This window comes from Staurois parvus, unplaced genomic scaffold (assembly GCF_062004578.1).
Source record: "Staurois parvus isolate SC_StPar_1 unplaced genomic scaffold, SC_StPar_1.0 ptg000044l, whole genome shotgun sequence".
In the NCBI taxonomy this organism is placed as follows: domain Eukaryota; kingdom Metazoa; phylum Chordata; class Amphibia; order Anura; family Ranidae; genus Staurois; species Staurois parvus.
In genome coordinates this window covers 101,651-245,829 of record NW_028317840.1, presented here as the reverse complement: position 1 = coordinate 245,829, position 144,179 = coordinate 101,651, and the positions used below count along the sequence as shown (strand labels likewise).

Below are 144,179 nucleotides of genomic sequence, written 5' to 3'. Positions count from 1 at the left end.
GAGGAAGAAGAAGAAGAAGAAGAAGTAGGATGAAAATAAGAAGAATTCCAAGCCGGCAAAAAGTGTATCTGCAGAGCTCCTCTATTCTGCAGATACACTTAGCGGAGCTCTGCAGATACACTTTTTGCCGGCTTGGAATTCTTCTTATTTTCATCCTACTTCTTCTTCTTCTTCATCCTCAGAAGAAGAGGATGAGGATGAGGATGAAGAAGAAGAAGTAGGATGAAAATAAGAAGAATTTCAAGCCGGCAAAAAGTGTATCTGCAGAGCTCCGCTAAGTGTATCTGCAGAGCTCCGCTATTTCTGACAGTTCTCTGACATTCACTCCATACAGCGGTTGAAACATTGTATCTATTTGTTTCCATAAATGGAAACAAATAGATACAATGTTTCAACCGCTGTATGGAGTGAATGTCAGAGAACTGTCAGAAATAGGCTATTTCTGACAGTTCTCTGACATTCACTCCTCAACCGCTGTATGGAGTATTGAATGTCAGAGAGCTGTCAGAAATAGCCTATTTCTGACAGTTCTCTGACATTCACTCCATACAGCGGTTGAAACATTGTATCTATTTGTTTCCATAAATGGAAACAAATAGATACAATGTTTCAACCGCTGTATGGAGTGAATGTCAGAGAACTGTCAGAAATAGGCTATTTCTGACAGTTCTCTGACATTCACTCCTCAACCGCTGTATGGAGTGAATGTCAGAGAACTGTCAGAAATAGCCTATTTCTGACAGTTCTGACATTCACTCCATACAGCGGTTGAAACATTGTATCTATTTGTTTCCATAAATGGAAACAAATAGATACAATGTTTCAACCGCTGAGCTCTGCAGATACACTTAGCGGAGCTCTGCAGATACACTTTTTGCCGGCTTGGAATTCTTCTTATTTTCATCCTACTTCTTCTTCTTCTTCATCCTCAGAAGAAGAAGAGGATGAGGATGAGGATGAAGAAGAAGAAGAAGAAGAAGAAGTAGGATGAAAATAAGAAGAATTCCAAGCCGGCAAAAAGTGTATCTGCAGAGCTCCTCTATTCTGCAGATACACTTAGAGGAGCTCTGCAGATACACTTTTTGCTGGCTTGGAATTCTTCTTATTTTCATCCTATTTCTTTTTCTTCTTCTTCTTCATCCTCATCCTCAGAAGAAGAAGAAGAGGATGAGGATGAAGAAGAAGAAGAAGAAGTAGGATGAAAATAAGAAGAATTCCAAACCGGCAAAAAGTGTATCTGCAGAGCTCCTCTAAGTGTATCTGCAGAATAGAGGAGCTTTGCAGATACACTTTTTGCCAGCTTGGAATTCTTCTTATTTTCATCCTACTTCTTCTTCTTCTTCTTCTTCATCCTCATCCTCAGAAGAAGAAGAGGATGAGGATGAAGAAGAAGAAGAAGAAGAAGTAGGATGAAAATAAGAAGAATTCCAAGCCGGCAAAAAGTGTATCTGCAGAGCTCCTCTATTCTGCAGATACACTTAGAGGAGCTCTGCAAATACACTTTTTGCCGGCTTGGAATTCTTCTTATTTTCATCCTACTTCTTCTTCTTCTTCATCCTCATCCTCATCCTCTTCTTCTTCCGAGGATGAGGATGAAGAAGAAGAAGAAGAAGAAGTAGGATGAAAAAAGGAAGAATTCCAAACCGGCAAAAAGTGTATCTGCAGAGCTCCTCTAAGTGTATCTGCAGAATAGAGGAGCTCTGCAGATACACTTTTTGCCGGCTTGGAATTCTTCTTATTTTCATCCTACTTCTTCTTCTTCTTCTTCATCCTCATCCTCAGAAGAAGAAGAGGATGAGGATGAAGAAGAAGAAGAAGAAGTAGGATGAAAAGAAGAATGAAAAGAAGAAGAAGAAGAATGAAAAGAAGAATGAGAAGAATGAAAAGATTCTTCTTCTTTTCATTCTTCTTCTTCTTCTCCTCATTCTTCTCCTCATTCTTCTCCTCATTCTTCTTCTCATTCTTCTTCTCATTCTTCTTTTCATGAAGAAGAAAAGAAGAATGAGAAGAATGAAAAGAAGAATGAAAAGAAGAAGAAGAAGAAGAAGAATGAAAAGAAGAATGAGAAGAAGAATGAAAAGAAGAATGAGAAGAATGAAAAGAAGAATGAGAAGAAGAATGAGAAGAATGAAAAGAAGAAGAAGAAGAATGAAAAGAAGAAGAAGAATGAAAAGAAGAATGAAAAGAAGAAGAAGAAGAAGAAGAATGAAAAGAAGAAGAAGAATAATGAAAAGAAGAATGAAAAGAAGAAGAAGAATGAAAAGAAGAAGAAGAAGAATGAAAAGAAGAATGAAAAGAAGAATGAGAAGAAGAATGAAAAGATTCTTCTTCTTTTCATTCTTCTTTTCATTCTTCTTCTTCTCATTCTTCTTCTCATTCTTCTTCTCATTCTTCTTCTCATTCTTCTTCTCATTCTTCTTCTCATGAAGAAGAAAAGAAGAATGAGAAGAATGAAAAGAAGAATGAAAAGAAGAAGAATGAAAAGAAGAATGAGAAGAAGAATGAAAAGAAGAATGAAAAGAAGAATGAGAAGAAGAATGAGAAGAATGAAAAGAAGAAGAATGAAAAGAAGAATGAAAAGAAGAAGAAGAATGAAAAGAAGAATGAAAAGCAGAAGAAGAATGAAAAGAAGAATGAAAAGCAGAAGAAGAATGAAAAGAAGAAGAATGAAAAGAAGAATGAAAAGAAGACGAAGAATGAAAAGAAGAAGAAGAAGAAGAATGAAAAGAAGAATGAGAAGAATGAAAAGACGAAGAAGAATGAAAAAAAGAATGAAAAGAAGAAGAAGAATGAAAAGAAGAAGAAGAAGGAGAATGAAAAGAAGAATGAAAAGAAGAATGAGAAGAATGAAAAGATTCTTCTTCTTTTCATTCTTCTTCTTCTTTTCATTCTTCTTCTTCTTTTCATTCTTCTTTTCATTCTTTTCATTCTTCTTTTCATTCTTTTCATTCTTTTCATTCTTCTTTTCATTCTTCTTCTCATTCTTCATTCTTCTTTTCATTCTTCTTTTCATTCTTCTTCTCATTCTTCTTTTCATGAAGAAGAAAAGAATGAGAAGAATGAAAAGAAGAATGAAAAGAAGAATGAGAAGAAGAATGAAAAGAAGAATGAAAAGAAGAATGAAAAGAAGAATGAAAAGAAGAATGAAAAGAAGAATGAAAAGAAGAGGTATTCCAGTACAGCAAAAAGTGTATCTGCAGAGAGCTCCGCTATTTCTGACAGTTCTCTGACAGTTCCAGCGGTTGACAGCGGTTGAAACATTGTATCTATTTATTTCCGAATAAAAACATCTGTATCCTAAATGGAAACAAATAGATACAATGTTTCAACCGCTGTTCATGTGAAGGAACTGTCAGAGAACTGTCAGAAATAGCGGAGCTCTCTGCAGGGACACTTTTGCCGGCTGATCGGGAAAAATCCGATTCGCGCACCCGAATTATGCAAATATTCGGATTCGACGCGAATCGAATTTTTCCTGAAATTCGAAACGAATTCCACTTCGCCTGGTTCGATTCGCTCATCTCTAATTACAATACAGTGCTTCAAAAAAAAAAAAACTAACATAATATATATTGTGCAATACTCATTCTTTTAACCAAACATATATCAATAAAGTGCAAGTATATACTGTACAACCTTGAAATATGTGCAATAAACCAATAGTCAAAGGGGTTTTTGTGCCTCTTCTACAAAAAGTGCGTTGTTGTGACAGTCCACAATACTTCATTAAAAAAAACACATGTAGCGAAGTCTCCTCTTCAACCACAAATGTGGATAATCCACCTTCTCCAAAATGCACCACCACAAAACATGTTGCTTTTATATACACTCACTGGCCACTTTATTAAGTACACCTTGCTAGTACCGGGTTGGACCCCCTTTTGTCTTTAGAACTGCCTTCATTCTTCATGGCATAGATTCAAGTGTTGGAAACATTCCTCAGAGATTTTGGTCCATATTGACATGAGTTACTGTTGCCTTTCTATCATATCAAACCAGTCTGCCCATTCTCCTCTGACCTCTGACATTAACAAGATATTTTCCTCCACTCAACTGCCGCTCACTGGATATTTTCTCTTTTTCCGACCATTCTCTGTAAACCCAAGAGGTGGTTGTGAGTGAAAATCCCAGTAGATCAACAATTTTTTAAATACTCAGACCAATCCGTCTAGCTCCAACAACCATGCCATGTTCAAAGTTGCTTAAATCCCCCTTCTTCCATTCTGATGCTCAGTTTGAACTTCATCAAGTCATCTTCATCACATCTAGATGCCTAAATGCATTGAGCTGCTGCCATGTGATTGGCTGATTAGCAATTTGTGTTACTAAGCTATTGAACAGGTGTACCTAATAAAGTGACCGGTGAGTATATGCTCACCTAATCTTGGACCTCCAGATTATATGAGGTCTAAAACCAGTATGATGTAGGATTCACAATGATTGTGTCATACATTTCCAATCTTAATCATCTGGTTGGGATCCAGTCCCTCAAAAATTGCTTAGTTCAGGGGGATCAGTTCTCATTCAATTCACTGTGCCTCCCTTTCATAAATCCCCCCAGTAAAGGAAACCAAAGAAAAAGCTGGTGTTCTCTGTACCAAGATTTCAATGTAAAAAACAGCAAAGATACTCACAGAAGATCAAATTGTCTCCAGAAAATAAATAGCAAATGAGACATGCAGCATGAGAGCAGGCTGTGAAATCATACCACTGTTTAACCAAACTGAAGCTGAACCAACGCAGCATTGATTTTATTTATGTATTCTTGTTTTGGTTGTGGGAACACAATTGTAATGCTAACAGCAGCCCTTTTATAATTTATTTTAATGTTCTACTACATTTAGGTAGCGCAGGATTTTGTTTTTGCTTAACCAAGACTCAGTGGCAAATCCTGAACTGCCCTGAAGCGTGATGACGTCACAAGATGAACACACAACAGAAGCTTAGACCCCCCCACAGTTTTGCAGAGCTCAGGTCTCATTCATAAATCTTGCACTGAACTACCACTGTCATCTACCATACAGTAAGTATAACTTCAGAATCACAGCTTGATCACCCTGTACCCAAAACAGATAAGAGTGCCCATTTATTCTACCAGATGAACTGTAAGTTATACCCTGTTCCCATTACAGATAGGAGTATACCAGCAGGGAATAAACTTCACTCACAACTGTGTACCTGCCTCTAATTAGACTGACTGCATGTGCTTGTGAGTGTGCTCCAATAACATCTAGCATCCATAGGGTTGCCACCTCATACAATTAAACCCGAACACATATTAACTACACAGGTTCTGAGGCTAATTTAATGCAGATAAGGCACTAAGTGAGTTTAATTACCACCTTAATCAGCCACAGGACCTGTGTAAATTATATGTGTTCAGTTTTAAAGGGATGAAGTGGCAGCCCTAAGCATCCAAAGTGTCAAAAGGAAAAAAAGGCACAATAATGTGAATTCCACTCACCATACCATACACAAAACTTTCTTTAGTAAATCTTCAAACCAATTTTTTTTTAAACTCTATTCAGAAACAACACAAATCATAAACAATTGTATGCTGTTGTCCATTTGAACTTTTAAAAACTGCACCAATGTCATACAAAAGAGTTTAAAAACAAAGAAAGCAAATTCAACAGAGGGACATTTGGGAACTATGCCTATGTCAAGTATTCATTATGACTGATAACATGGGAATATATAAATAGTGAATATGTTATGTTATTGGTGATGTTTAGACATTCGGGTGGATGTTGTTTCAATTTATGATTTGCTTTTGTAAAAATAGATACCCACTACACCCAATCAGCATATCAGCTTTTGATCCCCTTTATCTTGCCTCCATATAAATCTAGACCAGGGATCTCCAAACTTTCTAAACAAAGGGCCAGTTTTATTGTTCTTCAGATTTTTGCAGAGCCGGTCTGTGGCCATTGGGAGTTGAAATTGTCCCGGAGTCAATGGAGTTAAAAAAAAAATCTTTGGTATTAGGGGGAGGAATAGTGCCCCATTGCTGGGGTCAGTGGGAGGAATAGTGCCCTATCATTGGTGTCAGTTTGAGTGCTTCATTATTGGTGTCATTTGGAGGAATAGTGCCCTGTTGTTGGTGTAAGTGGCAGAAATAGGACCCTATTGTTGATGTCAATGGGCCCCATTGCTGATGTCAGTAGCAGTAATTATGCCCCATTTTTGGTGTCAGTGGGTAGAATAGTGTCTTGTATCAGTGGGAGGAAAAGTGCCTCAAGAGCAAGCAAAGGGTTGCATCTGGCCCCCCGGGCTGCAGTTTAGGGACCACTGATCTAGACCATCATCACTATGAAAAGTCTTTTCATACCTTGACATTTGCCTGTGCTATATATTCACATTAAATACATTGCATATCAGTGCTTGATATGTGCATTTACCCCTGTGTGTAGCTGAGGGAGGAGGGTGACAACACTGTAATTTTATTTTAATCACATAGGAGGAAATGGGGGGGTTTTTTTTGTTTTTTTTTTGTACTGTGTTTTATATAATAAAGCATCTATTTTTGTACAATGTAATTATCCCTAATACCAGTCTGCTCTCATGTTTTTAGTATATTATATTATATATATGAAAATGACACTTAAATATTTATTAAAGTGATCTCATCACATCGGTATAAGTGCAACTTTTCAAGGCTATATAGGACTCCTTCATTGTCACAGGGGTCCTGCATGGAAGCTTTGCATTTTTACCACCGTGATGTGATCGTTTTAATAAACATTTGGACATTATTTTGAACATCCATGGTGTGCTAGTGATACACTGAAGTCCTGAGATGGGTTGACACTGGTTTCCAGCTGGTAGTTGATACAGCATCCGCTTATTTCAGGCCATTTCAAGGAACGTGTGTGTTGGGAATATTCTACGCAATATATTCCACTTCACACAGTTTGTATAAAACTGAGTGAATGGAACCAATTTAAAGGGCACTGGACTAAACTTTTTCAAAACTGTTGGTGGAGGGATTATAAACCCTAAATTTGCCTACAAACTTTCTTTGCACTAGTGTCCATATTTCTGTATTTGGTGCTATGACAAACCATTGTGATATACTGATCCTGTGTTGAATAAAAGACAATAGAATAATACAGGTTATAATATGTTATCCTAAAGTTTCAAATTATTTTAATATTTGTGTAATGTGTTTATTGTTGGAACCAGCTCCAAAAGGCAGATTTTCAAGGACACGGTAACTTGCTTAAATCTTTTAAAGGGCTTTTCTTTCCCATTTATAGATCATATGTCATAATTCACCACCTGTCCCCTGGATCCTCTCCCCTCACAACTGTTGCAGCCTCCTTCCTGCTCTATCCTAAACTCTCTAACCCACATCTTCAACCTCTCACTCTCCATGGGCACCTTTCCCTCCCCACTCAAACATGCACTGGTTACCCCCATTCTCAAAAAACCCTTGCTGGACCCCACCTGTTTGAACAACTTAAGACCAATCTCCCTGCTCCCGTTTGCCTCCAAGCTTCTTGAGCGCCTTTTCCACAACCGCATGAACTGCTACCTCATGGACAACAACCTTCTTGATCCCCTACAGTCTGGCTTCTGCCGACAACATTCCACAGAAACTTCCCTACTAAAACTCACTAATGACCTACTAACTGCTAAAACCAACGGCCATTACTCCATACCCCTTGACCTTTCTGCTGCCTTTGACACAGATGACCACCCGCTCCTCCTCAGTAAACTTCACTCCATCGGCCTCCGTGACTCTGCTCTCTCCTGGTTCTCCTCTTACCTTTCTCAGCACACTTTCAGTGTCACATACAACTCCTCCTCCTTGGCTCCTCTTCCCCTTTCTGTTGGGGTACCCCAAGGTTCTGTTCTTGGGCGCCTCCTTTTCTCTCTCTATACCTCCTCCCTGGGCCAACTGATAACCTCCCATGGCTTCCAATACCACCCCTATGCTGATGACACGCAGATCTATCTCTCCACTCCCCAGCTCACCCCCTCAATCTCCTCACGTATCACAAATCTACTAAGCGACATATCAGCATGGATGTCACATCACTACCTCAAACTTAATCTTTCAAAAACTGAGCTTGTAATATTTCCTCCTCGATCCCCCACTCATGACTTTACCATTAAGATCAACAGCACAACCATTGATCCTTCCCCTCATGCCAGGGTGCTAGGCGTAATCCTAGACTCTGACCTCTCCTTTGGGCCCCACATCCACTCACTGGCTAAATCCTGTCACCTCAACCTCCGGAACATTTCCAAAATCCGCCCCTTCCTGACCAATGACACCACAAAACAATTTATCCATACCTTGGTTATCGCCTGCCTCGATTACTAACAACTGCCTCCTCACTGGTCTACCGTTACACAAGCTATCCCCCCTTCAGTCTATTATGAATGCTGCTGCTAGACTCATACACCTTACCAACCGATCAGCGACTGCTGCCCCTCTCTGCCAATCCCTTCACTGGCTTCCACTAATCCAACATATAAAATTCAAAATACTAACCACAGCTTACAAAGCCATCCACAACACTGACCCTAGCTATATCACCAACCTCATCCGCAGATATCGCCCAAATCGCCCACTCTGCTCCTCCCATGATATCCTCCTCTCTAGCTCCCTCCTCACCTCCTCCCACGCTCGCCTCCAGGACTTCTCCAGAGCCTCTCCCATCCTCTGGAACTCCCTACCACAGCATATCCGGTCAGCCCCCACCCTGTCTGCCTTTAGGCGATCTTTGAAAACTCACTTCTTCAGGGAAGCCTACCCCACCTCCACCTAAGAACTGTACTTGAATCACCTCCACCAGATCATCCCTCGCAGCTATCACCTTTTGTATCATCTTCCCCTTCCTTTAGGTTGTAAGCTCCACGAGCAGGGCCCTCACATTTCTTCTGTACTGAAAGTATTGTAATTGTACTTTCTCCCTTATATTGTAAAGCGCTGCGCAAACTGTTGGAGCTTTATAAATCCTGTATAATAATAATAATACGTCATCACCTGCCACTTCCTTAGCAATGACTTACAGCAGAAAGCTGTCATATAATATAGAAGCAGTAGAAATATGATTTCTTTATATGATATTCAGCTTGTGCTGAACAGGGGGATAAACAATATATAGACAAAAAGGTGCAGCGCTAATAAAAAAGGTGAAATGTCAGCATACACTCAATTACAAGAGTAGAAAAAATGAGGACATAAGATCATATATTCGTCACAAATACAAATTCAATGTTCAATCTAGTGTCCACAAACATATAAAAGGATGTGATGTGCCAATTCTGCCAGGTCTCCTTTGCAAATCAGGGTGAATGATCCAAAAGTGAGCAGGAAATAAATTAAATGCACACTCACCAGAAGTGCGTTTAAAATACGCATGAGAGAAGTTTCCTCTCTTCAGGTACATCTAGGTTCTCCACACTCAGGTAAAGCTGCGCTCCCTAGTTCTCACTGGTCATCCATCCTGGTCAGGTTCCATGGTACATCAGACACTCATACACCTCTGGAGTCCCTCCTTAAACTTGGTACTGCGAAAGGGTGGCGCTCATAGCGTGATACTGCATAAAGCACTTTATTCCAGAAGTAATGATGTAACATAAAATTAGATACTGACCGCAATCATAGAAGAATATCCACCAGCGGTGGTTAAGATGTCCAGGTGCTGTAGCCCCCACTGACGCGTTTCGTGCTATGCACGTTCTCAAAGGGTGCAGGGCTTACAGCAGGGACATCCTCTCACTGCTATTTATAATTTACAATGGCAATCGCGCTTGATGCGCCCGCCATTTTGCCGGCGACCGGCGCATGCGCAGTACGCCGGCGCCATTTTGCCGTGGATCGCAATTGATAGCAATGTCCCTCTTGTGTCTCAAAGTAGGTGTATAGCACCGCCATTTTGTTGGAGGGGGAAGGGAGCTAGTGCATTGCTCTGTTAAATAAGCAAAGGATCCATTTATGGCAAGAAAATTTTGGTATATGAAGCCACAGGATAATTATCCTCCATAAAACTGGGAGTGATGGGCACTAAGGGGGATAAACAAGCACATGCTCAGGTGTTCCACATGCCCGAGCAGCCAAAGTTCAGTGTGAACCGTTGGCTCTTCCCTGAGCATAATTCTTGTAGTTTAGCAATTTCAGGAGAAATGGTCCAGAAGGAGAGTCAGGATTTGGTTGTCTTGAGGTGACCCATTGAGCCCCTTCAACCGAAAACAGTACCAGACTTCAATTCCATTGGTGATTACCTCTGAGCATGCTCAGTCTGGCCCATGAAGTATGTTATTTCTATGGAGACTACACTGTATATTCTCTAGCCTGTAATCGTTTCTGGGCTAAGATTCTGGCATTCTAAGGTATCCTCCACAGAACTCACTCTACTCTCTACTGCTGTGGTTTGCTCTACTATTTTTTTGTATGTCTTGTCAGAGAAGTAATATGACCTTCCTAATACAATTAAGTCACTGCGTAAGGACAGTCAGAGAGGTGTTGCATGTGTTGACTGCTGTTAACATGTCCATAAGGATGGGTTCCAGGCTATGAGTGGTTTCTAAAGCCATACTAAAGCCAGTCATAGACAGTTCCCTGTTGAACCAGCTGAGATTCGGACCTTGTATGGGTAGGCTGAATGTACTCAAGTTGACTGATCAATCAACTTGAGTGCAACCAATCTGCCAAATTTCTACATGCATTATAGCTGCTAGCAGTAATCACTGTGTTCTCTCGACTCCCCCCGCCAGAAGAACACAATGCTCCAAAGGAGGTCAGTGTTGATTGCAGAGAAGAAAATTGCTCCATCTATGGCTGGCTTTAGAGTTCATTACAGACATAGAACTATCAACAGTACTCATTACACTCCTAAGGGGTTCATGGCCATCTGCTTGTACTTGTATTGCAAGGCTATCAGAGCCCCGCTGTCTGGTCCATCAGTGTAGCTGGAGACATGGTGATGTCTTCAACGGAAGGTCTTTAGCTGATGTTTAGGCAAATTGCTCTAGGTAAGCAGCAATAACTTTGCCTCTGTTTCTGCCACTCTAGGAAGAAGCACTCGAGTGCCAATTTGGGTAGTCAGCCTGCACTATCATGCACTACATGATGACTGGTGCACTGATTTAGGATGAATTAGTCAGGATGGCTTGCAGGAGTGTCTGTATGTGCATCCAATTACATCGTTGTCCAAGTCACACCCCAGGAAAATACCTTTACCTACGATATGTTATTGTTTTGGCACATACCAGTAATGGGATATAGCAATTCCTGGTGAGTGAAAGGTCAGGGAGGTAAATTGCTCAAAACAAAGAGGCTGTATGGAACGACTGCTGTCTGTCATAACAAAACTAGATTGTCGTAAGCAAGACTCATGAAACTCTCATTTGTATTACACTTTCCCATAACTCAGATCTGCATTAGTAAGGATTTTTTGTCAAGTGTTCTACTGACTGAAAATGCTGCTGATTGACAAAGTAGTCACAAATCTGACTATATGAATTGTTGTATTTGGCTGACAGTGGACTAGACAGAGACTGTTCCAGAGTTCCACCCAAACACACACTCTACCTTTCATGGGAAATTCTCCCGTCACACAAATTGTCAGGCATTCCCTGCTGAGTAAGCAGAACACAGGTAGTATTATCACAGAAAATGTTTACGTACTTGGCATGTTTGTGTATTAGGTCTCACTGATATTACTGGATCTTGCACATAATAATGAATTTACATCAACTGGATGAAAATGTTATAGCCATTTTGCAGCACAGAAGTAACTGGTACCAAGCCTGAAGTCATTCGGAAAATTAGCTGTAAGCCTTTTTTCTTCACATTTCTCCTAACCTTCTCACAGTAAACTGTTAAATACACTCTATTGCCAAAAGTATTGTGACACTCCGCCAAATCATTAGATTCAGGTGTTCCAATCACCTCCATGATCACAGGTGTATATAATCAAGCACCTAGGCATGCAGACTGCTTCTACAAACATTTGTGAAAGAATGGGTCGCTCAAAGGAGCTCAGCGAATTCAAGCATGGTACTGTGATAGGTTACCACCTGTGCTATAAGTCCATCCCTGAAATTTTCTTGCTACTAAATATTCCACGGTCAACTGTTAGTGGTATTATAACAAAGTGAAGAAACTGGGAACAAAAGCAACTCAACCATGAAGTGGTAGGCCACGTAAAATGACAGAGAGGGGTCAGCGCATGCTGAAGCACACAGTGTGCAGAAATTGCCAACTGTCTGAAGAGTCAATATCTAAAGACCTCAAAACTTCATGTGGCCTTCAGATTAGCACAACAACAGTGAGTAGACAGCTTCATGGAATGGGTTTCCATGGCTGAGCAGTTATATCCAAGCCTTACATCACCAAGTACAATGCAAACTGGTGCAGTGGTGTAAAGTGCGCCGCCACTGGACTCTAGAGCAGTGGAGACGTGTTTTCTGGAGTGACAAATCACGCTTCTCTGTCTGGCAATCCGATGGATATGTCTGCGTTTGGCAGTTGCCAGGAGAACGGTACTTGCCAAGTGTAAAGTTTTGGTGGAGGGCGGTTTATGGTGTGGGGGTGTTTTTCAGGGGTTGGGCTTGGCCCCTTAGTTCCAGTGAAGGGAACTCTTAAGGCGTCAGCATACCAAGACATTTTGGACAATTTCATGCTCCTAGCTTTGTGGGAACAGTTTGGGGAGGGCCCCTTCCTGTTCCAACATGACACCAGTGTACAAAGCAAGGTCCATAAAGACATGAATGAGTGAGTTTTGGGTGCAGGAACTTGACTGGCCTGCACAAAATCCTGACCTCAACCCGATAGAACACTTTTGGAATGAATTAGAGAGGAGACTGCGAGCCAGGCCTCCTTGTCCAACATCAGTGCCTGACCTCACAAATGCTCTTCTGAAATAATGGTCAAACATTCCCATAGACACACTCCTAAACCTTGTGGACAGCCTTCCCAGAAGAGTTGAAGCGGTTATAGCTGCAAAGGGTGGGCCAACTCAATATTGAACCCTACGGACTCAGACTGGGATTCTATTAGAGTTCATATGCGTGTAAAGGAAGGCATCCCAATACTTTTGGCAATATATTGTATGTTGTTTCGTGGCTCCTCTTATGCTTAAAGTTGCTCATTTCAGCATAGGAGTCGCTCTATCTATTAAACATTATATGTAGCTTTGTGCTACAGATGGCTGACAAATAAAGATGGATCCCACCTACTCACAAGGTCTCAGGGCTAGACATGTGCAGAATGAAAAAAATTGTTCTGTTTTGTTTCAATTCATTATTTAAATAATTTTGTTTAGTTAAATTTGTTTAATACCTTTTCGAAATTGTTTTGTTTTGTTTATTCATTTTCTAATTCGATTTGAATTTGAATTAAATTTGACCGAATTCGGAAAATTAAAATAAGCATTTGACACTGAATGTATTCTATTAGACATTCGAACTGATTTTATTTGGAAGATGGTTATATTCTTTCCATTTTATTGTACTCTATTCTATTGTTTTTCTACTCTATTTTTTTATTTTTTTTATTATGTTCTTTTCTATTCTATTATATTCTGTTCTTTTCTATTCTAGTCTTTTCTTTTCTAATCTATTCTATTCCAATCTGAATTTATTCTATTTGAAATTGAAGTCTCAGAACACAGTTATATTTTTTCTCTTTTATTCAATTTTATTCTATTGTATTTTTTTATTCTATTCTTTTCTATTCCTTTTGTAGCACTATCCCCTTAGGATTCGCTAGAGATTTGGGTTCCCGTATAGTGCTGCACAGCCAGGCAACACACATTTCCTTCCAGACTTGCACTCCAGAGACAGTAAACAGTCCTTGAACTTGTTTTTTTGGATTTTATTAAGGGATGATAACTTGGATGGGGATGAGGGATACATGGGATGCCCAAGGAACTGTAAAACTGAGGAAAATGTCCTGGAACTATGTACAAGTAGTCAAAAAGGGTTTTTTCTTCTCTTCTTGGAGAGCTAGCCAGCTTTTCCTTGTGTACCTCCTCAGACCCTAGATGAAATATCTTCAAACAGCTGGCCAAGAGGTCGCAGAATCTGCCACCTTAAATGAAAGCAGTCTGAGGTGGGAGCTAGTCAGGTTTCCCTCCCAAATGCCCTTTCTCCTTATCCGGCCCAGAGGGTTACTCACTCAGTCTCTCCTGCAAGTGTGTGGGTTGATGGAAGCCTTCAAGCCTTATGTTGGGCTGGCTCCTTCCCTGCTTCTCAGGCTGTACTCTCTCAGGGCATGGCGAGGTTGAGAGATCCTCCCTTCGAGCTCCTTTGCCTGTAGGTAGGCTTCACTCCTGGACCCCATCCCAGGCTCTACACACCATCCTGCTCAGTCCATCTTCCACCTGAGCTCTCATGTTACTGAGCAAACTCAGCCACTCTTAAGGGATGTCCTGACCCCATGCCAAGTCTCCTGCTTGAGGACTGGTCAGAATCCCTTGAGAGTGCAGACCAGCCACTCCTCACCTCCATCCACTAAATTCTAGAGACTTCTCCACGTGTCTAGATCAGGGAGAAGTTCCAGAGAGATGGTCTGTAAAGCCTCTATGCTATGATCAAATTTGACTCCCTCTGACTTTTCTGCCAGGCTGCTGTTCAACCTCTAACTAAAAGTAATCATCTAGCTCCCCCTAGCTACCTAGGATGGTGTTACATTTTTTTAATTCGAATTTTGGAAGACAGTTATATCCTTTCTATTCTTTTCTATTGTTTTTTTTCTATTATTTTCTATTCTTTATTTAATTTTGCCCATCAGTGCCACCTACCAGTGTCTCCTCATCAGTGCCCATCAGTGCCACCTATCAGTGTTCATTAGTGCAGTCTTTCAGTGCCCATCACTGCAGCCTCATTAGAGAACATCAGTGAAGGAGAAAAATCATATATATACAAAAACTTTCAACAAAAACTAAGAAAAAACTTTTTTTTTCAAAATTTTCAGTGGTTGTTGGTTTGTTTAAGAAAAAATAAAAAAAACAGAGGTGATTAAATGCCACCAAAATAAAGCTCTATCTGTCACAAAAAAATTATAAAAATTTCATATGGGTACAGTGTTGCATGACCTCGCAATTGTCATTCAAAGTGCAACAGTGCTGAAAGCTGGAAATTGGCCTGGGTAGGAAGGGGGTATAAGTGCCCTGTAGGCAAGTGATTAAATTCATTATTATTGTAATTTGGGAATTTAGATACATCCCAATCTCTGAATAACGAAAAATGTGTCCAAATTTCAATTTGGAATGAAACCAACCGCACATGTCTACTCATGGTGGCACATGGCATTCTTCACTCTCACTCAACTAAATTCATGTGCACAGATGCAGATCAGAGTCCATTGACACATCCTCCTGGTCCTCACTAAGTCACCCCTTATTGCCCAAAGCATAACTTTACATGGGCCTATATTACCAGGTGGTCCAGGTTAGAGATCAAAGAGTTCCACCGCATACACGGCCCTTGAGACACCAGGAGTGACCTGACACGTGCTTATGAGGTTGTTCGCTTTCTCGACCAGGGGGTGACTCCCTTTCCCCAAACATCACCAATATCAAAGCAATTAATAGTACCTTCACAATACAGTCACTACTTTTCTTACTTAGGTATTGTTTGTGCACTGAATATAATTCTACACATTCTCCCATAGAACATCCCACAGAGACTTCTTGATGCAAAATAACTCTTTTACTGGTCATAATTTTGCAAAACATTCCATTTCAATTGTAGTAAAGGCTGTAAATATCTGCAACTGCAGCCACAGGAGATACCCGCCAACTGCCAAGAGACACAGTGATTGGCTACAGAGGGGCTGGAAAAGCCCTCCCATGGAGTCAGGGGCACAAGGAGGAGCCTGAGGGGACAAATAGGTGATTTAGTCCCCAGGAGCCAACTTCTGAACTGAGAAAGACTTAGTGGGCCTACAAGTCCCAGGACGACTGTGTGCAGAGGAGGAAAAGAAAGGGCAGCCCAGGGTAATATTATTATTATACAGGATTTATATAGCACCAACAGTTTGCTCAACGCTTTACAATATAACGGGAGACAATACAGCAACAATACAGTTCAATACAAGAGGGAAAGGAGAGCCCTGCTCCTTGGAGCTTACAATCTAGGAGTATAGCTGCTGGTGTGCTTCTCAGACTGGTGTGCTTCTGATACTGGTAACGCTACAGAATAACGGCGTTTCCCTGTGTTACTGAAGCTGCATTGTTCTACTGCACCCATCCACGGGCTTCTGTTGACTGAGTGTAAACAGGGGACTGTACTACAGAGTGGAGGGGCCCAGTGTGCTGTGGGAAAAGACATCTGTCCTTGAAGGTCTGTAGCTCTGCCTGGGATTGTTGCTACAGTTACCACAATTATCCTCAGAGACTGCTGGAGACAGCCTCATTATATGACCAGTGTTCTGCCTTCAGCAGGGAAATTAATTTGGTTGTTCTCCCTGCAATATTAAATTTGTCCATTAGATGGAGCTGAAAATAAATTTACTGTTTTACATAAGTCAGAGACAGTTCTATGTTTAAAACTCCCATCATCCCTCATTCTAAGGAAGAGAAACAGGTGAATTCTGGAAGTTCAGACTCAATCTGAGAGAACCAAGGGAGATAAGCCAGCTATCATCACAGTCAGCACATGTTGCGGACTGAACTTCCCCTACAGACAGCATCGCTGGTGAGCATGGACTTATTTCCATCTGCAGCCTAGATATTTCACTGTGCTTTTTTCATACAGTAATCATATGTACTTCATGTTTCATACAGTATGTACTTCTTACCTGTTTTTCCTTTTAGTTTCACCCACCCTGTTTTGTTAATAAAGCATTGAGATTACATTCTGGCTTATTGCCAAATAGGCGGATTTAGCTGCATGCCGAGTTACAAACAGGGAAACGTGTAGTGAGGACAGAACATCCAGTGTTCCACATGCCCATGAGAGGTAGTAGACTCCAGGATGAACGTCAGAATAAGAGGCAGTTGGCCACCATCTTTACTATACTCCTAATTAAAGAGACAGCACCACCCCAATTTGTGGTGCCTGAAATTTGTTTTGAAGTTTACTCCCCTTTCCGTTGAAATTACAAAAACTCTGTTTAGGAGTGCTCCAATGCAGTTTAGGCCAAAGCATTGGCCCCTGAGTGTATATATCCCATATAGAGGACTCCCCCATAAGTGAGGGCCTAGAAGATGGGGACTGTGCCCCATGAGCCAGGTTTAGGGTACCCTGTGTAATAATACCTTGTTAGTAAACAGTTTTAGTGCAAATGATATTTTCTTTTGTTTGCAATTGTATATTATTACTGTTGTTATTATTTGCTCGCTCGGTGTTCTGCCCATGGAAACATCTTTTCTTTCAGCTTTGGTGTGTCAGAGGGTGCTGTATTATTGGAAAGGTTGTTATTGCTAGGAACCAGTGACGACTCCTGGGGGTAAATGCTACAATAATATACAGTATACAATGAATATATTCCATTTGTAGTGAGTATACACCAAAGATATTAATAAACATAAATAATGAAAGCAACCAGTATCTAGATGTGTGCAAACTCCAGAAACTGCAAAGGATAATAATAAAGCTTGTTGTATAGATGCAGTGTGGTGCAAAGGTAGTAAACACACAGAGGCCCAGAATGCAGTAATTATATTGCAGAACTTGTAATGGTAAAACAACCCGACAGGGGAACCCACTTGACTAGGGACTTACAGTAACTGGAGCAGAGAGTCAGTGGTGAGTAAGCCCAACTGAAGACAGCGTCTTTCAAGGAGGGGAGAATGCGGTCTGGCCAGTCCACCCTAAAGGGAAGCTCTCTGAAGAAGCAGACATAGGCCCTGAGCTTTCACTACTCTCCTACTCTACACTACTCTCCTACTGCTATTGCTGTCCCTGCACTAGCCACTATGCAAATGTTCTCCAAAACCTGGGAACAGGGACTTAACCAATTGCCCTCCAAAGGATTTACCGCCCTTCCTGACCAGGCCATTTTTTGCATTACGGTGCTGTGTTACTATAACTGACAATTGAGCAGTCATGCAACGCTGCACTCAAATGAAATTTGCGTCCTTTTTTTTCCCACGAATAGAGCTTTCTTTTGGTGGTATTTGATCGCCTGTGCATTTTTATTTTTTGCGCTATAAAAAAAAAGTCCGGCAATTTTGAGAAAAAAACAATATTTTTGACTTTTTGCTATTAAACGTGTCCAAAAAATTTCAAAATTCAATTGTCAGATTTCAGATTTTGTCATAAATTTAGGCCAAAACGTATTCTGCTATGTCTTTGCTAAAAAATCCCAATAAGTGTAAATTAATTGGTTTATGTGGAAAGTTATAGCGTTTGCAAATGGCGATATATATACTGGGATTTTTTTTTTAACTAGTAATTGCGGCAATCAGCGACTTATAGCGGGACTGCGGCGGATATTCTGACCCTGCGGGGAACTGACTTGGTGTCACTGACATCCCCAGTGACACCAATACAGTCATCAGTGCTAATAAAAAGCACAGACACTGTACTAATGACACTGGGTAGGAAGGGGTTAGCATGAGGGGCGATCAAAGGGTTAACAGTGTGCTGTGTGCTGTTTTACTAGGGTCTGTGTGTGTGCTTCACTGTAAGTGTGCAGGAGCTGACAGGGGAGAGAACTGTTTAGTCTACAAACGTTTCTGCCCCCATCGGGGATGCTTAGCAATTAACGGGCACCGGCGAGGAATCACCGGCTGGGACCCGGTGATTGAAGTCCACGGCCGTGAATGGCAGCTCGGGTAGGGGGCGCACCTCGTGCGCTCCCCTGCCCGGACATGCAAAAATCACGTACAGTCAGGTCCATAAATATTGGGACATCGACACAATTCTAACATTTGTGGCTCTATACACCACCACAATGGATTTGAAATTAAACAAACAAGATGTTCTTTAACTGCAGACTGTCAGCTTTAATTTGAGGGTATTTACATCCAAATCAGGTGAACGGTGTAGGAATTACAACAGTTTGCATATGTGCCTCCCACTTGTTAAGGGACTAAAAGTAATGGGACAGAATAATAATCATAAATCAAACTTTCACTTTTTAATACTTGGTTGCAAATCCTTTGCAGTCATTAAAAGCCTGAAGTCTGGAACGCATAGACATCACCAGACGCTGGGTTTCATCCCTGGTGATGCTCTGCCAGGCCTCTACTACAACTGTCTTCAGTTCCTGCTTGTTCTTGGGGCATTTTCCCTTCAGTTTTGTCTTCAGCAAGTGAAATGCATGCTCAATCGGATTCAGGTCAGGTGATTGACTTGGCCATTGCATAACATTCCACTTCTTTCCCTTAAAAAACTCTTTGGATGCTTTTGCAGTATGCTTTGGGTCATTGTCCATCTGCACTGTGAAGCGGCGTCCAATGAGTTCTGAAGCATTTGGCTGAATATGAGCAGATAATATTGCCCGAAACACTTCAGAATTCATCCTGCTGCTTTTGTCAGCAGTCACATCATCAATAAATACAAGAGAACCAGTTCCATTGGCAGCCATACATGCCCACGCCATGACACTACCACCACCATGCTTCACTGATGAGGTGGTATGCTTAGGATCATGAGCAGTTCCTTTCCTTCTCCATACTCTTCTCTTCCCATCACTCTGGTACAAGTTGATGTTGGTCTCATCTGTCCATAGGATGTTGTTCCAGAACTGTGAAGGCTTTTTTAGATGTTGTTTGGCAAACTCTAATCTGGCCTTCCTGTTTTTGAGGCTCACCAATGGTTTACATCTTGTGGTAAACCCTCTGTATTCACTCTGGTGAAGTCTTCTCTTGATTGTTGACTTTGAAACACATACACCTACCTCCTGGAGAGTGTTCTTGATCTGGCCAACTGTTGTGAAGGGTCAGTGAAAGAATTCTTCGGTCATCCACCACAGTTGTTTTCCATGGTCTTCCGGGTCTTTTGGTGTTGCTGAGCTCACCGGTGCGTTCCTTCTTTTTAAGAATGTTCCAAACAGTTGTTTTGGCCACGCCTAATGTTTTTGCTATCTCTCTGATGGGTTTGTTTTGTTTTTTCAGCATAATGATGGCTTGCTTCACTGATAGTGACAGCTCTTTGGATCTCATCTTGAGAGTTGACAGCAACAGATTCCAAATGCAAATAGCACACTTGAAATGAACTCTGGACCTTTTATCTGCTCATTGTAATTGGGATAATGAGGGAATAACGCACACCTGGCCATGGAACAGCTGAGAAGTCAATTGTCCCATTACTTTTGGTCCATTAACAAGTGGAAGGCACATATGCAAACTGTTGTAATTCCTACATCGTTCACCTGTTAATCAAATTAAAGCTGACAGTCTGCAGTTAAAGCACATCTTGTTCGTTTTATTTCAAATCCATTGTGGTGGTGTATAGAGCCAAAAATGTTAGAATTGTGTAGATGTCCCAATATTTATGGACCTGACTGTATATATATATTTGATTTTGCGCACCCATGCCACCCTGTAGCAGTACTTCTGCTATAGGGTAGACAGGAAGTGGTTAATAAGCCTCTACGTGACCCAAGATGGCTGCCAGGGTCACTTAGATGAAGCGTAGACAACCAAACCGCTGTTCCAGGGAACCAAGGGAATCAGAGAGGAACTCAGTTTCTCTTGACTTCCCCCTTCAGCTGCACTGCTGCTTCAGACAAACACCACCTACAGTGGAGAAACTAGAGTGCATTTGCCTACCACCTAATTATAAACAGATTAAAAGAAAGTGTCCGATGCTTCAGTTGTATAAAGTGCCCAATGTATAAATCAAAGTGCCCTCTGCTTGTGCCACTTAAACATCCACTATTGAACGCTTCAATGATGCACCATAAACTCCAATCAGCGCTTCAATCTGTGCCCATGATGTACCGCCACCATCTTAGAAAAATAACCAGACAGCACTGACCCATTTAATTAAAGAGTGGGTCTACAGGCGCCTTATCCCCCTCCAGGGTATGTCTTCGTTATCTCTATCCAGTATTCCATTTATTGACCTCATAATTCATGGGTGTTACATAGAGGAAAGAAAGGCCTCCGAAGTATAAAAACCTTTTATTTGCTCAATAAAAATGTTTAAAACAAGTACACTGACATATTTATGTGTAAATACCCTACACACAGGAACAACCGCTTAATTCTCTTCGGATCGCCGCCTCCTCTATCCATTCGAGTCCAGCTTTTGTGTGCCCATGTCACTATGAAACTTCTGGTTTCCTCTGCGTGATGTTGTCAGCTCCTGCAACTCCCCCTGAGCAGGCCACCGAAACCTAAATAAAACCACCCACAAACAACAATAGTTCAACTATTGACCTCTGCAAGGTTTTACGCCCTTCATGACAGGACAGTTTTTGCTATTTAGCACTTTACTTCTTTAACTGACAATTTTTTGGTCATGCAACACTGTACCCAAATGAAATTTATACCATTTTTTTCACATAAACAGTGCTTTCCTTTAGTTGTGAGTAATCACCTTGGGGGGTTTTTGCTATATAAATATATAAATATTGAAAATAAACATGTTTTTTAGCTTCTGTTACAAACAAATATTTCTTCATAAATTTAGGCCAAAATGTAGTCTGCTACATTTCTTTGGTTAAATAACCTAAATCAGTGTATATTATTTAGTCTGTGTAAAACTCATAAAGTCTACAAACTATGTTATATATATTTGAAAATGTATCGATACTGATGGCCTATAGCATTTCTTGAGGCCCTAAAATGCCAGGACATTAAATAATTTTTATTCAATTTCTTAAACTTTTTAAAACTTTTTTTTCTTTTTTTGCAGTTTTTTTACATACTGCCATAAGAGCAGTACAGGGTCACCATACTAACACTGCACTATTCGGAGGGGGGCGCGGGTGATCAGAGTTTTTTTTTTTTTGCGTATAACAGTGATGATCGCTTTTGGAAGTAAAAATTTCATAATTGGCTTTCATTCATGACAGCTTGCTAACTATTGTGATGCTGTGATTGGCTACAGCTAAGCACATGGTACAGGGTGCCAGGTACAATGTGATAACTGTGGGCCAATCACACCATCACAATAGTAAGTAGGCTGCCATGAATGGAAGCCATTCATGACAGTTTTGCTTACATGTAATCATGTGATCGCAATGATTCGTCATAGCAATCACATGATACCCCAGCCTCTCACAGCGGCCTGGGCACTGAGCACCATGATCTACTGTGTCCACAGGTTTCGGGCCACTGCAGATCCCAGGGGGCACTCCAGTACACATGTGCTGAGCGATGTATCTGTAAATATACCATAGGCGGGCAGTAAGCGGTTAAAACATTCTGCACCAATAAAAATGAATAATAAAACAATTAAAATCAATGTCAGTGTTTAAATCACAGGGAACCAACATATTTAAGTGTAAAGATTTATTTCATTTAATTTTGTGAAATTTGTGGTCTCATATCTATCCTTCTTCAATGTTTTGTAATTTTATCAATCCCATAGAATGTTACAACCTTGGATCCTTATTAAGAGTTTCCTTAAAGCAGTACTAAACTGCAGGTAAAAATATCCCCTGCAAAGTAATCTCATAATGTGCTAGTATGCAACGTATACTACCACATTATGTAAAACGTACCTCAAAACAAAGCCCTCCAGAGGCCATTACTAGGACAGGTAGAGGACAAGTGGAATGATTTGTTTTCCTCTCCTCCTTCTTGCTTCCCGCCTTCCCCTCCCCTGTTCTTTGTTCCTTTTTTCCTTCTGGATTAATGTGGAAGGCATTTTGTGGTAACAGGAAAAGGAGAGGAGACTAAAAAAATACCTTGGATGCGATATAGTGTGACCTCACAAGAATGTATCATCAGGCTTCTACACATAGAACAGATTTGTGTCTCCTCCTCCCAGGGAGATGATTGGTGTGGATGGTGGTCCTCTAAGCATGTGATTCCAGTCTGGGAGTAACCTTCTATTTTAGCTTAAGAGCCTGAGGAAATGGGGTTGGATACCCACAAAACACATCTTAATTAATGCCTTGTTTCTCCTGAGTGGACCCTACTTTCCATCTGGGAGCCTTACCGTTGAATGAAGAGGAATACATAGCGATTGACTGTGAAACACGTGGAATTAAGGTAATAAGTTTAAATCATACTTTTTTACTGTATAATAATAAAAGTTGAATTTAACAGTAAGGCATATTTTGATACTATTCCTGGCACCTTTAAAGTCCCATAACTAGAAGAAACTTTGATTGTATCAATTGAGCTGTCAATAGATATGTTGGTGTCTATCCACACAATCCTGGCATCAGTTATATATAAAATTTCATCCCTAATGTGTATGATACACTATGCTTAGTATATCTCTTATACTGTTAACATGCTCACTGATTCGTTTGCTTAGCTTCCTAGTGGGTCTACCTACATACTGGAGGCCACTAGGGCACTCCAGCGCATAGGTGACATAGGTGTTATTACACGAGATGAAGGGTTTAATGTCATATACTGTATCTTTTGGATGGGCCAGTGTTTTTTGATAATCTTCTCTACAGCTCTGTAATCTCTGCTATACTCTGTTATAAAAGCATCTTACATATATTTACTATTATTCATTTGTTCCTTATTCAGCAGTATTCCTCTATACATTTTACCTATTTCCTCTTTTATCTTTTCCAATTTGTGTCTTTTACTTCCTTTTTTGGTGAACTGATCAATCAATACATTGCTTATCCACCCATTTTGGGTGGTGAAAGATGTTTGTTGGGAATAAGCTGTTATTATCTGTTATCTTAAATTGTGTCTTTGTATACAGCTTTCTTTCGCACTTTAAGGATGGAGATAAAAACAGCTTCCTCCCAACAAAACATCCCAAAGAGACTTATCATGAGAATGAAATGGAACTGACACTTATAAAGAGATTATGAGGAGCAAATCAATGTCTCTTCTTGGACATATCTCTTTTATTTACTATTTACACTTTTACTGAACACTGGGAGTACATTTATCACAATACTCCCAGAGCTTGGACAGGAGAAATGTGCTCTGCTACAGACCCACCACTCTTGCCAACCCTCCCCTCCACTGTCCATTCACAGAATACTTAGTATAGGTTCATGATTGGGTAAGAGGAAAGGTGGGCAGGCAGAGCTGCTGCAAATTGAATACAGCTGCTGCATTGGAGACCTGAAGGTCCAGCATTGGAAAGCTGTAAGTATAGTGATAGTTATACTCTTGACGTTCAGCAAAAATGTAAATAATACGTAAAAGAGATAAGACCACAAGGTGGCATACACGTTGTTGGACTTTTAAGCCACTAGATTTTTAAAAGTGCTGCTATTCCTGGAGTTTTGTTTTAAATATTTTAATTTGGCTCCAACTGTTAACATTTCCAAGTAGTAACATTCCATTCCTACAGTGAAGGAAATAAGTATTTGATCCCCTGCTGATTTTGAGGAGTAGCTCAAGAAGAACCACATTAAGGTCCTGGAGTGGCCTAGCCAGTCTCCAGACCTTAATCCGACTGAAAATCTGTGGAGGGAGCTGAAAGTTCGAGTTGCCAAACGTCAGCCACCAAACCTTAATGACTTGGAGAGGATCTGCCAAGAAGAGTGGGACAAAATCCCTCCTGAGATGTGTGCAAACCTGGTGGCCAACTACAGGAAATGTCTGACCTCTGTGATTGCCAACAAGGGATTTGCCACCAAGTACTACCGTATTTTTCGCTCCATAAGACGCACTTTTTTCCCCCCAAAAAAGGGGAGAAAATGTCAGTGCGTCTTACGGAGCGAATATAAAGCGGCCGGTCCGGTATTTTTGCGGCCACCATGTCAGAATACTGGGCCGGCCGCTCAGCTGTTGTCTCCTGCAGGGCCTTACCTGTTCCTCGCTCCAGCGCTGCACAGTCTTCCCGCGCTGGCTTCTGTGACAGCCGGGTGCCCACTGCGCATGTGCTGCGCTTTGTGAATGATCCGGTGTCTTCTGGGACACATGAAAGGTCCCAGAAGGCGCCGGGCCATTCACAAAGCGCAGCGCTTCTCGCACATGCGCAGTGGGCACCCGGCTGTCCCAGAAGCCGGCCCGGGAATAAGAGGGAAGGACAACTCCGCGGAAGTGGGAGCGGGTACCTGTCAAATTCAGGTACCCGCTTCCCCTCCCTCCCCAAAGGTCAGCAGTCTCTGGTCATTCCCTTCACTGTCTGCAGTCTCTGGTCATTCCCTGCACTGTCCGCAGTCTCTGGTCATTCCCTGCACTGTCCGCAGTCTCTGGTCATTCCCTGCACTGTCCGCAGTCTCTGGTCATCTCCTGCAATGTGTCCGCAGTCTCTGGTCATCTCCTGTACTGTGTCCGCAGTCTCTGGTCATCTCCTGCACTGTGTCCGCAGTCTCTGGTCATCCCCTGCACTGTGTCCGCAGTCTCTGGTCATCTCCTGCACTGTGTCCGCAGTCTCTGGTCATCTCCTGTACTGTGTCCGCAGTCTCTGGTCATCTCCTGTACTGTGTCCGCAGTCTCTGGTCATCTCCTGCACTGTGTCCGCAGTCTCTGGTCATCCCCTGCACTGTGTCCGCAGTCTCTGGTCATCCCCTGCACTGTGTCCGCAGTCTCTGGTCATCTCCTGCACTGTGTCCGCAGTCTCTGGTCATCTCCTGCACTGTGTCCGCAGTCTCTGGTCATCTCCTGCACTGTGTCCGCAGTCTCTGGTCATCTCCTGTACTGTGTCCGCAGTCTCTGGTCATCTCCTGTACTCTGTCCGCAGTCTCTGGTCATCTCCTGTACTGTGTCTGCAGTCTCTGGTCATCTCCTGTACACTGTCCGCAGTCTCTGGTCATTCCCTGCACTGTCCGCAGTCTCTGGTCATCTCCTGCAATGTGTCCGCAGTCTCTGGTCATCTCCTGTACTGTGTCCGCAGTCTCTGGTCATCTCCTGTACTGTGTCCGCAGTCTCTGGTCATCCCCTGTACTGTGTCTGCAGTCCATTGGTTCAGAATATTTTTTTTTCTTGTTTTTCACCTCTAAAACCTAGGTGCCTCTTATGGTCAGGTGCGTCTTATGGAGTGAAAAATACGGTAAGTCATGTTTTGTGAAGGGGATCAAATACGTATTTGACAAATCTGTCTTTCAGTGTTACAATACACCTATCATTCGATGTTTAGACTGATCATTTCTTTGTGAGTGGGCAAACATTCAAAATCAGCAGGGGATCAAATACTTATTTCCTTCACTGTATGTTATGGAATGTGTGTAAAATGCAATTTATCTATTAGTAATAATAGAAACAAAAATACAATCTCTTGTTTAATCCATATAGTCAGGGCTGTATTTCCCATAAAGGCACTTGTGTGCCAGTATCTAGAGTGCTAAGAACAAAAATTTCAAATAAAAGCATTGTAGACACTGGATATGTTTATGCTGTACACATTTTATCAATTCGTGATCAGAAAGAAAAGGGAGTTTCAGGGAATGTGTTTCTGTGACATTAAACTTCATCTTTAACACATTCTCTGCATTAAGGTAAAAAAGCCCCACTACCTGTCCTACCCCTCAGCATCCCTAAACACTTGTCTAGTTCCATGTCACCTCTCCAGTACTGTCTCAAGCTCCACTCAACTTACTCCCTGGTTTCGCAGGAGAAATTGAAGGCAAGGAGCCATAGGTTCCTGCTGCTGTCAGTCAAACTCCCATGTGGATGGAGAAGGGGTTTGGCTTACCATTACTCTGTGTGCCTATTGATGCACACAGTCCATTACAGAACCTGAAGGGAGAATGCACACGAAGGAGGAGAAGAGCCTTTAGCATTGACGGGGACTGTGAAAATAGAAGAAAATTCATGCTTCTGTGCAATATCATTGCACAGAGCAAGAACATTACCTCTTTTTAATTGTTTTTTAATTTTAATGAATTTGTGAATAAGAAGTCACCATGTAGCCAGTATTTGGATTTTCCCATGCTGGGGGAATACAGTAATGTTGGCCATGCTCTCACTGGCTGTCTCCGAGTGTGCTTCCTCCATGGAAGTGAGCAGGAAGAGTTGTTGCCACCATTTCTGATGACCTAACTGAGAAGATGCGAGTACCTGATGTTGGTTCTGGTGAAGAGAAATATTTTAGTAAACAAAAGGAAAAGCTCATCTTTTTTAAAGAACGAGAGCCGTGTGGAGTTTATTTGCTCTTTGCGTGTTGATAATGCTGAAGAAAAACCTAGAGTGTGAAGTATGAGATGTAGCAGAAAGGTAAAGATAACTTGGAGAAAAAGTCAATCAGATCGATGACCTTGTTGTTGATGGTACTTCTTGGCCCCAACTACTCTGACTGGTTTTGCACAAAGTGCTTACATAGCTTTGAATATGAATAAGCACTTTGTTCCAAACACCTCAGTCTGTATGGCAAGTGGCTTCCCCTTGACTGATGCAAGGTAAATTTGTGTATCAATGTACCTTGAACCAGGCAAAGGTTCAAAAGCTCACAGTGTATGTTGCTAGGTGAGTTGCTAGGTGAGTGCCTCTGCTTAGTGAGCACCTGTCCACAACAGAAGAGGAAGCATCTTGTGAGTGCGCACTGTCTGGCATGAGTACCAACCTGCAGCTGCTATCATGAAATGCTAGTACTAAAAAAACTTGAATTTTGAGAAATCCATTGATTTTTTTTTTCATCAGGGTTAGGATGTGTTCTTAAAGCACAATCATGTAGCTTGCATAGTAACTCCCTTTGCTTTAAATAATTGATATATGTTTCTTCTCAAAAGTAACGTTTGTAACATTTTATATCTGGTATCAAAACACAGAGGCTACAGCAAGTATTTTTGAAAATGCATATCTGAGAAGGAATTGGTTGTTTGTTTCTTATCATGAGTAACTTCCCATCTTCTTGTCTGTGCTGGATCTTTTTTTGTGGCACCCTTTATATAGTTTCTTATATAATGTTCTAATATAAGGACCCTGTTGTCCATAACAGCCAAGTTTATAGCATACTGTAAAAAATCTGGAAAGCAAGCTTGCTATGATCAAAGGACAGGTATTTTTCGATCCCTTTGAATTGTTGTGTATTGGTATGGGTAAAAGAACAATGGGAAGCACAGAGCCCTTTGGCTATATAGCAGGGTAATGACAGGAGCCTAAGGGACAGTGACATCATTACACTGATAACTGCCACCATGATGTTACTCTGACACCTTTCAAAGACTTGCACACAACATGGATATTGTAGAGAGTACCCTGTTGCACATTATTTAAACTGGAGAAGGGGCAGTGATTACAGAACTGCTGATTACAAGAGGGTCAGTTCACTACACCATACCATGTATTATTTGTCATGACTGTTATGTTTCCCACTCATTGTCATTCACTGCTAAAATAACAATTGTTATGGCCAAAAATTATCCTCATAGCTTACAGAATTCAGCACAAGGTAATTTATAGCTGCAGGATGATAAGGAGCTCCCCAGCAGTGTAGTAAGTGCCCAATTTCTTGTGTAGGTCACAGGAGTACACTTCGTTCTGCACCCCTGTGACCCATATTCAGCTGTTAGTGGGCTACAGATGGAGGTCATTCAGCTGGTCAAAATTCTGAAAAGATCCCGACTTTAATGTCAGGATCCACTGAGATGCCTGACTGTCGGCAGCTGGCTCAACTGCTCAGTGCACCACTGAGAGCTTGAGCCAGCCATTCCCTGCCCCTCCACAGCCCAGAGCTCCAGTGAATGAGGGAGTGGCAGAGCAGAGAGCCTATGACTGGCAGTTCACTTAAGACCAAGAACCTAGCAATCAACATTCTTTGATAGTTCAGTTCTCGGTTCAGAGGTGGCTGGAGAAGGGTGCAGCATTGGATCAATTCTGCATCCACCTAGGTGAGTTTTCATGTTTTTTTCAAAATCCGTACTTCTCTTTTAAGCCAGGCAAGATTAAGTTATTACTCCTGTATACTTTTCAGGGTTTGACTTTCACGTTTGTTCAGTTTTCATCTTGTGTTTATTGCTTTATAACATTTTTAGAATAAAAAAGAATTTTACAAATACTGGTTGATAAAAATATAATTGAATACAAAGACATTGTTGAAGTTATAAATTTCTATTTGAATTATACAAAAAAATATCAAGCTTTAATTACATTGTAAATAACATTTTGCTGATAAATATGTTTAGGTATGGAGGACACAAAAATGTAGAAAATAATGAGTTGCAGTACTATGAGGTATTCACATTATTCAATAACTAGTCTAGGTGCTCATTCATGGAATGGAGTAATTATGGGAGTGGGTGCATGTCTCTCTGTAATCTCATTATAAACCTTTTGGGCAGGTACAGATCATGTTCTTCCCGTGAGAGATTTCTATCTTAAAGTGAACTTAAGCTTTGCCCATTCAGGCAATGCAACTTGTTCACCTCAAAGCAAACCCAAAAAGCTACTTATACTTACTTTACCCTCACTCCCCTTCCACACCATTTGCTCACAGAAGTGATGAAAAGAAGTCCCATGTAAGCGCCAAGCCATGGACAGGACTGAGGACTCTCTCCACTGACAGCGTTGGTTCCCTGACTAACAAAATAGCATGCAGAGGTGCTGTTACAATACACAGGAACCACTTGCTCACCTTGGTTTCTTTGGCAAACTGATGAAAGATAAGCATACGAAGCTGCAGAGACCGGTATGCACCAAATACGGCAAAACAATGGGTTAATGTTACGCTTAGAACAAAATGAATTATAGTCTGCATTTCTATTTTAATTTAGATTTTTCTATTATTCAGGAGTATTCCACTTTGTTTACATGTGTATCTGCTAGGATTTTTTTTTATCAAGCTATAAAAGACTGAGGCTGTATTTACACCTTGCATCTTTGATTTTCAGAAGGAGATCAGCAATGCCAGGTCTCATAAATCAGCACAGGTTTCAATATTGTTCTAGCACATCAAATTATGTCAAATGATAAATAAATAATACAGAAAACAATGGGGAACACCTATCCAGCAAATTACCAACACAGTTTAATGCGCATCAGTCTGCCTCTCACTTAGCAAAGTCTCTGCAACAGGTTTACAGTGTTTGTGAGTCTTGCATCTGATATCCCAGGCAGCCAACTACAACAGATTTATCATGGGAGGTGATACAGATTTGCTATTAAACCAAGTCATAATTAAAAAGTGGTCACACAGGATTTATTTGGTGGCAGTGCAACTTTAGAGCAGCTGAGGGAGGAATTCATGACTCAAGCTGTGACCTTGTATTAAATCTGTTGCATTATCTGTCTCCATGTCCCTGTTCAGCATTGCCTTACTGTGCAACAAACATGATAAATGTCTCAGTATAAAGCTGGCCATACACTGTTAGTTTTTTGGGTTTGTTTCGTTCAGCCATGAGGATTCTTCAAGCTATACAAATGAGGTGGATGGAGCAATTCTCTCTGCCATGACATTGTATTCTAACAGCTGCACATGCTAATTGGCTGCAGCTGCTGATCGGTGGAAAATATTTACAACCTTCAACAGAAGACCATTAAACAATCGACTTCTGTCAAGCTGTAGAGCCCACTTGCTGACTGAAATGCATCCAGTTCTTGCTGAACCAGCTCAATATTGATCAGTGCATGGCCAGTTTAAAGTGATTGTAAGGGCTCAAGGCTTTTTACCTTCATGCATTCTATGCATGAAGGTAAAAAATCTTTTGTGTGCAGCAGCCCCTCTTCCCCCCAGGCCCTGCAATACTTACCTGAGCCCCATCTCGATCCAGTGATGTGCACAAGAGTCTCGGCTCTCCTGGATCTGTTTCTCCTCATTGGCTGTGATGTCACCAGTAGCCATTGGCTCCCGCTACTGTCAATCACAGCCAGTGAGCCATTGAGGAGAGAGCAGGGGCAGGACTGAGCCCCGTTCCGTGCGTGAATGGACATGCAGAGCAGCAACTCGGGCATGAACCGACTTAGGTGCCCCCATAGCAAGCTGCTTGCTGTGGGGGTACTCGGCAGAATGGAGGGGCCTGGAGGGGGACCCGGGAAGAGGAGGATCGGGGCTGCTCTGTGCAAAACTATTGCATAGAGCAGGTAAGTATATGTTTGTCATTTTTTTAAAAAACCTATAATATCACTTTAAATCTCTGACTAAATATTTTTTATTCAGTGTACATATGCAAAATAGAGTGGAGTTTAATACTTTTATCATGAATAAAAATAGCATGTATATCTATAATCACAAAAGTAAGATGTTCAACTATGTTTAATAAAATAAATAAAATGTAAAAAAATACAAAACGTTTTCTCCTTGACTCTTTCCACTGACACACCTCATTAAAAAAATGCATAACTAGAAAGAGCAGAATGTAGAAAATAATATAATATGAAGACTAAAAACTTGATTTTAACATGATAATATTCAATTACTTAAATTTTTCCAGATTCTCCTCATATGTCTCCCCATTTGCAAACACATTGCTATGACATTTTTTAAATAAAGTTCAAACTATAATGCAGAAATTTACTGACTTTACAATTTCAACATATCCTGTTTTCTTTTTATTATATCATAACTCCATTCCCTTCAAAGTTTAATAGATTGTCTGTCATGCATTTAGTAAACGTATACATGTGTACTAAATGCCCTCTGAAAAAAGTCAGAACCACCTATGATGCAACAATGATTCAATTTAAAAAACAACATTGAACACATGGATGACCTTACCAGTTCCTTTAAGGGCACTGATGAAAAATTTCATTACACATTCATCCACCATTCTAACCGACCTTACAGTCCTTTCCACCTCATTCTCTTTTTCCCTTTAGAATAATTTACCCATAAAAGCAATGGGAGATGATCTTGTGCCCTGCATTAACACGATTAATGTTCTGAAGGATTACTTTATCCCCACCATTGTTATTTATATATGTTTATATTCGTAATGTTATACAAATTCATATGCCATACATTAAGTTCATTGTAAAATATCATACAGATTATGGTAACTACTGCCTGGTCCATGATCTAATACAATGTTGATAACCTTCCATTTCTTGTATGCATTTAAATGAAAAAAAAAAAACACTAAGTACTTGAAACATATTTATTCCCAGCTCCACACCCTCCATGGCTATTGCAGTAGCAATGGTCAAGGCAGAATGTAGCCACCCGACGAACATGGACAAGAGGAGTGAGTTTGGCCAAAGTGATTCCACCATCTGCAAATGTTTGCCAATGCAGGGACTGTTAATTTTCCCTCTTGAGATTGAGTTTTTTTTTTTTTTTTGGGGGGGGTATTTATTTGAAGCAATTTAAAGCCCTTTTCACTTTAAAAAAAACCCCTTATGTTTTCCTTTCATAATGTCCCCAACACAATAGCTAAAAAGTTGAAAATTCCAGATTTTCACAGAAATTCTGCTCAGATAAATCTCATTCATCCGAAGTGAGGAGTTGTTACCAAGTTTGAACTAAAATTGAACAAGACTGTATTAAGTGTAGAGATGAGACCAGGGGCAGACTGACAACTCATGGGGTCCCCGGGCAAAAGGGGATCATGGGGCCCCTATGTCCTCGCCCACACTCAAAAAAAGCCTATGAAAGGTACTAGGGGCATTTCATGGGGCCCCCTATTGACCCTGGGCCCTCGGGCAGTGCCCGAGTGCTCGAATGGTCAGTCCGCCCCTGGATGAGACCTTGCATGCTTCAAGTAAGTGCATGTTAGTAGTATGTGTGAATTAAAGTGTGACCCTGTATATGTGGCCTTCCTGTTAGTATTCCTGGTGTCTGAACAGGGTCATTGATTAGATAAAGAAATGGAATACTGAAAAATCCCCATGATCCCATGTACCAGATCTGTTTATAACTTGATAAGTGATAGTATGCTTCCTCAAGCACCGTAAGTCATTTAGAATTCTTACTTAAGCAGTTATTAAATCCACAAACAAAAAGCTGTACTCCAGGTAGATAATAGACACAAATTAATCTACTTCTGAAGTAATTACTAAATTATTATATATATTTTTAAATGCAACTAGTATGAGTACTTGAATTTGTCTTGGCATTAGCCTTTTGCAATCCATTGTACAACAATGCTTAGGGTGACTTCACACTGCCCCAGTGTGCTTGTGCTGCATTTTCACATATATGTTTATGATGTCCAACAGTTTTGGTACAGCTTCAGAAAGCGCACCAAAGATGCAGCATGCAGGAGATTTGGTGCGCTTTCTGAAACCGCACCAAAAACGCAGGACCTCACTGAAGTCACGGGCAAATAACCCATACAAAAACTATGGATTAGCTGCACTTTAGCAAAAGCGCAGCAGGGCAGTGTGAAGCCACCCTTAGAGTAGAAGAGGAGAAGGACAGCGAGCCAAACAGGTATGCTGCATGCAAATGTGTTCGTAAAGAAAATGCAGATAGGAGAGCATAAGATAAGCAGAAGAATGATGTTATCAGTCTGCCACTGTTTCCTTATCCAGACAGAAGGATGGAGTTGGAGAGAAGAAATCAGTGTTATCCTGAACTGTAAGTGGTATCAGCCATCTGGCTGTGCTGCCTGACAGGGCTGTGTAAATCCCAGAATTTGGCAGAAGAGACAGTTCGCATATGTGATTTTCAATCTGTATTTAGCTGTTTGCCCAGAGTTCAGCTTTAAGTTAGGGAGTTAGGTTGCTTTACTATGTCAGCAACTTTAATGCTATCTTTAGTAGTGGAACAATCAAGGTAAAGTATAGGGAAAATAATTATACTGCACAGAAAAATGAAAAACAAAGATGGATATGAGCTGAACATTCATGTTTTTGGGGGGATTGGGGTTATTTTAATTGGATGGTACATGAAGTATCAGCTTTGTGGCTGTTTATAGCTATAATAGGAATAAACAGAAATATGTACAGTATAAACCATATCTGAATGTAAAATAATTTAATATTAGCTTACTAAATTACAAAGCACATGCCAAATAACTTAAGATATGTTTCAAATAATGTTAACATACTTTTATTCTACTTTCCAATAATTAAGTGTTCAAAAGATACAAATGTTTACAATTTTTTAAGTGTAAAGGAAACCTATAACAGCAGGGACATGTAAGCTGCCATTACTGATCTCCTTCAAAAATTCTAGTTTTTTAGCTGCAACTGACTTTTATACTTTTGAGTCATTTACTTGGAACAACCAGTAAAGTCAGAACTCCTGATCTGCACTGTTTTAGGTCAGTGACTCTGAGCATAATGAAAATACTGTATCTGCATCTAAGCAACAAGCATTTTCAGAATGAAAGGTCAGCAAAATCAGCCTCTATGATTTTTTTTCCCAGATCAGGTCTCCTTGAAAGGGTAAGGAAACTTCTCTGGAGCTTTCCTTACCATTTTTTGCCAATGCCGCCTTCAAAACTTTCCTAGTTCTGGCACACAGTCCAGCCAGGGTTTGCTGCAATATTTACCTCTGGTCAGCTGGTCCACTGCTACCCTGCTGCCTGCGCATGGGCAGTAGAATCCCATAGAATCTATGGGGCTGGGAGATGAATCAGATCAGCATGGTGACAGTAAAAAATGATAAGGAAACTTTCAGAAACCTTAATTTGAAATACTGGCTGGTTCAATGGCTAGTTCATCCAAAACTGGCATTTCAGCATAGATGTTGGAGAATAAGAGTTCAAATTTTTTTTATTACCAAAAAGTCTCATTCTTCTTATCAGATTTTTAGCTTATTTTACATTGCTAATAAAGGAGCAGGAGGTCTCCATGAGAATAGGGTTGGAGACTGGGAGATCATGCATCTGATGTGTCCATATGCGACACGGCAATAAATGAGTGGATGAGTTAACTTAAAAACAGCTACTATAACTCAGTTATGATATTTTCTAATCATTTCTCCCTATGACAGACTTTGAAAGCTTCTGGTTTATACCAGCTTTAATATATGGTATTGGTATAGCATAGGAGCTTTCATATATTTGACCTCTTCTGTGCCTGAATAGTCAAGAAATGACCTTAATATACTCTATATCTGTATATTTCCTATAAACCTCAGAATAAAAGTCCACTACATCAAATACTAATGTGAAAAGGGAATGCAAAGGATGTAAAGGTTTAAAATATTTTAAATATCATAACTTTTTTAAATTTAGATAAATGTAAATTGGATTCCTGCTAGAAAAAGTTTATGTTGTAATACACAAGATACCCCATCTTCTACCCCCCAGAGCTATTTAATTTTGTATCACTCAACTCCTCCTCCTAGAGTGTAAGCTCTAAGAAGCAGGGCCCTCTGTTTCCTCTTGTACCAAATTGTAACTGTAATGTCTACCTTCATTTTGTAAAGCACTGCGCAAACTGTTGGCGCTATATAATTCCTGTATAATAATAATAATCTTCAAGGGAAAGCAAAAGTTATACCTATATCTAGCCACACACTTACAATCTGAGTGTGTGATCTACTACTTTTGAGATGAATGGGGCAAATATGCAAATATCTTGCAATCAAAATGTAAGTAAAACAGCTTAAAAAAAAGAAATAAAAGAAATTGTAAGTTGTATAACCATCTTTGTAATTAGCCTAGGTTTGGAAAATTGTTTCCACATGTCCACCATTTTGTGCAACTTCATCCAAATATTTTGGAGTACTTTTTTTTAATTCATTGGCTTTGACATGGGTCCACTTACAGTTAGATTTCTGTACAATTTTTTTTTTAAACTGTGTAGATTGTACATTGAGATTGTAATATATGAAGACAGCTTTAGTTTTGTTGCTATTCACTAAGGGTTTGTGTAAACTGGAATTTACAAAGTGCCTACACCCCATCAGGGTCATAATTTGTACAACAGGGCCTGGCACCTGCTTGCTGTTTTTAGGGTTCACTGTACTCCATGAGAAGAGAACCTGGAGTGTACATAAGTGTTTACTTCACATTTCCACTAAAACAACCCATGCATTTAAGTATCCCCATTGAATCAAAATCTACCATTCAGATTGTGCAAAAGAAGTTGTTGTCAATGGCATATCTGTAGTCTAAGCTCAGTCTCTCAAGCCTGTCTCAAAAACTCCTTACCTGATGGCCAATGTTGTGCTGCCTAGGCAAGCCAACCATTAGAAGAATGCCCCCTGCAATGCCACAACAAGCTCTCAACTTCGCTCCTAACCCATGCATGTGCAGTGCACTCTCTCTTGCAGCAGAGGCGAAGCCAAGAGCTCACTCCTGCGGCACAGGGGGAACACTTCCCACATGCACAGGTCATACTCGGTGTACATGTCATATGCAGGTGGAGGAGGAGATGAAAGGGTTAATGTACAGGTCACATACAGTGGGAGGAGAGAGATAAGGGGGTTAATGTGCAGGATAAGGAAAGTGATGGGGTTAATATCATGTCACTGCAGAGACAGGTTAGAATCGAATGAATACCTTAATTATCAGCTGCTGCCTGTGATCTTCTACTAAGAAATGAATAATGAATAATTCACCATTGTAAGAGGAAGGGGAGGGCTCTCCAATATAAAATAGTATTGTGTTTACATCTGTATCTCCTCTCCTATAGAAGTCATTTGGCTGCACTGATCTTGCAAGTATATTATAGATATATATATATATATATATATATATATATATATATAACTACAGACTAGTGAAATCAACCACCCGCTGAAGTCAATGAGCAGCTTAAGGCTAACCAGAAAAACTGATCAGTTTAACAATCTCCACAATTAGTCATATCTGCCAAAATAAATATTGCAAAACACTATTGATTGGGCTCAGTCAGGAAACACAGAACTAACAAGGGGGGTTCTGGCTGCTGGATGCTGATACCTTGTGCTTAGAAAAAAATATTTTCATACTAAATCATCAAAACCTAATCCAGGCCGCAGTCACTGGATATACAGTCTTTCCATTTTACATGCGTAGTCTTCCACATTTATCCAATGGCAGAGCTTATTCTCTTCTGTAACAGCAGCATTAAACCTGCCTGCAGGTCGCTCCATTGTAACCTGTACAAATAAAATCATAAAAGAGATGTTTAATTATAATGGAAGGCAAGTCAAAACCTAACTAATCTTAATTCTACTCCCACCCCCATTCTAAGCCTATTCGATCTACCCTGTAAAAGAAAAGATGTCTATACTTACCTATTCTGAAGTTGCTCTGGCCCAGTCACAGTTCATGTGCTCCAGTGTTGATTGGTCTTCAGCTGTTCCCTGTGTCCTGCATTCATCCTGTTTGCTCCCTTCGTTACTAACCCAGCATCCTCCTGACCTGATCTTGTATTCTGCTCTTGACTTGTCGCTCATTCCTGACCCGGCTTGTTCCTGACTTTGGCTTTGCTCATGATTCTGTACCTCACTGCCCACCTGTTGATGACCCTGGCTAATCCTGTAACCGTGCTTCTGTCTCAAGTTCCTGTCACAAGTCTGCAAGACAAGCCACACATCCTGGGTCTACAGTGTAAGTGGAGTGCCCCTTTAACCTCGGCTGTACTAATGAGCATGACTGCTGTTCCTGACCTGATGATCCACCAGTTTCCTTTGGACCGCATCTCCTGCTGCAGGTTCTCCTATCAACATCTGCTGGAACTCGTTTTCCGCCTGTCCCTCTGTACCCTCTGTTCCACTCTCAAGTGGGGCCTGGGCTAGAGATACAAGAGAGGCAAACCTCATCAATTCAGTCTCCTCTCAGGTACATGACATGTGCACATATCTGTACATTAACTACCAGAGACAGTGCTGTACATGAGTCCTGCCAAATTCAGTCTAGCTTCCTATAGGGAATCTGTGCCTAACGAAATACAGGACTGTCATTGCTCACGCCCTCTAAGAATATTATAAATATTGCCTAGATCATAATTACCATTCTTCTGATTTCCTGAGGACAGTCCCAATTTGGAGGGATCTCTCCCTGGGAAGACAAGACTCCCAGTGCAAGGGCATTGCTAGCACAGAGTCCCTGCATCTCTTGTAGGGTGTAGGGTGCCCAAGTTCTTGAAGCTGTGACCACCTGAGTTTTCTTTTCAAAGTTTTGGCATTGCAGTGCAATGTGCACTGCAGCCACTGGCATGTTCAGACCTCAAACACAGCGGCTATAGAGTTGAGGTTTGCCCTAAACTCCTCCTGGCTCTGATGAGCTGTGGCATGGAGCACAGTTCCCCTCAAGGCGCCCTGCTGCAGTATCTTAGGTCTAATACGTGGACTTGGGGAGGGGAGGGGAGGGGGGAAGAGGTCTGTACTGGGGGATCTGTGATCTTTACTGGGGGGGAGATGTCTGTACTGGAAAGGAAAGGTCTGTTTAGTGGGGAGAGTTCTCTCCTGGAGTGAAAAGTCCTGTACAGGGGGGCACGTTCTGTATTGGGATATTTGGAAAGTTTGATTTGGGGGGCTGACAGCTCTGTACTGGGAGGGAGTTGAGGGAAAGGGATCTGTACTGGGTGGATTTGTATTAGGAGGGGGGAATTTTGGTTCTACTGTGTACACTGATGTGAAAATTATATCTTTCTGACCCGTACATGCAGTGGTATGCACTTCAGACCTCTGAACTCTATGGGTTCATACTCCTGACCACTGCACCCTGTTTATTCCATACTCCTTATGTACTACTGATCCCCATTTTCTAATTATGCACTCTTTACCCTTGTGACCTAGGCACTCCTGACTCTTGTTATATACTCCAGACTCTTGCATTCTCTGTGTTCTGCACTCGTGACCTGCAGCAGAGTGGGTCCTCTTTATTTACCATACCCCTTTAAAAACCTCCCAACTGTTACTCAATTTGGCCACTCCTATAATTGTCACACCACATCATTTCTCTATTTGTAGTGCCCAAGGCATTTCATCTCTATGCCTTCAATGTTTGACTCCTGTTTAAAAAGTCTGTGGCCTACAATTGTGGGTTTGGTTTTATGAGTGCAGGTAAAAGTGGACATCAGTCAAGTGTCCCCAGATTTCAGTTTTAAGCCTAAGTTTATTTATTTATTAATTAGCGCAAGTACTTACGCTCAGTTAGAAGTGTACCTTTTGCTGGTTGCTGCTCTCTTGGTTGAAAATCTTTCATTAGTCCACCACCCATCATAACCCCCCCCCCCCCCCCAGTGGTAATGTATAGCTTCCATCAATGAAAACTATTTTTAACAACTGTCATTTTGTGCTTGGCTGGTTCTTTTTAAGATCTATGTGTTAAATGAGTAAAAAAATAGTAACAAGCCAAACGTATAAAAAAAATTTAAGTATTAATAGTTTTAAGAATAGAAACCAACAAAAAAACATTTGCAGGAAAATAATAATTGAATGGATATGGAGAATAAGGAGTCAATTAGGGCTGTTGAGCGTTAACCAAGGGTTTAAACAGAAACATTTTATTTAAAAAAAAACTTTTTTTACTTGTTAGGTTGCTTTAACTGACATCAAAGTTTATCACTTTGATCTACAGATGACTGAACAGAAAGATAAAAAAGTAACAATAGTTTACATTGTATCTTTCTGTAGAATCTGAGCAAATATTATTTATAAACACTGTCAGACTGATTTTTTTTTTTGTAATTAGAAGTGAATTGTTGTGTGCTGGGAGTGGGCGGCAGGGCAGAAGGACTGGACGTGCTACATATGTCCTTTGCACAATGATTACCTTTATTTGGGCGTGTGTAGCACACCCGAAGTCTGGAACTAGTTAAACTATAACTAAAGGCAAAACTTTATTTAACATTTTTGTAGTTGATGTTCTCTGGGCTTCTCTTCTGTGTAAAACCTAATACCGTTATCTGTCAAAATATAAGATGTATTTGTTTACCTCTAGGCAAAATTAGTTTCTTCTATCTTCACTGTGGAATCATTATTCAGGTTTTCTATTTCCCTTGCTTTCAGTTTTCTTCTATGTGCTTTTCTGCAACGACTGTCAAAGAACAAACACAGTGCATTATAAAACACATCCAATTAATGTACTTTATATGTGTGAACACGAGTCTGAACTTTGAGAAGCCATAATAACCTATAAAGAGCTTCTTTAATCTTTTTCCTTTTACTTCTGGTCTCTGTCATTGCCTTTTTTGTCCTTATTTTCTACAATTTAACCAGCTGCACAGATTTTGGTGTTCATATACATTCTTGAATAATATGTCATTACAGTCTTGAAGTGTATTTAAAGTGATAGTAAAGTCACTTTGTATATTTTTACCTAAGGGAAAGCTTATAAAAAAGCTTACCAGTAGGTAAAATGAATATCTCCTAAACATTCACCATTTGGGAGATATTCTATGGAGCAGCAACCGATGACAATACCTCCTCAGAGCTATGTGCCGTGGCCAAAACTCCAGCACGCATGCATTGTCATTGACGGCTTGGCCATTCAAGCAGCTGCAGCCTGCGAACCCGGAAGGAAGGCCAGATGAAGATGGAAGCCTTCTGCAGTGGTGACAATGCGCTGCTGGAGGGATTTGTTTTAAGGTAAGTCTTTCATAATGTGCTAGTATGAAATGCACACCAGCACATTATGATATTACCTTGCAGCAGGAAACTTTTTTTTTTTTTAATGCGATTACTACCACATTAAAATCAAAACCTTTTTAAGCCTTGGATGGTGTGTGGAAGAGTAAAGATGGCCATACAATGACCAATATATGATCACTCTGTGGGAACCCCTGGAATTCCACGCATGTTGGAAAATTTTTCATTATTGGAAATGTTTCCATTAATCAGTGGCTGCAGCCAAAAAGCTGAACAGGCCTTGAACAGTGTATTTTGACAGCAAAAGAATATCCTGGTGAGGAGTTTCTTCCATTTACTTCCATTACATGAATGGAGGAACGTGTTGCATGTCCATCTTAACAATCCTTGTAATGTTTTCATTTGTCCTAGTGACTACTGCCACCATGGACTGAGAATGAAAGAAGAGTCAAAATTTATAGTTGTGACTACAACATAAGGAGAGTTGAAATCTTCCAATAAGGACATTTGTGTTGGTGACAATCCTTTGAGAGATTACCACTTACTTCATATTGTTTCTATAGAACAGGAAGTAAATGGAAATACAGTATTTTCTGGCGTATAAGACTACTTTTAATACTTAAAAATATACCCCAAAAATTGTGGGTCGTCTTATACGCGGGGTATAAAATGTGAACCTTGAGTTTGTTTGGGTCAAGCTGGCTGGATGTGTGGTAATACTGTATATACAGAATACCATGCTGAGCCAAGCTGGCTCAAAACAAATGTCCCTATGACAGATTAATCTGTCAGCCCGATGGATGTGCGGTATATACAGTATACTGCGCTGAGCCAAGTGGTTTCAAAACGTACCGGTACGTCCCTACTGTAATCAGCCCGCTGGATGCGTGTATGTACGGTAGCTGTGGCTACATACAGTATACATTGGCCAAGCACGGCAAGTGATGTATTCTACTAATGAATACAAAGCCTGCTCGGATTGGCTGAGTCAGGGAGGTGGGCTGATTATGTTACAACCTCAGCCAATCCGAGCAAGCTTTGTATTCATTAGTAGAATACATCGCTCGCCGTGATTGGCTCAGTGTATACTGTATGTAGCCACAGCCACCGTACATACACGCATCCAGTGGGCTGATTACAGTAGGGACGTACCGGTACATTTTGAAACAGCTTGGCTCAGTATACTGTATATACCACCGTGGTATATACTCAGTATACTGTATATACCACACATCCAGTGGGCTGACAGATTAATCTGTCATAGGGACATTTGTTTTGAGCCAGCTTGGCTCAGCGCGGTATACTGTATGTACATTACTGCACATCCAGCGGGCTGTATATATACTGTATACTGTATGTAGCCGAAGCTACCGTATTACCGCACATCCAGCGGTAACCATTTGATTTGGAATTTGATCCATATGATGACTGTCTTACAAAAGTATCACAAGATGTCATTCATGAACTTATGATGTCAGAGGATGAACATGAGGATTTTGAAGGATTTTAAGTACTGGTAAGTCATAACCATTTCAATTAAAAAATCTGATGTTTTTAAATGGTGTTGCCTCAGAAGGGGGGTAGTCTTATATGGCGAGTATAGCCCAAAACCTATATTTTAACTGGAAAATTAGGGGGTCGTCTTATACACCCAGTCGCCTTATATGCCGGAAAATACGGTATATAAACAGACCTATCTGTTGAAGTGTTGTATGGTCTGGCTGAAAGATATTTCAGAAGACAGCAAGGGAATATTTGTTAAAGGAAAATTTCACTTTTTTTTTCTAAATTCCAGCTCCCCTTTGTACCATTATAGCATTAATGTACTTCTTTTGCAGAGATTCAAAAGCTTTCCATTTTTTCTACCCACCTGTCAGTGTCCAGATGGCTGCACAAAAAAGCTTTTCCATTACTTATGCCTTATTTCCTGCAAAGACTTTAGGTCATGACATAGGAAGGAGATGACCAGCTGACCTCATTAGAACACACCCTGTATCATCTACCCTCATACCTTCCCCTCCCACTTCCAGGTGCACAAATATTTAATGAAAAGCAATCAATCAGTGATCACTGTTCTCACTAAATACACAGACATCAATTTTTATTTTTCTACCTTAACTTTCATCTTGCATAGATCATTCATTTGGCATAGTGTGCTTATTGAACAGATAACAGCCTATGTGGATAGAGCTATAGTATTGAAAACAGGAGAATTGTGTTCTGGGTTCTGTAAAGTTCACATACGCAATACAATCTGATTGTACAATCTCCTTTAGATCTACCATCAACCACGTAGTGCAAGGCCCTGCCTGATTGGCTACAGAGTGATTGGGTAGATAGGTGGGTCCTCCTATTCCATAGTTGTGGAAAATCTAATGGAAATTGTATTTTTGACCCCTATTTCATACAAAACAACAATAGCCAGCTCAGACAAAAAATACAGATGAATATTAAATAGACAGCTTACTGTGAACAGATGCATATGGAAATAATGGCAATTATGAGGGTCACCATGGCGATAATCAGACTAATCACAACAACCTGACCTCGATCTTCTTTTAAATAAAATAAATCAAGGTATTCACACCTTTTCCCAGTATATCCTTTTTCGCACCTGTAAGAAAACATTAGAATTAGATAAAGAATTTTATTTGGATGACTTCCATTGCATCTCATAGCTGGATTTGGGGGTTAGAATTAGAAGACCACTTCTACTTAGTGTGCAGATTAAAATTAAAACAAGCTCAGGGCTACTTTTGCATCTGTGTACTTTTATCACATTAATCGCCATTACATATATCAGTGGCCATTCCCTAGAGGGTCCAGCCCTGACATCTGTAATATACCTTTTGTAGTAAGGGTTCATCAAACGCTCCCCCACTCAGAATTAATTTTAAGCCCAGTGACCTGCTGCACTTTGTGTTCAGCCTTGAAGAAGACGACAGCTTTACTCATGCTCTCACACCCCTTGAGGCCCAATTTAAATAAGAACTTTTATTATTATTATTGTTATACAGGATCTATATAGTGCCAACAGTTTGCGCAGCGCTTTACAATATAAAGGGGGACAGTGCAATTACAATACAGTTCAATACAGAATAAATAGGAGGGCCCTGCTCGTGGAGCTTACAACCTAAAGGAAGGGGGAGGTGTTACAAAAGGTGATAGCTGCAGGGGATGATCTGATTGAGATGACTCAAGTACAGTTCTTAGGTGGAGGTGTGGTAGGCTTCCCTGAATTAGTGAGTTTTCAAAGATCGCCTAAAGGCGGACAGGGTGGGGCTGACTGGACATACTGGGGGAGGGAGTTCCTAAGGATGGGAGAGATTCTGGAGAAGTCCTAGAGGTGAGCATGGAAGAAGGTGGCAAGGGAGCTAGAGAGCAAAAACTATAGTCACCTCCACTCCATATATCCAAGAGCTTTCTGCCAGCCACTGACATCTTTGGCCAGTCTTCTTCCAGTTTCCGATCTCTGGCTGTTTTGATTGTCTGGGTAGAGTTCGTTCATCTCAGCAAATACTAAAATTATACACCGAGCTGTGCACTTGATAGGTTACTGCTTTTCTAGAGACTACCAAATCTAACACAACTTCCCTGCTGATTGGCCCATGTTGAAGGGGTGGAGATTGTGAGCAGGGGCAGTGTTTAGGAGTAGGGTCTGTTCCCGAAGAGCTGTCTGAAGCAACATGAAGTAGCTGTTTACTCCAGAGAAGCACATACTTGAACATGTTACCACTTACCTACAAGAGGGTTCCTTCAAAGCTGCAACAAACCGACATTTTCCTTTTACGCAGTAATGTCTGTATGATTTTGGACATCGGGAGAAATAGCCCCTCCATCTTGCTGGCTCTGAAATCTCTGCAAGGAAGATTAGCAGACATTTATATTTTATGATGTAATTTAAATTCAAGTATTTTACTATCAGTTTGTATGGGATGTTAGCTTAAAGTGTATCTATGGTCAAAATTATTAATCATATATTCACATTGTATTTCTGAAAATTGTAAACTTACCTTGTAAAGATCCCCACGCATTTACATTTTGTGACACATATTCTCTATGCCCTGTGAGTAGGCACCGCTGTGTCACACATTTCACAGAGCCTGCCTTCTGAACTACAGAGGTGCTGAGAGGCAGAGTTTCAAGAGGCAGAGTCAGTGCAGGAATCACAGCTTGCAGGCCACAAGGTACCATGGGATATGTAGTCCTTAGAAATTGAATGCAAATAGCAGAAGAGAAGCTGTAAAGCATGCAGGGAATCCAGAAAGTTGGGAAAGCGATGACCAGCAGACAGGCAGAACTCACTACATGAAAGGGGATTTTTAAGTAAGCGTATTTTGGGTTTTCAAAAATAACTATTGTTATAATACTAATGTTATAAAATAAAAGAGGCTGCGTACAACCAGCTATAAATGAATGGCTGTGCCTGACAATACTCATGTAAATACTGATGCTTCCGTAGTTCAATGTTTAACCATGTATGACTTATGTCACATATTCAGAAGTTTTTAATTTGGGAAATACATTGTATGCACATGGATGTGTTACTGCTGATGGAGAAAACCAACAGAGTTTACAAGCGTACAGCAGCATTTACTTGTACATCAGACTGTACACATCACCTTATGAACTTTGAAGTTTATGAACTCTGCTGTTTACTGCATTGAAACACAATGCTACTTAACCATTTTGGGAGGGGACAATGCTTGGCGCATGACGCAGTGAAACACTTTGGACTGCAGTTCCCTCTTTTAACAGATATTTCAGTGACTCCAAACCACAGTCATCCAACAGCACAGATAGGTGGCCAGCAGAATAAATAGGAAGAGAAGACTGGTAGTGGCCAGACCCCAAAGGAAATGAGCTGTTTCTTTACTTTGTAATTCAGCCTCTATTCCCAGGGCCAGACTGAAATGGTCAGCTAAGATGGTGCCTGATCCTTCCTCCCTGGAAACTAATGCCACTGCACATGTGAGCTCTCAGCGATGACCCTCTCTTCTCAGGGCTCAGGCAAACTATCCACAAGATCCAGGAGGCTGTCCAAAACATCCTTCAACTCTTGGGAGGGCTGAGATATGGAGTCTGTTATTCAGCAGACACGATTTTGAATCCTTTGTCAACCATTTAAATAATAAATACAGACAAGAAATAGCAGAAGTGAAAAATAACATGGTAGCTATGATAAGGGGACCTAGAACAGAGGATCTTAAATGAACCTTATTTGAGCGAACAATTTTGATACACCAAGCACTGTACCAGGAAGACTACCTTGAAAACAGGAAGTCTCAATATAATATGAGGCCTCCCAGAGTCTGTGGAAACCAAAGATCCATCTGCTGCTGCCACTGCAATCTTTAACATTTGTTCAAAAACAAAGATTTTCTTGTTGAGATAGACTGAATCTATAGAGCTTTAGGATCTAGAAACCTTGACCTGGCTTTTACCAGGGACACTATTTACAGGATTAATTTTTAAAATATCAAAGAAGAAACTTTTCAAACAGCAAGAACTCAGATACACCATACTATTTAATGGAACTCTGATCCTTCTATTGCCAGATTTATCACTCTAAATTTTGGTGACATTCAGGGCTCTTAAGTCTGAGACAGAAATTCCTTGTGCCAAAAATATAAAATTCTGGGGCTTCCCATTTCAACTTATTGCCCATCACGAAGGAAAGTCAGTTGTCTTCCGCAACTTAGGAGATCTACCTGCATTAACTACTCCATATCACTTTGCTTCTGAAGTCAACAACACCCCGTTTATCAACTAAACTTTGTTAGCAGCAACAATTCAAAAAGAAAAGGGCTGCCCCATGGCTCGTAAAGACCTAAGTGAATGAACACATCATCAGTGCCATCAGAATTCCTACTTTCTTCTTCCATCATATTCATTATCCACAAGAATAACTGTTTGATCCTGTCTTCCACTGTAGACATACATTAATCAGTTACTTAAAACAAAAAACAACTGAGGGTAACCAACTACAAGTAAATGCCTATAACCCAATATATCACATGCAGAATGTGATATTATGTTTTCTTTATCAGTTGCTTAGGTCAAGAGAACACATGAGGGTTGATTTACTAAAGGCAGTTGCTTTAGATCTGAGGAGAACATGCTAGGGAAATTAAAAAAAACAAAAAAAACAGCATTTTTGATTGCTCATGCTTGGATGAAAGAAATGAGCAGAGCTTTGCCTCATTTAAGAGCTTCAACTCAGATATAAAACAACTGCACTTGCAGTGCACAGTATATTTATCTTTAGTAAATCAACCCCTATGATCTCTTCCTTTGTACTGCAAAAGTCTGAACTTGATTAACATCCTTTGAGATTTTTATCTGTTAGTGACTCCAGAACACGGTCATAGCCAGGGAACTTGATACAGACATTTTTCCTTACTTTGATAGAAGTTCACACACTAAATAATATATACTTTATAGTCTCTTGACTATTATACTACAGTTTCCTATCTACACCAGAGACTACACATGTAAAGTTTTGTTATAATCCGAACTCAATATAACTAGCATTTCATTTCTCATTTTAAAACAATTATTTCACCCCCTGTTAATTATTATAGTGTCAAATAACCCAGGGCCAGGAGCTTCCTGGTGTTACTTCCACATTTCCCCTACCTAGGATTTTCAGTGTCTGTCAGTGCACTGGAATTTTGTGTCTAGGTACAACTCTTCTGATTAGGTTAAAAGCTCTTTATTCAGTTTACTATTTAACCACTAGATGGCAACACCTACCTAGCTACCAGCAGTTTGATTGGTTACCTGCTGTTACTTGGTGATATTTCTGTAATTCATCTCTCTCATCTCTTACACTTTTTTTTCTTACTTTTCTCCACCTACTCAAGCCTAAAACCAAAATTCTATGTCTTAAAAAAAAACACAACATTGTGATACCAGTAGTATACCAATTATTAATAACAAGTCTTATAACCCGTGTTTTCATAATACAAACCCAATAGCAAAATCCAAAGGAGTTCCTATTTTTTTCAGGGCAGAGCCGAGGAATGGACAGGCAGGCCTAACAATGTAACGCACTGGCTGACGACAACCACCACCCACAGACCGGAGTCCCTCAGGGCGCGGAGTCTAAGTCCCAGGCTGCCCTTCACCAGGGCCCCTGATGGTGGGGATGGACTTGACGCAGCCAGGAACCAGGTCGCGGCCCCCGAGACACCTCAGCTGCGGTAATGGCCGCCGCCAATGGCGTGTAGCTGGTGGAAGAAACAAAAGAGTAGTCAGACAAGCCGGGGTCAACAACAACAGGACAAAACAGTACAGGACAGCAGATGAGAATCACAGGTCACGAGCCGGGTTCAGCAACAGCGGGTCAGATCAAAGGAGAATACAAAGAATAGTCAAGTCACAAGCCGAATCAGAATACCAGGAGAGTCACGAGAGTCAGAACAGAGTAATAGTAACACCAAGACACAAGACACAAGTGCAAAGAGCATGTGTCGGGCCACAGGCTTATATGTCATCAGCCACGCCCCTCTGGGGGGTGGACCTCAGAGACCTGAAGGCATAAAAAGGACTCCCATCATGCACAGCAGAATCCAAGATGGACGCCAGCACATGGAGTAACATAACCTCAGGGAAAAGGTAGGACCTTGACAGTACCTCCTCCTCAAGGGCCCCTCCCCCTCCGCGGCTCAACAAAAGGTTTCTGAGGAAAGCGCGGAGGAGGGCAGGAGCATGGACATCCACGGAAGGAACCCAGGAACGCTCCTCAGGACCATAACCGCGCCAATGAACCAGGAACTGTAATCGACCGCGCACCAATCGAGAGTCCAGGATCCGGCTCACTTCATACTCCTCATGACCGTCAACCCGGACAGGACGGGGCCGAGGCAGAGAGGTAGTGAAGCGATTGCAGATCAGAGGTTTCAACAGGGAAACATGAAAGATATTGGAGATCCGCATCCCAGACGGAAGGGCAAGGGCATAGGCCACCGGATTCACTTTGCGGAGAATGCGGAAAGGACCGACAAAACGGGGAGCTAGTTTGGGTGTGGGCACCCGAAGATTGAGGTTGCGAGTAGACAACCACACCCGATCGCCGACCTGGTATGAAGGAGCGGGCAACCGTCTGCGATCAGCCTGGAACTTTTGGCGCTGAGCTGAGTCCCTCAAGGCCCTCTGGATCTGCCCCCATGAAGAACGCAGGGCAGCAAGATGCTTCTCCACAGCCGGAATGTCCTGTGGTGAGAACCTCTCAGGTAATACTGCGGGTTGGAACCCATAGTTGGCCATGAAGGGCGACATCCCGGAGGAGGAGTTGACCGCCGAGTTCCTGGCAAACTCTGCCCAAGGCAGGAGATCGGCCCAATCGTCCTGATGGTCTGAAATATAACATCGAAGGAATTGTTCTAAGGCCTGATTGGAACGCTCCGCAGCCCCATTGGACTGCGGGTGGTAGGCTGAGGAAAAGGAGAGACTAATACCCAACTGGGAGCAGAAGGCGTGCCAGAATCTGGACACGAACTGACTCCCGCGGTCCGAGACAATCACCTTAGGCAACCCATGCAGGCGAAAAATCTCCCTGGAAAAGACCGTGGCCAGTTCTTGCGCTGTGGGTAACTTCCTGAGTGGAATGCAATGGCACATCTTGGAAAACCGATCGACGATCATGAGGATGACCGTATGACTCCGAGACACACCGGGAGGTCTACAATAAAGTCCATCCCTAGATGTGACCAAGGACGCTCCCCATTGGGAATGGGTTGCAGAAGACCCAAAGGGAGATGCCGTGGAGACTTATTCTGGGCACAGATCGAACATGCCGCTACATAAGAGGCAATGTCGGCACAGAGGGTTGGCCACCAGAATAAGCGAGAGACGGCCCAACACAGCTGGTTCTTCCCCGGATGCCCGGCAGTTTTGGCGTTATGGTAGGTACGCAGCAGGCGGGTGCGCAATCCCTCGGGTACAAAACATCTACCCTCTGGCCTCCCGGGGGGAGCATCAGATTGGGCCGCCAAAATCTGCTCCCCAAGAGAAGAGGTCAGACTGGTGCGAATGGCAGCCAGGATCTGATCTGGAGGAATAACCGAGATTGGCTCAGAGTCTTCCCTGGACAACTCAGAGTATTGCCGTGATAACGCATCAGCCCTGACATTCTTGGAACCAGGCAAATATGAAACCACATAGTTGAAGCGTGACAAGAACAGAGCCCATCTGGCCTGGCGGGGTGTCAATCTTTTGGCCTCCGAAAGATATGTCAGGTTCTTATGATCGGTAAGAATGAGGACCGGAACCGCGGAGCCCTCGAGCAGGTGCCTCCATTCCTTGAGAGCCAGAATGATTGCCAACAACTCCCGATCTCCAATCTGGTAGTTGCACTCTGCAGAGGAAAGCTTCCTGGAATAGAACCCACAGGGAAGTAGGGGTCCATCGGGCGACCGACGTTGAGACAGGAGAGTGCCTACTCCCGTCTCGGATGCATCAACCTCAAGGACAAAGGGCAATCCAGGATTGGGATGAGACAGTATCGGAGCCGACGCGAAGGCGGATTTCAGAGCCTCGAACGCTACGATGGCCTCGGGTGGCCACTCGTGAGGATTACTGCCCTTCTTGGTTAGGTCTGAGAGAGGCTTTGCCAGCGTGGAGAAGTTCCGGATGAACTTCCGATAGTAGTTGGCAAAACCCAAAAAGCGCTAGATGGGCCGAAGACCATTGGGACGAGGCCACTGCAGAACCGCTGAAACCTTCTGAGGGTCCATGGAGAATCCCTCCGCAGAAATGATGTAGCCTAAAAAGGCAACTTGGGATCGATGGAATTCGCACTTCTCAAGTTTACAAAAAAGTTCGTTCTCACGTAATCGTTGCAGCACCTGCTTGACATCCTGGATATGGGACTCCATGGAGGCAGAGTAAACCAGGATGTCATCCAAGTAAACTACCACGCACTGCTGCAACAAATCACAAAGGACATCATTTATGAATTCCTGAAAAACTGCGGGCGCGTTACACAACCCGAAGGGCATCACCAGGTATTCGTAGTGACCGGTTCTGGTGTTAAACGCGGTCTTCCACTCATCCCCCTGTTTGATCCGTACGAGGTTGTACGCCGCCCTAAGGTCAAGTTTGGTAAAGACTGTTGCCCCCTTAAGGCGGTCGAATAACTCAGTAATCAAGGGAATCGGGTAGGCATTCTTAGTGGTGATTCGATTAAGACCCCTATAATCGATGCAAGGCCTCAATTCAGCACCCTTCTTCTTTACAAAGAAAAAGCCCGCTCCTGCTGGGGAAGTAGACTTACGAATGTGCCCCCGGGAAAGCGCATCCGCAACGTATTCCTCCATGGCCTTATTCTCCGCAACCGAGAGAGGATACACCCTGCCACGCGGAGGAGTGGCACCGGGTTGCAAGGATATGGCGCAGTCGTAAGGACGATGAGCAGGTAAGGCACCAGCGCGTACCTTATCAAACACGTCCTGGTACTCCCCATACTCAGAGGGCAACGCAGAGTCCGAGGAGGCACACAACACCTTAACCGGCCCACGGATGCACCCGGCCCCACACTGTGGAGACCACGAGAGAATCTCGGCTGTTTGCCAATTGAAGGTTGGATTGTGCATCTGGAGCCAGGGATACCCCAAAACCACCGAATAGTGCGGAGAAGAAATTACCTGGAAACAGGCCAACTCCCTGTGAACAGCCCCAATAGCTACTTCCACTGGCACAGTCTCGTGGGTAACCTGCGGTGGTTGCAGGGGCCTGCCATCTATCGCCTCGAGAACCAATGGGGTAACTCGAGCCTGCAGGGGAATGGAGTGCTGGGCAGCAAACGAGCTGTCCATAAACAACCCGCTGGCCCCAGAATCTACCAACGCCTGGGCCGTCACCGAGCCCTCCGCCCAAGAGAGGACAACGGTGATCAGTGGCTTATCTCTGTGGAACGCCGGGGACGAGGAGACTCCACCCAAGATCTGTCCCCGACAGGATCTCAGGTGCGAGCGTTTCCCGGACGGACCGGACAGGACTGCCGAAAGTGCCCACCAAGACCACAGTACAGGCAGCGACCCTCCCGACGCCGAGCGGCCCGCTCCCCCTCGGAAAGGCGAGCAAACCCCAGCTGCATGGGCTCACCACCAGACAATCCATCCCCAGGAGGCGTGGGAGGAGAGGGAGGAACGGGTGGGACAGAAAACGCAGGTGCCAGTCGATTGGAAGGCCTCCGCAGGCGTTCCTTGAGTGAAGGCCTCTCCCTGAGCCTGGTGTCAATCAGGATCAGGAAAGAGATGAGCTCCTCCAACACCACAGGCAGTTCCTTGGCTGCAATCTCGTCCTTCAGTGTGTCAGAAAGACCATGGGAAAACGCAGCCACCAGAGCCTCATTGTTCCAACCGACCTCTGCCGCCAGGGTACGAAACTCTATGGCGTACTCGGCCACGGTCCGTGAACCCTGATGCATGGTCATGAGCAGCTTGGCCGCCGAGGCGGAACGAGCCGGTACGTCGAATACCCTACGGAAGGCATCGACAAAACCGGAAAAACCTTGAATCACCGGGTCGTTCCTCTCCCATAAGGGATTTGCCCAGGCCAAGGCCTTGTCTGAAAGTAGTGAAATTAGGAACCCAACCTTTGACCTCTCAGACGGGAAGGCGTGGGGTATTAATTCAAAATAAATACCCACCTGGTTGAGGAACCCACGACACTGACTCGGCTCACCCCCAAAGCGCTGTGGAAGAGGGGCAGAGCCAGTCATACCTCTGGGTGCCGCTGATGCAGCCACCGAGGTGGTGGACGCAATAGGCGGAGAAGCAGCGGGAGAGACCACCGGAGTGACTACCGACCTAATAGCACCAGGAGCAAGGTGTGCAGTGCGTGCAAGCAGAGTTTGCAACGCCTGAGCGAACTGATCCAACAGGTGATCCTGTTGATCGAGTCTGGCGACTAGCTTTGGGAGCGAAGGCGTGCCTGCACCGTCAGGGTTCATGGCACTTGTGTAATGTCAGGGCAGGAGCCGAGGAACGGACAGGCAGGCCTAACAATGTAACGCACTGGCTGACAACAACCACCACCCACAGACCGGAGTCCCTCAGGGCGCGGAGTCTAAGTCCCAGGCTGCCCTTCACCAGGGCCCCTGATGGTGGGGATGGACTTGACGCAGCCAGGAACCAGGTCGCGGCCCCCGAGACACCTCAGCTGCGGTAATGGCCGCCGCCAATGGCGTGTAGCTGGTGGAAGAAACAAAAGAGTAGTCAGACAAGCCGGGGTCAACAACAACAGGACAAAACAGTACAGGACAGCAGACGAGAATCACAGGTCACGAGCCGGGTTCAGCAACAGAGGGTCAGATCAAAGGAGAATACAAAGAATAGTCAAGTCACAAGCCGAATCAGAATACCAGGAGAGTCACGAGAGTCAGAACAGAGTAATAGTAACACCAAGACACAAGACACAAGTGCAAAGAGCATGTGCGGGCCACAGGCTTATATGTCATCAGCCACGCCCCTCTGGGGGGTGGACCTCAGAGACCTGAAGGCATAAAAAGGACTCCCATCATGCACAGCAGAATCCAAGATGGACGCCAGCACATGGAGTAACATAACCTCAGGGAAAAGGTAGGACCTTGACACTATTGCATTTCATAAGTATTACACTTGTTTGTTGCTATCACTGGCCATTTCATTTTTCTTAAAATTAAAATCTTCAACACTGTGTATACTGTTGTATTTACTGCCCTAACCAGGACCGGATGCACTTCTCTTTCATCATCTCCAGCCTTAAAAAATTCAGATGCCATAATCTGATCCTTGAGAGGACTATAACCTACCTTTGGTTCCGCAAATTGATACTTGGTAATCGATTGTTTCTTTTTTTTCTTTTGTGTAGCATCCTCTTGTGTGCTACTAGTATATAGATAAAATTTATTGTTGTATGACTTTTGTTAACTGTGAGAGTCTGTAATTAGATCAGGTTACTGCAGGTCAAGCTGGGTGGCTCAGCAGGTTGGAACTCTTTCACCTCCACCTGGTTCTGGAGGACCATGGAAGCTTCCAGAAGCCAGTGGGCGAAAGGGGTGGAGATCTAAATCTGCTAAATCTGCTTGTTTATGGAAGTCTAACCAATACTAGGCTTGGAGGTCCTGGTAGTGTGGTGAGGCTAACCCATAAATATGGGAGAGTCAGCCTAGCAAGGGAGTTGGGTGGAAGATGGAGTGCTGAGGAGGCTGTAGGTGACCTGGGAGGGGTCCTCTAGGTCTAGGCTAGGCTCGGGCTGGCTCAGGAAGATCCATTCAGCATCATGGTATGAAAAGGATCAATGGATCAATGCTTGGGAGCAGTGGGAGCAAGGAGGACAGAGTGAGTATATCATCACACCCAGGGATTTACAAGGGGAGAGACTGCCACATGTAGAAAGCTTTCAAAGGACATTGTGGTTCTTAATTCTTTATCCTTGTCCTGGGAGATCTTTAGAGCAGCTAGGAGGGCTGGTATAGTCTGCAGGCTGTGGAGCTGGGAGCAGTTCTAAAGGGGAGAGGAAATACTTCTGTATGTAGTTTGCACCAAACAGTGCTACCTGTCCGAGGGCCTGAGAGTCCCTAGCCTGTAAGGGGCTTTTGCTACTGATCCATAAAGACTGACTACACTCGAGAAGAACAGTCCAGGATCTTTTTCTGTAAATAGGAAGGAATTTGCTCTTGTGCATTGATTCAGTCAAGTTGGGCATCTCACAATCCCTATCACCCCATCCAAGTTATTTCCCCTAATAAAATATTTGGACAGCAGCATTGTCAGTCTGGGGAGAGGGGGGTGTTAGATGTACTAACAGATCTAAATAGAGTAACAAATTGAAGCTAAACTCAGCTACCACTTTACTACATAAATAAATAAAAACTGATTATTTTAAACACCCCTGCCCCTATTAAATGGTCTGTCTTATCCCTCTAACATCAAGAGAGGTTGTTCTGTTGAGAAACAACTGACTTACTGGCAGGATCACGAGATGAAAACAGAAAAAAGAAAGCCTAAAATAATGCAGCCATCACATCTAAAAATTGGTAAATTGCAATATAATAAATGTTTACTTTTGGCATTAGTACTGCTTTAAAAAGCAAAGTCATCTGTTATAATTTGTCTCCTTACTAAAATCACTTTCCTAGAATCCCCACACAAAAAACATCTAAGCCCAAATGAACTGTCAAACGTCAAGAGAGATGTACCTATTTCATTCCCATTCTCTAATACAGATATGATGAAAAAGTACATTATAAATTGGCCAATAAATGCAGAAAACATTTAGTGAACATCCTATAACTCAATCCCCACAACATCCCATAAATTTCATTTCTATAGCTGGCAACATTAAAATCTATAATTATCAAGGGATTTATTCTGAATTTCATAGCTATTATTCAGATCTTTATAATATATTCCCCTCTACTATTCCAATTAGCATCAGAAAATCAGATGAAACATTGCAAGCGTACATTCAAGAGACTGTATTGCTTTCCATTGACCCCCATACCTCATTCACTACAGACTCCCCTTGACAGAATCAGAGTTCCTATTGGTCATTAAGATCCTAAAATCTGAAAAATACCTTGGCCTTGAAGGATTTACTCTTCACTTCTAATAAACCTTTACTCCCTATTAGCTCAAGTGATGTCCCAATCCTGCAGCCCCACTGACCCGACTATCCCCCTTTGGTACATTTACTAGTAGTACACATATCAGCCATCCCTAAACCTGGGAAAGCCCTGTCCTCCTGCAGCAGATATAGACCAATATCCCTATTGAACTGTGATCTTGAAGTCCAAAGCCTTGCAGAACTGAACTCCTCCTCTCCTGCCTAAACCACTACATAGAAAATACATTGGTTTTGTCCAGGCCAAAGACAATACCACAAAACTGCTGCACCTGATCTTTTACATACAGTAGGATAATTTGCAGGCTTACTTTTTATACTTTGACACTGAAAAAGCATTCAGTAGGGTTAACCGAAGATTTTTACATCTCCCTTTAGAATAGATTGAATTAAGTGATAATCTTATTAGCAAAATGATGTCCCTATACTGTTCCCCTACAACTGCAGTTTTAGTCAATGGCTCATTTTCAAAACTCTTTAGCATCTCAAATGGCACAAGACAGGGATATCCTCTATCTCCTCTCCTTTTTGTCCTCAAAATCAAACATTAGCCCAAGCCATTAGACAATCAACTCCACTAAAGGCATTCAAACCCCATTTTTCTTCCATAAACTATCACTTGCTGATGACCTCTACTTGTACATCCAACAATCCCATACTATCCCGTCTTCCTTGCTCTCTGAGTTCTGTGTCTAATTTTAAAGGCCCTAAATATCTCCCTTACACAAAAGTTCATTCTTCAGTCTTCAGAATATTTGCTCTTTCCAATGGAAATCTAAGCTATAATCCTCTACTGGTTGGGATTAGTAAGAATCTTGATTCCCCTGGTTATCCCCTGGTTCGGGAGAATAAATACCCTCAAAATGGATATACTCCCTAAACTCCTATACCTTTTTTTAACTATCCGCATTATTCCCACAAACACTTTCTTTCAAAACTTATGGTCATTGTTGATTAGATTTATTTGACACAGAGGATATCCCAAACTTCACTTTATACACCTGTTAGAAGTTTCAGTTTGCCACTAGATGGCTCTGTTCCCAAGATAGCCTGGTATAGGGAAAGTGGTAATTGGATGTTGGGCCCCTTTTACAGAAAACCTTCCTCTAGAGATGTAATGGGTGGAGTTTGTGCATATAAATGCAAGGATGGGAGGGGCCTAGTGGGTTGGGGTATGGAATCCAAACGCCCCAGAGCTATCCAAATGTAGCCAGCTACTGTCCTAGGGCCCTTAACCCTGGGGGAGGTGGTTTAACATCTAGTAGTATCAACTGTAGTCACCCAGACTTGTTTATAGTTGTTTGAAGGCCGTGAACAGGATGCAAAAGGCCTTTCAGGCCAGGTCTGAATCCTCTAAAGTGAGTACTAGTACACCTGGGAGCAAGTGTGCTATCTTGGACTCTGCCTGGCTGGGCAGAGCTATAGAAAGGACATTGAGAGAGAGTGGTATACTAATGAGAGCACCTTGTTTAGACTTGGCGATGGAAGATGAAGGTTGTAGACATAGTATACAAGGAGGAAGTGGTCCCAACTCTGTGGTGCTCTCTAGGAGAGGAGGTCAAAAGGAAAGGGATGGTTTACAAATTATATTCTGGCATTCTGCTCCTAAATTACAGCTACAGAATGTCTGCTCCTGTGTATGATGTTCCGCACTGAAGAATTCTTTTAGTAGGTCATTGTGATGTTGGATATCATGGCCATTTTTGAGACGTTACAGTAAAATGCAGAAAATATATTTAATGTATGGACATTTCTTTATTCTTGAATATTAAGGCCTACAGCCAGGGATGTTGTTAGCGTGCCTACAGCCAGGAATTTGGTACAATATAGCAAAGAGTTTCATCTGCCAGCAGGTTGGTAGCTGCCCTGTCCAAGAAGAAGTGGGGCAGGGACTTTCAAAGTCGACAACACACAGCCAGTCTTAGTCCCCCTTACACTCCTTTGTAGGTCTAAGCTATCTGGAGGAGCTGGTCTCCCTGGTTTCCCTGGCGTTGAATTATATCATACCTCTGCCTTACTTGCAGGCCTTATTGACTAGTTCCCTTCCCCAACCCTAAAGGTTTTTCAAGGACTTTTCCCTCTCACGATAGTCACACTACGCAAATTCCACCAGCTAACGTTTTCATTGTTGTCTAAACCAAGCCTATTTACACTTGTCTTTGAAAATGTAGCCATGCCCAGTGGACATCGGATGTCCAAACTAAGAGGTTATTCACGTTCCTCATGGCCCCAAGCCATGTGTTTCATGATCTTTTTAATCTCCACCATCCTTATACACCTCCACATTTGGCTGGCTTACAGATTACCAATTGTCTCTCTTTTGCAAGTAACTCCACTCCTCTGCTGGGACACAAAAATCCCTTACTGAGTAGGATGAGCTGTGTACCCTTTTGGAACTGCCACACCATGCCTATCTGTAGAGTTATCCACAAGATACTTCAGACAAATCTGAATGACTCCTTACCTACTTTCACAACTGTGTGAAACCATGACATAGGCCATGGATTGGCAAACAGGCTTTCTATTTACAGACAAATTCTTGATCTCTAATTATGCAGAAGAAAAACAATGATAAAATCCTTACCAGATGTATAAAGATCTTTACATGGTGTATTTCCCTCTGTGTCAGAATTCACAGAATTACTGCACTCCCAGTATAGCTCCCTGAAGGCATACAGTCTTAAACACAAATACCACTCAGTAAAGTCATAGATTCTGACAGACTGCTGGCAACAGGGCTGGGTGCTGCACCTGTGCCTACTGGGCACCCAAAACTGCTGGGTATTGAGGACAAAGCACTAGGATGCCTAAAGCAAGCTGCATTTTCTCATTGACAGACATCGGTTACTCTTGCTTGCTACCTTCTCTTCCTTTTCATCAGTTTGTGCAGGTGCTCCCAATATCCAAATAATAAGAAAATCAATATTTGCATTTACCTGGGTTTATGTAAAAATGGTGTAATTGTACTGTATATAGTCTCACTGACAATTCAGCCTATGTACAAGTACAATTAAAGGCCATACACAGCATGACGACAATCTCAGTTAATATAATGGATGTGTAGCTCTTATAGAATGATCCTATTGTGTTTTTCAGTGTTTATTTTTCCCTCTAGTGAAGCACAATGCAGGTAAGAGGAAATTTAATAACACACTTATTTTGTTCCAAAAAAAAAAAGGTTGCATAAACATAAGCCTTATAACTATCTGGCATCTTTTCCATTTGGACTGGCAGAACATACACTTCTCAAATTAGGTTTTGCATACACTTTCAGAGCCTGATTTACTAAGGCTGAAAGCTTCCATGACAGGTTGTCAATCTTCAAAAATGTAGCAGAAATGACTGATTTATTAAAGGAGAATACCTAAGGCATGCATATGGAATGCACTAATATAAAGGACCAGGCAGGCATGTACAGTATTTACTAAAGACAAATAGGTATTCTTATGATCCTAACATTTTATATACAAATGCAGATAAGTAAGGACTTTATATTTTAACCACTTCCTGTCCGGACACTTTTACCCCCTTCCTGTCCAGGGCAATTTTCAGCTTTCAGCGCTATCACACTTTGAATGACAATTGCGCGGTCATGCAATACTGTACCCATATGAATTTTTTACCATTTTTTTGAGACAGATAAAGCTTTATTTTGGTGGTATTTATTCACCGCTGGGATTTTTATTTTTTTTACAATGTAAATGAAAAAGTCTAAAAATTTTGAAAAAAAGTTTTTTTAATAAAATTTTGCAAATAAATAATATTTCATCATAAATCTTGGCCAAAATGTATTCCGTTATTTTTTTAGTAAAAAAAAAATCCAAATTAGTTTATAACCAAAAAATATAATTTTTAAACATTTTTTTTACATTTTTATTTTATTTTTTTTATATTATTATTTTTTATTTATTTTTTTTTTTACATACTGTCACCCTAGCAGTACAGTGTCACCATGGTGACACTGTACTACTTGTGGGGGGTGATGAAGATTTTTTTTTTTTTTTTACACTGATTGCTTTTACACCCATATAGGATGTAAAAGCAATCATTTCTCTTTCTCTCTGTCTGCATTCTTGCAGTCATTGAGAAATACTGAGTGAGCTGTGATTGGTCACAGCTTGTCACATGGTACAAGGCTGTTGTGAATAGCCTTGTACCATGTGACCTCTGTGATCATTCACAGATTTCACACATAGTAAGCAATGATGTCACAAGTGACATCTTGCTTACTACTTTGCATGTGATCACTGATTCGCCAATCAGTGATCACATGATCGGGACCTCGTACAGAGGTCCCGTCCGACGATCGGTGTTTCACTGTGTCCGGAGGACACAGCGGGCACCGCATCGCGGTGGTGCGCGCTCCGAGGGAGCGCGCACAGCTAGAAAAGGCGGGTGCCGTTTAGGAACGGCAACCCGCCCCTGGACTGCCACCGCCCTGCCGTTTATAAACAGCAGGCGGACGGCAAGAGGTTAATTATAAAACCTTTTCATTGTTATAATGATTCCGAAACAGTAACTGCATTACTACTGCTACAGTAGCACAGGGAGGGCCCTGTGATGATCTGAAAAGGGGTTTATTAAAACAACTGTTTTATTGTGTGACAGTATATGCAACTATGTGGCAAATGAGGTTTATTGTTGATAAATGTAAGAATATGCATGCATCATACATACTAGGGGAGTACAACTGAAGAATCAATGGTGGAGAAGGATCTGGGGGTTCTGATCATAAACCCAATAATGGCATGCAAAGCAAGCAAGTTTCTAAAGCGAGCAAAATCCTTTTTATTAAAGCGGAGCTCCACCCAAAAAGGGAAGTTCCACTGTAATGCATTGTCCCCCGCTCCCCATTAAGGATTGGCATCTGGAGCGGGGGGGGGAGCAGGTACCCGCATGTGACAAGTACCCGCTCCCACTTCCGCTGCGATCACCTAGGCTATCGGAAGCTGAAGTTGCCCTCCCTCCCCGTAGTCTTCTGGGACATGTGATAGGTCCCAGAAGACTACGGGGCCACTCACAAAGCACAGCGCTTCTCGTGCATGTTCAGTGGGCACCCGGCTGTGATGCGGGAGCCAGGGAGAGAAGACGGCCGGTGAAACCAGCAGTGGTGAGGGACAGGTAAGTGTCTGTATTTTAAAAGTTAGCAGCTACAGTTTTTGTAGCTCCTGACGTTTATTTTATTTTGTTTTTAGCTGGAATTCCACTTTAAGAGAGGTATAGACTCCAGAGAGAGAGATATCATTTTACCCCTGTACAAATCAGTAGTAAGAAATATGCAGTTCAGTTTTGGGCACCAATTCACAAAAAGGATATTGGGGAATTGGAGAAAGTACAGAGAATGAAAACCAAACTGATGAGAGGCATGAAGGAGCTCAGCTATGAGGAAAGATTAGCTACACTGAACTTATTCTCTCTTGAGAAGAGGAGATCAAGGGGGATTTGATCAACATGTATAAATACATAAGTGGTCCATATAGTGAACTTGGTTTTGAGGTATTTACTTTAACCACTTGCCTACTGGGCACTTCTACCCTCTTCCTGCCCAGGCCAATTTTCAGCTTTCAGTGCTGTGTGAGATGGGGAAACAGCTCTCATTGTTTGAACACTGTGTGGAAGTAAATGGATGTTTTGACTGACATTCTGCGGTTTAGCCACAAGATGTCACTGTTTTTCTAACACAGGCTCAGACTGCATAGATATTTGTATGAAGAGGTGGGGTTTTCACAGAGAGTTGGAGTTGAGGAAGCAGGAAGAGGAGACAGGAGCCATGTTCTGGAGAATGCTGAAAGAAGGGGCCGAAGCTGATGAGATGGGGGTGAAGCTGATGAGATTGCTGCCAGGAAGCTGATGAGATTTCTGCCAGGAAGCTAATGAGAGCAGAGGAACAATGCAGCATACACTGCAATATCGCAGGCCTGTTGGAGAGACATTTGTTCTGTTCAGAGTCACCAGCGGATGAAAAGCAGACCCGGGCCGGAAAGATCGTGCACGCACTTTATTTCAGTGTTGGCGCCTATAGACTGCGACCAGACCTATAGTTAGTTAGTTAGGGTCTCTGTTTGTGTCAGGCCACAAGTGTTGTTACTGACTATTGGAAGGACTCCACAACTTAAAGTGACATTTCACATTGGAGAGCTGATAAAATCCTACAAACTCAAGCCAGACTGGCATTTTGCTCAGAAGGAATACTCAGGCACGTGCTACAGGACCAGTTATGGGAGAGGGAATACTGTAGATTTGTGTAAGATTGTAAGCTGTTATGCTGCACTGCAGGCTAGCCCATACCATACACCCATACACTGATTCCTGCTCTCTTAGGGTAATAACAGGTAAGGTGTGGCAGCTTATTTGTGCCAACCAGTAGGTAAATTACTTCACTTTTTACCTTCATCCATCAGAAGGCACCGTGCTGTGCAGCACAAGGGTCTCAGCCTTTGGGCTGGGTGTATGTAAATTTATTGTATGCTTCCAGCATATGTGGTTTTGTTTATTTGCCACATCTAAGTAAAATTCTGTTGTGCCAAAAGCTGGTGTTGAAGTTGCTTTCCTCGTTCGTGACTTCACTGTATCCTGGGGAGCCCACCCCGGTACACGGCTTACAGCTGTTGCACATTGAATGTTGATTGCGTGGTCATGCAACAGTGTACCCATATGAAATTTGTATCATTGTTTTCTCACAAATAGAGCTTTCTTTTGGTGGTATTTAATCACCACTGAGTGTTTTATTTTTTGCACTATAAGTGAAAAAAGAGCACAAAATTAGAAAAAAAAAGAGGCTTTCTTTGTTATTATAAAATTTAGCAAACAGGTAATTTGTCTCCTTCACTGATGTACGTTGATGAGGCTGCACTGATGAGGTGGCACTGATAGGTAGCACTGATGAGGCGGTGCTGATGAGACAGCACTGGTGGGCATTGATGAGGAGGCACTGATGATGCACTGATGTACAGCAATGATGGGCACTGATAGGCGGAACTGACTGATAGCACCAACTGGAGGCACTGACAGATGGCACTGACCGGTGGCACTGCTGGGCAGCACGCAGCACTGATGGGAGACACTGCAGGGCACTGACGGGCAGCATTGCTGGGCAGCACTGCTGGGTGACACTGATGGGTAGCACTGATAGGCGACACTGCTGGGCACTAACGGGTGGCACTGCTGGGCAGCACTGACGGGAGACACTGCTGGGCACTGATGGGTGGCATTGCTGAGCACTGCTGGGCGGCACTGATAATCAGTGCCCTGATTATTAGTGCAGATCTCCCCTGTCACATCAGCCGGTTATTGGCAGTACTTTTTTCACGCTGTGACAGCATGAAGAAAGTTCAGCCAATAACCGACAACTGTATTTACATTGTGATCAGCTGTGTCATTGGACACAGCTGATCACATGGTAAAAGGCCGCTTTGATTGGCCTTGTGAAAGCATGAAGAAAGTGCAGCCTATAACCAGCAACTGTATTTAAATTGGGATTGTCATTGGACACAGCAACCAGCTGGAACATTCGCAGGCTGGCTACACAGTCATACGGAGCCGAGATTGGCTTTGATTGACTCTCCATTATTGTAAACCAGAAGCGATGACCTAACATCACTTCCAGTTTACTCAGAAGTAAATGACGCAATTTTTACAAAAATAAAAGCATTCAAAAACACAGATCTTGGTGTTTTGAATGCTTTTAAGTACAGATGAGGGACTCAGGGTCATATAAACCCCAGATCTCTCCTGAAAGAGCATATGTCACATGCCTATTGTTGTCATAAGGGATGTTTACATTCCTTGTGACAGCAATAAAAGTGATTAAAAAAAATTAAAGCAACAGTGTACAAATAAAATAAATTCATAATTTTCAAAAACCCACACATGTGAGGTATCACCGCGAATGACAGATTGTGGACAGTAATTCTAGCACCAGACCTCCTTTGTAAATCTAAAGTGCTAATCTGTAAAGGATTTTAAACCGTTGCCTATGGATAGTAAACTTTATGTTTGTTGCCATAGCACGGGTGTGCACAATTTTAAAGAATGACGTGTTTGGTATCTATTTACTCGGCATAACATCATCTTTTAGATTTTACAAAAAAAAGGGTTATGTATTGTGTTTTTTTTGCATTAAAATTCAAAAGTGTATTTTTTCCCAAAAAAAATGCCTTTGGAAAAGACATAAGAAATTCAAAAACCCACCAATTTATTTTCTAGGGCCTCTGCTTTAAAAAAAATGTACAATGTTTGAGGGCTCTAAGTAATTTTCTAGCAAAAAATACTGATTGTTACATGTGAACAAAAAGTGTCAGAAATGGCCCTGACTGGAGGTGTTTAAGGGGCATAAATTAGGAGTTTAATTTCCTGACAACCTATCATATTTTTGGAGGCCCTGAAGCACCAAGACAGTAGAAACACCCACAAAATGACAATATTTTGGAGAGTAAACACCATAAGGTATTTTATAAGAGGCATTAAAAGTCCTTTAACCTCCTTGGCGGTATTCCCGAGTGTAGCTCGGGGTAACATTTCAGTACCACAAACGGTAACCCTGAGCTACACTCGGGAATACCATGCGGCACTGCTCCGGCATTTGTTCTTCACTTACCTTACGCTGCGCTCCCGCGATGTGTTCCCTGCAGCGTCCCCGGCCATCTCCTCCGGCTGATGCCGGCATCCGGCTTCTGTGTCCTGTCCTTGTGACGTCGGGACGTACGGGTGCCGCTGGCGGCGGGAAATTTAAAAATTTTAAAAAATGTCTTTTTTTTTTTTTACATTTTACATAGTAAAACATTGCTGTCTCAACCAATTTCACATACATCTTGTCCCTAATGCTTTGTCCTGCGCCCTGCCTGCATTTTGTCTGTTCTTTCTGCCTGGAAAATGTCCATGGCATCCAAAACGTGTCCCTTTAGGTCAAAAGCGGTTTAGACCAGCTAGAGAACAGCGATAGTAAGTCAGAACCACTTGCAGAATTGAGTGATAATGATTCGTGGAGAAATTTGTCATCAGACACTGAAAACGATTTTGCGACTTTGCTCAGCAATGTGCTAACTTGGCGCTAAATTTCACATTTCAGTGTTTTTGGTTTGATTATATTATTGAATTAAATGTATTATTATTATATTATTATTTTTTATGATTATTTATTAAATTATAATTTATGATTACGTGTTTCAAATTTTATCCTACCCGGGATGTTTACTAGACTCTTGTTCTGACAGATTTCAGTGAGTTATTCCTAAGAATTACAGCCCTGCAATAAAAAAACTACATATTTCCATTCAAAAAAATGTACTGCTTTCAGCACCAAAAATCGGAAAGAATCACACCGCCAAGGAGGTTAAAGACTTAATTTTTTTCGCCACAAGATTTTAGAAAATGCGTAAAGAACGTTGTCAAATTAAAGTAGTATACCTAAACCCTCACCGTGTAAAACAGCCCATTCAGTTTAAAATTGAAATACAAGGCAAACACATTTGTGTATACTTATAAAAAATTATAAATACTTTTTTTTTCTTTTTTTATATGTGAACACATTGGGGTTGATTTACTAAAGGCAAATAGGCTGTGCACAGCCCCATAGTCTCTGTTTTCAGCTGCATAAAGGGCTTAGAGAAGTGGGGTGGAGACTGCAGGAGGTGTCAGCAGGAGTCATATAAAGAGTAATACACTGAACTTCCCAGTGAAGAGCTGTGCGGGGGGGGGGGGGGGGGGGTCAAGCACAAGTCTAGGTCATTGGAGGACAGGCAAGCTGAAAACTGTCCATGCTGGGAAGTATGTGCTCTAATGCCTAGTATGGTCAGTTTAAAATAGGAAAGCAGAGGGACTGGCAGGATCACCATATATTTCACACAAAGGAAGAAATACAGAGAGAACAGGATCCGTTTTACCACAAGTACGTGGTACAACATACACATATCAGGAGTATGAAATCTTGGGGCAATAGACATTTTAATAACATGTTTCTCACACACAGACATGCTTAAAATTACACCCCAGAACACATTCTGTGACTCCTCCTGTTTGAGACTTTTCAATGTTTGGACTGATTTTGAACCAGACATTGCATCTTTTGTACTACAAAAATCAACCAGCACTCCATTCCTAAGGGCAAAGTAAGCCTATCCTTCTGGTACATGGCTGCCCCTAGGAATGCTATGTTTACTTGACAGAAAGTGCAGGAGGCTGATCAAAGGGTAAACAAAAGAGTTCCTGCGGTTTCAGGAGTGCAGTTTTCTGCATAGGATGGCTGGGGCTGAAGTCTCACAGGGATGTAGTCAGTGATATGTGTAGATGTGTCAGTTCAGATGACAGACGAGGATATGGTCATTCACTCATTAACTCCCTTATCATCTCCCGACTTGACTATTGCAACTCCCTCCTCGCCGGCCTACCCCAACACAGGCTATCCCCGCTTCAGTCTATCCTGAATTCTGCGGCCAGACTCATTCACCTTACCAACCACTCCATATCCACCACCCACCTCTGCCAATCCCTCCACTGGCTTCCGACTGCCCAACGCATAAAATTCAAAATATTAACATTAACGTACAAAGCTGTTCATAACACTGCCCCAAACTACATCACTGACCTGATATCCATCTACCACCCAAAACGCACTCTCCGCTCCTCAAAAGACCTCCTTCTCCCCAGTTCCCTGGTCTCCTCCCATGCCCATCTCCAGGAGTTCTCCAGGGCTTCCCCCATCCTCTGGAACTCCCTACCCCTATCCATCAGACTGTCACCTTCCCTCCTCACCTTCAGGCGCACCCTGAAAACCCATCTCTTCAGAGAAGCCTACCCCGCCCTCGCCTATTTTGCTGATCTCCTCCGCTCTTCCCACCACTCCATCCCCCACAGCTATTTCCTCCTGTACCACTCTCCCCTCCCTCCTAGATTGTAAGCTCCAAGGAGCAGGGCCCTCGAACCCCCCGTGTATTGTATTGTATTGTTACTTTATTACTGTACTGTCTCGTGTACTGTCTCCCATTGTTATGTACAGTGCTGAGCAAACCGTTGGCGCTATATAAATACTGTATAATAATAATAAAAAACAGACCAGGGTCAGTACAGGTCGCAGGAAGGCAGGCTGTTCTGATGTGGTGGCAATCAGGGACACTGTTGCTGGCTGAACTAGCTCTGGTGACACTGGCACTGGTGTGGCAATGCTCATTAACACTGACGTTGGCTGCACTGGTCTGGCAACACTAGCACCGGTGTGGTGGACTTCAGGAACACCGTTGCTGACTTACATTGGTCTGGTGACTGGGACTGGTGTGGCTAGCAATCAGGAACACTGGTGGGCTTACATTGGTCTGGTGATACTGTCCCTGGTGTGCGGTGGTCAGAAACACTGTTGTTATATTACACTAGTCTGAGGACACTAGGACTGGTGGACTGGTGTGGCTAGCAATTAGGAACACTGTTACTGGCTTATACAGGTCTGCTGACATTGGGATTGGTGTGGCAGCAATCAGAAACACTGTTGCTGACTTACACTGGTCTGGTGACACTGGCCCTGGTATGGCAGCAATCAGGAACACTGTTGCTGGCTGAACTGATCTGGCAACACTGGGACTGGTGTTGCAGTGACCAGAAACACCATTGCTGGCTTACACTAGTCTGGTGACTCTGGGACTGGTGTGGCAATGCTCAGTAACACTGATGCTGGCTGCACTGATCTGGCGACACTAGCACTGGTGTGACAGACTTCAGGAACACTGTTGCTAATTTACACTGGTCAGATGATACTGTCCCTGATGTTGGGTGATCAGAAACACTGTTGCTGTATTACACTAGTCTGAGGACACTAGGATTGGTGTGCCTAGTGATTAGGAACACTGTAGCTGACTTACACTGGTCTGGTAACACTGTGACAGGTGTGGAGGCGATCAGAAAACATGATGCTGGCTTACACTGGTCTGTTGACACAGGCATGGTGTGGCAGCAATCAGGAATGCTGTTGCTGCCTGCACTGGTCTGGCAACACTGCAACTGATGTGGTGACGATCAGGAACACTGTTGCTGGCTGCACTGATCTGGTGACACTGGGATTGGTGTGGTAATGATCAAGAACACCATTGCTGGCTTACACTGGTCTGCTGACACTGACCCTGGTGTTCTGGCAATCAGGAACACTGTTGTTGCCTGCACTGGTCTGGTGACACTGTGACTGGCATGGTAGCAATTAGGAACACTGTTACTGACTTACATTTGTCTGATGACACTGAGATTGGTGTGGTGGTGATCAGGAACACTGTTCCTGGCTTACCCTGGTCTGTTGACAGAGTACTGGTGAGGCAGAGATCAGGAGCACTGTTGCTGGCTGCAGTGGTCTGGAGACACTGAGACTGGTGTGGCAGGGACCAGGAACACTGTTGCTGGCTGTGATTACCCACCAATACTTTCAAGACTCTAGGATATGCTACCTTGTAAAGTATAAGGACTCATTCACACCATGTCCAGTGACCTACATTTTTCTGCAGTAGACAAACACAGGTCACACCACATCACACATTATTGCACATTTTCAGTACATTTTTATGTGCAGTGTACTGTGACAAGACTCTGCTTTGCACTGCTGTATAAATACCGGTCTTCCTTGGCAGATTCCCATTTTATTGAGAGCTTCTTGCATCATGTCTTTTCCTTTTGGTGCCGTGTCAAGTAATGAGTCATAGAGAAAATCCCTTTTAGAATAAAGTCTGATGTATTCCAGCAAACGTTTGTTTTTTATGACATTGGTGGCAACTTCTAATGCAAATTGTTTCCAGTGAAAAAACCTGATGTAAAATGTGTAGGATATTTTAATTCTGACCACCTTTTCTAAAAAAGTATATACCATTATACAAGAAGATTAAAAAATACATTTGTTGCTGACAGATAAACTATTTAAGTACCCCTGCCTCTAACTGCCGGCAGGTTAAGGTATAATTCAAATGTTTAAAGCTAAAAAAATAAAAAAAAAGATCCCTACAGTTTTAGCCACTTCACCTAAAATAAAATGTGTGTCCCATGTTGTGCAGGCAGCTGGATCGTGGAGCAATCTTTACTGCAGGGATGCCCAGTCCTCTGTCTGGCCCTGAACTTCTGGCACTACAGTGGTTAATAGTTTTGAGTCAATGGGCTTTGCTGCACTAAAGATGAAAGCTGATCCAATGGGGGCATGCCCCGTTCTTTTTCCTCCTCCCTGCTTGTAACACAATCTGCAAAATAAGGGAGAGAATCCTGTGACTGACCAGACTCGGAAGAGGACAAGCAATCCTGTAGTGAAGATTTCTCCAAGATCCAGCTAACAGCACAATGTGGGACATATTAGAGGGAAGTGATGTACAGTGCCTTGAAAAAGTATTCATACCCCTTGAAATTTTCCACATTTTGTCATCATGTTACAACCAAAAATGTAAATGTATTTTATTGGGATGATAGATCAACACAAAGTGGCACATAACTGTGAAGTGGAAAAAAAATGATAACTGTTTTTTAAAACTTTTTGCAAATAAATATTGGAAAAGTGTGGTGTGCATTTGTATTCAGCCCCCTTTACTCAGGTACCCCTAACTAAAATCTAGAGGAACCAATTGCTTTCAGAAGTCACCTAATAAGTAAATAAAGTCCACCTGTGTGTAATTTAATCTCAGTATAAATACAGCTGTTCTGTGACGCCCTCAGAGGTTTGTTAGAGAACATTAGTGAACAAGCAGCATCATGAAGGCCAAGGAACACACCAGACAGGTCAGGGATAAAATTGTGGAGAAGTTTAAAGCAGGGTTGGGTTATAAAAAAAATCCCTAGCTTTGAACATCTTACGGAGCACTGTTCAATCCATCATCTAAAATGGAAAGAGTATGGCACAACTGCAAACCTACCAAGACATAGCTGTCCACCTAAACTGACAAGTCGGGCAAGGAAAGCATTAATCAGAGTAGCAGGCAAGAGGCCCATGATAATTCTGGAGGAGCTGCAGTGATCCACAGCTCAGGTGGGAGAATCTGTCCACAGGACAACTATTAGTCGTGCACTCCACAAATCTGGCCTTTTTGGAAGAGTGGCAAGAAGAAAGTCATTGTTGAAAAAAGGCCATAAGAAGTCCCATTTGTAGTTTGCGATAAGCCATGTGGGGGACATAGCAAACATGTGGAAGAAGGTGCTCTGATCAGATGAGACCAAAATTTTACTTTTTGGCCTAAAAGCAAAACGCTATGTGTGGCAGAAAACTAACACTGCACATCACCTTGAGCACACTATCCCCACCGTGAAACATGGGGCCACCATGTTGTGGGGATGCTTTTCTTCAGCAGGGACAGGGAAGCTGGTTAGAGTTGATGGGAAGATGGATGGAGCCAACTCTGCAAAAGACTTGAGAATGCGGTGGAGGTTCAACTTCCAGCAAGACAACAACCCTAAACATACAGCCAGAGCTTCAATGGAATGTATTAGATCAAAGCATATTCATGTGTTAGAATGGCCCAGTTAAAGGCCAGACCTAAATCTGTGGCAAGACTTGAAAATTGCTGCTCATAAACGCTCTCCATCCAATCTGGCAGAGCTATTTTGAAAAGAAGAATGGGCAAAAATTTCACTCTGTAGATGTGCAAAGCTGGTAGAAACATCACCAAAAAGACTTGCATCTGTAATTACAGCGAAAGGTGGTTCTATAAAGTATTGACTCAGGGGGGCTGACTACAAATGCACACCACACTTTTCAGATATTTATTTGTAACCAATTGTGAAAACCATTTATCATTTTCCTTCCACTTCACAGTTATGTGCCTCTTTGTGCTGGTCTATCACATAAAATCCCAATTAAATACATTTACATTTTTGGTTGTAACATGACAAAATGTGGAAAATTTCAAGGGGTATGAATACTTTTTCAAGGCACTGTAACTAAAGCTATAGAGATTTTTTATTTACTGGGACAGTATATCTGCAGATTGCTACAAAGATGTCTTTTGGTCTGCCTGCTGAGGAATGAAGAAGATACTGCCTTTTGTCCACTTTATAGCCTAAACTGAAAAAATTATTATAATATTTCATTATTGTTGTTCCTGAAAAAAATCATTTTGGGCCATGTTGACATTTAAATCCACACTGTAGTTGTGGCCATGTGGTGATTTTTATTAACATAATATTAAAATTCTTCACATACCTGAGCAGTTCTCTATGTACATAGGACATGGAACACTTCTTGTTTCAGGTCGTGCAGTTGAGTTTCCATCTGAACTCACCCATGGAAAAACAGTAAAACCTTAAAAAAGGTGAAAAGACATGTAAATTATTTTAGCAGCAAAAAAAAAAAATTTGGTACAATAATGAATTTATACACTGCTCAAATAAATTAAAGGAACACTTTTAATCAGAGTATGGCATCAAGTCCATTAAACTCCTGGGATATTGATCTGGTCAGTTAAGTAGCAGAGGGGGTTGGTAATCAGTTTCAGCTGCTTTGGTGTTAATGAAATTAACAACAGGTGCACTAGATGGGCAACAATGAGACAAACCCCAATACAGGAATGGTTTTACAGGTGGAGGCCACTGACATTTTTTTCCCTACTCATCTTTTCTGACTATTTTTCACTAGTTTTGCATTTGGCTAGGGTCAGTGTCACTACTTGTAGCAAGAGGCGATACCTGGGCCCTACAGAGGTTCCACAAGCAGTCCAACTCCTCCAGGATGGCACATCAATACATGCCATTGCCAGGTTTGCTGTGTCCCCCAGCACAGTCTCAAGAGCATTGAGGAGATTCCAGGAGACAGGCAGTTACTCTAGGAGAGCTGGAAAGTGCTGTAGAACGTCCTTAACCCATCAGCAGGAACGGTATCTGCTCCTCTGTGTAAGGAGGAACAGGATGAGCACTGCCAGAGCCCTACAGAATTACCTCCAGCAGGCCACTGGTGTGAATGTCTCTAACCAAGCAATCAGAAACAAACTTCATGAGGGTGGCCTGAGGGCCCGACGTCCTCTAGTGGGCCCTGTGCTCACTGCCCAGCACCATAGAGCTCGATTGGCATTTGCCATTGAACAACAGAATTGGCAGATCTGCCACTGGCACCCTGTGCTTTTCACAAATGACAGCAGGTTCACCCTAAGCACATGTGACAGATGTGAAAGGGTCTGGAGAAGCTGTGGAGAACGTTATGCTGCCTATAACATCATTCAGCATGAGCATTTTGGTGGTGGGTCAGTGATGGTCTGGGGAGGCATATCCATGGAGGGATGCACAGACCTCTACAGGCTAGACCAGGGGTGGGCAAACTTTTTGACTTGAGGGCCGCAATGGGTTCATATATTGGACCCAGGGGCCGGACCAAGAGTAGATGAATGATGTGTATGTGTCATCCATAGTAAGTATAGTAATATTCCCCCATAGTAAGCATAGTAATTAATCCCCCATATAGTAATTCATCCCCCATAGTAATTCATCCCCCATATAGTAATTCATCCCCCATATTAATTCATCCCCCATAGTAATTCATCCCCCATAGTAATTCATCCCCCATAGTAATTCATCCCCCATATAGTAATTCATCCCCCATATAGTAATTCATCCCCCATAGTAATTCATCCCCCATAGTGTAATTCATCCCCCCTATAGTAATTCACCCCCCCCTATAGTAATTCATCCCCCATAGTAATTCATCCCCCATAGTAATTCATCCCCCCTATAGTAATTCATCCCCCATAGTAATTCATCCCCCATAGTAATTAATCCCCCATATAGTAATTCATCCCCCATAGTAATTCATCCCCCATAGTGTAATTCATCCCCCCTATAGTAATTCATCCCCCCTATAGTAATTCATCCCCCCTATAGTAATTCATTCCCCATATTAATTCATCCCCCATATTAAGTCCCCAAGTCCCCCCTGTGTCAATTCACTTACCTTTGCTCCGCGCGTTCCTCTCGCCGTGTTCCCGCGCCGTTCCGGTGTAGCATGAAAATCTGTCTCCTATGAGGATCTGTCCCCCTCGACGTATCTGCGCATGTGCCAGTTTCAGGCATTAGCAGCCGATCGGCGATCTCCGGCACATGCGCAGATACGTCGAGGGGGACAGATCCTCATAGGAGACAGATTTTCATGCTACACCGGTCTTCAGGGCGGACTGTGAGAGGAGCCTAGCGGGAGCCTAGCTCCGCGGGCTGGATTAAAAGGTCCGCCGGGCCGTAGTTTGCCCATTGCTGGGCTAGACAATAGCACCCTGACTGCCATTGGGTATCGGGATGAAATCCTTGGACCCATTGTCAGACCCTACACTGGTGCAGTGGGTCCTGGGTTCCTCCTGGTGCATGACAATGCCTGGCCTCATGTGGCGAGAGTATGCAGGCAGTTCCTGCAAGATGAAGAAATTGATACTATTGAATAGCCCCCGCGCTCGCCTGACTAAATCCAATAGAACACCTCTGTAGGCTGATAATCTTAATTTTCATCAAACGATGGGGCATTCTTACATTCCCAACACATTTCCCAGTCTATATCAGTATAGATATCCAGCATGATATTTTTCCCCATTGAGATCTGATGTGTTTTCAAAGTGTTCCTTTAATTTTTTTGAGCAGTGTACTGTATATTAAAGTGTTACTAAACCCAGGACCCTGCATTCACTATATCTGGTCTCCCACAGTATCTAGGAACCAGGAACCAGCTAAAAAAGTTTTGTTTGGGTGTAACTTTATTTTTTACAATTAAAAAACATTTTTTTTTTTACTTAACTTTTTTTATGAGATTTTCCTTAAATAAAAAAGCTTAGACCCTAGCTGTCTCCTCTGTGCTCCACTGAATACTGAATGTATTGCAATGCAGATCACACTACATTACATTCTTTCCTGGCCATGCTGGCCGGGGAAACTGTCAACGGGGAGCTGGAAGTGAAGTCATACAGGTTGCTTTCGGGTCAGGAGAAAGATGGGAAGGAGAGCAGTTGTATGTATGCTCTACTCCCTCCCTTCTGCCCTGCGGTGCTCAGGATACATAGTGGGGGTGCATGCGATTTACCCGTGTGTGCGGAAGCAATTGGGTGGTAGCGGTCTTGCTTGAATGCTTCCGCCTGACAAGTGAGCCCTGCTGCTTGCCTGCAGCAGGGCTAAATGTAGAGAAAAACTACCTGCTCGGCGCCCTGAACTGCAAGTACTGGGTGTTGGGCAATACAGATTGTGCATCTCTGTAACAGTGATTGGGCTGACAAAAGCCCAGGCGCCTGGACTCAATTTCTAGTCGCCATGGTGACCTGGCACCTGGGATTTGTCGAGCCCTGTCCAAATAAACAAATTTCTTGCATGTAGCATTTTTGTCAACTCACTGCAATGTATGTTGCACTCAGCTGCAACAAAAGCGTGCTGAGAAGGAGCTTTGGTGTGCCATTCAGAAAGAATGTGTGAACAGGCCCTAAATGTTGCAGTGTCTCTTTGGATCTACCTTTTTAAGCCACCATGGGGAACTGCAAATGTCTAAATGTAATACATTGACAAGGCCTTAAAAAAACAAGAATTTAAAAACGTGAAAGTCACATGAACAATTAAAGCAACCTTGTTATAATGTTATAATAACCTAAATCAGATTTGTTGAAAATACACTATTTTCTCTTTAAAATAATTTACTACATTGCTACAAATTAAGCACAACTCTATCCTAGGTAAATAAGGGGCAGATATGGAGGTCTAAAAAGTCTTTAAAAATTCCCCTTGCACAAGTTTTATTATTTTTTTTTCACACTTTCTAGTGAATTTTCATAGCAATTCACAAAGTCCAATAACACCGTCTTCTTGGCCTAAAGGATTACTAAACAATTTAAACACATTAGCTTTTTTTCATAAATATCCAAGGATGTGAAGCAGCTTTGCACATAAACTTTTTACTCTGGCTTTTCTTTTTCTTTGCTTTAAGAGCAGTCGTCACTGGCCTAGACCACTGTAAACATTACATTGCTTACATTAAGCCTGTCTGTGTCTGCAAAGTAATGGCAAACAAGAAAGACATCTGCTTCACATATCTGTTTAAATAATATCTTCTGTGCCAGAGAGTATAAAAGTTCACTTCCACACTGCAGTCATGTAATCATTGGAGATCTCAAACTGCTATAAATGGATAGTCTCCTGCATAAATTTACCAATAGTGCAAGCAAATCTCCAGACCAGAATTAAAGTGGTTTTAAAGTGTTAAGGTTTTTTGCCTTAATGCATTCTATGCATTAAGGTAAAAAACCTTCTGTTGCACAGGATCCCCTCCCAGCCTCCCTTATACTTACCTGAGTGCAAGTTTATGTGCATGAGAGCAGCGTTTCTCACGGCTTTGTGCCTCCTCACTGGGCAGATTAATAGTAGTGCAAACCATTGGCTCCCACTCCTGTCAATCAAATCCAGGTGGGTAGCTGTGACCATTGTGAGCCTGTCATTGCTTTGTACAGGCTTACTTCCTGCACCACTGTTGATTTGGCAATCTTAGAGGACCAGCAGTTTGTGATCTACATAGTCATAGTACATGGTTAGTCTGGTTAAAAAAAAGATATAAGTCCATATAGATCAACCCATAGAGAAAAAGAAAAACACACACACATAGAAAACCTCCAAATACACAATCCTGTGTCCACAGTTGATCCAGATGAAGGCAAGAAACCCCAATAAAGCATGATCAAGTTTGCTCCAGCAAGGGAAAAATTCCTTCCTGAGGCAAATGGATATTCCCTGAATCAATTTTACCTATAAATTATAGTAGCCAGTTATATTTTGTGCATTTAGGAAAGCATCCGGGCCTTTTTTAAAACAATCTACTGGGCTGGCCAGAACCAGCTCTTGAGGGAGTCTATTCCACATTTTCACAGCTTTTACTGTAAAGAAGCTTTTCCATATTTGGAGATTAAATCTCTTTACCTCCAGACATACAGAGTGCCCCTTCCAGATCAACTCCTATCAAATGGGAATGACCCTACATGGATCGAAATCTATTTGGTTCCAATGGAGTTGTCAACAGAGAAAGATTTCTTATTGAAAGATATGACCTTATTTCCTGTTCCAATGACAAGTGTAACATCTTGGATTTCCTGCCACTTTCCAATATATGAATATTGTCAAAAGCCCAGAGAAAAGGGTGGATCTACCCAATGGAGGCAAATACAATAAAATAAACCTGGGTTAAAAAAAATGTTGCCTTTAGATATTCTTTAACCACCTGTCTACCAAGGTATGTTCATAAACAGCATGGTAAACCAGGGTTTAAAGCAAGCTTACAACAGCTACCATGCCGTAAGCTTCGTGTGGTTTGTACCAGCTGACAAACGGCTTTCAGATAAAAGTGATAGGGGTGGCTTTAGAGCTGGCCAGTCTCTTTTATGGGGCTCTAAATATTTACACCCCCCTGCCGGCAGCACCCACAGTGGTTCCCAGGCTCTCCCATACCTCTGGGGAGCCTGAAAAAATTGAGGTTCCAGAGTTTGTAGCTATTTCATGGGTGCGGCAATTTTGAGTCTTCACATTTGGTATTTATATACTCGACACAACCCCATCTTTTACATTTTACAAAAAAAATTGGGTATTGTGTTATGTGCGCTAAAGTTCATGTTATTGTAGTTTGTGCTGAAAATATGCATATGATAAATGACTGCGCAAATATAAGACACAAAAAATTGCAATGACCAACACTTTATTTTCCAAAGTCTCTGCTATCAGAAAATATACTTTTTTGACTGGGAGGTTAAAGTGTCACTAAACCCACAGCAGTAAAATCAGTCTGTATATGCAGTAAAGCATGCTTGTTATACTCACTGTGGAACCTAAGGGGTTAATCCTCTGCATTGTGTAAAAACGCTGTTTGATCCTGTCTTCTCTGATCCTTCCCTTCTTCCAGTGTCCCCATCTTATCTCCTTTTAAGACATATCGTGTGGTAAAAAGGCTGTTTGGTTCTGTTTTCTCTGCCCTTACTCTTGTTCAAATGTCCACCTGATAAGACAGACTGAACCTGTAGTCACATGCACATGCTCAGTTTAGTGTGTATTGCTAGAGAGGTTTTTTTTTCTTGGTAGAGTGCATGTGATCAATACAGGGCCAATCAGCACTGTCCAGACAGAGGTCAGGGGTCCTGCATCTTCCTAGAGAAGAATGAAAACTCCCCCCACAAGATCTGCTGGATACTGATAGAAGCCACAAGACTGTTCTAACTACTGATGAGAAAAGGTATTTAGCAGTTTATATTTACTAAAATAATTGCATTTTCATGTTGTGTGTACTATGGGAGACCAGATATAGTGAATGCAGGGTCCTGGGTTTAGTAAAGTTTTAAAGTAATTTACAGCAATGAAAAGCTTATTTTAACATGTGTGCACATTTTTTAAAAAATTGTCCCAGTAGACAATTGGTAAAATCTTGTTGCTTTCAGATGACGGAGGTATTACAACCAATGACCCTTTTACTTTAACATTTTGTAGCTTCCACACACGTTTTTTAAGCTATTTGGTGAAACCTTTCCTGTCAAAGTATGTGGGAACAAAATTACCTACTTGGAAGCTAAAACAGTGTGACTCATAGATCTGTGTTCCCATCAGATCACGTGAGTTTCTATTTTTGTGGCAGTGCAAGGTAGTAGGTTTGGCAGCTGCTCTGTGCATCAGTTTCTAAAAGTAACCTCAGTGATTACGTTCAGATCTTTTCTGTGATACACACAGGAAAGGGGATCTGTCACTATAACTTCTGTATAACTCATAAGGCTAGTACTACACAGGGAATATGTAATGTGCTCAATCACATTTCATTACCTTTTAGGCTAACTCCTCATTTGCTGCATATTGAAATTAATATATATATATATATATATATATATATATATAAATAAAAAGTTATTTGCTAATTTGTTAATTTCATGTTACTGCAGTCATCTAAAAATCCCCAGCGTAGTTTAGAGAGACTGCCGCCTGCTTAGACAGAAGGAATGTTCCTGGGGCCGCTAACTGTTTTTAATCAAACATTTATTAAGGGTTTGTGTGTGTTAAAGTTCAAGAACAGTATCAGGATGGCACTCAGAGAATGCTAGGAATGAACAGCGACTGTCCTCTTTTAATGTCCATGTACTGTATATAGGCCATAAGACTTTACCTTCTTACTGCAAATGACTGGGTTCATTTATTTTATATGCACACATTCGTTAATATGATTGCAATGTATCAATGTTTACAATTGTGAGTATTACTACTATCAGATTTACGGTTTGCCTGGAATGCGGGTGCACTGCAGTCTACCCACTGTTTTCGTGGGGGTTACCAGCGCTTTCCTATAGACTTCTATTAGATCACACGTTTTTGGTGAGATTTCTGAAAGGGCACCAAAGATTCAGCATGCAGGACTTTTAATGCTCTTTCAGAAAATGCACCAAAAACACCCGATATAATAGAAGCATATGGGAAATACACTATGCTGCACCTGTGCTGCAGGGGCAGTCTAAAAAGGGCCTTTGACCTGCACCTAAATCACTGATACTCTGAAAGCAATCCACGTTTGATGACGCCTCCTCACTGCCTGTTTAACCCCACAAATGCTCCTCAAATGCACAGTTACAGGACATTTCTGGCTCTTCCACAGTCACTTGAACGGATTGCGAAGCACCACGATATGCGAACACCCCTATCTGCTGCCTTTGCAACTTAAAGGATAAGTTCACCTTTCATAACATGTTACACCCAGGAGCGGACTCACCATTTGGAAACTCGGGCACTGCCCGAGGGCCCGGGGTCAGTAGGGGGCCCCAGAGATGCCCCTAGTACCTTTTTCATAGGCTTTTTTGAGTTTGGGCAAGGACACAGGGGCCCCATGATCCCCTATTGCCCGGGGGCCCCATGAATAGTCAGTCCGCCCCTGGTTACACCCATATTCAGGGTGTAACATTATGAATACACCAGCTCCGGCTCCCCAGCTTTGACAGTTAGCAGGGGATCTTCTCTCAACCCCGCTAGCTGTCAATTTTTTAAAAAAATGTGGCCGTGGGAGGCTCAACCCGCCCAGCCGCATTACTCATTCACAGTGCTCTGTGTATGAGAAACTACAAGTCCTGACAGCCTTAGGGCTCATGTACACGGGACGTTTGGAAAACACTTCTGAATGATGGAAACTGACTGCTGGAAAACGTAGGTTACAAAACGTCTATTTATATGCGTTTCATACCGTGTTTATGAGTGTTTATGCGCGTTTGCATTTAGAAGCGTTTTTTAAAGATAACCTCAGGAGACCTTCCAAAATGCCCAGAATGCACTGAAAAACAGTACAAAATTAACTATTTCAGACATTTTGAGAGAAATAGAGAGAGCAGAAGCAGAGAGAGCAGTATGTGTTGAGATGACCTATCTTTTCTGGTTGTATTCACTATGGATCCCATCATGAGCATAATGCAGCACGTTCTACCATTTTTCCTTCATGCAAAACCTGGAACTGACTGCGCTGGTGTACTAGGTCCATTTGAATACATGGAAAACGCTTTGCATGCATTTCTGATGATGAAAAAAGTCTCTGGACAGCATTTGGATATGGAACAGTTAAAAAACGCTTCTAAATGCAAACGCTTATAAACGTGGTTAGCCGCATTTACACGTGTTTACAAGCTTTTGGCGTTTGAAACGCTGATAAAATCTACTTCTGAACGCAAGTTTGGTGCATTAAAAAAAACGACTGTAAAGTCAACTGCCTGTAAACGACTGTAAACGAAATAGCGTACATGGATACATAGGAAAGCATTAGGGGGAGTTCAGGGGCTGCTGAAAAAAACACAGAAAAGCTCCTGATCGTGAGTTTATCAGCTGCAGTGTACATGAACCCATAGCGGCTGTCGGATTGTAGTTCTCAATTAACTACCACGGCGCTGGGGAGCACCGTGGCAGTTAATTGATTCTTCCTGTCAGTATATCTGCTTGCTCGTACATCCCGTATGGGCAAGTAGATATACTGACAGATCTGCAGGAGGCCTGCATGGTACCAGTGATCTGCTGATCACTGGTGCAATGGTTGCTGGTGCAATGGTTTCCAGGCTCCTGCAGCCAAAAATAATGAATGCACATTTTTTTACCTGCAAAAAAAATGTGCAGATGTTATTTTTGGTAAAAAGATGAACTTATCCTTTAAATTGGGACAGTTTTGGGGGGGCACTAAAAAAAACAGCACATCTGAATTTTAAATCCACACAACATCCCTCCCCCGCAACCACACAAATGGACTCATCTTGTATTTTGATTATATATTATTCTATATTGTTTCAGCACAAATGACAACAAAATGTTTTGCTTGGGTTGTTGTAATTTAACAAACAAATATACTTGACAGATCTAATATTAATGTGGGTAAGATTGGTGGAGCACGTTGTATATGTACTATGCACATAAGTTCACATACATTACCCTTGGCAGAATAAACCTTTAGCAATTTTTCTACACCAGTGTCAAAAAACAGCCCCCTTACAATACGCCAAACAGCAACTAAAGATGCCCTTACTACTTCTAAAAGAAAACCACTTGGAGCAATTAGAACAACAAACAGATGTTCTATTATATCCAACGCACAGCAAAACAATTCATTAATGTGAGCTGAGCTCATTACATTTTTACGTGTTGCTGTATTGGGTCTGTGCTGAACAACACTGCCCAACCCACGTGGTATGAATGAATCCTGAGTATCCAGGGCAATTGATTATATGATAGCAAACATGAAGGTTAATACACGGCTCAAAAAATGTAAAGAACACTTTTAATCAGAGTATAACATCAAGTCAATTAAACTCCTGGGATATTGATCTGGTCAGTTAAGTAGCAGAGGGGGTTGGTAATCGGATTCAGCTGCTTTGGTGTTAATGAAATTAACAACAGGTGCACTAAACGGGCAACAATGAGACAAACCCCAAAACAGGAATGGTTTTACAGGTGGAGGCCACTGAAATTTTTTTCCCTTTTCAGACTTTTCAGTCCCTTTTTTCGGACTGTTTTTCACTAGTTTTGCATTTGGCTAGGGTCAGTGTCACTACTGGTAGCATGAGGCAATACCTGGACCCTACAGAGGTTGCACAGGTAGTCCAACTCCTCCAGGATGGCACTTCAAGAGCATGGAGGAGATTCCAGGAGACAGGCAGTTACTCTAGGACAGCTGGACAGGGCCATAGAAGTTCCTTAACCCATCAGCAGGACCGGTATCTGCTCTTTTGTGCAAGGAGGAACAGGATGAGCGCTGCCAGAGCCCTACAAGATGACCTCCAGCAGGCCACTGGTGTGACTGTCTCTGACCAAACAATCAGAAACAGACGTCATGAGGGTGACCTGAGGGCCGACCTCCTCTAGTGGGCCTTGTGCTCACTGCCCAGCACCATAGAGCTCAATTGGTATCTGCCATTGAACACCAGAATTGGAAGGTTCATCACGGGCACCCTGTGCTTTTCAGATAAGAGCAGGTTCACCCTGAGCACACGAGACAGACATTAAAGGGTCTGGAGAAGCTGTGGAGAACATTAATCTGCCTGTAACAACATCAGTGATGGTCTGGGGAGGCATATCCATGGAGGGATGCACAGACCTCTACAGACTAGACAATGGCACCCTGACTGCCATTAGGTATTGGGATGAAATCCTTGGACCCATTGTCAGACCCTACACTGGTGCAGTGGGTTCTTGGTTCCTTCTGGTGCACGACAATGCCTGGCCTCATGTGGCAAGAGTATGCAGGCATGTCCTGGAGGATGAAGGAATTGATACTATTCAATGGCTCCCACGATCCAGATCTGGGAGGAAATACCCCAGGACACCATCGTCGACTCAGGAGCATGCCCCAACATTGTCATGCATGCATACAAGCACGTGGGGGCCATACTAACTACTGAGTACCATTTTGAATTGCTACAATGAAATTTCAGCCTAGCCTGCTGCATAAATTGTTCACTTTGATTTTCGAGGTGTGTGAATTCAGTCCTCTGTAGGCTGCTTTCATTTCCATCAAACGATGAGGCATCCTTACGTTTCTAACACATTACCCAGTGTCCATGATCACCGCCACACCAGTTATTTGGTGATGCTGCACTGCACTGGTGACAGTATGTAAAAGAAAAAAAAATTGATTTTTTTTTAAATTTCTTAATTTTCCAAAAAATTATGACAAAAAAAATACAACTTCAAAAAACTCTCCATGAATCTTACTAAATACCTCAGACTGTCTACTTTGCAAAAAGGGGTCATTTAAGGGATATCTGTACTGTCCTGATATTTTTGGGCCTCAAGAAATTAGATTGTCCGTCAGTACTTCAGGATTGATCAATTTTCAGATATATACAATAGTTTGTGAATGATATAACTTTCCTACAGACTAAATAATAAATACTGATTTGAGTTTTTTTCACCAACAAAATGTAGCAGAATACATCTTGGCCTAAATTATGAAGAACAATGATTTATTTGCAAAATTTGTAACAGAAACAAAGAAAAAACTTTTTTTTTTTTAAATCTTCAGTATTTTTTTTGCAAAAAATAAAAACCTCAGTAGTGATTAAATACCACCAAAAGAAACTCTAGATATGTGAACAAAATTATAAAAATGTAGTTTGGCTACAGTGTTGCATGACCGTGCAATTATCATTCAAAGCATGAGAGTGCTGAAAATTGGCCTGGGCAGGAAGGGGGTAAAAGTGCCCGGCATTGAAGTGGTTAAAGTTGCCTACCCCTGCTTTAGACCCTCCAACACCTTGCTATTAGCCAGTAAGGCAGCCCAATAGTGGTGGCCCACCAGGAATATGGGTCTAGCGGCAAGCTCCAACACTACTTGGAATTGTTAGAGCCTTGCCTTTCCCCTGTCAAAACCATCTGGGATTGAGCCAGAATGCCTATATGTTCCACCTGGCACAATATTTTTATTTAATGACGTCCTCCAAGCCCTAGTAACTTACTACGTCAGTGGCTGCATACATTTGGGCTATTCTGTCCTGAAATGTCTGCTCTGGTATTACTATAGTAATTATGCAGTGACAGTATGGACTGCACAGCTGAGTGATTTCAGCAGGGACAGATGCATCATAATCATATCAGATTATCTCATCCCATGCTGTCATAGTACCCAAACTTGAGCAGGAATAACACCCTTAGCAAGAAATAATTACACATACGACAATCTCTACACACCCTTATGTTTTCCAATGACATATTTGATAAGCTGCCCATTAGATCTGTAGGCTCACCCTTGGACGTCATGTCTTCTGTACGAAAGAAGCCTGTACGCTCAAATTTGAGCAAAAACGATCGTAAAAGAAAGACAATTTCCAAGTGCTAAGAGCTATACAGTGGAAATAATAGCAGCTGCAGTTTATCAGTGAGCACAACCTCTCATCAGGTTATGAAAGCCAAAGCAAACAAACAAAAAGCATAAAATATAAAATGTATATGTAATATGGTGGCATGTCTAAATACACACACATATATATGTAGTGTGACAGATGGGCAGTCTTAAGAGGCAGTTGATGGCTGGTTTAGCAGTGAACGGGTGCCTCAGCAGATGTGGGATTGATTGCCAGGTGGGTGTTACCCTAGGTTCACACCTAAGCGTTTTCCACAACGTTTCGCAGAAACGCAGTACAGCCCATTTAACATGATTTCCTATGGGACGTGTTCACATTTGCGTGTTTTCACCCTGTGCGTTTTTTGAAAAGGGTCAGGGACTTTTTGTAATGCAAAAAGTAGCATTTTTGGTTCTATAGACTTCAGTGGAAATGCTGTAGAAAAGCATTTTTGCCTTTTTGATGCGTTTTGCATTTTAAGTCTGCCTAGCAACAAGAAAAAAAACCCCTACAAAACTCATCAAAAACGCAGGTGCAAAAACGCAAAACGGAATGCAGAAACAGCTCTGATGCAACCTGCATAGGTGTGAACCTAGCCTTAATTCACAAAAGGGAAATCGGGCTAGCCAGCCAGTGCTTCTCCCACCCCAGGAAGCAGCATGTGTGTGGACAGACATGTAGGGGGCATGTGTGCAGACCTGAGATGCAGATGCTTTGACCGCAGGGGCGGACTGACAACTCATGGGGCCCCCGGGCAATAGGGGATCATGGGGCCCCTGTGTCCTTGCCCAAACTCAAAAAAGCCTATGAAAAAGGGACCAGGGGCATCTCATGGGGCCCCCTACTGACCCCGGGCCCTCGGGCAGTGCCCGAGTTTACAAATGGTCAGTCCGCCCCTGTTTGACCGTACTTGTGTCTGATGAGAAGTGAGTGAGAAGAGACCATGTTTGGACAGGCAGAGAGCTGTACAGCCCAAGCTGGGCAACTCTATAGCCAGAAGGTTGAGTTACCCCTGGTTCACATTAATATGGGCACAGCAGCCCATTCATTTGAATGAGTTGATGTGCCCACGTTTCATGCAAGGAAAAGGTGCATATACCATGCACCTTTTCCAAAATGCATCCGCATGGTCTTTTTGCAGTTTCCGTGCGGTTCCTGCATCCATGATCACGCTGTGGGATGAGATGCATGGGGGTGCCATTCAGAATTCGAATACTGGCAAGAGAAAAGTAGTGCAGCTGTGGCTGGATGCGGGTGCAGGAATCGCTTCCCGCATCTGCAACCAGCCTGCAGTGTGCGGGGTAGTGTGAAGCTAACCTGACTGTCTGAGCGGACCAAAACAGCCAGTACAAGAACTTTTCACTGTGGGCAAAAAAGGCCTAAAAAGGCAAGTTGGCGAGTGGACTGACTTCTTGAAAGCTCTACAATCAATGCTAAATGCCACATATGGTGGGGCTAATCAAAGGCCAGGTGGCTGATAATCTTTGTTGAAATGAGAGTTCTTGCAACAAACTGTATTCTGTGGGCCAGAAGTACTGTGGAAGAGGCAATACATTGTGTGTGGCAGGTGCGCCTGCAAGATTTAATCCCTTGCCCTCCTGAGGATTTACCCCCCAATTGCGTGGTCATGCAACTCTGCACCCAAATGAAATGTACATCCTTTTTTTCTCATGAATTGAGCTTTCTTTCAGTGGTATTTGATCGCCTGTGCGTTTTTTTTTTTTTTTGCGCTATAGAAAAAAAAAAACAACAATGTTGAGAAAAAAACTATATTTTTGACTTTTTGCTATTTAGCATGTCAGTTAAAAAATGTAAAATATAAAATTTCGTCATAAATGTACACGAAAATGTATTCTGCTTCATGTCTTTGCTAAAAAAAAATACCAATACATGTAAATGAATTGGTTTATTTGAAAGTTATAGTATTTACAAATGACAATATAGATACTGGAATTTTCTTTTGACTAGTAATGGCGGCAATCAGCAAATTATAGCGGGACTGTGGCGGGCATTCTAACACTGGGGGGAACTGACTTGGTGTCGCTGAGATCCCCAGTGACACCAATACAGTGATCAGTGCTTAAAAAAAAGCACTAACACTGTACTAATGGCACTGGGCAGGTAGGGGTTAACATCAGGGGCGATCAAAGGGTTAATTGTGTGCAGGGAGTGTTTTACATAGGTGGTGGTGTGTTGGTGCATCACTGTAAGCACACTGATCAGGATGGCTGTGTTGCACGGCCAACCAGAGCAGCGTGCCTGAGCTGATAGGGAAGAGAACTGTTAGTAAAAAAAGCAGTTCTCCTTCCCTTCGGAGATGCTCGATAATCTCTGGGCGCCGGCGGGTAATCACCGTCCGGGACTCGGTGATTGACAGCCATGGCCGCAAAACCCAAATATATATATATATATATATATATATATATATATATATGATTTTGTGCACCGCTGCCACCCTGTAGCAGTATATCTGCTAGAGAGAAGTCGGGAAGCGATTAAAGAGAACCTTCACTCTTATATTAAAAACTGCAACAAAGGCACCTTCAGAAATGTTTAGTAATGGCAATCTACAGATGCTTTTAGATAATCGCAGGCTTTTTAATACTTTTTTTATACTTTGCATACCTTATTTTTCTTTTCCTCCCTATTCCTCTCACGATGGGTGTTTTCACTACGGGCAATATTTTTTTTATTTTTGAGTGTTTTATCTCATGAGTACTCATTTTAGTTAAAGCAAAACTCTGGGAAAACCTTTTTTTCCCATGTCTGCTGCTGATCTCCTACCTTCACTGAATATGTCCTCCATCTCCTGGTTCACTCAGTAGTTGTTCTGAAATAACCTGATGATTTTCAAATCAAACTGTTAATCCCCTGTGGTTTCCTGTTTGTAAGACCAGTGGCTGGTATGCCTCCTATTCCCCCAGTCACTGGTCTTGGCCCCGCCCCTCTGTAATTCTTCCTCCAGGAAGCTGTGATATATTTCCTCCCTGCTCAATGTAGTGGGCGGAGTCAGACTCCTGGTCTGTACCTCCCACCCAGGCAGTGTTCTAAGAATGACAGCTCAGGACACTCTGAGGCAGATTTACTAAAACTGGATGGTGCAAAATCTGGTGCAGCTGTGCATGGTAGCCAATCAGCTTCTACCTTCAACTTGTTCAATTAAGCTTTGACAATAAAACCTGGAAGCTGATTGGTTTCTGTGCAGACCAGCACCACATTTTGCACTCTCCAATTTTAGTAAATCAATCCCTCTGGGTCTGTCCTGCCTCCGATAGCTTCAGCTAGGAGTCTCTGCACCTCCTTTTACTATACTGTGTAAATACTGTACATACTAAGGATGCACCCATATATAGGAGACCAAAAATAGTGTTATCGCCATTTTGCCGATAGGAAAAAAAGGTGCTACTGAATTTGCGATTTTACCTGCAGTTTTGCTGCGTTTAACTCCTGATTTTGCCATAATTTTGTGATTTTACCCGCAATTTTGCCGTGATGTTACCTGTAATTTTGCAGCAATTTTACATGGGATTTTGCCGCAATTTCACTTGTGATTTTGATGCTTTTTTACCCATGATTTTATCTGTGATTTTGCTGTGATTTTGACATGTTTTTGATGCAAGTTTACCACATTTAGGATGCATTTTTCATAGGTGATATAACTTAAAAACACATTGAAACCGCAGCAAGTGTGTTTTTAATTTATTTTTGCTGTGTGCTTTGCATTTTTGCTCGTTCATTTTTGACACGTTTTTGGATGCGTTTTACGTTTTTTTAATTTTTTTTTGGCCAACTGGTGGCAGATTAAAAAATGCAGATTAAGGTTCCATTTACACTAGGGTGTTTCAAATCATGGGCAGAATCGCCATGATACTGTCCGCGATTTGAAAACGTGCAGTGAAAATGTAAAAACGCATGATTGCGTGTTCAAGTGCCATTCATTTCCATGGCACCTGAAAACGCAGGGCATTTTTGCCACAACGCAGTATGTTTTTCCGTGCGATAAATGCATTGCGATCACACAAACAAAAAATGCAAAATGCACTGCAAAACAGACAAAACGCATTGGTTTTTGGGTTTTTCTGAACCAGGACTAAAAATGCATTGAAAACGCAGCAAAACGCACATGTGTTACATTTTTATTCTGCCCAGCAACAAGCCGGGCAAAAAAAACCAAAACACATCAAAAACATGCCAGCAAAAACGCATTGCACTGTAAAAAGCACAGCAAAACAGACAAAAAACAAACTGCATTGGTGTAAACCAGGCCTGAAATGCATTAAAAACGCAACAAAAACTGCTTCAAAAACACATACATGTTACGTATTTATTCTGCCTAACAACAAGCTGGCCAAAAAAAAAAATACATTAAAAAAACATAAAACGTATCAAAAAACATGTCAAAAATATGTGTGCTAAAATGCAAAACACACTAAAAAAGCACTGCAAAACAAAATGCAAACTGCATTGGTATGAAACAGGCCTGAAATGCATTGAAAACACAGCAAAAAAATCGTGGGTAAAATCGTGGCAAACTCACGGCATAATTGTGGCAAAATTCCAGGTTAAATCGCAACAAATTTGCATGTAAAGTCATGCAAAATTTTGGACAAAATCGGGGCAAAATCATGGCTAAAATCGGGGCAAAATGCATTTGTCACACGGAGAAACATGCCCCAGTCACGGAAAAAATGCCCCGCATTTTCCGGTGCCATTCAAATGAATGGCACCTGAACATGCGATTGCACATTTTCACATCGCAGTCAGAATCGTGCTGATTCCGCCCACCATTTGAAACGCCCTAGTGTGAATGGAGCCTTATGTTCCGGTGCTTTGTTTCTCTTCTGTTGTGGCCGGGGATGTGATCACATGGAAGCATACAAGCAGCGGTGGATGTTAGAAAAATAGGAGGAAGAATTCTAATATTTAATTCCAGCAGACAACAGTGGATAAACAATCTAATTCTGGGCATGTGGCCATATTTATTCTGGGATTAAAAACAGAATGTCAGGGCAATTATTTCCTATTCTGTTGTGATCAGGGGCGGACTGACAACTCATGGGGCCCCCGGGCAATAGGGGATCATGAGGCCCCTGTGTCCTTGCCCAAACTCAAAAAAGCCTATGAAAAAGGTACCAGGGGCATCTGATGGGGCCCCCTACTGACCCCGGGCCCTCAGGCAGTGCCCGAGTTTCCAAATGGTCAGTCTGCCCCTGGTTGTAATCACATGTGAGGATAGCAGTGGCAGATGGGGAATGTGTGGACATGTTTTCTGTTGAAGTGGGCAAGCACACATTCAACATATACAGACTTAGTGTACCCGCCCACATTCACTGCAATTCCGAAAGGTTGATGGGAAGTGTAGTTTCCTGAGAGAAGAGGATATGATGTAATCCCTGATGTTATACCTCCTTCTTGGCAGAGCAGATGCTGTTATTTTTTTAATTACAGAGATGATTTCATGAAAATTCAATTGGACTTTTCTCTTCAATGGTAAGGAATTTCACAAATGTATTAACTGTTTAGTGTTTTGTGTAGGGTGGTGTACTAATGGGAGATTTTTTTTTTGCTTATCCTTGAGTTCTTTTTTAAATGTACAACAATATGTATGGACCATGTAGCATTTGATTATAATAAATTGTCAAATGAACTTAGTACAAAACCTAGTACAGAACTCTCCCCTCCAAACCTAGTACAGAGCTCTTCTCCCACCCCAAAGAGAACTGCTGCTACAGAATTGCAGCTACAACTTACCTACAGAGGATAGTGCAGGCTGCAGGGCAGGCAGAGACTTCAGGAGTGCACTCTCCCTCTGCTGTCAAAGGGAGATTCAGGGGAGCCATCAGGAGAGCTGCGCTGTCATGTGTAAACATAGAAGCCAGGCTTATGTGTTTACAAGGGAAAGTAAGAAGCGGAAAGCACAGCACCAGGGCTGCCATGTTAGTACTGAAAAAAAGCCCTGCATGCATATACCTACATGTGCATATACCTACATATGTATGTTATTCATAACCTTTTATGTTGTCAGGCTTATGATTATACCAATCACATCTACATTTATATTATATTGTGTTTTGTTGTAGCCCTGATGAAGGGGGAATGTTTTCAAGCCCCTGAAACACATTGGCTGTTTTTTAGTGCAAACCACTAAATTAATTTTAACTCTCATCATTTGGTCTGGCGCTCCTTCTATTGGTGCATGTTTTTTCTGCATGTCAAGTGGGCTAAGTGTAGTCTGCCAGCTACAGACTGGCCTGTTTTGCCTTCAGCTTCACAATTCCATGAGAAACTAGAAAAGCTACAATTTCTGGGGAAATTGTGTGAAGTGTTCTTGCCCCCACCAGTAGTCTACAACTGGAGTGGGCGGAGTGACTGGGTGGAGTGGCTTGAGTAACTGTTGTGTGGTTGGAGTGGCTGGAGTAACTGTGAAAAGGTTGGACTGGGCAGAGTAACTTTATGGAGTGGGCAGAGTAACTGTGTGGAGTGTTTAGAGTGAGTAAAGATAGTAAACATTACACTAACCAATTGATTGATCAAATTTAAAAAGTGCACATGGCAAGCTTGATAGAGTGAGAAATGCATTTCAACTTTTAATTATTTATATAGCACATTTAATTGCAATGTTGTTGCCCAAAGTGCTTCACAGTTACATTAAAACATACATTTATAAAAACATTAGCAGCATTATCACCTCAAATACTCTCTACTGTAGAAAACTTATTTCCAAACCTTTAACTAGAAGCCGGCCAAACTGTCACAAATTCAAAATTAGATTTCAAATAGGGCAGAGAAGAGCGGTTAAAAACAAACTGTTCCAAATTGCTCACTTCACTGGCGTCTTCAAATGGTCATAGTTTTAAAAACTATAAATCCTACAGCAAAGAGCTTTATATTGTGAGAATTACAAGACCCAGACCTACATTTTGATGCATAGTATGTCTCTGAAATATAAAAAAATGAAGGCACAGTCGCAGTTTAGAAATTGCCCTTCAAATTTGAGGTGGCTAGAGTGGAGTTTCAATGAATGTCAATGGGCAGCGTGCGTTGCAAACAAATAGTCATATTGTGAAAACTGTCAGGACTATGGCTTAGCCGTGGACATTTTTAGTGGCAGCAGGGATAGCTGAACGTTTTAATATAAGATTTGTGTAGGTGGGCTTGAAAATGAGGGAGTGATGGCAGTTTAGAAATCATGTCCTGATTTTTCAGCTCACACTGTAGCTTTTGTCAGCTCACACTCTAGTTTTGAACATTCCGCCATTCATTCCTCTGGGACCAATTTCCCCACAAAAACGCCGATATTTCGTGAACCATTCGGTGAAATGTTCCACAAAGTAATAGCGCACCAATCGGGAACAATCCGCATGTTTCGGTATATTACTGTCTATGTAGTGTAAAAACTGTGGGAGGAGTTAGGGTGGTAAATTTGGCTATAATAATAAGAATATATATGTGAGATAACAGTAAGTGGTCTTGCCATGCAAGAACACTTAATGAAAGGCTGTCCCCTATAGCAGCAGGTATGAAAGCAAAGAACTCCAAGGAAGGATTCACAAAGAGGTCATAGAAAGATATGGAGTGGTCTCAGCATGCCGGGAATTACCCTGTGGAAAGTCAGCCAGTACTGTGCTTGGCATGCTGCTAGTGGGAGCATGGTGTTGTGATTTGTCCTCTGTTATGGAATACTACAGGATATAATGCTGATGGGCAAGGGTCCTTATCTGCAAGCTCAGTCTTGCGTACAAAAGTTTTTGTGTTTTTTTTACAATACTGCAGTTGTAAGGTGGTTAATGATGATGATAGTGGTCTTTAAGACCACTGCTGTGTTGCATTTAGGTAATTTTGTTACCGAAGGGCACCCTAGAGCAGTCTTTATTAACCAGGGTGCCTTCAGTCTTCTTCGGGGGTGCCTTGGCAAAATGCCCAAAAATTGTATACAAGCCAGCAGGGTGGATCAATCCTGCCTTTCAGCACACAAAGGCACACGTTTTTCATTGTGTGCTTTTATGACCTTCTGGCTGCCAGCATACTAACAACCAATGACATCATCAGTTGATAAAGAGGACGTCCGGTGCATGCACAGCATCTTTGTTTGCCCCTTCCCTGCCCCTCTCCATCAGTACTGAGGTCACATTAGCAGAGTGAGGGAGATAAACTGAGAGAGACACACTGGAATACTAAAATAGAATAGTAATAAAAGTGAGCGCTCTTTTAAGTATGCAGCTGAACACTCAAGGAAACCAAACAAAACCTTGACATAAACGTATAAAAATATGTGCAGAGCTATTCAACACATTAAGTAAAGTGTATGTGGAAAATGTTCCCAATAATAAGAACATTAGTGACAGTCTTTGTAATATAGATAGCTTGATATACCGCCACCCAGGGCCTCAATCACTGCCCACGAGATTGCACACCACTTCCAAAACAAGATCGACGCAATTCTTAGGTACTTTGCCACAGACACCCACCCCATTTAGCATCCCTCACACCATACCTCCCTCAACACTGTCCTCCTTTGACCCCGCTACCACCGAAGAGGTCCTAAAGGTCTTCTCAGAAGCCCGCCTCACCACCTGCCCCCTGGACCCTGTCCCCTCACAACTCCTTCGGTCACCCTCCTCTTCCATCCTATGCTCCCTCACTCACATCTTCAATCTCTCCCTCTCTACAGGTACATTCCCCTCCCCTCTAAAGCACGCGCACATCACTCCCATACTTAAGAAACCCTCCCTAGACCCCACCAACCTGAACAACCTTAGACCCATCTCCCTGCTCCCATTTACCTCTAAACTCCAAAAATGCTTAGTCTACAATCGTCTGAGCTCCCACCTCACTGACAACAGCCTTCTCGACCCCCTACAGTCTGGCTTTCGCCCCCTACACTCCACCGAAACTGCCCTACTAAAGCTCTCTAATGACCTACTAACTGCAAAGTCCAACGGCCACTATTCAATACTCCTACTACTTGACCTCTCCGCGGCTTTTGACATGGTTGACCATCCCCTCCTCCTCAAAAAACTACACTCTTTAGGCCTCAGCGACTCCGCTCTCTCCTGGTTCTCCTCCTATCTATTACAGCGCTCCTTCAGTGTTACCTATAACGCTGCCACCTCCTTCTCACTCCCTCTCTCTGTAGGGGTCCCCCAATTCTGTCCTTGGACCCCTTCTCTTCTCCATCTACACCTCCTCCCTTGGTCACTTGATAAACTCCCACGGCTTTAACTACCATCTCTATGCTGATGACATGCAAATCTATCTGTCTACCCCTCACCTCACCCCTTCAGTTTCCACCTGTATCGCTAGCCTACTAAGCGACATATCAGCCTGGATGGCACTCCACTTCCTCAAACTCAACCTCTCCAAAAGTGAGCTCCTAGTATTCCCCCCTGCCCACGCTACCCCCACTGACTTCACCATAACTATCGCTAACACCATCCTCAGTCCATCCCCTCACACCAGGGTACTAGGGGTAATCCTAGACTCCCATCTGTCCTTCCAATCCAAGATCCGATCGCTGACAAAATCATGTAGACTTCACCTCCACAACATCTCCAAGATACGACCGTTCCTAACCCCGGAAACCACTAAGCAACTCATTCACTCCCTTGTCATATCACACCTCGACTACTGTAACTCCCTCCTCATTGGCCTACGTCATCATAGACTATCCCCCCTCCAGTCTATCATGAACGCTGCTGCCCGACTCATCCACCTCACTAACCGTTTCGTATCCGCCACCCCTCTCTGCCAATCCCTCCACTGGCTCCCAGTTGCCCAACGGATAAAATTCAAAACTCTGACAATGACATATAAAGCCATCCACAACACTGCCCCAATTTACATAACAGATCCTATCTCTAAATATCACCCAAACCGCACACTCCACTGCTCGCAAGACCTCTTACTCTCTAGCTCCCTTATCTCCTCCTCCCATGCTCCTCTCCAATACTTCTCCAGGGCGTCACCCATTCTCTGGAACTCCCTACCCAAATCTATCAGATTATCACCTACTATACTTGCCTTTCGGCGTTTACTGAAAACCTTTCTCTTCAGGGAAGCCTATCCCGCCCTCTGCTAATTCAGGTATCCTCTACTCTTCCAACCACTCCATCCCCCACAGTGACTACCTACTGTACCATTCACCCCGCCCTCCTACATTGTAAGCTCCAAGGAGCAGGGCCCTCTAATCCCTCTTGTATTGAACTGTATTGTTACTGTATTGTCTCCCACTATAATGTAAAGCGCTGAGCAAACCGTTGGCGCTATATAAATCCTGTATAATAATAATAATAATATACAGCTTCAATCCAGTGGTGGTGCTCCCAGTGGTAAGGTAAGAATTACGCACTCACCAGAAGCGTAATTTAATTACGCAGTATGTAAATCATCAAGGATCCCCTTCACAGATAATGGTCCGGACTGGAACTCAGGGTAGGTTCTCCTTCAAGATGGTATGGGTGTGAGCCCTCAGAGGATGTAGGTAGATCCAGCTGGCCAGAGGTCCCCTTTAAGGGATGGATGGGTATGGATGCCTGCTTACAGGTACTTCCCTCCCTGGGTCTGGTGGGTTGGTGACTGGATCGCAGCAGGGCTTTATGAATGATATAGCTCCGTCCTGCTCAGTATCTGTGAGTTCTGGGAGTTGGAGGTAGTTGTGGGTCAGTCCTTTGATAAAAGATTTTGTGCTGTCTACACATCGATGCTTAGAGCTGGTGGTGAAGGACATCTTACATTGCTCAAGCTTGTCTCCATCAGCTCCACAACTTTCTACCTCTGACCACCCGCTCAGCGCTTCAGCACAGACAATGCAACAACGCATGCTCTCCGCTCAGCGAAGATTCCATAACAGCGCTGCACATCATGCTCTCTGTATAACAGTGTGATGACTAGTATTTCTTCTAATGAAATTCAAGGTGGTGCTAAACAGCATATAGGTAAAACACTACTGCCAAACAAAGAGGTATTGGTAGCAGTGCTGGAGTGCTCAAGTATGAGTAACAAGATTGGGGTCACCAACCCAAAAGTAGGTCTCCGTGGTAAACCTGGTAAAGACTCCTAAATGGATAGTACCCTGTGGATAGTAAAGTCTGTTTTTGAACTTATAAGGCTTACTTGTAGGTACAGTGAATATCTCCTAAACTTGCAGTGTTGTTAAGAGATATTCACTGTGGATGCAGACATACCCCTGCCATCACTTCAGAGCTCCATGTCGTGGCTGTGACTCCCTGGAGTGACGTCATCGCAGCTCAGCCATTCATATGGCCAGAGCCCATGAACCCGGAAAGAAGACTGGGTGAAGATGGAAGCCCTGTCAGCGGTGACAGCACACCACCGGAGGGCTTCCTTTTAAGGTATTTCATAATGTGCAGTGCATACTAGCACATTATACCAATAACTTGCAGGTCTACTTTTTTAGGAATTTACTACCGCTTTAAGTGCAGGGAGAACGATAAATGCTGAATGTGAATGGCAAGCCATGCCAGAAAAGTTCTTCTCTGGTAGAGATCTGGGTAGACCTAGACAGTTGATGTGAATTGTCTGCATTTGCCTACAAAGTGTCAGGCATTGGGTAAGTTGGTGTGTCTTGAATTTTCTGTGGGAGAGAACTGCTCATATGTGTCTCTTCCCCCTACAGTCACTGCCTTGACAAACAAATGTTTGTCATTTCTGATAATGGAGATAAATGGAAATGCTTTGCTGATCTTAGGGAATTTAGTTGCCATAGAAAAACCTAAATATCAGTTTGAGATGACAGAAGGGGCTGAGAGGTAGTGAGCTGGGTGATTGCTCCTTAGTAGAGGTGGAAGTAGAAATCCCAGGAGATACACTGCCGTGTTTAGTGGGCCCTTTTTCACTACAGGATATTAATTTTGTGGGAAAATGTCCCACAATTTTGGAAACTCTGGCATATTAAGATTGAGTCTTGTACTTCAGGGGTTGAGGAAGGTAGCCTCAAGCATAGTAAAGTAGCTCTAAGGAAGAGTAAACTTTTAAGAAACGTGGGTCGGTGCAGCGAATGTGGCGGCAGTAAAGACACAGAGTCTTTGCAGAAAATGCCAACTACAAACAACCTCAGTTAGAAAGCACTGCTAAGGGTAATACTCACAGTTCAGTCAGTGGTTAAAGATGCACCAGCAGCATCTGTCTTCAGAGGGTGGAATGTAGCCTAACCAATCTGGTCTCAAAAGGGAGGCTACAGTACAGGATTGCAAGTCCCTAGCCTGTCCCTACTCATCAAGAACCTCTCCCAGCCGCTATCACTTTCCCCGACAAGCAGTTGCTCTTTCCCTCTCCTAACCACTTTGCAAAATATGCACTAAAACCTGATGGCAGAAACGTATAAAAACTCTGCAGACCCAAAGATAGCCACCAGAGGTCAACTGGACGTAGCATAGGCAAGTGGAATGCTGCTTCCAGAAACCAGGGACCCATAGAGAAACTGAGTTTCTCCTGACTTCCTCTGCAGGCTGTGATGCGGCTCTGGTCGGGCACCACCTACAGCAGAGGAAGCAGACTCCACCTGCCTACAGACGTGATTAGCCACTTCAATGTCAATATTGGGCATTTTCACCCCTTTCCTGCCCAGGCCAGTTTTCAGCTTTCAGGGCACTTTGAATTACAATTGAGCAGTTATGCAAAACTGCACGCAAATGGATTTTTTGTCTTTTTTTTAGACAGATATAGCTTTCTTTTGGTGGTATTTAATCACCACTGGGTGTTTTTTATTTTTTGATAAACAAATGAAAAAAAAATATTTTATTAGTTTTTGTTTTAAAATTTTGCATATAAGTAATTTTTCTTCTTCACTGATGTGCGCTGATGAGGCTGCACTGATGGGCACTGGTGAGGGTGCACTGATGTGGCTGCACTGATTGGCACTGATAAGCTGCATTGATTGGCACTGATGATGAGGCAATAACAAGGCGGCACTGATGGGCACTAATAAGCTGCACTGATGGGCATAGATAAGCTGCACTGATGGGCACTGATGGGGCTGCACTGATGATCAGGGCACTGATGATCATGTGCCCTGTCAGCCTTGCTGGTTATTGGCTCTGTCAGCCTTGCTGGTTATTGGCTCTCCTTTCCTTACACAGTGACAGCGCGTGAGAAACGGAATGCCGATAACCAGCAGGTTTGTTTACATGTGATCAGCTGTGATTAGACACAGCTAATCACATGGCAAAGGGCCACTGTGATTGGTCCGTTACCTCGATCTGTGATCAGCTGTGTCCAAAGGACACGCAGGAGGTGCATTCTGGAAGGACATCCATGCTGTATCCTTTCTTACACCATCTTTCAGCTATGGCGTGGTATTGAGGTTGTTATATAAATGTCTGGAAGTGCTTAACATCTTTCCCTCTCAATGTCGTCAGTGGCAATGAAAAAAATCTGCAACCGCCATTCACTTTCTGGTGCTCTCAAGGTGGGGGTTTTGGGGTGGGAGAAGAGTTCTGTACTTGGTTTGGAGGGCAGAGCTGTGTACAGGGAGGGGGGAGATGTGGAAGGAAGAGGGGGTATCCTTTTTGTTTGTAAAGTGGACAGTGAGATAAGCAATTCTGAACCCTGCACCCTATACATAGTGCACTGCTGAACTCTGCACTCTGTACACAGCTCACTCCTGAACTTTGCACTTGGTATGTACAGTAGCTCACTTCTAAAGTCTGTCCTCTGTATGCAGCGCACTCCTAAACTCTGCCCTCGGTACGTAGCACACTCCTGAACTCTGCACTCTGTACCTAGTGCACTCCTGAATCCTGCACTCTGCATACAGCAGACTCTGCACTCTGTACGCACTGCACTCTTGAAATCTGCACTCTGTATATAGCACACTCCTGAACCCAGCACCCTGTATGTAACACACATCTGGTATTTAAAAAGGACCCTTTAAGCACCTCCCACTGTTAATGCAATTTGGCCACACTCACCTTTTAATATAGCATGTTTGGATGGAGGCGTCGGCGGGGTTGAATTCCTGCACCTATTCCCTTGAAAAGAAAAAAGCCCCAATTCCCTATGTAATGGTGAATCTCCAGCAAGGGAACACTCCAAGGCAAGAACTTTTTTTTACATAAGAGTGGGCAAAAAAGCACTAAAAACTCAACTAGACTGAGTCCTTGAAAGCTCCACGCTTAAAGCTAAATTCCTATATATATTTTTTCATGTATAGTAGCAATCTTCTCTACCATTGGTAGTTCATAAAATATGCTCAAGAGGAGATCTTAAAGGCTGAGCTCACAGCTGCTGCATCATAGCAGAAAAAGTGCATGTAAGGAGGTCTGAATCGGAGAATCAACCAGGGCTCACTCATGTGATGGTGGAGGTGAACAGAAACAGCTGGGCATGTTATAGCAACTTCCTAGCAACAAGGCAGGATGGGGAGATCCAACCTCTGGGAGTTTTTCAATCAGATTTCATGAGGTACAGTATACAAATGGCCCATAGCAAGGTCATTATTCAGCTTTGGTCAAATCTACAGTTATTTGCATAGGCAGTTTTTTTGGTAAAGGTAAACTCTGCCTTTAAGATGTACAAATAATCACATGAAAATACTATCTTCCAATGATAAACTCAGGCAGTACAGCTAGTAGTAGTTAGTAACATTCAAATGGACTTGTTCTATAATGTTGAAGATGTTTTGTAGCTTTTCCTAAGTCACTTTTTAACTTAAGTGAGTGTCAGGAAGATACTCCAGTACGTACTGTATATCCACACAGGTAGCATGGACATGTTAATCCAATCACCATGAAATGTGTAGATGTTGATTGCCAAAAAACAGAATGGGGGGTATGAAAGTAGGACCACTCTGTTCTGGTTACATAATCCCATTTTTTATATCAGGAAGTCTGCACGGGTGTTAATTCCTTGATTTATATGGCTACAAGTGTAAATAATAGTCAAATCGCTGGGGTAAAAGTGTTAAAGAGGAGTTCCAGACATTTTTGTGTTTATTAAAAGTCAGCAGCTACAAAAACTGTAGCTGCTGACTTTTAATAAACACACATTCACCTGTCCCAGGGTCCAGGGACGTGCTCACCCGCACTGTCTCCCTCCTCTCTGCCTGGCGCAGGCATCTCATCTGTGGGCACCAGGCTGTAGCAGCTTGCGGCTTCACAGTAGGGAGCCCATTGCGCATGCGCAAGTCGTGCTGCGTATTCTGATTGGTCCAGCAGTCTTCTGGGATCTGTGAAGTTTCCCAGGAGACTGCGAGAGGAAAGGGGGGGGGACTTCCGGCTCACTTCCTGAGCTGGAAGTGTGAGCGGGTACCTGTCAAAACCAAAGAGGCAAACAAGCGGAGCTTCCACTTTTGGGTGGATATCTGCTGTACACAGCATTATGTGTGGAGGATAGATGATGTCTCTGGAACAGCTGTTCACTTACAAAAGTGCTTCTTTATGCTGCATAATTTAGTCAAGAACAGAGGAACAGACATTTTGTAAAATAATCATTATGCCAGCGCACCCGGGGGGGGGGGGGGGGGGGGCGACGTTCCCTTGCAGCAAATGTGGTCAGTGCATGACATAGAAGTGGGCTGCAACGCAGGTAAAGGACATAGGGGTGCAATTAATAACACTGCAGCATACCAACGCACGTAACGAGTTACCTTGTGTTATGATGAAGGGTTCTTAACTGCACCACACTGATATGAATGGGCACTTAGATCATTGGGTATATCTCATTTACAGTTAGGTCCATATATATGGCTACTCTTTATAGCTGTAATTCCTAAACCCTTCCTCCAATTTGGATGTACATACCCTCAAATTAAACCTGAGAGTGTGCACTTTCAGCCTACATCCATTATATAACTATAGCTTGAATATGTTTTGGTCAAAACCTGAAAAAAGCTAAAATTGTGCCTGTGTGCCTGTGTCCAAATATATATGGACCTAACTGTATATAATGTGAAAATCAAGAAAATGGCCATACAGCATCTATTTTAATCAAGGAGGACTAAGACATCCAAAATGTCATCAGATAAACATCCAGTGTCTTTGGAACATGAAAGATTTGATGAATGAAAGCACAGATGAGGGGAAGAGACACACCCACTATCCAAACATGCAAACGTACAGTACTTCAACACGACTCTCCATTCCTATTGCCAAATCTTACCATCTGCACCATATAAAAGTCACATGAATGTGACTTTTATAAAGTCTGAAACCACTGACTACAGAAAGTGTTGAGCGTTATTTAAGAAAACATCAAAAATGTGATTAGATTATGTGTTGGCAGTGATGCAATATGTTTTGAAAAGAAATTTGTGAAGTGATGGCAGTTAAATCAGTGGTGAGGTATTTGTCACGTAGTAGACCTGTAATTCCAAATTAGATTTCAATCCATACTGTATATCATTTACTATAATCAACATTTTTCTCTAGAAAGGCCTGTAAATCAAAACCTCTATTAGACCTGCTTAAAATCTGTGTACTGTATGCGCTGAAGACATATTTCTCTGCTGTGTAATTGATGCCAGTTCATCCACCCAAAAAAGTTTTCAGCTCTTTTTACTTATTTTTCACACTCTTACCAATAAAGATTTTACGTGAGTATCTGGCAGTGTTGTAAGGTTCGAAACCAACGCCTAATTCCTCGGAGTCTGCAAATGTCTAACATAATAGCCCAGGACATTTCTGCAGAGCAGAACAATGGTTTATGATATAATCACCGATGTACAGGTTCAAATTCTTTGTAAGTTCCAAAATGCATAAAAAAACGCGAGTTGTATTTGAGTGATGGTTATTTAGCTAGATACCAACAAAATCAGATCAGGTGCTTATTTAGTGCAAATTCAAAGGCCTTTCATTCATCAATAGATCTGCAATTGTTTTATGTGTATTTCCAACCCCCAAGCCTGCAGTCCTGGAAGACAATTGCAACAGTTTTGAAGTCATCTGCTTTATATACAATATTTCCTTTAACAGCTTGTACATATACTGCGGACAAGTGGCACGTATGGGCACAGTAACGTACCTAGGGTTGCTAACTCGCCCCTTTAACCACTTCCCCACCACCCTACAGCAGAAATACTGCTATAGGGCGGCAGGGCTGCGCAAAATCACGTGTATATACCTGATTTGCATTTCTGGGTAGGGGGCTCACGCACACGTGCCGCCCTACCTGCGCCGCCATTGGTGGCTACAAATGTCAATCACCGGGTCCCAGCCGGAGATTCCCCACCAGCACCCGGTGATCACCAAGTAACACTGACAGGAGAGAGACCTGTGTGTAAACAACACAGATCTCTCTCCTGCCAGCAGTAACATGCTGCTGTGTATTTATCTGCACATCAGAGATACACAGCAGCATGTTTTACAAGTAAAACACACACAGCACATTATATTAAACAGCACACAGTTAACCCTTTGATTGCCCAAAAGTTAACCCTTCCTGCCCAGTGTGATTAGTACAGTGTCAGTGCTTTTTATTAGCACTGATCACTGTATTGGTGTCACTCGGGATGTCAGTGATACCAAGTCAGTTCCCCCCCAGTGTCAGAATGCCTGCCACAGTCCTGCTATAAGTCGCTGATCGCCGCCATTACTAAAAAAGAGTATATATACTGCCATTTGTAGACACTATTACTTTCACGTAAACCAATTAATTTACACGTATTGGGATTTTTTGGGATTTTTTTTTAGCAAAGACATGTAGCAGAATACATTTTGGCCTAAATTTATTTAAGAAATTTAATTTAAATTTTTTTTACTGGACATGTTTATAGCAAAAAGTAAAAAATATTGTTTTGTTTTTTTTTTTCAAAATTGTCGGTCTTTATTTGTGTATAGCGCAAAAAATAAAAAAACGCAGAGGTGATCAACCATCAAAGGAAATCTCTATTTGTGGGGGAAAAAAATTACATTTATGTGCAGCATTGCATGGCCGCTCAATTGTGAATTAAAGTAACACAGTGCTATATGCAAAAAATGGCCTGGTCAGGAAGGGGGGGGGGGGGGGGGGGTAAATCCTCTGGAGGGCAAGCGGTTAATCAGCCACATAACCTGTGTAATTAATTTGGGTTTTAAAGGGATGTGGTGGCAACCCTAAAGATACCTTTGTGTCTCGGCTTTCTTCTGAGTTCAGTGCATGCGCGTGTCTCCGCCCACCAGCTCTGCTATGATTGAACACAGCAAGACTTAGTAGCATGTCCTGGCTAATGATTCATGGTCGGGCCTTGCTAATCAGTTGTGTCCAATCACAGCCTAGTGTCCTGTGTTAACAAACAACACAGGGCTCTGTACAGAGAGAATGATCTCTGTGTTCCTTCTACCTTTATTAATCTCTGTGTTTCTTCTGCCTTTACTAAAGCAATCCTTAGTAAAAAGCAGCACACAATACACACATTAACATTTATTAATGATTAGCCCAAGATGGTAACCCCTTCCTAGCCAGTGTTATTAGTACAGTGGCAGTGTATAGTATCAGCACTGATCACTGTATTAGTGTCACTAAAGATGTAATTGTCATTTAGTCAGTTCCCACCCAGCATCAGTGTCAGATTGCCCGCCACGCTATCACTTTCCCACTATAAGTCATTGATCACTTCCATTACTAGTATAAATAAACAAATAAAAGTTCCAGTATACATACTATCATTTGCAGACTCTATTTCTTTTGCACAAAACAATTAATATACACTTATTGGGATTTTTTATTACTGTAGACATGTAGCAGAATACATTTTGGCCTAAATTTAAAATTTGTTTCTTTTTTAATTTTTTTCATTGGATATGATTTATACCAGAAATTAGAAAATATTGTGGGTTTTTCATATTATTATATTATTATCAATATTGTGGGTAAATTTCATGTGGTTACAGTGTGGCATGATAGCGCAGTGCCCAATAGCATAGCATAGCGGTCATGAAGAGGGTAAAATCTTCCGGAGCAGAAGTGGTTAAAAATAGGTGAAGTCAAAAGAGGTCAGAAGTATGTTTTAACATGTTGCAATGATACTATCTACCAGCAGAGGAGGAAATCCAATTTATTAAGAATCTGCCTCATGGCTCCTGCTTGCTGTTGCATAGAGTGTAACCAGGGGCGGACTGACAACTCATGGGGCCCCTGGGCAATAGGGGATCATGGGGCCCCTGTGTCCTTGCCCAAACTCAAAAAAGCCTATGAAAAAGGTTCCAGGGGCATCTCATGGGGCCCCCTACTGACCCCGGGCCCTCGGGCAGTGCTTGAGTTTCCAAATGGTCAGTCCGCCCCTGAGTGTAACAAACTCTTGGAACCTGATAAAGTGGGACATCTTGGGGCCAGGGTCACCTGTAGAGTGCAGTGGTTCACAGTGAAAAATGATTGAGTATATTGTCTTTGTAGGAATCTGCTGCCCTCTAATGTTAGCTGCTGATATCACAGTGTATAATGTATAATTATGTACTAGTCCTTCTTGTCTCTGGGGTCTGGCTTTAACCACTTGCCCTCCTTAGGATTTACCCCCCCCTTCCTGACCAGACCATTTTTTGCATTAAGGCGCTGCGTTAGTTTAACTGACAATTGCGCGGTCATGCAACGCTGCACCCAAATGAAATTTACTTCCTTTTTTTCCCCACAAATTGAGCTTTCTTTCGGTGGTATTTGAACAACTATGTGTTTTTTATTTTTTGCGCTATAAGCAAAAAAAAAAGACCAACAATTTTGAGAGAAAAAACTATATTTATGACTTTTTGCTATTATTATTATTATTATACAGGATTTATATAGCACCAACAGTTTGCTCAGCGCTTTACAATATAATGGGAGACAATACAGCAACAATACAGTTCAATACAAGAGGGATAGGAGGGCCCTGCTTCTTGAGGCTTACAGTCCAGGACTTTTGGATATTAAACATCTCCTAGATTGTAAGCTCCAAGGAGCAGGGCCCTCCTATCTCTCTTGTATTGAACTGTATTGTTACTGTACTGTCTCCCTCCTAATGTAAAGCGATGAGCAAATTGTCGGCACTATATATGTCCTTTATAATAATAATAATAATAATGTCCAGTAAAAAAATTTCAAAAAATAAACTTTCGTCATAAATTTAGGCCAACATTTATTCTGCTACATTTCTTTGTTAAGAAAAATTCCAATAAATGTAAATTGATCAGTTTACATGAAAGTTATAGCATTTACAAATGGCAGTATAGATACTGGGATTTTGTTTTCTACTAGTAATGGCGGCGATCAGCGACTTTTAGCGGGACTGCGGCGGACATTCTGACACTGGTGGGGGGAACTGACTTGGTGTCACTGACATCCCCAGTGACACCAATACAGTGATCAGTGCTAAAAAAAAAGCACTGACACTGTACTAATGCCACTGGGCAGGAAGGAGTTAACATGAGGGGCGATCAAAGGGTTAACTGTGTGCAGGGAGTGTTTTACTAGGGGGCCGTGTCAGTGTGCTTCATTGTTATCACACTGCTTTGCATGTCTGTGCTGTACACAGCCATCCAAAGCAGTGTGCTTGAGCTGACAGAGAACTGTTAATAAACAAAACAGTTCTCCTCCCGTCAGAGATCGTCGGAAATTACCGGGCGCCGTCGAGTAATCAGTAAACTGTCAGTAATGATTGGGTGCGCTTGCCCCTACTTGGAAATGCAAAATCACGTATATATACGTAATTTTGCGCACACCGTGCTGCCCTGTAGCTGTATTTTTGCTATACAGCGTTCAGGAAGCGGATAATAAAACAGTGGATTCGTCACCCTTGTGTGCAGTCTGTAGGAACAAATGCCAAGCAGGCCCCACCTAGTGTGTCTATGCAGGGCTCACACTGCAGGATGATGGACAGGAGCTGGGGTGTCATTTCTCGCTGCCCCCCCCCCCCCCCCACCACCAGCTATGGGATTGTAAACAGTAACAGACATTGATATCACATAAAATGAAATGGCCATGCATGTTTTTGGGGTGGGGCTGTGATCTCTGAAGCTCAGGAGGGGGTAACATGATCATTATTATACAGTATGTTTTAAATGACCCATTTCTTCCAGCACCTCCCCCCATCTTATGCCTGCCAATATCCACTGCTTTGGGAGCCACACTGCCACCATTACAGGAGCCTCCTGGCTAAGCCTGACTTGTTTCAGAATCTCCAATAATTCCTATAGGGAGGCTGACTATTATCCATCCCAACAGAGGATCCCATAAGACTGCATGGAGATTATTTTGCACATGTAGAGTAGAGGCTCAGCCTGAAGATAAAATGAACATTGTTTCTAGTCAGATCTCCACCTGAAATAACATGCTTTGTGGGATGTGCTGAAAGCATATATTTGGGAATGCTTGAACTCCACAATGTCCCATATCAAAGCGATACATAAATGCCAACTCCAGAGAACTTAAAAATGATCCCCTTGTGCCTGCAAAGGTTAAAGTGTTACTAAACCCACAACAGTGAAATCAGTCTGTATATGCAGTAAAGCATGCTGGTTATACTCGCTGTGGAACCTAAGGGGTTAATCCTCCACAGTGTAAAAATGCTGTTTGATCCTGACTTCTCTGATCCTCCCCTTCTTCCAGTGTCCCCCTCTTATCTCCTGATAAGACATATTGTGTGGAGACACTCTGCACATGCTCAGTTTGGTGCGTATTGCTAGAGAGGTTTTTTATTTTTGTCTTGGGAGAGTGCATTTGATCAGCACAGGGCCAATCAACACTGTCCAGACAGGTCAGGGGTTTTGCATCCTCTTAGAGCAGAAAGAAAACTCCTCCTGCAAGCTTTTGCATCCTCTTATAGCAGAAAGAAAACTCCTCCTACAAGCTTTGACCAGTGCACGGCTGGACACTGATAGAAGTCACAATACTGCTCCAAGGCTACGTTCACACTAGCTTTGTAAGCAGGCGTTTCAGGGGCATTTTTGACGCCCCTGAAACGCCTATAAAAATTATACACATGGCAGCACACAGTGAAGCGTCAGCATCGCATTGTGGCAAATTGACGTCTCATGTCGAGTCAGGAGGAGTTGAAGCCTTTCACGCCTCCCATTCAAGTCTATGGTGATGCTCCTCAAACACCTGGCAGGTGTTTGCGGGGCATTTGCTAGGCGCTTGCAGGGCGTTAATACCATCAACTTCATTATAGGCGTTTTTGGTGCAGTTTTAACGCTTGGAAAACGCCTAAAAAATGCTCCAAAAAATGCCTGTGTAATGCCGGTCAAACGCTATAGGGGCGTTTGGGAAGAAGTCAAGTGTGAACAAGCCCTAACTGCTGATGAGAAAAGGTATTTAGCAGTTTATATTTACTAAAATAATTGTATTTCCATATTGTGTGTACTGTGGGAGACCAGATATAGTGAATGCAGGGTCCTGGGTTTAGTAACACTTTAACTTTTTGTTTAGTCTAGGAAAGAGTATTTTCACTTTTACTTGCCTAATCCTCAGCTCCTCCAGCAGATGGTGTTCCCTCACAGTCTAGTGGTGGATTGTCCATTTGGCATCTTCACATCCAGTGCAGGGCTATGGACCCTGCATTATGTTTTGAGGACATCAGATCCTTACACCTCTGGAGCATAGGCAAGAAGATGCTGTGGAGACCAATCTAGCAATGTGGAGGATTGGGTAAGTAGATCTTGTTTTTTATGTCTTCGTGCAGCCCCGCTGCAAGGAATCATTTTTAATTCTCTCGGAGTTAGGCTTTAAAACGTAATAGATTCAACTACTGGAACAGAAAAATCTAAGTACCTTAGAAAGTCAACCAAGAAATTGAATATTATGCAAAGATTACATTCTCCAAGAAAAAGCATGGCCTGTGCTTCAAGAAACTTTAATTTTAGATAAGGAACCAATCCTGCAAACTCCGAATTCATTTAGTCAGGCCCCAGCTCCAGTATTGTCTTGAAGAGAAAAGCAAATAAAAGTTCAAACCCTAAGACACAGACAACTACTGATAGCAACGTAAAAAGATGACCTAACGAAACCGTTTTTTTATAGACTGGAGTTTCAGTTGAAACCCTTTCAAAGTTTTCCTTAAAAACTAAAATGTTTACTGTTCATAATATCCTAATGACTGTCTACTACAAGCATTTGTATAATTTGGAAGTAATGACCATTTTAGCTCAGTAGGGTTTCTCAAACCTAAGCAAATAAATCAGGTGATGAAAGATTTATATTAACTGATCTGACTTTCCATATAAACTTTACATTTAAACATTTACTTAATTCAGAGAAATTGGCAGCTAATATATACAGTATGCTAGGCTGAACTCTGTTAACCCCTGCCCTCCAGAAGATTTTCCGCCCTTCCTGACCAGGCCATTTTTTACGTTACGGCGCTGCATTATTTTAACTGACAATTGTGCGGTCATGCAACACTGCACCCAAATAAAATTTACTTCCTTTTTGTTCCCACGAATAGAGCTTTATTTTGGTGGTATTTGATCGCCTGTGTGGTTTTAATTTTTTGCACTATAAACAAAAAAATGACCAAAAATTTTTATGAAAAAAAAAACAATATTTTTTGACTTTTTGCTATAAAACATGTCTGATAAAAAGAATTTAAAAATCAAATTTCATCATAAATTTAGGGCAAAATGTATTCTACTACATGTCTTTGCTAAAAAAAGAATCTCAATACGTGTAAATGAATTGGTTTACATGAAAGTAATAGCATTTACAAATGGTGGTATATATACTGGGACTTTTTTTTTTAACTAGTAATGGTGGCAATCAGCGACTTATACCTGGACTGCGGCGGGCATTCTGACACTGGGGGGAACTGACTTGGTGTCACTGACACCCCCAGTGCTGATAAAAAGCACTGACACTGTACTAATGGCACTGGGCAAGAAGGGGTTATCATGTGGGGCGATCAAAGGGTTAACTGTGTGCTGTTTCACAGTATGCTGTGTGTGTGTATGCTGTGTGTGTGCTTTCCATTGTAAGCACACTGCTTTGTATGGTGTGTGTCGGAGATGACAGGGGAGAAAACTGTATTGTTTACATACAGTTCTCTCCCCCGTCAGTAATACTCTGTGAGCACCGGGTGCCAGCGAGTAATCACTATCCGAGACCCGGTGACTGATACCCGAGGTCATGAATGGCAGCGTGGGTAGGGCACGTAGGAACTGCAAAATCACATATATGTGTGTGTGATTTTGCGCACCTGTGCTGCCTTGTAGCAGTATTGCTGCTATAGGGCGGACAGGAAGTGGTTAACCACATGCCGCCCAGCCACTGTATAAATACGGTGGCAGGGCGGCACGGCTGGGCAAAACCACATTTTAAAACGTGTGTTTTGTAAACAGGTAGGGGGTGCGCGCGAGGCGCGCCGCCGCCCTACCTGTCCCACCGATCACAGCCGCTTATGTCAGTCGCCGGGTCACAGCCGGTCGTTACCGGCTATGTCCCGGCGATCAGCGACCAACGCTGACAGAGAGCACAGCTGCAGTAGCTGTGCTTTCTGTCAGTTCCCTGACAGCTCCAAGACAAGCTGATCGGGACAGAAGAGTTTCCCTGCAGTACACACAGTTAACCCGTTCACTGAAAAATAAACTTAACCCCTTCCTCTCCAGTGCCATTAGTACAGTGTCAGTGTTTTTTTTTTTGCACTGATCACTGTATTGGTGTCACTGGGGATGTGACCCCAAGTCAGTACCCCCCAATGTCAGAATGTCCGCCGCAGTCCCGCCATAAGTCGCTGATCGCTGCCATAAGTCACTGATTGCCGCCATAGGTCGCTGATCGCCGCCATTATTAGTATAAAAAAAACCTAAAAATCCCAGTATCTTTCCCACCATTTGTAAACGCTATAACTTTCACGTAAACCAATTAATTTACACGTATTGGGTTTTTTTTTAGCAGAAATGTCGCAGAATGCATTTTGGCAGAAATTTATGACTAAATTTGATTTTTACATTTTTTTTTACTGGACATGTTTTATAGCAAAAAGTCCAAAATATTTTATTTTTCCTCAAAATTGTCAGCCTTTTTTTTTATAGCGCAAAAAATAAAAACCGCACAGGCGATCAGATACCACCGAACGAAAGCTCAATTTGTGGGAAAAAAGGGATGTAAATTTAATTTATGTACTGTATTGCATGACCGCGCAATTGTCCGTTAAACTAGTGCAGTGCTGTATAGCAAAAAATGGCGAAAATTGCAGTATCTATACCATAGTAGACGCTATAACTTTCACACAAAGCAATCAATATACACTTATTGGGATTTTTTTTACCAAAAACATGTAGCAGAATACATTTTGGCCTAAATTTATAACCAACTTTGAGTTTACTATATATTTTTATAGCTGAAAGTAAAAAATATTATTTTTCTTCAAAATTTTTGTCCTTTTTTTGTTTATAGCGTGAAAAATAAAAAGCGCACAGGTGATCAAATACCATAGAAAGAAAGCTCTATTTGTGTGAAAAAAAGGACGCAGCATTGCATTATCAGTTGAATTAGTGCAGCGCCGAGTAGCAAAAAGAGGCCTGGTCATTAAGGGGGGTAAATCCTCTGGAGGTCAAGTGGTTAAAGTTCAGTTAAAAGTGTAGCTCAATGCAAAAACCTTTTTAAATTTTTGATTAAAGTGGTAAAACGTTAAAACCCCTGTCAAGTTTTTATTGCTGTCTGTGTTCCCATTAGAGAGATTCACCTTCTATTTGTACTGTGATCATTGTCACTTAAAAAGAAAGTGAGGGGTAATGCAAAATTTTAGAATCACCCCCACAACAAGACATAAAGAGAAATCCTCCACTGGGGCATAACTAACTAAGAACAAATGTCCCCTAGCTTCCTGTTGTGTCTGTGGAAGTATAGGGAAATTGCCTTAAAGTACACATCAAAAAAATACACCAACAGTGGTTTTAACCCTTCCCTACTTTCTCCAAAATGAAAAAGAAGAAATTGAGGTTATGCATACACTTTAAGACCTACTAGAACTTAAAGCGGAACTATACTCACAATTATATCCAAGACTTGAGAGCTGCTATAACATTTGCTTAGCGCCAAACCAAAATATAAATTAGTAGATCGCCTGCACCTAACACATATTCATACAAATGTGCCTAATTACTTAAATAGCAAATTTTACCACGCTCCACTGTTGCCAATAAATTATAAATACATGAATATGTGTAAATTTCATATAGTGCAATTTTACATAAATCCACTGTGAATATCAAAAAATGTCCATATACAATTCTTCACAATTCTCGTGTTATCTTTAAAATACAGAAAATCCTGTGTCAAAATTCACTTCAAAACTCGTGAACCCCCACCGGTTGTGCTTTCACCTCAAATATATGACCAAACCATTAAGTGAGGTCATATACAGCCTGTGTCCCTTTAATTGGGCCAAATGTGGATGGGATGGGATGGTATCCTGCTGAATGAGATCCCTTTCGCTCATCTAATGGCTCTTCTCGGTTAAGAGAATAACCAGATCATAGTGCTTTATCCTTAAACACTCATTTATTAATATAAAGTAGTACACTCACATGATCAATGTACAAAAAGCGCTGTGTGCAAGAAATTGCCTCCTGTATGTTAGCAGTGATGATATCCTTTGTAGAGCCAGCTGGTGTCAGTACAAAACCATTGAGCATCATGACGTCAAAGCCTCTCCCCTACGCGTTACGCCACCGGGTTACATTGCTTCATCAGTGCAAAATGATTTCACCCTGATGAAGCCACGTGACTCGGTGGCGTAACGCGTAGGGAAGGGGCTTTGACGTCACAATGCTCGATGGTTAATAAAGAGCTTTAGCCATACTTCTCCTTTAAGCTGAAATATAACTGTAATAGTCAGTGCTACAGGGAGTTCTGTGTAAACAGCTTCTACCTGTACACTGACCACAGGAGGTCGCTTGGCACTGTCACCATTCATAGAATAAAAACTACATGAAAAGCAGTGCTAATTTTTGCTTAAAATAAAAAGTGCCAGTGCTACAATTAACATTTGCAATATGGTTCTTATCGATAATCAGATAACATAAAGTGTATAAAATTATTTTTTTGTGCAATCAATAAAGTGCATCTCAGTATCCATTACATCACATGTCCATAAGTGTAATCTGAATGGTAATTCAATACAAGGAACATAATTGTGCTCCGCTAACAATCCTTATAGTTGCTCCACTCCACAATGTGTGACCAAATTCCACCACACCAATTGTGCACACTCCTCTAGACAGCCTAAGGGCTAGTTCACACTAGATGCAGTTCAGTGCGCTCTTTCTGCATAAAAATGCATGCACAGTGTTTTCCATGTATTCAAATGGCCCTGGTTCACACTAGTGTAGTCAGTTCCAGTCAGTTTCTGGTACAGAAAAAAAGTGGAACATGGCAAACTGCATAAAAACTGCACCGGAACTGAGTGTGGTGTAAGCAAAAATGTATCCAGAATGCATCTGGAATGCATGTTTGTAGTGTGAACTGGCCCTAAAACTCACCAAAAAGAATGGACCTGTGTTAAACAAGAACTGGTCAAAAGAGCATTTATGGTGCAGTATGTCCTTTCCTTCTCTCTCCCAGACCCAGAATAGCTCTGCTCATAAGTCCTCATGCACACTGGACGTTTTTCAGCTGCTGTTTTTGGTTTTGACGTTTTTTTCTGCAGCCAGTAAACTCCCCAACATGTTATCCTATGTGTCCATGCACACATAGATGGTAATCAGTGTTTTGGCAGGGATGTTTTTTTGGCTGGAAAAAAAACCCAGGACTTTTGTAAAAAAAAAAGAACGCTAAAAACTGAAAAAAAAAAGCTAAAAACTGCAGAAAAACTCCACTAAACTCTAGTGCAAAAAAAAAAGCAGAAAAACACTTTTAACGTGACTTTACACAGCACAGGGATCTCTTGTTTGTTGTATTGTTGGGTCAGTAGCCAGACCTGAACCTTGTAGCTCTCCCCATTGTGTATTTCCCCCTATGTTAGCATTGTGTCCACAGTAGCACTTGCGTAGGCAGGGCAGAGTAGGACTGGCCATAGAGGGATTACTTTGACGCAGTTGGCCAACTTAAGCATGTATTGCAATATGTGTGAACCAAATATCCCTATTTATTGCATAGTCTGCTGGAAAGGGTATATACCAGTGTGCAGAGGGTCCTTCAGAATTTCTAGTGTTAATATGTGGTTACACCCCTTTAGCACCTGATGGATAAATGGATGTACTAGCTGTATGGATTGAGCACAGGGATCTCTTGTTTGTTACACAGCTAATGTTACCAGCGTTATCAAAGCGCCCAGTGTGCATGGAGCCTTATCAGAAGAATCAGATAGGGGGACTCATTGCATAAAACCATAAAACCACATACAGTACTTTATTTAACTAAAATTTTACTCACATTTGTTGAAGCCCCAAAGATATTGGCACATACTAACAGCCTATACTTGTATTAGAAGCCTCCACTGCTCTGTACAGCTGAATAGAGAGTCAGCATGCACTTCACCATCGTTAGTCTACATGTCCCACAGATCGGAAGTGAGGTCAGTGCCAACAGCACTCGCCCCGACGTGTTTCGCCACTGGGCATCCTCAGGAAATGCAAATTTTAATATGTCCTGAATGCAAAGGGGTTAATGGGGGCCAATGTGAGGTCTAAAGAGAGCAATTTTAATGGGTGTTGATCAGAGGTCTGAAGAGGGTAATTTTAATAGGATGTGAGGTCTAACAAGAACAGTTTTATTAGGGAGCTTAACTGGGGTCTGAAAAGGGCAATTTTAATGGGAGCTGATCTGGGGTCTGAAGGCGGCAAGTTTAACCACCTTCTGCCCGCCCTATAGTACAATGACGGGCGCAAGGTGGTTCTCTTGTTCTGATAGGACGTCATATGATTTCCTACCATTCTCACTGCGCATGCGCGGCTCAGGGGGCACGCAGCGCGGCGATCGCTGGTCAGCTGTGTCCCTTGGACATAGCGGATCACGGAAAGAGCCGAAGATGTCGGCTCGGTCATGTGATCAGCTGTGTCCAATCACAGCTGATCACATGTAAACACGGAAATGCCGCTTATTGGCATTCCTCTCCTCTCGAGCTGTCACGCTGAGAGGAGTTCGAGAGGAGAGCCGGTAATCGGCTTTCTGCGGAGGGGCATGTACACTGATCAGGACACTGATGATCAGTGTGGCCCCAGAAGTGCCACCTGTCAGTGCTCATCAGTGCCCATCAGTGCCACGTGCCAGTGCCCATCATTGCCACATATCAGTACATACCAGTGCACATCAATGCCACATATCAGTGCCCATCTGAGCTGCCTTTCAATGTCACCCATCAGTGCCACCTATCAGTGCTGCCAATCAGTGCCACCTATCAGTGCCAGTCAGTGTCGCCTATCAGTGCCAGTCAGTGCCGCCTATCAGTGCCAGTCAGTGCCGCCTATCGGTTCCACTCAGTGCCGCCTAACAGTGCCAGTCAGTGCCGCCTATCAGTGCCAGTCAGTGCTGCCTATCAGTGCCAGTCAGTGCTGCCTATCAGTGCCGCCTATCGGTGCCATATATCAGTGTCATGTATCAGTGCTGCCATTCAGTGCCCATCAGTGATGCCTGTCAATGCCCATCAGTGCAACCTACCAGTGCCTCCTCATCAGTGCCCATCAGTGCCACCTATCAGTGTCCATCAGTGCCACCTATCAGTGTCCATCAGTGCAGCCTATCAGTGCCCATCACTGCAGCCTCATTAGCGCACATCAATGAAAGAGAAAAATCACTTATTTACAAAATGGTATAACAAAAACTAAGAAAAAATGTTTTTTTTTCAAAATTTTCTGTGGTTTTTGGTTTGTTTAAGAAAAAATAAAAATCCCAGAGGTGATTAAATACCACCAAAAGAAAGCTCTATCTGTCTCAAAAAAATGATAAAAATTTCATATGGATACAGTGTTGCATGACCGCGCAATTGTCATTCAAAGTGTGACAGCGCTGAGAGCTGGAAATTGGCCTGGGCAGGAAGGGGGTATAAGTGCCCTGTAGGCTAGTGGTTAAAGTGAATGTAAATCTCAGACATGTAATATGAACAAAGCACCCCTCTATATTGTGTACTTGTCTCAATCCAGGGTACTAAGTGTCATTTTTTCTGCTGCCTCCTGCCTCTGCTATCAGCATGAATCACTTCTGATAAGCTTTTTTTGACACCAAGAGCAAAATGATGACATGAGAGGGACCTCCAACAGATTGACAGCCTCAGCTCTGTTTCTGTGTGCTGTGTGAAAGGGTATGTCCCTTCCCTCCAATCAGCTCTCAGAGCTCTATTCACTGATGTAACTTCCGCCCCCCACCCCCTACTTTTCAGAGCTGAGAGATTCTGTTTAAATTCTGCACTTTGAACTGATGTAGGGGACAGACAGATGTAGCTAAACAGGTACAACTTATGTAGGAGGATTTGTTTTATATCTATGTATCCCCTGAGGCCAGTCACATCAGTGGGTATATGTAAGGGTTTCCAACCACTTTAACAGAAGATGGTCTGGAGTCTGAATATTGAAAAGGGGAATAATCTGATGTTTGAATAATAAGGGGAGAAGATCTGGGGTCTAAATGTTAAGGAGGGCTGAACTAAGGTCTTGATGCCAGAGCATCCTTTTTTTACCTCTGATGTTGGATCACCTCTTAGTCACAACTAATCCTGGGGCATCTTTTTCCTATCACTGATTATTGCGCATTTTTTTTTCTCCCACGAACCAACAATACTGGGTATTTTTGCCCCACTGACCAAAACCAGTCATTTTTCTTCCTACCAACCTGTAACACAAAACATCTTCATCTCACTGACCAATAACGTTGGGCATTTTATCTCCCACTGATTGCTAATAGCGAGGCATTGTTTTTGCACTGCTGACCAATGACGCTGACCTAAAACCTAAAACATAAGGGGCAATAGGTTACTTAATCATGTCCTCTGTGTGCTGTGCTGTATGGTACATACTCTCTACCAAAGTGTTTGTTGTTTCAACAGTTGCTGTTTGCTAAGTAGCCCCCAAGTGTTGGAATGGGGTTCTTCTTTAAAGAAGGCTCAAAGAAATAGCATAAATAATGGCATAATTGTTTTTTAAAACCAAATTTAAAATTCATTAGGTAATACATACTTAAGGCCTACTTCATAAAAACAGTGTACAGTGAACCTTCCTTAAGCTAGTAGGTAGAAGAGGTGGAGACCTAATCTGCATGTTTATGGGCGTCTAACCAATCCCAGGTCTGGAGGCCCTGGCAGAGTGGTGGACCAGCACATGAATATGGGATAGTCAGGCCAGCTGGGAGTGGGGTGGAAGATGGAGTGCTATGGAGAGTGTTGGTGGCCTGGGAGAGGTTCCCTAGGTCTAGGGGAGCTGGCCTCCAGGCTGGGCTCAGGAGAATCCATTCAGCATCATGGTATGAACAGGGTCAATGCCTGGAAGCAGAGGGAGCAAGGAAGACACAGTGAGTACATCACACCCTGAAATTCACAAGGTGGGAGACAAGCTTTCAAAGGACAGCACAGTGCTTAATCCTTTATCCTCATCCTGGGAGATCTTCAGAGCAGCCAGGAGGGCTGGTAGTGTCTGTAGGCTGCTGAGCTGGGAGCAGCTCTACAGGAGAGAGGAGACATCTCTGCATGTAACTGACAAGTTGAGCTGATTTTTCAGAGGGGCTGCGTGTCCCTCACCTGTAAGGGGCTGTTGCTACTGATCTGCAATGACTGATGGCTTTCAAGGAATATAACAGTCCAGGATCTGTTTATGTAAATAGGAGGGAAGTTGTCCCCATGCTTTGATCCAATTAAGTTGGGCATCCCATAATCCCTTTTACCCTATCCAAGTTATTTCCCCTAATAAAATAACAAAAATCAAGTTCAAGGACTGTTCACTGACTGTGGATGCAAGAGTGGAAAATGCGTGTTGCCTGGCTGTGCAGAGTTTAGGGGTACCTAGACACACACAAGGGTAGCGCTACATATAGCTAAAAATAGGTGTCCTCTTAAAATGTAAAAAAAGAAACAAAATACATAGTTTCCTGTAACTATAGGGACACATTTATTTCTGAGCTTAACCCCTTCGCGCTGACGTCACACAAATATGCGGCCTCGCAGAACTGGGCTTTTTTATGTGGGGCAGCATATTTGCGTACCTGTCTTTCTGCTGAGAGCGTGCTGTGCGACACGTGGACCGGGGTGTCACTGAGAGCCCCAAGTCCCATTCTAACGATCGGAACCCCCGATTCCAGGTCACATGATCGCTGTGATAGCCTCTGGTTGGCTATGACAGTGATCATTCACTGTAAGCCCGGCCCCCTTGGGTTTTTTTTCTCTCTATGAATGGAGGGTAGAGATACACTGTATCTCTCTAACTCCTGGCATAGAGGGAAAAAAAAGTTTGTAAAAAAATAAATAAATACATACATATTAAAAAATAAAATAAAAAATAAAGAAAAAATATCTAGATCAAGGTTTGATCTAGTTCAGTGCCAGGGTAAGTGTTTGGGTCAAGGTGAGGATCAAAGGTCAAGGTCAAAAGGTCAGGATTTTAAAAAAATTGATATCAGTGTCAGTTAGTGTCTGTGTGTTTTAGGTAAAACCCCCAAAATGCGCACTATTGTTTCTGGGCTGTACTACGGGTACAAACAACAAATAACATACACATATATGGTATCGCTGCTATCGTCAAGAGCTGGAAATTTATTTTGGGTTGTATTTTGGTAGTAGGTTATGGAAGTAACAAGAAACACACAGCTAAATTAAAACAAAAAATGATTTTTTTGTATTTTACTTTTTTGGGCCAGTTTTCCTTTGAAAATAAAAAAAAAATCAGGAGATATTTATTACCATTTTGCCACCAACTGAAAGCCCAATTTGTCCTGAAAAAAACAAGGTATAATTCACCTGGATGTACACAGTAATTGTACAGTAAATATGTACAGTTTTACTAACACATGTCAAAGTTGTAAAATTGTGCTTGGGCATTAAGATTTGTTTTACCCGTAGGCGTCAAGAGGTTAAAAATTATTATTATTATAAATCTAGCCTTTCTCAGGACTTACATGTCTAATAGAAACTCTTTATGTACTATATGTCTGCTTTTGGACAAAAGAAAAACTAACCTATACAGTTTAGTCAGATTTTGATGAGAGGACAAAAAAAAGCATAAATCCTTTCCCTTAGACACTGTTACACCACTACCTCCTTGAGGGCCAGTTCACACAGGAATTTATTTATTTCAGGTACTTATATAGCACCATCAATTTACACAGCGCTTTACATATATATATATTGTACATTCACATCAGTCCCTAACCCTCAAGGGGTGTACAATCTAAGGTCCCTAACTCACATTCATACATACATACTAGGGCCAATTTAGACAGGAGCCAGTTAACCTACCAGCATGTCTTTGGAGTGTGGGAGGAAACCGGAGTACCTGGAGGAAACCCACGCAGGTACAGGGAGAACATTCAAACTCCAGGCAGGTGGTGCCGTGGTTGGGATTTGAACCGATGACCCTGGTACTGCCAGCTGGAAGTGCTAACCATTTAGCCACTGTGCTGCCCCAGAATCACACAGGAACGCACTGCGTTTTCCTGTACGATTCAAAAGCAGTTCTGTGCGAAGAATGGGCTAAAATCGCACCTCGCCAAAAGTAGTGCATGCACTGCTTATATAAATGCACTTTTGCTTTTGTACCATGGGATCCAGTGCCGGCAAGTGCATTGTGTTGGCAGCCTGCACTTGGGGTGTCATTAACTTACTTTTGACACTCGCAGCAGATCACATCTACAATGCGTTCTGAACATGGTGCGGGAAACACGCACAGAATGCAGGTTTCCCGCACCGCGTTCTGGTGCGAACCAGCTCTTAAACTCCAGGATATTAGCGACCTCCCTCTCCTCTAACTAACCACTGTTATGAGGAAAAAAAAACATCCAAATGCCCATTTTACTTACCTGAGGCCAGTCAGGTGAAATCTTTCTCTCCCTCTGGGGTCCTTCAGTTCTCTATATGACTGTGTGCGTAAAAAGTGCATCTAAGACTACTCTCTCCTCAGTTACTGCTCCTTCCTCCCTGTTGTGTCTTAGTGGAGACGCCCTAAGACAGGAAGTGCATCACTGGTTGGATCACCGGGTAAAAATAAAAGAGAAGAAAACGAATGCAGCCACTACATTAAAAGAAGAACTGAAGGGTTAATACTGACCTGTCCAATGGTCCCTCACCAGCGCTAGCATCTTCTGAGTCCGGTCTTTGGGCATCTTCATTGGCCGGCACAGGATTGACATGCGCAGGAGGCCATCATCCTGGCACTTAAAGACTGCTGGCAAAATGTCTGATCACATCACTGCAACACTGGTCATACTGAAGAAAAACCAAAATGACTTCTATTTCTTCATTTTTAGTTCAGTTGAGCAGGTTCATTCTAATCTGAAAAGTGAGCATTTGAAACTCACTTATTTTCCATTTTGAGTAGCATTTTTCTTAAAGAATTCTAACTTCAGCAAGCCTTCTGGGAAAAAAATAAATTAACAGCAAGGTGAGGTATCTGACAGCATAAAGTTCTCAGGCTTTTCGTCTTAGCTTTCACTATCACCTTGCCCATTCAGGACTGATTCACAGTGACGCAGTGCGGGAAACCACATGTGATATGAATGCGCACCGCATTCCTGTTCAAACACATGCAATTCTTTTGCAGTGTGATTTGAACCATTTATTTTGTATGGCTCAATTCGCACAACATACCCGCAGGAAAGGTACAGGACCCCGTTTTTTGGATGGATCTCATTTACTAAGCTCAGGAGCAAAGTGCAGTCTATTTGTCTTCAATAAATCAACCCCAAAGTTTCCACTGTGCTTTAGCAATCAGCTAGCCACTAAAACTTGGCCTTGTCACAACCTGTACTTAATAACATAATTCATGATGAACTTGTTATTCCCCCATTTGATACCCTCAAGGAAAAACATAAACTTCACTGATGTTTTCTAATACCTTCAAATTAAAGAGGAGCTCCAGTCCCCCCCCCACCCAAAGAAAAAAAAATAAACAAAAGTCTGCTGCAAATACCGTAGCTTTATTTATTTTTATATTTTGCACTTGAAACAAAAAAAAAAAAAAAAAAAAAGTTTTTCTTTGTTTCTATGATAAAATTTTGCAAACAGGTAATTTTTCTCCTTCACTGATGGGCCTTGATGAGGCTGCACTAATACGCAGCACTGAAGGGCACTGATGAGGTGGCATGGATAGGCAGCATTGATGAGCATTGATAGGCTGCACTTATGAGGTAGCACTGATGAGGCGGCATTGGTGGGCATTGATGAGGAGGCACTGATGATGCTGCACTGATATGCAGCGATGGATGATGGTCACTGATAGGCAACACTGATGGGTACTGATAGGCGGCACTGACTGACAGCCATGACTGGCAGCACTGACTAATGGCACTGACTGGCAGCACTGATGGGCACAACTGCTGGGCAGCACTGCTGGGTGGCACTGCTGGGGAGCACTGATGGGCTCTGATGGGTGGTACTGCTGGGCACAAGTGGAAGGCACTGATGGGTACTGGTGGGAGGCATTGCTGGGTGGTACTGCAGGGCACTGACCATCAGGGCCGATCTGTTCTGTGACAGCTGCCAGTTATCGGCAGTACATTCCTCACGCTGTGACAGCATGACAAAAGTGCTGCTGATAAAATGTCTACCTTTTTCAAGATCTATGTGATCTAATAAATACAATTTTGCATTCACTAATTTAGTGATTATTACTCCGCATAGGATTTATTAAAAAACACTTTCTGGCAGGTCTGCACTAGTCAACTGCAATTTTGTTTTCGTAAGCTTTTTGGTTTAAAATCCACACTCTACAGTGTATATGAAATGAGACGGAGATATTGAAAGATCAGGTGCTTGCACCTAACTATGATAGCAATGTTTCTTCTTTATATTAATACATGGACACGTACCTGTCCAGGGATCCAGCAATGTCCTCCCCCGAGCCGATTCTTCAACTGGCATCGTAGGTAAGGGAAGCCAGCGGTGAAGTCTTCTAGCTTCACAACCAGTTTCCTACTGCGCATACGCCAGCCGCACTGCACTTTGTGAATGGTCCTCCACTCTTCTGGGACCTGTGATGTGTCCCAGAAGGCTGCGGGGGGGGGGGGAGGAGGGGCCAAACATCACGACTATCTGACCGGAGGTGGGAGCAGGTACCTGTCAAAACCAGGTACTCACTCCCCACAAAAAAAGTGCCAAATGTGACAGTGGAGGGGGGAAGAATGCAAACAAGCCACACTTCCCCTTTTGGGTGAAGTTCCGCTTTAAGCACGTTTTAAGCAATCACAGGTGTATAATGAGTCTGACCTGTCCTCCCTTGCAGCTTACGCATGATCCAAGAGACTCTGGACACATCACGCTAGCCTCTTCATTCCTTCATTCCAGGACTGGAATTAGATTTGGGGCAGTATGGCCGGTTGTTGTGCCTATGTTTTGGCAGTGAAGGCCAAGTACAAATTCCTCCTTTGGTGTTATTTGATTCCTTCATGAATATCGCGTACAATTCCAGCCTACTATCCAAATTTCCTGAACCTGCCTGAAGACATTTTTGGAACAGCACCTATCGTATTATTTATATGGCCACAGGGAGGTCTTTTTGCAAAAATGCCTGTGAGGCCCATTTAACTAAATAGTCTGAAGTACAGCCGTTAAACATATAAATGGAAACGCTACATGATTTGCATGTGTTAAAGTGTCTACATGTTTTGCGTTGAAAGCGGAAGTGACTTAACATTCTTTTGCTTCCACTGTGTGATGAGACACCTAGCTAACAGGTGGGAAACCTCATTTTCGTTATTCACTGCAAAGGCTACTAGTCATGTCAGAGCTTACTGAGCTTCAAAGAGGGCAAATTGTTGGTGCCGCTTAGCTGATGCCTCTGTGACTGAAGTTGCCAATTTATTCGCCATTTTTCGCAAGGTACAGTATCCCAGGAAAACATCGTCTGATAAGCATAAGCGAGGTGAACATGGTCAACTAACCGAAAGAGACAAACGGACATTGCGCAGGATTGTGACCCAGGATAAGAAAACAATTGCTGCAAAGGTGACTGCAGAGCTCAATCTCAGTCTGGTGACGTTGCAGTGAATGATGAAAGTGAGGCTTCCTACCTGTTAGCTAGGTGTCTCATCACACAGCAGAAGCAAAAGTGTGTAACATCACTTCCACTTTCGCCGCAAAACATGTTGTCACTTTCACACCTGTAAATCATGCAGTGTTTAAATTTTTTTGTCCAACCCCTGTATGTGCTAAAAACCAATTTGAAGTTGACAGGCATATTTTTACTGCAGCCAAAAAGGTACAGTAATTGCTTGCACATGGAAAATCTAGACTGTTCCCTTTTTGGAAGTCAAGCATTGGATCTCACAAGTCATGATCTTTGAAAATCCCCCACGTTTGTCTTCTGCGTCCATGTTGAGGACAGTTCTCCAGCTCGGTGACACCTCCAAAGCCATCTCCTCCTTCCTTTGACTACCCTCCTTCTCATTTTCCCTTTTTCTCTTTTCTCCTAGTTTCCATCTCCTGGGGTGATGGAGGCATTGAGAATCTGATGATGCTCTTTTATAATTCGGTGAGCAGACAAGTGATAAAGGGAACTCCAACAGAAACTACTAGTGATACCTTTCTAGCTACACAGGGTGGCAGGAATGTAGGTGAACCATAGGACTAGCTGAACAATATTACATATGCTCTAACAAGTAAAACAGTTATACATTAGTGAATTTCAATTGTTTATTTGGCTGAAGTTCTTGAACTTCAAGTCAGAGATATGATGGTAAAGAACAAGAACAACCAAATTAGGCACCTTGCACTTTGGAGTAAAAAATGCCACTTTTTTTTACTGATCTGGATATAGATGCATTATTGTCTATGGAACCATACACACAGCTGTGTAAAGATCAGTAACAGAGCGATGAGTACAGAGCCATAAAACAAAAATAGAAAAGGTCTGAGTGCAGTCATTTACGCAGGTATGCGTGTTTATACACCTATAGTTACATAGTTAGTCTGGCTGAAAAAAGACAAAAGTCCATCCAGTTCAACCAAAAAAAAAAGTTATAATCCTATATCCACAGTTGATCCAGAGGAAGGCAAAAAAACCCAGCAAAGCATGGTCCAATTTGTTCCTGCAGAGGAAAAAAATTTCTTCCTGATCCCCCGAGAGGCAATCAGATATTTCCTGGATCAACTTTACCTACACCTAGGAAAGAATGGGCCTTTTTTTAAAGCAATCCACTGAGCTGGCCAGAACCAACTCTTGAGGGAGTCTATTCCACATTTTCACAGCTCTTACTGTGAAGAAACCTTTCCGTGTTTGGAGATTAAATTTCTTTTCCTCCAGACGTAAAGAGTACTCCCTTGTCCTCTGTGATGACCTCAGGGTGAATAACTCTACACCGATTTTGAACTCTACACATGTTAATCATATTCCCCCATTAATCTCCTCTTCTCAAGAGAGAATAAATTCAGTTCCTCTAATCTTTCCTCATAGCTGGGCTCCTCCATGTCTGTTATCAGTTTGGTTGCCCTTCTCTGTACTTTCTCCAGTTCCCCAATGTTCTTTTTGTGAATTGGTGCCCAAAACTGAACTGCATATTCCAGATGAGGTCTTACTAATGATTTGTACAGGGGTAAAATGATATCTCTCTCTCTGGAGTCTATACCTCTTTTAATACAAGAGAGGATTTTGCTCGCTTTAGAAACCGCAGCTTGGCATTGCAAGCCTTTATTAAGCTTGTGATCTACCAGAACTCCCAGATCCTTCTCCGCCATTGATTCCCCCAGTTGTACCCCCCCTAGTATGTATGATGCATGCATATTCTTAGCCCCCAAGTGCATAACCTTACATTTATCAACATTAAACCTCATTTGCCACATAGATGCCCAATTAAACAGTGCATTGAGGTCACATGTTATATATGTGTATACTGAGTTACTAGCAATGAAAAATAATTTTATACTTGTATACACTTGCGAGCATTTACGCAAGGTCTTTACGGTACATTTTAATCAGGATATTTTTGTCAACAAGATCCTGAACATAAGCATCAGTAAATTCTTACGTCTGTGTGCGACTGGCCTAAAGCTAAATTAACCTAGAACATCTGAGCAGAAAACCAACCCTGTCTATGAAGTAAAATGCATTGTTATTAGGACCTATGAAAACAACACTTTTTACGTATTGTATGGCACACATTGTGAGAGCTGAATACTTCTGTTTACAAATGTAAAAGAGAAGCATTCTCATCCTGCTGTACGTCACAACATATGCATTCTTCACATAGCATTTCATTTTAGTTTTCTTTTTTTAAAGCCAAGGTTTGCTATGCTTCCCACGCCTCCAGGCTTATTTAGTAAACCATTGAAGAGAACATTGATAATGTTTAAAGTCCAATAACCTGTAAATATCAAGAGGATTTCACTTTACTGTAGACTGACTTGTTAAAGAAGAATTGTTGTACTGCAGGTAGCAGAACCTTCAATATGGCCTACTCTGTAAGGTACAAACACTCTGTACTTTCCTTAACCACTTTCCCTCCTGAGGATTTACCCCCCTTCCTGACCAGGCCATTTTTTGCATTATGGTGCTGTGTTACTTTAACTGGCAATTTCACAGTCATGCAACACTGCTTCCAAATGAAATTTACGTTGGTTATTTGCCCACAAATTGACCTTTCTTTCAGTGGTAATTGATCACGATTTTTATTTTTTGCGCTATAAAAAAAAAAGACCTACATTTTTGAGAAAAAAAACAGTATTTTTGACTTTTTGCTATCAAATATGTCCAGTAAAAAAAATTTAGTCATAAATTTAGGCCAAAATGTATTCTGCTACATGTCTTTGCTAAAAAAAAAATCCCAATACATGTATATTAATTGGTTTACGTGAAAGTTATAGCGTTTACAAATGGCGGGAAAGATACTGGAATTTTTTTATTATTATTTTTACCAGTAATGACGGCGATCAGCCACTTATAGCGGGACTGCGGCAGACATTCTGACACTGGGGGGGGGGGACTGACTTGTAGTCACTAACATCCCCAGTGACACCAATACAGTGGTCAGTGCTAAAAAAAAAAGCACTCACACTGTACTAATGGCACTGGGCAGGAAGTGGTTAACACGAGGGGCGCTCAAAGGGTTAACTGTGTGCTGTTTTACTATGTGCTGTGTGTTGGTGCTTCACTGTAATCACACTGCTTTGGATGGCTGTGTTGTACACAGCCATCCAAAGCAATGTGCACGAGCTGACAGGGAGAACTGTATTGTTTACATACAGTTCTCCTCACCGTTGGAGATCCTCATCAATCACCGGGCGGCGGCGTGTAATCACCGGCCGGGACCCGGTTATTGACAGCTGCGGGCACGAACAGCGGCGTGGGTAGGGTGCACGTGCAGCTCGCGCTTGCTCCCTACTCGGACCTGCAAAATCGTGTATAGATACTTGATTTTGCACACCTCTGATGCACTGTAGCAGTATTTCTGCTATAGGACGGCCGGGAAGCAGTTAACACCCAAGCGCTTGACGCGGGTAAACGTGTGTAAATGCCAAAACACTGCTGGCTTCTAGGGGAGTTAAATATTATTGTCAGTGTGCATGAGGCCTAAGTTTTACATATATTTACCCTCTTCAGCCCTCACACCTGTATATCACCTCTGGACCACAGCAACTTTTACATTTCAGAAACAAGCCTATTGATTTGGGGATAAATTATGAAAGTGTTCATTTTTACCTGATTAGAGAAAAAAAAAAATTTTCCTGAGTAATGGTGCTTCACTGTAATCACACTGCTTTGGATGGCTGTGCTGTGCACAGCCATCCAAAGCAATGTGCACGAGCTGACAGGGAGGAGAACTGTATTGTTTACATACAATTGTTCTCGCCGTCGAAGATTCTCGTCAATCACTGGGTGCCGGAGAGTAATCACCAGCCAGGACCCGGTGACTGACAGCCGCGGCCACAAATGTGGCACGGGTAGGGCGCCCCCTACCCAAAAATGCAAATTTACGCATATATACGTGATTTTGCACACCCGTGCCGCCCTTTAGCAGTATATCTGCTATAGGGCGGTTGGGAAGCGGTTAAAGTGTTATTAAACCCACAACAATAAAATCAGTCTGTATATGCAGTAAAGCATGCTGGTTATACACACTGTGGAAACTAAGGGGTTAATCCTCTGCATTGTGTAAAAAGGTTATTTGATCCTATCTTCTCTGATCCTCCCTTTCTTCCAGTGTCTTCCTCTTTTCTCTTGATAGAACATACCATGTGGAGACACTGTACATGCTCAGTTTGGTGTGTATTGCTAGAGTTTTTATTTTTCTTTGGAGAGTGCATGTGATCAGCACAGGGCCAATCAGCACGGTCCAGTCTGATGTCAGGGGATCCAAATCCTCCTAGAGAAAAGCGCCTCCTACAAGCTTTAACCGGTGCTCTGATGGACACTGATAAAAGTCACAAGACTACTATAACTGTTGATGAGAAAAGGTATTTAACAGTTTATATTTACTAAAATAGTTGCATTTCCATGTTCTGTATACTGTTGGAGACCAGATATAGTGAATGCAGGGTCCTGGGTTTACTAAACCTTTTACCCCTTTTCACTGTCGTCTACCGGCCCTTTAAGAGGTTCTGAATGCTGGGAGTTAGAGGTGGGTATTCCAATCATGTGACTGCTGTGATTTGCTGTCACAGCAGTCACATGACTGGAAAGCTCACGATCACAAGTATGCATCAGGAGCTATCCGGTACCCGCCAGGCACATGCAGCACAGAAAAATTTACATTTGGGACACATATATGCTGCCTCTCTGCAGTAAAGCCCACCCTCCGAGTGGCCGCATATATGCATACATCCGGCGGGAAGAGGTTAAAGTGGAACTTCACTCTTTCAATCAACACTGACCATTTTTAATGTCCCGGAGGGCTGTGGGGGGGCCCGAACGTCTGTCTCAGTTTGCTGCAGTGAACTGAGCCAAAAGTGGGAGTGGGTACCTGTCAAAACCAAGTAACCACTCCCCCCTCCCTACCAAAACGTGCCAAATGTGGCATTGGGGGGGGGGGGGGGGGGGCGGGTAAGCGTAGCTTCCACTTTTGGGTGGAACTCCACTTTAATTTCTGTTTCTAAGGACTACATATCCCATGGTACCTTGCTCCCTGCACGTTTTGATTCCTTTGCTGACTCCACCCCCTGAAACCCTCCTCTCAGCACCTTTGTAGTTCAGACGGCACGCTCTGTAAAATGTGTGACACAGCAGTGCCTACTCACAGGGCACAGTAAATACGTGTCACAGAATTCAAGGAAACACATTTGTGCGGATCTAAGTTTACAATCAATAGGAACAGGCTAGAGATAATTGACATACAATGTGTAAATAAGGTGTAAATAAAGCCAAATTAATTTTGTTTTGTATAAAGAAGGGAAGGGTCATTGACCCTCTCAGGTTATTTTTGCTGTCTGTGTCCTCACTCATTTTCATGCCGACCAGAATTAAAGGTAAGGCAAACATTTACAAATCTGAATTGTCATTCGAAAAGAAAAAGAAATAGAGGCAAGTCTTCCAATGAGGACTCTTGATGAAGTTACAAATGTCTAAAACTAGCCAAACAGAGCAGACTATGGGGTTGATTTACTAAAGACAAATAAACTGTGCCATTTGCAAAGTGTAGTTGCTCCAGAGTTAGTAAATGAGATAAAGCTTCACTTTGCAAGGAATATCCAATCACGTGGAAGGAACATTTTAAAAAAAACAGCATTTTTGCTTGCATGTGATTGGATGATGGAAGTCAGCTGACGTGTTTCGGGAGCTCTGAGGAAGGGGGTTTAGCTCCCTAAACGCGTCAGCTCATCCGCATCACAGACTTAGCACATGTGACTGTTTTTGTGGACCTTTTTACACTGCTTTTAATATCGTTGGTTTGTGAGTATATATTCATTTGTCCATTCAATAAATACGTGGTATACCACGGTAATGCACGATGAGAGTTCGCCCTTGTTTGTTCTTTTTTTCATCCACCTTACTAACCGCTCCGTATCCGCCACCCCTCTCTGCCAATCCCTCCACTGGCTTCCAATTGCCCAACTGATAAAATTCAAAATGCTAACATTGACTTATACAGCTATTCATAATAATGCCCCAAACTACATCACCGATCTGGTATCCAAATACCACCCAAAACGTACTCTCCGCTCCTCACAAGAACTCCTACTCTCTAGTTCCCTGGTCTCCTCCTCCCATGCCCATCTCCAGGACTTCTCCAGGGCTTCCCCCATCCTCTGGAACTTCCTACCCCAATCCAGACTATCACCTACTCTCCTCACCTTTAGGCGCACTCTGAAAACCTATCTCTTCAGGGAAGCCTACCCCGTCCTCAGCTAATTACTGAACTCCTCCACTCTTCCTACCACTCCATCCCCCACAGCTATTTCCTCCTGTACCACTCTCTCCTCCCTCCTAGATTGTAAGCTCCAAGGAGCAGGGCCCTCGAACCCCTCATGTATTGAATTGTATTGTTACTGTACTATCTCTTGTACTGTCTCCCTTTATAATGTACAGCGCTGAGCAAACTGTTGGCGCTATATAAATAATAATAATAATAGATTGTAAGCTCTAACAAGCAGGGCCCTCTGTTTCCTCTTGTACCAAATTGTATTGTAACTTATGTCTACCCCCATATTGTAAAGCGCTGTGCAAACTGTTGACACTATATAAATCCTGTATAATAATGTCAGGGGCTATTTGACAGTTTCTGATGTTTCTGGATCTGTCTTCCTCATAGAGCTATTTTTTTAGTTTATTTTTTATATTACTGAAAGGATAAGGTCACCTTTGTAACATGTTACACATTCAGTCCATATTTATGGTGTAACATGTTCCAGCTCCTGCAGCCTCTCCCCCTGATCCCCTCACCCTGAGGGATGGGGCCAGGTGATCTTCTCCCAGAACCCATTGTCACAAATTAAAAAACCAGAGCTCTGTAAATGAATGAACTACCACTGGCCTCCACAGCTGATGAGTTGTAGCTCTCAATAAACTGTACACGGGACACTTCTGAATGATGGAAACTGACTGCTGGAAAACGTAGGTTAAAAAGTCTCTTTAGCCACATTTGCATAATGCGTTTATGTGCGTTTGTGTTTAGAAGCGTTTTTAAAAAAATAAGCACAGGAGAACCTCCCAAATGCCCAGAAGGCACTGAAAAGTGGTAAATTATTAACTATTTCAGACTGTTTCAGAGAAATATACAGAGTAGAAGCAGAGATAGCAGTATGTGTTGAAATTAACTTAGGTGTGAGTTGCTCATTAACATTTCTTTTGTTTCCAAGGCTGGGAAAGGTGTCTGGTGGAGGGAGTATTTAAGGCCACCTGGGAGGGGGTCTTTATGAGGAATTTGAAATTTGAATGTCATTAACATATATTTTGTTTCCAAGGGTGGGAGAGGTCTGAGGTGTGAATTGGTCATTTCAATGTGTGACAAGCTCCATAGGTTCATGGTGTGTTCAGTGTTTTATCCATCTGAGTACCTTGAAAACGCTTTGCATGCAGTTTTCATGATGAAAAAAGGCTCTGGACAGCATTGGGAACTGGAAGAGTTGGAAAAAATTTAAAACGCTTATAAACACGATTTGCAGCATTTAGTCGCATTTACAAGCGTTTTGTGTTTGAAACGCTGATAAAATCGGCTGCTGAGCGCAAGTTTTCTGCGTTCAAAAAAACGATTGTAAACTCAAATGCCTGTAAACGACTAAATGAAGATGTGTACATGGACACATAGGAAAACATTAGGGAGAGTTCAGGGGCTGCTGAAAAAACGCTGAACAGCTCCTAAACGTGAGTTTCTCAGCTGCAGTGTACATGAGTCCTATGGGTGCTGGAGAGTGCTTTATTAGTCCATTGATACTTCCTGCCATTCAGTAACTGCCTGCCTGTTTCGGACACAGTGTACTGACAGTCTGCAGGATCTAGGCATTGTGCCTGCAATCTACTGATCATTTGGGGAATGCCTTACAGGTTGCAGTGTAAAAAAATAACCAATGGGTATTTTACCTGTAAAAATTGTGTAGCACTTACTCCCGTAGGAGAAGAACTCCTACGGGAAGAACTGCCCAGGTTCTTCTCCGGTGGATTGCCCCACAGCCAGGCACAGGAACACAGTCATTCTTTCCTCGGTAATGTTATTTTTTTTGTTTTTATTTTTGGAGAACTTGGATAGGGTTGAAGGAATTGAGTGGGATACTCCAAAAACAGAAACTATAGTATGTACAAGTTGAGGACAGCAATCTCCTTTCTGTCAGGCTGAAGCAGAAGTCTTTGCATATAGCAAACTGTGATCTTGGCTTGTAGTAGAAACAATGAAATGCAGAGCTGAAGCAAAAGTCCTTGCATATAGGAAACTGTGTACTTGACTTATACTAAAATCAATAAAAGCACCCAAGCTTCATCCTTTAGAGCAGCGGTCTCCAAACTATGGCCTTACAGCTGTTGAAGTACTACAAGTCCCATCATGCCTCTGTCTCTGGGAGTCTTGCCTGTGGCTGTCAGAGCCTTCCAAGGCCTCATGGGACTTGCAGTTCCTCAACAACTAGCGGGCCATAGTTTGGAGAATCCTGCTTTAGAGCAACAAGAGCAGAGTCCCTTCACAGAGAACTAGATAGACTACTCGGGATCAACTCCGAGAGTAGCTAAGACTACCCTGCAACTTCCCTTGTCTGGTGGGGGGTTGGCTCTTCCCTGATTTAAAAAGTATTATTGGGCCACAGTGCAGGTAACAGTACGGTTGTGGTTTGCTCAAATTAATTCTAACTCGCCAGTTAACTTGGAGGCAGCTTTATTGGGGTCCTATTCAGAGATTAGCAATTTAGTGTATAGAGGGCCTCGGTCCAGTCCTTATATCATCTCCCCCATGAAGGCCACTGTTCTGGTTTGGAGGCAGGTCATGATGGCTATGGGTGCAAAGGGTACTATTTCTCCTCACACTTCACTTTGGGGAAACCCAAATTTGGCTAATTTGCAGTCTGTGCTGGACCCACAGGTCTGGGGCTAGATATGGCATCAGGACCCTGCACAATATCATGCCTGAAGGCCATCTGCTCACCTTTGATGAGTTGAAAAGTCAATTCCACCTACCCTCCTGGATGTTCTTCAGATTCTTACAGCTACAGCCTGCGAATTTCCCTAATCCCATCACTATGGAATCTCATTCAGTGGAAAAACGCTTAACTGCTCAAAATACATATAGATCATTATTTTCTATATATCTTAGACTTACAGCTTATATAATATGTGGTATTATGACCTGTCTGCACTGACTAGTGAGGACTGGGAGGAATATCCAGCAATATCTTCCCCAAATTATTTCAGCCAGAGATCCCTTAGTTCAACTCAAGTTCCTACATAGAGTGTATTACACTCCTCAGAGACTATCGATCATTTACCGTAGTGGTCAAGCAAATTGTCCTAAATGTCAAGTGGAGGTGGGTAATTTCTTACATATGGTCTGGTCTTGTACTCACATTCCGAACTTCTGGATGGCGGAGGTTGCAGACATAAACAGGATCAGTACTGTTCCTATTACCCTAGATCCTTTATTACTGTTGTTGGGCATAACTAATCATCTCCATGCTACCTCTCACCAGAAGCTGTTTTTATTTTATGCTGCATACCATGCTAGGATTACAATCCTCTCTAAGTGTAAATTGGAGGACCCTCCGACAGTGTCAGCTTGGAGGTCTATGGTCAATGCAGTCCTTCCTTTCTACTGGCTCAAAAATTCAGGAAAATATGGTCAGCTTGGGTTGATGCTAGGAACCTTACTTTTGACTAGCTGATACACTGATTTTTTTCTCTTCTCAACTTCTCTTACTTCCCTTTCCCTCCCCTGCCCATCCCTTCTCACTTCCTCACAGTATTCTTTTCCTCCCCATCCTTTTCCTTTTTTCTCTCCTCCCTCCTCCCCTTTCCCTCAGCTCCCTCCCCCCATTCTTCTTTCTTTCATTTTCCCTACTACCCTTTCCTTCTCCCTGTTTACCTCTCATAGTTGATTAGCAAGATCTCTTGGATATGATGATCTGTTATAACCATATGGAAGTATTACTATTGAAGTGACATGTGACTGATTTGCTTTTTCTCTGTGCTATATGTGCAACATTGCACTATGTTTAATAAAATTTTATCTGTTAAAAAAAATGTACCTAACACAATAAGAGTGGCTTAGTGGTTAACACTTCTGCCTGGCAGTACTAGGGTTGCTGGTTCAAATCCCAACCACGGCATCACCCGCCTGGAGTTTGAATGTTCTCCCTGTGCCTGTGTGGGCTTCCTCCAGGTACTCCAGTTTCCTCCCACACTCCAAAGGCATGCAGGTAGGTTAATTGGATCCTGTCTAAATTGTCCATAGTATTTGTATGTATGAATGTGAGTTAGGGACCTTAGATTGTACACCCCTTGAGGGTTAGGGACTGATGTGAATGTACAAAATATATATAAAGCACTGCGTATATTGACGGCGCTATATAAGTACCTGAAATAAATAATTATGGCCACACTGATTACAGCAAGGCAAGCTAAATTTACCAAACAAAAACACACACAGCTCCACTGAACACAGTGAGACAGCACTAAATCTAACTAATCCTAGCACCTATCTAGGAGGGTGCCACATGCGCATTTAATATTTTTTTTGTAAAAGGAGAACTATAGGAAAATAGCAATGTAATGTAAGGTCAGTTCACACCTGAATTGCACTGGAATGCGGTTCTCGTTCCTATGCGATTCCTGTGTGATTCGGTGCCATGTGAAATCACACTGGATCACAATAAAAAACGTGCATGCACTACTTCTCAAAAATACATTGCATCAGATTGCAAATTGCATGGTACTACGGTACCATGCAATTTGCAATACTACGGTACCATGCAATCCGGTGCAGGCAAATGCACTGCATTTTGTGATCTGCGTTTGGAGTGTTGGGAATACACTTATACTTGAAGTAGATCACACACCCAGTATGTTTGGATGCAGTGTGGGAAACGTGCACAGAACGCAGGTTTCCTGCACCGTATGCTGGTGTGAACTAGCCCTAAAAGAATTGTACTGTATTTCACTCAAAGCCTAGCATTTCTTTTGAAAATATATTAAACACAATTTGCATTATTAAGTATATTGATCTGCACATGGCTATGTAGCCAAATAAAAAAACTGTGGGGAATACCCTGTAGACCTGATGCAGGAGAATACCCTCGTTCTTACAGGGGATGAATGAAATGTTTGTGCTGCCATTACTGACCCCGTACCTGGCTGTCAGGCTGAAAATGTTATCAAATTGCAGCCACGATAGTGTGAACCTATCTTAAAAAAGAAAGCTAATGCAGCCAGCCAGGGGCGGACTGACAACTCATGGGGCCCCCGGACAATAGGGGATCATGGGGCCCCTGTGTCCTTGTCCAAACTCAAAAAAGCCTATGAAAAAGGTACCAGGGGCATCTTATGGGGCCCCCTACTGACCCCGGGCCCTCGGGCAGTGCCCGAGTTTCCAAATGGTCAGTCCGCCCCTGCAGCCAGCACATCGAAGAATTGGTAAGCTGCAGTATATTAAGTGTTTGCTTTTGGGTTTAATACTGCTTCAAAGCTGCACTCTAGGAAAAATCTAAAATTAGCTTTGCAATAGGGCTGCACACCCATGGCAAAAATTAAATGCTCATTTTTGTATAGGATAGCATTAAAAAACAGGTTAATTCACCTTATCTCTCACTGTTGCAGGCTTCCTTCTCTACCATGGAACGGGTTCTTCAAAACTCCTTGTCTTCAGCTTTCCATTGGTCACGGGTAATCTGATGTCCTCACATACAATACAGAACCAACAGTCCTGCACTGTAAGCTGGGGTTCACATACGTGCGGTTCGGTACATCACATGTGATTCGCACAGGAACCGCACTGCATTCCTGTGCAAATCACATTCAAATTGTGTGTGGTGCCATTGGAGCCATACATTTTGTATGGCTGTAATCGCACCGCACCCACACCAAAAAGGTGCAGGACCCTTTCTTTGGTCCACAATAGCATCGGATCGCATGGGTATTCACACCTATTTGATCTGATTCTGCACATTGCACCGAGTATTGTGGACCATTTTTGGGGTGTTGTTAACTTAACATACACACCTGTAGCGGTTCGCTTGAACAGGGTGCGATTCTGATGCAGTGCGGAATTCACACAGAAAATGCTGAAAATTCTGCACCGCATCAGTGTGAACCTGGGCTGAGTGAGGACGTCAAGGGCCATCCCACATAACTCAGAGAGAAGAGGAGAGCACTGGTACCAGGGGAGGGAGAGGATAAAATAGGATAACCTGCTTTTGAATGGCACCCTAAACATAAACAAGCATTTTAACCTTTGCAGTGTGGGGGGGAGCACCGGGCAGCACAGTGGTTAAATGGTTAGCACTTCTGCCTGGCAGTACTAGGGTCGTTGGTTCAAATCCCAGTCATGACATCTCCTGCCTGGAATTTGCATGTTCTCCCTGTGCCTGTGTGGATTTTCTCCGGGTGCTCCGGTTTCCTCCCACACTCCAAAGACATGCTGGTAGGATAATTGGATCCTGTCTAAATTGGCCCTTGTATATGAATGTGAGTTAGTGACCTTAGATTGTACGCCCCTTGAGGGTTAGGTACTGATGTGAATGTACAATATATATGTAAAGCGCTGTGTAAATTAACGGCTCTATATAAGTACCTTAAATAAATAAATAACACCACTGCAAGAGTAGTATTGACATTTCCCTGGAGTTCAGCTTTAAATAGTTAGGTCATTGAACCTCTGACCCTAAACAAGTATGCAGATCCAAAGTCTTGACTGCACTGGCTTGTTCTAAATCAGTGACTCCACTACTTCACAAAGTAGTGAAGCTGAAGGATCAGCAGAACAGTCAGGAATGTAATCTTTTCAGAAACGGGTCAGGGTCACACTTTTACACCCCACAAACCGCTACCCTCTTTATAGTTGCAGAGGCAGTGGCCAGGCGTGTACACATGCCATAGCCATCATGCTTTGCGTCATGGCTATGGCAGTAATTTGGGGGGATAAGGTCACTCTGCAAGCATCCTGTAACCACATACAGGATTCAAGGGGTTAAAACAGACGATGAGAATGTGATACAATGCCTCCTCACTGCTTGTCAAATGCTCTCTGAAGAGCAATCTGAACACAGATCAATCTTCAGAGACCAAAGCTCGTGTGATCAAAGACCTAACAGACATGTACACACCTCAGCACACTCATAAAGGGAAACTGTTCCATTACATATACTTTTCTACACACAGCCTACCTTAGTGAATAATGTGCAGTGGTCAGGAGTATGAAATGTAAAACACACTGAGAGGAGTTTATCAATACTGGAGCAGACAGAATCTGGAAAAGCTGTGCATGACAATCCTTCCCAGCCTACCCCCTAGGTACAGATTCCCCAACGCAATCCCCACAGCACAGACCCCTCAGTACAGATTCCCCTCAACACAAAACCCTCAGCATAGATCCCCCCTCCTTCCCAAGGACAGACCCCTCAGTACAGATTCCTCTCAACACAAAACCCTCAGCATAGATCTCCCCTCCTTCCCAAGGACAGACCCCTCAGTACAGATTTCCCTCAACACAAAACCCTCAGCATAGATCCCTCTCCTTCCCAAGGACAGACCCCTCAGTACAGATTCCCCTCAGCACAAAACCCTCAGCATAGATCCCTCCTCCTACCCAGCACAGACCCCTCAGTACAGATTCCCCTCAACACAAAACCCTCAGCATAGATCCTTCCTCCTTCCCAAGGACAGACCCCTCAGTACAGTCAGACCCCATCCAGCACAGTCTGACACTGACCAGCACAGTCTGACTGCCCCTCCCAACACAGATGCCTCAGAACAAACTGACCCACAACACAGACCCCTCAGAACAGACTGACCCACAACACAGACCCCTCAGAACAGACTGACCCACAACACAGACCCCTCAGAACAGACTGACCCACAATACAGACCCCTCAGTACAAGCAGCAACCCCCCCCCCCCAGTACAGACTGACCACCCAGTGCAGACCCCTTGGCATGGACCAAGCCCCCAACACAGACCCCTTGATAACAACCCCCCCTACAAACCACGCAGGACAGAATGACCCCCCCAACATTCCTAAATCCTCCTTCCATCCCACCATGCAAACACCCCCCACCACCACCACCAAAAACAGACCCTTAGTACAGACAATCCTCCCTAACCTGTCCAAGTATACATCCTCAGTAAAGACTTCCCCATCCTGCCAGGTTCAGACCCTAAGTACAGACATCATCATAACCCCCCCCTCCAGTACAGACCCTCAGAGACAGCCCCCATAACAAACACTCAGTAAAGACACCTCCACCCCCAAGTGCAGACCCTCAGTACAAACACCCATTATATCCCCGTTAGGTACAAGCCATCATTACCAATCTCCCCATCAGTATAAAAAACAGTGTCCATCAGACATAAAAGTTACAGATCTATCTTCTTGTTCTGACAAAGGGCTTATTGCCTGAAACTGTAGCCAAACTGTAACTTTTTTGCCTGATGGACATTTAAATACATCTTATGTATGCTGCAACCCCCGATTTTGGATTTTTGCTACATATTGAGCCTGGAAAGCAAGGCTGTGGTTGTGTGCATCAACTATAATAGTTGCAGGTGCTGTCTACCCTGAACATTTATATATATATATATATATATATAGAGAGAGAGAGAGAGAGAGAGAGAGAGAGAGAGAGAGAGAGAGAGAGAGAGAGAGAGAGAGAGAGAGAGAGAGAGAGGGAGAGGGAGAGGGAGAGGGAGAGAGAGAGAGAGAGAGATTATCAAGATATATATTATCAACAAACAGGTGTGTTGCATTCCTTGTCTCACCACTTTGGTGCCATCATCTGGAAGTCATCCAGGTTCCAAAATAATAACAATAACAACGATGTTTCAGCACAAGAAAGAAGACTGAGTGTTGCAACTTTCTTGTCATTGTTTGAGATATACTATATATTTATATATATACACACTCACCAGCCACTTTATTAGGTACACCTTGCTAGTGCTAAAAAAAATATGTCTCACACCATTACACCACCACCAGCCTGAACCATTGATGGATCCATGCTTTCAAGTTGTTTATGCCAAATTCTGATCCCATCATGAATGTCGCAACAACCAGTCTGCCCATTCTCCTCTGGCCTCTGACATCAGCAAGGCATTTTCATCCACACAACTGCAGCTCACTGGATATTTTCTCTTTTTCGGACCATTCTCTGTAAACCTTAGAGATGGTTCTGTGTGAAAATCCCAGTAGATCAACAGTTTTTGTAATACTCAGACTAACCCATCTGGCTCCAACAGCCATGCCATGTACAAGTCACTTAAATCCTTTTTCTTCCCCATTCTGATGCTCAGTTTGAATGTCAGCAAGTCGTCTTCACCACGTCTAGATGCCTAACTGCATTGAGTTGCTGCCATGTGATTGGCTGATTAGTAATTTGTGTTGCCAAGCAATTGAACAGGTGTACATAATAAAGTGGCCGGAGAGTGTATATACAGTATATATACACTGTATATACACAGTTTACTCATGTTCACAGTCACTTAAATCCCTTTCTTCCCCATTCTGATGCTCAGTTTGAACTTGAGCAAGTCGTCTTCACCACATCTAGATGCCAATAGAACAGGTGTACCTAATAAAGTGGCCGTTGAGTCTGTGTGTATATATATATATATATATATATATTGTATGTACACAGTTTGCTCAATATATATTAGAAACACATGCAGACTTTCTAATTTGACATAAAAGCCTGGCAACTACTGAAAGCCTTCTGAAACACAAGCTGTGAATGTCACCTGATCTGTGCTAATATTACATTTACTGCTATTACTTTACGTGGTTTTACACAACACAGCTGCAGTTCATAAAGCAGATATCAGTGCAGAAAATGTTCCTTACCAAACACAAGGGCCAGCAGCAGCAGGTGCTCGGTGACATTCAGGGCGTCCATCAATGTGTGCCCAGCCAGCACACATGGGGTGTGAAGGGCAGGCACAGAGCTCCTGCCACACCGGCACTGTACACTTCAGCAGGTCTGTGCCTTGTACATGCAGATCTGGAGAGAGACACACTGACTGTACATGGGACCAGGGAGGCGACTAGCTCAGCACACTAGTTCAGTCCCAGAGACATGCTCCTCCTCTGTCACTAAAAGCCCTTCCCAGCTATTCCCAAAACAATCACACCGTGCTATGTCCTATATGCTTCACACCCCCTGAAGTAGTGCCATGTCTTATGACTTTGTACTTAGGGGAAGCTCCGCATGTTGTCGTCTTTTCCTTTCATGAATGACTGCATCTTCTTAACATGGTACTAAAGGAAAAACCAGAAATGTGTTAGTACACTAACACCGCAGCCTTTGTTTTTGTGCGTCTCCTCAGAACTTAATGTTTTACCTGTTGTTTTTTTTCCACTTCCTAACAGACCAAGCTGTGCAGCAAGTGGCAGTTACAAAGGTTGAACCTTTATCCCAAAAGGAAAAAAACAGTTTCTGCCACTCCTTAAACTCAGGCACGGGTGTCAAACTGGTGGCCCTCCAGCTGTTGCCAAACTACAAGTCCCATGAGGCATTGCAAGATTGACAGTTACAAGCATGACTCCCAGATGTAGAGGCATGATGGGACTTGTAGTCTCGCAACAGCTGTAGGGCCGCCAGTTGAACGCCTTTCTTTTTGCTTTTGTAAAATAACAAACATCTATACTTACCTGCTGTGTGCAGTGGTTTTGCACAGAGCAGCCTGGATCCTCCTCTTCTCGGGTTCCCCGCAGGCTCTCCTGGCTTTTCCTGTCTGTCGGGTGCCCCCACACCAAGCAGTTTGCTATGGGGGCACCTGCTGCTTTATGTGTCCACCCCCTCTCTCTCCTTGTTGACTGACTGGTTGCCAATGAAAAGGCAAAGACCCGGGACAGCCAAGGCTGTCATGCACATCGCTGGATCACGATTGGGCTCAGGTAAGTATGGAGGGGACTGGGGACACTGCTGTACACAGAAGGTTTTTTACCTTTATGCATAGAATGCATGAAGGTAAAAGACCTTGAGCCTTTACAACTGCTTTAACCTCTTTACAATCACTCACCCGCAATGTACTATGGATGGGCGGACGCTGTAGGCAAAGCAACGTATGGGTAAGTCACTATCTACTTCCAGATTTTGGAAGCAAGCGCCCCCCTCTCTACTTGTTGCACACAGCAGGAGTCTGTCAGCAAGTCCCGGCCAGGGGCGGACTGACCATTTGGAAACTCGGGCACTGCCCAAGGGCCCGGGGTCAGTAGGGGGCCCCATGAGATGCCCCTGGTACCTTTTTCATAGGCTTTTTTGAGTTTGGGCAAGGACACAGGGGCCCCATGATCCCCTATTGCCCGGGGGCCCCATGAGTTGTCAGTCCGCCCCTGGTCCTGGCCAATGATTAATGGTAGCTGTATACAAGCACAGGCCAGAGCTCTGTGTTGACATTTAGCACAGAGCACTGTACACAGGAAGTGATCTGTCAGTTGCTTTGCAGGAATACAAAACTTAGGCCGGCCATACATGGGTCGATTTTTTAAATCAATGGTGGCACCATCGGATTACAGAACGAACAATGTTTTAGATTTTTGATCTAAAAATTGTTCGGAATTCAACCTATGTATGGCCTGCCTTAGGCTGGCCATACATGGGTCGATTTTCGAATGATTTTCCGTTTGAAAATCAGACCTAAGAATAATCGGCCGATTTTTGCTTTCTTAGTGGTTTCATGGTTCCTCCTCATTTAATTTATCGGGCATGCTTGAAATGAATGAAAAACGACCGATTTTCGAAATCATTGGTGGCACCATCGGATTACAGGACAAACGATGTTTTCGATTGAAAAATCGTTCGGAATTCAACCCATGTATAGCCTGCCGATTGTTTCAGAAAAGTAGCACACTTTACACACATTAAGCAGGCCATACATGGGTCAAATTCTGAACGATTTTTCAATCGAAAACTGAAAACATCATTCGTTCTGTAATCCATTGCCCTGGACATACACATTTAACCCCTTGATTGCCCAGGATGTTATCCCCTTCGCAGTCAGTGTCATTAGTACTGTGACAGTGTATAGCATTATCATTGATCACTGTATTAATGTCACTGATGATGTCAGTGGCAGTTAGTCAGTGTCAATAAATCGCTGATCGCCGCCATTAGTAGTATAAAAAAAAAATCCAACATTCATCCCTTAGTTTGTAGGCGCAATAACTTTCACGCAAACCAATCAATATACACTAATTGGGATATTTTTTTTATCAAAGACATATCAGAATACATTTTAGCCAAATTTATGGAGAAATTAGATTTTTTTTATTGTTTATTGGATATGTTTTATAGCAGAAAGTGAAACATTGTCTTTTTTATCAAAATCTTTGGTCTTTTTCATTTATATCACAAAAAAATAAAATAATCAGTGGTGATCAAATACCTCCAAAAGAAAGCTCTATTTGTGAGAAAAAAATGTATATAAATTGTGTTTGGGTACAGCATTGCACGACCGCACAATTACCAGTTAAAGTAGCACAAATGGCCTGGTTATGAAGGGAGTAAAATCTTCCAGAGTTGAAGTGGTTAAAAAGTGTTATCTGGAGTTCGGCTATAATTTGTTAGTCACTTACGTAAAGTCTGTCTAAATCTACTAATCCAGGATACCTCCAGAGGTTGCTAGGGGCTTCTTGAAAAACAAGTCATTTCTGCCTCTCAGACAAGTTCCCACTGACACCACTGACCTTTTTAGCTCTCTGTAGGAGGGGGTAATTCTTCCCAATGTCCACAAGTGTAAGAAGCATTCTTCACACTTACCATCACACTAATGTACAGATGTACCTCAGTTTACGAACGCCTCGGTTAACATAATTTTCGGTATACGAATGAAAATCCATTGGAAATAATGCCTCGGTTTATTAATTTTTTTTGCAATACGAACGTATTAGTTGGTTTTCAATGCATTTACAAATTTTTTTTTAATCATGTCCCTTTACAGTACTATGCCTTTATAAAAAGTTTTGAACAGAAAATACTTTTTTTTTAAACTTTTTTCTGACCTTCAGAACGGATTAATTGGTTTTCAATGCATTTATTAATTTTTTTTTAATCATGTCCCGTACAGTATTTATGCCTTTAAAGTGCACTTCATAAAGAGTTTTGAACAGATAAGACTTTTTGACTTTTTTCTGACCTCCAGAATGGATTAATTGATTATTTACAAATTTTTTATAATCATGTCCTTATACTATGCCTTTAAAGTGCACCTTATAAAGAGTTTTGAACAGATAAGACTATTTTTGACTTTTTTCTGACCTCTGGAATGGATTAATTGGTTTTCAGTGCATTTACGAATTCATTTTTAGTCATGTCCCTGTACAGTATTTATGCCTTTAAAGTTCACTTTATAAAGAGTTTTGAACAGATAAGACTTTTTTTACTTTTTTCTGACCTCCGGAATGGATTAATTGGTTTTCAATGCATTTACAATTTTTTTTTAATCATGTTGTTGTACAGTACTATGCCTTTAAAGTGCACCTTATAAAGAGTTGTGTACAGATAAGAAAATTTTTTACTCTTTTCTGACCTCTGGAACGGATTAATTGGTTTTCAGTGCATTTACAAATTCATTTTTAATCATGTCCCTGTACAGTATTTATGCCTTTAACCATTAGCCGCCCGGCCAATGGCCGTTTGGCGGCTTGAAAAGCGCTGCAGCTTTCCGGGTGCACGCCATTTGGCGTGCTCCCGCACATGCGCGGTTTGCTCGGTTGCAGAGCGACGCAGCAGTGCGATCTGTCACCGCCCGTGCACCTCGGACACGGCCGATGACAGATCCGAGTACCGGCTCCCGTTGCCGGTACCATGTGACCTGCTGTGACCAATCACAGCAGGTCACATGACAGTTGTATACAATGGATGGCTTCATTCATGATGCTATCCATTGTATACTAGTGCCTAGCTGCGAATGGTCACAGCTAATCACATGCACATGTCAGCTAAGCACAGCTAAGCACAAAAAAAAAAAAAAAGCTGAATGAATCGATTTCATTCAGGTAAATGCTTGCTTATAGCAAAGTAATTCTTTGCTATAAGCAAATTGTGTAAAAAAAAAAAAAATACTGATCACTTCCCCAAAGTAGTACAGTGTTACTATGGTAACATTGTACTATTTTGGTCATAGTAAAATATGAAAAAAAATCTTTAAAAAAATTTAAAAAAATGTAATAAAAAATTAAATATAATAAAAAAAAAAACATTTTTTTAAAAAAAATATATTTTTTTTTTCATACTGTCATCAGTCAGTGTCGCTGTTCACCGCCATGCCAGTTATATGATGACGCTGTACTGCACTGGTGACTGTAAAAAAAAAAATAGTGAAAATAATTTTTTGAATTTTTTCATTTTCCGAAAAATTATGACAAAAAAATACAACTTCCAAAAACTCGCCATGCCTCTTATGAAGTACGTCGGACTGTCTACTCTGCAAAAACGGGTCATTTGGGGGATATCTGTACTGTTCTGACATTCTTGGACCTCAAGATATTAGATTGGCTGTCAGTACTTCAGGATTGATCAATATTCAGATCTATACCATAGTTTGTGAACTCTATAACTTTCCTACAAACTAAAAAATACATCCTAATTTGGGTTATTTTCACCAAAGACATGTAGTAGAATACATCTCGGCCTAAATTTATGAAGAACAATTATTTATTTGTAAACTTTTATAACAGAAACAAAGAAAAATGTGTTTTTTTTTCAAAATTTTTGGTCTTTTTTTGTTAATTTAGCAAAAAATAAAAACCCCAGCGGTGATTAAATACCACCAAAAGAAAGCTCTAGTTGTGTGAAGAAAATGATCAAATTTTAGTTTGGGTACAATGTTGTATGACCGCGCAATTGTCATTCAAAGTGTGAGAGCGCTGAAACCTGAAAACTGGCCTGGGCAGGAAGGTGTAAAATTGCACGGTATTGAAACGGTTAAAGTGCAATTTATTAAGAATCCTTTTTTTTTACTTTTTTCTGATCTCTGGAACGGATTAATTGGTTTTCAATGTATTCCTATGAGAAACCGTGTTTCGGTCTACAAATTTTTCGCAATACCCCGCAGAACGCATTAAATTCGTAAACCGGTACGCCTGTATGATGAATTATAGAAGCAGTGACTTTTTTTTTTTAGCAGGGACTGTCTGAGATCAGAAAGTTATTTCAAGGGTTCCTGTGTTGAAAAGGTTGAAAAAGGCTGTACTAGTCCTTCTAACACTACCTTCTCCAGACGGTACTGCTGTCCAAAGATTATCGTTATTGCTATTCTATTGATAGAGGAGATACCTTCAAGCTTCATTCATATGAGTGGCCAGGGGGTGGTAAAGCCAGATGGTTGAGCTGCAATTTTATCACCCCCTGAGTGCCCACCTGAACACTGACCCTCCTGTACACATGCCACAGCTATAGCAAAAACAAAATAATGCTGCCACTGATGTGGCCAACACAAGTCTATGGGGCTGTGCCACCACCATCCTGTAGTCCTATGCATAATGAATTGTGATGCAGTAGTGTAATGCAGTAGTGTGGCATTTACAGAGTTAAATCAGGTGGCAAAGAGGTAAGGCTTTTCAGAGGGCACCACGATTGTGAATGAGCACTATGACAAGAAGCATGTCACTGGCCTGATTACCATGTGAAAATAAAGAGAAAAAAAAATTTAAAAACAGAAAAACAACGTAGCCACCACATCTAAGGAATGTTAGGGCCACAGAAAGAATAGGGAAGTGTCCCATTGAGATTTTCATCCCATTTTCTTTCATATATTAGTCATTCATTGATTCTTTCCCATTAGCTACACACACCGACCACTTTATTAGGTACACCTGGCTAGTGTCAAGAAAATATCCCCCACACCATTACACCGCCACCAACCTGAACCATTGATACAAGACAGGATGGATCCATGCTTTCATGTTGTTTACACCAAATTATGACCCTACCATCTGAATGTCTCTGCTGAAATCAACACTCATCAAACCAGGTAATGTTTTTCCAATCTTCGATTGTCCAATTTTGGTGAGTCTGTGTGAATTGTAGCCTCCGTTTCTTGTTCTTAGCTGACAGGCGTGGCACCTGGAGTGGTCTTCTGCTGCTGTAGCCCATCTGCTTCAAGGTTCGACATGTTGTGCATTCAGAGATGCTTTTCTGCATACCTTGGTTGTAAAGAAAGGTTATTTGAGTTACTGTTGCCTTTCTATCATCTCAAACCAGTCTGACCTCTGACATCAACAAGGCATTTTCGGCCACACAACTGCCACTCACTGGATATTTTCTCTTTTTCGGACCATTCTCTGTAAACCTTAGAGATGGTTGTGTGTGAAAATCCCAGTAGATCAGCAGTTTTTGTAATACTCAGAGCAACCCGTCTGGCACCAACAACCATGCCACGTTCAAAGTCACAAATCCTTTTTCTTCCCCATTCTGATTCTTGGTTTGAACCTCAGCAAATCGTCTTCACCACATCTAGATGCCTAAATGCATTGAGTAGTTGCCATGTGATTGGCTGATTAGTAATTTGTGTTGCCAAGCAATTGAACAGGTGTACGTAATAAAGTGGCTGGAGAGTGTGTATATATATACTGTACAGTATATACACAGTTTACTCATGTTCAAAGTCACTTAAATTCCCTTTCTTCCCCATTGTGATGCTCGGTTTGAACTTGAGCAAGTTGTCTTCACCACATCTACATGCCTAAATGCATTGAGTTGCTGCCATGTGATTGGCTGATTAGCAATTTGTGTTACTAAGCAATTGAACAGGTGTACCTAATAAAGTGGCTGGAGAGTATATAGTGCATGTTTGGTTCTGATGAGATCCCTGGGCTATTTTCTACACCTAGCTGTTTGGAGTTACTTGACAGAAGTGCTGTTGGTGAGCGGAATGTGGCCTGTCACCAATCAGAGCTACTACTCAGCTGACCATTGGATTGGTGATTTAAGTTTTGGAGGGAAAACAGCTGTCTGATCTCTGTAACCTTTACCCCTTATATGTCTTTTCCAGGCAGCCATCAGCAGTAACCTCAGGACCTTCCTATTGCTTCATCTAACTGCTGGACCATATTCCTCACCCAGCCCTCCCTGTTTTCTTTGTCGCGGGTGAAGCTTGTGGGGTAATGTCACACCCTTTGTATCTGTAACAGTACAGTTAGTATGGTTCTATTTGTTTAGCTTGAATCTTAACCACTCGCCCTCCTGAGGATTTACCCCTCTTCATGACCAGGCCATTTTTTGCGTTATGGCACTGCGTTACCTTAACTGACAATTGCGCGGTCATGCAACGCTGCACCCAAATTAAATTTACGTCCTTTTTCCCCATTAATTGAGCTTTCATTTGCTGGTATTTGATCACCTGTGCGGTTTTTTATTTTTTGCGCTATAAAAAAAAATGACCAACAATTTTGAGAAAAAAACCTATATTTTGGACTTTTTGCTATTAAACAAGTCCAGTAAAAAAAATGTAAAAATCAAATTTCATCATAAATTTAGGCCAAAATGTATTCTGCTACATGTCTTTGCTAAAAGAAATCCCAATACGTGTAAATTAATTGATTTACGTGAAAGTTATAGCGTTTACAAATGGTGGTATAGATACTGGTTTTTTTTTGTCTGCTAGTAATCGCGGCGATCAGCGACTTTTACCGGGACTGCGGCGGACATTCTGACACTGGGTGGAACTAACTTTTTTGTCACGAACATCCCCAGTGACACCAATACAGTGATCAGTGCTAAAAAAAGGCACTGACACTGTACTAATAGCACTGGGCAGGAAGGGGTTAACATGAGAGGTGATCAAAGGGTTAACTATATGTAGGAAGTGTTTTACTAGTGGGCGGGGGGTGTGTGCTTCACTGTAAGCACACTGATCAGGATGGCTGTGCTGTGCACAGCCATCCCGTGCAGTGTGCCTGAGCTGACGGGGGAAGACTGTTTGTAAACAAAACAATCTTCCTCCCCATTGGAAATGCTTGGTAATCACCTGGCACCAGCAGGTAATTTTTGGGCTGGGCCCAGTGATTGACAGCCGCGGCCGCGAATGGTGGCATGGGTAGGGTGCACGCGCGGCTTGTGCGCGTCCCCTACCCGAAAAATGGGATTTTGTGCACCCGTGCCACCCTGTAGCAGTATTTCTGCTATAGGGCGCTCGGGAAGTGGTTAAAGACTAAGGGTGCTTTCACGCGGTTCTGTTGAGAAATACGCATTAAAAAATGCACATGTGTTTTTTATGCATTTCCAGAGCTTTTTCTTATTGCATGCACCTCAGAAACATTGACTTGTGTCTCAAACAAACACACCAAAAACACAGCTGCAGTGCGTTTTTGATGCCTCTCCCATTCATTTCAGTGGGGTGCAGCATGCAGGACTTTAAAAAAAAGGGAAATATTTTTATCAAGGTAAAAACGCAGCAAAAATGCATCAGTCTGAAGGGGCCGTAAGCAGTTTGGTGTTAATGGTTACCCACTTGACCTCCGGAAGGTTTTACCCCCTTCATGACCAGGGCACTTTTGCTATGCAGCACTGTGCTACCTTAATTTGCACGGTCATGCAATGTTGTACCCAAATGAAATGCACAAAGTTTTTTTTCACACAAATAGAGCTTTCTATTGTTGGTATTCAATTACCAATGGGTTTTTAATTTTTATTACATAAACCAAAAAAAAAAAAAAAATATATATATATATATATATATATATACAGTCAGGTCCATAAATATTGGGAGATCGACACAATTCTAACATTTTTGGCTCTATACACCACCACAATAGATTTGAAATGAAACGAACAAGATGTGCTTTAACTGCAGACTGTCAGCTTTAATTTGAGGGTATTTACATCCAAATCAGGTGAACAGTGTAGGAATTACAACAGTTTGCATATGTGCCCCCCACTTGTTAAGGGACCAAAAGTAATGGGACAGAATAATAATCATA

The 144,179-nt window shown here is 42.4% G+C and overlaps 1 protein-coding gene across 1 annotated transcript; it reads right to left on the bottom strand.

Moving 5' to 3' along the window:
• Positions 1 to 28,951: 28,951 nt before the first annotated feature.
• Positions 28,952 to 135,295, bottom strand: BTC (betacellulin). The gene is made up of 6 exons (XM_089663690.1): positions 135,102 to 135,295; positions 70,058 to 70,156; positions 44,043 to 44,160; positions 42,770 to 42,916; positions 39,650 to 39,751; positions 28,952 to 36,864 (listed from the first exon to the last, which is right to left on the bottom strand). Exons 1-5 carry the CDS (start codon positions 135,151 to 135,153, stop codon positions 39,652 to 39,654), a joined length of 516 nt encoding a protein of 171 aa, XP_089519816.1. The 5' UTR covers positions 135,154 to 135,295; the 3' UTR covers positions 28,952 to 36,864; positions 39,650 to 39,651.
• Positions 135,296 to 144,179: the final 8,884 nt, after the last annotated feature.

Excerpts from the sequence above, each read along its gene's own strand:
- BTC (XM_089663690.1), bottom strand. The coding sequence starts at position 135,153 with ATGGACGCCCTGAATGTCACCGAGCACCTGCTGCTGCTGGCCCTTGTG. Across the intron at positions 42,917-44,042 it reads TTGAAGGAACCCTCTTGTAG|GTGCGAAAAAGGATATACTG; the intron begins GTAAGTGGTAAC and ends GTTTTCTTACAG. Across the intron at positions 39,752-42,769 it reads TCCATATGCATCTGTTCACA|TCGTTGCAGAAAAGCACATA; the intron begins GTAAGCTGTCTA and ends GTTCTTTGACAG.